The following is a 142,309-nucleotide window of genomic DNA, read 5'->3' as shown; positions in this document are numbered from 1 at the left end:
TGTGTGTGTGATAAAAAGTGTGCCCACACCCGTGACCAGCCAAAAGGTAAATATGTCCCAGCACCAACAACAACTTGCAACGACAACAACAACAACATGCAACAACAATGAGTGGCAACAATGGCATTGGCAATGACCAAACAATGGAACCCCATAAAATGTGCTACAAAATGCAAAATGCCTTCTGTGGCTTCAATAGCAACGGCGACGGCGACGGCGACGGCGACGGCGACGGCGACGGCGACGGCTATGAAACTTTTATGGTAGCCGAGCTCCCCTAGCTGCCGCCTGGTAGGTGCCACGTTCGGGTGCTGCCACCTGGCCACCAGTTGCACGGCCATACGCAGGTGCCACAAAGAGAGAGAGAGAGAGAGTCGCATGCTGCCTGGATAAAGCAATAAATGTTGCATTTAATTTATTAACAATCGCCCCATATACATACAGACATGCATATATGATGTGAAATAAGCTGTGTCTGGGCACCCACTTAGCCTGATTTGATCGAGTCGAGCTAATTGGAAAAGTTCACTCTTCAGCTTGCCACAGATATGTGAGGAAAACTAAATTTGGTTTTGAAATACTTTTCTAATTTGCATAATGCTTCAAATGTGATTGGTTTTTAAGAGGCTTCGTACCTAATGATAAAAATAAAATTACATTAAACTACATTATAAGATACCTGCAATATGCATATATAAAGAAATATTTAAAACTACATTAAAATATTAATACACCAAATTAAGTTTATATTATGTATATTATCATTCAATTTTATATTAAAATCAATTTTTTTTATTTTAAAAAATACTCTTATGTATAAAAATTTGTTATGATATTTGTATAGTTTATTTATTTATATATTTTATAAATTCTGACTAAAAACATTTTAAATTCGTTGTGATATTTCAGGCTATATATGTATATAAACGGAAAATTCTTCATCCACTGCCTGAAAATAAATATAAATATATCAAAAATATTTTAAAATACGCCATAGATAAGGCTTGAAAAATATTATAATTGTTTTCTTTTTTTTAGGTTTTGCCAAAGGAAAGTGTTTTAACTTACAATTTTAAAGTAAATTCCCTATAGCCAGAAGCCTAAGTTTAGCTTGACTTTGTGTCTGCAATCAATACTCAAAACAATCTTTTCGAGACATTGTGTAGAGGTAGTAAATACTAAATGCGAGCGCTCCACCCTTTGTTAATTCACTTTGTAGGTGCTTTAATATCCTTTTAAGTCGATCATAAAAGATTTGAAATCTTTACGAGACTAGTAATCTACTCTGATTTCCTTTTAAAATCCAACATAAAATAGTTATCTATAACTTCATCCGCACAATGTGATTTCCGCTAAAATCACTTACACAAATTTCACAATTACTTTATTCACCTCCCTAATTTCTTTCCATTAGTTCTTTACTCATAAGCAGTAGTAACATTATTTATATATATACATATATACCTTACAATTGTTTGTTATAATATGATATTTTACTTCAGCCTACATCAATTACATCTATGATTCAGCTCTTCATAAGTCAATAAAAATCTGTAAACAGTGTTTTACTCCAATTTAACTTCACTCTTCTGTGGGCATGTCTCTGGCCCATCTGAAGGTTTTGTCCAATGAAGCGGTACATCTCGGTGCTGTTGCTTTAACTAAACTTTTATAAATTTCGATTTAAGCTCATTACGCTTCACTTCAGCCGCATAATCTGAATCAGTGGCCTCCTCAGAGTAACCAAATCCAGTTTGCATTGAATATTTCGATAGTCAAAAACCGAGAGCTGAAGCTCTACATGTGCTTAAGAGCAAATCCCTTGTATGGCAAACACTATAATCGCATAATGAAATTGGTACTTGGGTCGTGGGTAGCAGGAGACGGGAGGGGGAGGTGTGACGTGGTGCTTGTCTGCTGGCAGCTTTAGGGCTTCGGAGTACGAGAGGAGTATTAAAGAATATTACACGATGATGGATGCCTGGGTAACAGGTACATGCCCTGCGAGCGATTTCAAATATGTGCAAACGTAACTCAATACCATAAATCAAACTGGACACTTCAGCTAAGCTGCCCCACCCTTCCACTCTTCCCCCGCACCACTCGCATCACCTGAGCTATAAGCTGGCTTGGCAGTCGATTAATTGATTGTCTAAATGCACTTGTAAGCAAGTCGACAAATCAATGAAGTGTAGTGGAAAACATGTCAGAGCTGCAAACAATGTTCAAGAGTCCCATCCACTGCACTGCGCTGCCACGCCCACACACGACTGGCGAGTGCACAACGTAATGGAGAAGGTACCTGCTAACTGGCAACAACAAAAAGAGAACACAGCAGAGGGAGAAAAGAAAAAAGCTGCTGTCTGGGAATTGGATTTTGCGGTTTCACGTTTCGAATTACCATCGACAGCAGCTGACAGCAGATCCACGACGAAGGCAAAAGCAAAGGCAACAGCAAAGGCGAAGGTGAAGGCAGCTCCTCGCCAGAGTTAGCCATGGTTAATTGTCACTATCGTTGCTCCACCCTCTCCTCCTGCTGCAGCTCTCTGGGCATGCAATTATGTCATGTTGCAATGCAGTGGGCGATTCCCCTCTCTCTCTTTCTCTCTCTCTCTCACTCCCTCTGTTTTTATCTCTATCTATGACAGGAATACTTAAGAATGGTGCTCTCGACGTTACTCAATCGCAGCCATTGCTGACAATTTGCCAGAATTCACAAGCGAATGACTTTGCCTGGAATTCGCGTAAGCCACGCTTCGTTGACTACTCGGCCTCGCAGCGTTTCGTTTCGTTTCGTTTGTTGGCAAGTTCATCAAGTTGTTAAATATTTAACATTTTTCACATCTTTCTCAATCTCTCACTCACTGCGCCACCGCACACTGCAGCACGTTTAATCGCGTTAAACATTTTATGAACGCTCTCCGAGCTCTGCCTTCAGTCAGCTCCAGTTCGCCTTTTTGTTGGTGCACCAGAAAACCTTTTTGCGGTTGTCATAATTGTAATTTTGGTCACTGCAGGCTGCAGAGAATATTTGCATGAATTTATGATGAACGGCTCTGCTTGCACTAACAGCGCCAACAGCACTCCACTCCGCACCACCTCGCAACCTGCACCACCCTGGCCCACCGCGCAGCTGACACAGTTTCGGCAACGTCGTCTCCTGCCATAAATGTCACAGAAAGGCATTTAAATATACATATATGTATATATGGTATATACATGCTCCCTATATAAAGTCAGATGTGGAATATATTTGAATTTATGTAAATTTTAATTTCCACTGGTCAAAGACCGAATGAGAAGAGCGAAATAGCCCAAAGGATGTGGCTAAGTGCCTGCTGAGTGCAATTTTTGATTTTTTATTACATATATTTCACTTTTGTGACAAGCAAAAGTTTTGATATTCCATTAGAGCAAAGTGATTGCTGGAACTATGTAAATTCATAGAAGAGAATATCTCTTCTATATAGTTCTGACAAATCAATATGTACGGGAAATATGAATTGCTAAGACTCAAGCATTTCATTCGGTTATTTAACTGTATATATCAGGCTGAAATAATATACCTATGAGCACTACTGTTTTAAGCTCCCGACTGAGAGATACCCTGAAACTTTCATGTAATGCTTCTTACACATACCCAGCAAAAAACTCAGCCTGGTACGTCATTATAATCGAAAGTATTTTATCCATTTCAACTGTTGCCAAATGTTGAATTGAGTTAATACAAGTATAACATTTTCCGTCGTAAAATGGACGTAAACAGTTTATCAACATTTTTCTAAAAGTTTTTTTTAGCTATTTTTAAAATACATTCAATGAATATTTTATTTCCATGGTTAGTTTTCTCCTCTATTATAATGAATTAGAACATTTTTATTTCGTTAATATAAAAGTTCTCTTCAACTACTTTTTGAATAGTTTACAAGTATTCCAGATAAGATTATAAAATATAATGAGAATTACATACTAATGAGATTTCATTCAACCAAATATCACTTTTTATAACTTTTGATAGCAATATGACTTTACTTGTCTGTTAAACCATAAATTACAACTCTCCGAGTATAAATCCTATTTGGGAATTCTGTATATTTAATAATTATTAGAATATTACTTGATGAAAATACGTCTTTGGCCATCGCAGCTCCAATCACAATTGCTTCCACTTTTCTGTTGTTCTGGCCAGCTCGAGAGCGGGCCTCAATTTGGCCAGCAAACTTTTCAGCCTGTGCAGCCATGCAATTATTTTTGCTACACATTGTCAAATTGGAGTGGCCCTCCCATCCACTTTTATTGTTGGCTGAACATTTGCACAATTTATACGTCAACGTTTATTTTATTTAATACTGAAAACAATTTCCCATGGCTTAGAGCTCTGCCCAAAAAAACTGCAATCATATACCAGACCAGAGTAGTTAGCGATATGCAAAAATAGCAAAAATTGCATCAACTAAAATTGTTATCCTCGTTTATATGGCAGCCGAGCTGCCTGTCTGGCTAGTCCGGATGTCCAGCTGTCCGGCCATCCGACTGTCCCACTGTCCGGCTATACATTTGTCCGACTAGATGGTTGTTATCAATATCTAAACATGGCTGAATTGCTCTTAAATAACCAAACAATAACTTCAGAACAGAGTGTGGGTAAAGATGCCGCAACTGAGCTGTCCTTGCGCTCAGTTTGGTTGTTGTTTATGTTGCGCTACAGTAAAGCCAAAATAACTGCAGAAAAGTCCACAAAAATAAATTTGGTCAGCTCTCTCGAGTGCTGGGAAATGAAAATGGCATAAGCAGAGTACGTGCACTGTCCTATTTAATTGTTATAAGGATTCCTTCGAGTGGATGCCCATCAAAGTGTTCTTATTCAACAATAAGCCCCAGCCATCTAATCGAATATTTTGTATATTAATGAAGTGGTTAAGTTAACCCATTAATACTAAACTTGATTCCAAGTATTATTAATCATTTTATTATTAATAATTGTATGATTTTTTTGTATATATTGTGTGTAGACCGATTTCTGTCGTTTGAAGTATCATCATCATTACTGTTAGCATAAGCATTGATATTAAGATTGTTAACATCGTCATTGTTTTGTCCAATTTCAATATGAGGTTGACATTAGCATCATATCAATTCATATGGCAATATCCCAAGCATTAACAACACCATTTTCATTTTTATTGCCATTTTTGTGTCATTAGCATAATAATTAATATTTAACTTTATTGCCATTATATTTACTTTATTCAGCATCTTAATTATCATTACACTTCTAATTATCATTGGCCTAAATATTACATCTTATGTATATCATTAGTATAAGCACCATTTCCATTATTGTTCATCATCTTCTAATTCTATCAGCATCATAATCAATATCACTTTCAATAGCATTACATTTATCATTAACATAATTTTTAATACTTTCATAATGATTATAATTTTCATAATGATCATCGTTATTGTCATTACAGTTTTGATTGTTATATGAATAATTATTCCTAGACTATGAGTTCTGAGTTGTTGTTGTGCTCTCTCGAAGACTACTCCAAAATTCCAGAATCACAGATGGAAATACTATGCCATGCCATCGTAGCGCACTCAAAGGACTCCAAATAATTGGGCCGTCTAACCGGACAGGGCGTAGAGCCTCAATTTGTTTTAGCGCTAAAAATACAAATACAAAATACGCTCATGCCCATCTGGAGAGTGGACGAGTGTCGCCCGTAGCCCCCGACCAAAACCCGCACCAATTTGCAGCAGCCACGAACAGTTTACGTTAGATATTGTAAATTTTCGTAGGCAACGACCACGAGCTAAAAAACAACAACTAGCAATGGAAACCACAGAAAAAAATAAGCGGCCGAGTGAGGAGCAGGACGATGGGACATGGGACGATGGGATAGACGGGACGAAAAAATATGTCTATTTAAATTTGTTCTGTGGCCTCGTTGTGTTCGTCTGCGGTTCTTTTAGGTAATTTGCACATTTTACACGCCGACGGGACCAACACACAAATGGATATCGAATCGGGCGACAGGGCGACGGGGCGAAGGGGCGACGGAGCGGTCCTGGATGTTGGCTATAACGTAAATATTGAAATGTATTTGGCAGCTGTGCTCAAATTTCGGCCAAAAGTAAATAAGAGCGATGGCCGCTGTTCCGGCGGCGCCGGCAGGCGGGGAACAGGCTGAACACACGCATATGTGGCATGTTAGGCCGAAGCGTGATTTGAATTTAAAGCGATGCCCCAGCGCAGCTCTATTGGCTAATGTGCAATCATAATGCAGCACGAATTAAAGACGCCAAAATGTTAATCATACGCCGCGTGGCGCTCATTATGCACCACTCGAGAGACGCTAATGAAAAGTGAAAGGCAGCAAAAGATGCCAGCAACAGGGCAAAGGCTCAGGCGGAAGTAAAAAATATTTAATTAAAGCCAACGTCGCTGCAGGCTCCTCTACAGAGCAGAGAACCAAGAAGGAAGGAGGGAAAGAAAGAAAAGAAAGGGGCCAAGTGGCGCTACCTAAAGCTGATTTCATTTTAAGCGTTGCGATAGCAAGCCAAGTGGGAGTCGGAGTTGGAGCTGGTGCTGCAGCCCTTGGGGTGCCTTTTAGTGAAAAAATAATAAGCTACAAGTCGAGAGCAGCAGAGGAGCAGGAGAAGGAGGAGGAGAGGGAGAGGGAGAGGAAGTCGAAATGAAATACATGCTGCATCGATAGCCAAATTATAGCAGGCGAGGCAGTTACAGCTCCTTGCCTGCAGTCGGACACTTGCATACCTAATGGCTGCATCGCAGCTGCCTGGCCATATGTGAGGAGTGGGCGTGGTGGGTGGTGTGTGGGCTGTGTGCATGTGGGTTAATAACGTCATTTATTATGCACTTCTTTCCGGCATTTCCGGTATTTACCGCGCACGCGACACGACACATAAATGTTGCCATAAATTTAGCACTGCTCCGCCACAGGACACAGGACACACAGCAGGGGACGGCCGGGCATGCAGCACACGTAGCAACTGCAGCGATGCGGACGATGTCTTCACTGCGGTCTTAGGTACACGCTCGGAGCACTGAGCTCTCGGCAACTGCAGCAACTTTTGCTCAAATAACTTGCAATTTATTTGGTGTGCTGCGAAAAGCAACTTCCGTTGACGCCTCCGCCATTTTGTTGGCGCGCCGCAAACGCCATTTTGTAGCGGCAACATGGCCGCAGCGTCGCTAAAAGAAATGCAAATGTGAACGCGAATGGGTCTCGGATCTCGCAGTGGCAATGAGACACGGCTAGAGCAGGAGGCATGGTAATGCGAATAGCAAACGCGTGCTTGCCACCTGTCTGCCACCTGCCACCTGCCACCTGCCACCTGCCACTTGGTCGCTGCTGCACTTATTTATATGTATATATTTTTGCGGTTTATAAAGTTTTACATTTCACTTGGTATTTTTCAGTTTTATTTTTTCGTATTCTCGTTTTTGGATTTTACGGCGTAAACTTTACGACGTTTTATGCGGTGAAAGTGGCTTTAAATCGAACGCGAAGAGAAACACTTGAGCTCCTCCCGCCGAGTGCCGTTAGCCTCGGCTTATATGGCGCACATAAATTTCCATTTCGTTGCAGAACATTGCTTTCACATAGAAATGGAGTAGATACTCTCATAAATCTTGGCGAGTTCAATAACATAAATACCAAATTGAAGGTTCAACTTTTTCCTCTATGTCTTCTTCTGCTTCTTCCCCTACCTCTCTCATCCTTCGTCTTCTTCTACTTCACTCTTCCGCATTTGCATTTATTTTATGCTGATTTCTGAGCTGAAAATAAGACCACAAAAACGGAAGTGCATTAGCTGCAAATGCCTTACGTGTGTGTGTGTGTGTGTGTATATGTTTTTTCACAGTTTTTCGCTACTCTTGGAGCACACTAATCTATCATCTTTATAGCTGGCATAGGTCAAAACTTGCCAGATAAGAGAGCCAAAGTATCGCTTGATTGTCGATCATTGGCCCAGACAAGCGAATGCGTGAAATCAATTTACACCGAATATAAATAAACCTATTCATATCAATAGATATGATTCCACGAGTCTAAGTGATCCAATAATAAAGTTCAGGCGAAAGTTAAGTGACTGAGTTTGCGGTGCAAATATATTACGTTCCAGCTTTACTTTTAAAGACAACAAATACTCCCAAGACTGGAATCTTGAAATCAACTACAACATCTACTACGATATGTCAATTTCAAGGTGTAGGATATCATGGTTATTTAAATATATTTAAATAAATAACAATATATAATTATAGAGCATCAGAGTCCACTTAGTCATATTTGTCTCTTTACTATCAGACTGAGATAACTGCGCAAGTGAATGAGTAACCAGGCAGAAGGCTATGCCAGACTAGGAGACACCCTGAGCCGGGAGGAAGATAGATCGTTGCTCCACTCAAGAATATATGTATGTTCCCGAATCGCCATTTGCAGATCCAAAGATGGTTGACTGTGATACATTTGGATTAAAGGTAAACAGTCCAAGGTGACGTTTTACATCTTAGCTATTGCAAACAATTCTCATATGTATGACTCAAGAAAGGATAACATAGGATAGAGAATCAATGAATGTTAATGGTCTTCACTATCTGAGTTCATCATGCCCATTTGCTGAGCTCACGGAGGGTATGCAAACAGCAGACCACACGCAGAGTCGTCTGCGGCGTCTAATTAACTTTGACTTGAAGGCGCCAGCAGCAGCATTGCTCAATTGAAAAGCGTTCCTCAACCCTTCGGCCCTTCCTTCAGCCCTCCGTTCACCCGTTGATGGGGAAATAACATAAATTACTATTGCGAGAGCAGAAAAGACAACAGTTTCCTCTTGTCCGCCTGCTGTTTGTTTGTTTGTTCGCTGTCCCGCTGTCCCACTTTGTTTTTGCATTTATTATTTATTGCCTCAATTCTAACTAAATTTTTATCATTTCCCACTCGCAATCGGCCTGTCTGCTGAATTATGCAAAAATAATTATGCGCAAAGTGTAGCAAAACAAAATACGCTTCAGTTTCCTTCTAGTTTGCCCAACAAATTGCGCTCCTCTGACCGCCTGAGCACCGCCAGGACACTGCCAGAACACCGCCTGGACATGTCCTGGGCCCATCCGCCTCTCCATGATGACACTCCATGCCATTCCCTGCCATGCCATGCCATAGAGGCAAATGCAGTTGTAAATATGTCCGTTTATTTGTCTGGCTATCTGGCGGGTCCTGCCGTTTGTTAGCCTGTTTATTTGTTTGCCCGCTTTGCATACTTTATTCTCTATGTTGTTGTTGTTGCTGTTGTTGTTGGTTTTGGTTAGCGCATTGTAAAATTTTAAACTCATTTGATTTACAGGAAATTTCATAGCGTCGCTTTGATATGCGGACCGAGTATCATTTGATTTTCCATACAATTCACCAAATGTCCAAAAACTGAACATAGAAACCAAAACAAGAGTATGCACGACTAACAGATACTGCGTCATGTATATTCACTCAATTGTTGATCATTTCAAGAAAATGTTCATTTAACTCTCCCTCTCTCTCTCTCTTTATTTCTTCTTTCTCTCTTTACCTCTTTCATAACCACCCTTTCTCTCCCTCTCTTTCTCTTTATCACCCTTTATATCTCTATCCCTTGAATCTCATTTTATATTCATTTCTGTCTCTCTCTCTCTCTCTCTTTCTCTCTTTATGTCTGTCTTTCTTTCTCTCTTCATCTCACACTATCTCTCTCCATGTTTTCCTCTCTCACTCCCAAGCCCGGCATACCCTTGTGAACCAACACATCGATTGCAGGGTATATCAGCAATGCATACAACAAGAGTTTAAATGGGATGCGCATTTATAATTGTTTCACATTGTGCATTCCACACACACACACACATACCCACAGAGGGAGCGAGAAACAGAGAGAGAGAACGACAGGGGGCAGGGAAAAAAAGCCATTTTATCTGCAATTCAAGCTGAAGCTGAGCGAAAAATAATGAAAATGTAATTTCATTCGCGAACATATATGCCAATTCACTCAATTCACTCATTCCCACTAACCAAATGGCCAGCCCAGGCATTTGTTTGCTTTTTGGGGTCTCTGTTGTTTTTGCTTATGAAATTAATTTTCATTGATTTGGCAAATGTTGAATTCATAATTTTGACGCATTATTTTTGCGTGAATTTTGAATTGCATTTATCGCAAACGATGGCGCATGAAAAGATAATGAACTGTTTGCAAATTTGCATTTCAATTGGACTCCCTAAATAACCAGCGCAAGGCCCAATGGACTCTAATGGATGCGCAAGACGTACAAACATTGCGAATCTAATTACAGTTCTGTCGAAATTTTATACCATTCTCTTATTATATATGTATAGACTTTTCAGTCGAAAACCTAAGTCTAAAACAGTCCAGTTCCTTAAGTAATTATTTGACAAAAAGTTTCAAAATAAAATATTTATTAACATCTCTATGTATTTTAAGATAAGAATGAACTGCATCCTGGATCTGTCTAATCTTTCATATTACCTACAACATAAAAATGCCTTCCCCTACCTCAAAGTGCAGGCAATCAAGTCTTACTTCAAATACTCCAACCAGTAACAATTGTCTCTTTCTTTTCGTGCTGCTGTCGATTGGTATCATTTCATTTTGAAAAGAGACCGTGAATAATTGTTAGACTCAAAACAGTGAAAGCAATTGCTAGCGATAAGACTTGCTTCGCAAAACATCTCCCCATTTTGCGTCGCTCCCTGGCCCCTCCTGCCCCCTCCTACCCACATGCGACCACGCCCTGGCTGCCAGCCCCCAGCAACGAACCGCAACCTTGACATCTTAATTAACCAACTTTGGCAGCTGCTTGATGCCACTCGAGTGGGCAAGCAGCTGAAATTTCAAGAACATTTAACACATTGCCAAATCTAGCGTGGCCCGAGTCGCAGCAAACTACAGAACGGGCCTGGCGCAAGGAGTTCATGAAAATTTTATTTACACCCTGCCAAACGGTCCGAATTAATCTCTTGGCAAATTTATTTGAAAATGTGCCATAAAAATGCATGCAAAAAAATTCAAACAGCATTTCTACCCCAAGTCAGCGAGGGTGAAAGGCCGGACAAACAAGCAGCATTGAGTTGCGCCAGCGAGTTCGCTTCCTGCTCCGTGCTTGATTTTCGATTTGTTTCTTAATTTTTACGAATTTTTTCTATGCTCTTGGGTCTTGGGCAAACACAGGCGACAAAGAGCCAGCGATGTGGGTGAGCCCGGCTGTGGGTGGGTGGGGCTGAGGGTGAGCAGTGGGTGAGAGCCTCAGGCCACACTGATCCATAAATACTTCCCCTGTCAGCAGCTGATTTGCTTCTGATTTATTTGCAAATGCGAATTTGCTTTTTATGTTTCGTATTTTTATTTACTTTATATTCGCACCACGAATTTCAGGCAGCAGCTCGACCGACGCCTCTCCGCCCTCCCTGGTAGGTGTGAACGTGTTTTCTTTTACTCACCCGCCCTACCACCCCATCACAGTTGGGCGATTTTCCCTCATTTTTCGTCAGCTCTTTCATTCGTCTTCGCACTGCTTCGCTGCTGCCCGACCAAAACACACAATAATCATTTCAATTTTAATGCTCCAATAATTTGGAAATAGCTACGAAGGGTTATTTAGTTTTTCTCAAACTTTCTCTTTATCTCTCACTCCCTGCCCCCCTCAGCCTTAAGTAAGTTCGGGCAACTATATATGAAGTAAAGCAGAGTGAACCTTGAGTTCATTAGGTAACTTGACTGCATTTCCCCCTCTCTGAGTTCTGTTTGCTCAAGCTGCGTAATGTAGGTCAAATCTTTTTGCAATTGCAAATAGGATGAGCAGGAAAAGCAAAATTGCAATCGAACTATGCTCCAAGTTATGCTGAGATATATATATCTAAAGAATCAACTTCCTTTGGCAGATGTTTCAAGCAATGAAACTCAAAAGAGAGTAAAATATGCAATGCAGATCAAAGAAGATATCAAATAACCATAATTGAGTTTAGCCAAAAGAGCAAAGTTTATAGTTCACTTTTTTCTTGTCCCCATTCTCAGAATAAGCTTATGTAAAGTCCACAGCTTTCAAGCTTTTAACTGATGAAAACTATACAGAGGCTATCACTTTAGCTGTTTTTTGTTAACTTGTTTCATAGTTCGATTCATTTAGTTAACCAGAAGGATCAGTATTGAGCAGATAGGACCAAAAGATGCAGGCCGACAGGCAAAATCCATTCAGCTCTTGGCAGGCAGACAACTCAGCCGAGCAGAACTGCTCTCTAATGAACTCAGATTCAACCCTGCCAGAAAACGAAAAAAATGAGTCATATGTTGTGTAGATCAGCCCACCAGGAAATCACAGTTTACGACTCTATCGTAGCTCAGGTTATATTCCCAATGCACGCAGCGCAATGAATAAATGCGACAAATGTCAGTTAACGCCTAGCAGAAATACAAAGAAAAAAGGAGTCGGAATGTCTAAATAAATTTGCATTAGTGGCAGCAGACAGGAAGCGAGAGGATGGGCAGGGGGGCATTGCTCGACAGGGGTAAGGGGCGCGTCGCAACGTTCATATGCATAAATTATCTGGCAAAGGATGAACGCAACATTTTCATTTGGTAAGCCGAAAGCAGAACTTGTTTATATTCAAATTAGTAGGCAACACAAACAGAAACAGAAACAAAGGACACAGGACGAAGGACGAAGGACCAAAGCTGGCGCCCATGACTCTTTGACTGTTTTTATTGTCAGCAAGGACGAAAGGGTGACAACGACCAAAGCGCCTAGGACCTTGAGCTCTGCCATTTGCCATTTGCCATTTGATTTGCTTTGCTTCGTTCTGGTTTGGTTTTGGTTCATAATGAGCATTTTATGAGGATGCTCCCCTTCTGCTGCCACAGCTCCACCTCCACCTCCACCTCCACCTCCAGCTTCCAGCTGACAACTTAATTAAGTTTTCATTGTGTGTGTTTGAAGCAGGAGATGGTGCGAAATAGCGTTGGTTAGTTTCGGGGCAGTCAGCGCATATTGTGGGGAACAGAAATGTGTGCCACGCCCACGCATTCACGCCTGTCCCGCCGTCACCATCGAGTGGCAGCTGGACCAACCCACCAGCTCCGCAAACCACCAATGCGTGGTTCGCTTTGATCGATCGACCAGGCCATAGCGGCTCAGCGGCTCTGGCTGTGCAACAAATGGTTGCAATTAATTTGAGCGTTCGCTAATTAATTAATAACTGTGTCTACGCGGCCTGTCGCTGCTGCTGTATCAGCTGATGCCCCGCTGTCCCGCTGCCTTTTTGCATACCGTCTGCGACACGGGCAACAAGTCGACAAGCGGACAAGTAGACCTTGGACTGAAAACTTGTCCCTGGTCGCGGGTCTCTGCGGTGTCTCTGCTGCTGCTGCAACTCATTAGAGTCCAATTGAAATATGATTGTTGCCATGTAAATGCGACAGCTGATCAATCAAACCGGTTCGAAGTAACTGCCACAACGTGTTTCTCTGGCCGACAGCCAAGATTTTCTTCAACTTCTAGGTATAAAAGAGCTTGTTCGTTATCGATGCAAATAATTAATAATAATCACAATAATAATAATTATAGAAATAATAATAACAATAACAATAATAATAGTTATAATAATACTAATACTAAGAATTTATTGTCTTTACCTTGACATTTAATTGGCCCAAAGACCTAAAATAGAGTTTATATAAAAGGCAAATTTTAAAATTTTTTGGCTGATATTACAAATTTTAACAGATATGTATTATCGTTAAAGACAATAAGAACCAAAATATATCGATAAAAATCAATTTTGATTTTAGGACACAGCTCAGTGATTTTAGAGCAAAATAAAAATCAACATTCACGTTTTCTTGAACTAAAAGTAAATAATTTAAGTCTACCACTCATTCAATTCCATTCCATAGGGAGATTAGAGTTTAGAATAAACCTCAGATGAAACTTCATTCATTTATTTCAATTCAACGTAATCCTATAATAAGGCTTAAGGGCTCTGCTTAGCTACCAGCTTAGCTCCAGTGCTTGGACGCATATCAGGCGACATTTAACACAATCATTATGCTGCTCTCAGCTCCAGCAATATCTTTAATAAAGTGCCCAAAACTGTCAGAGGCAAAACACAAATTGCTTTCCCCCAGCCCAGACAGCCGCACGGCCGCTCGACTAAAATGAAATGTAAAATGCAAAGACTCAAAGGCATTGTCCAATGCACGCCCCGAAACTAGACTCATATTTATTTAAGCAATCAACAGACCGCTGTGGGCCTGCCCTAGCCATGGAGCACAGTCATCTGTGCTCCTTGTGCAAATCAAAAACACAAAACTAATTCCTTTGACAATGCCACACGCCGGCACCAGTCGACGCAGCAGAGACAAAAGACAGAATCGGAGGGGAGGTGGGCATGGGAATGGGCGATGGGCGATGGGAACTAGGAGCGCTGAATGGGAGCTGAGTCTTTCAGTCTTAACGAGCTAGCTGCTGGGCCGAGCTATGCCAAGTTGAGTTCAATTGAAACGAGCTGACTCGAGTCTGGCCGAGACGAGAGGAGACGAGTCGAGACGAGTCGAGTTGAACTGAGCTGTTGCTCCTGTCAAAGATGCATTCAAGGATTAAATTAATGTCACAGCAAGTGGACAATAGCAGCGCGCTGACACAGGGGACTGTCAGCCCTGCAATATTAACGCTTAATTGTTTAACGCTGGACCAGGGGCAGAGACAGAAGCAGAGCCAGGGGCAGAAGCTACCTGCTAAGGTCGGATGATGAAGCCATAAACAACTGACAGCTGGGTAACCTTTAAATATGGAAATGTATGCCCCGGCTCGTAGATTGCCCCGGGGATCTGTTGTCCTCATTCCGCTGCCGCTGCCTCTGCCGCTGCCTCTGCCGCTGCTGCTGCTGCTTCATCTTGCTCTTCATCTTGCCTTTTCATACTTTAAATCAAATCGCATTAACATTTCTTTACAATTTTTGCTGCTCAGCATCGTGACAAAAAAAAGAGAGAAGAGAAAATAAAGTGTTTGTTGGTCGGGGGCCAAAGCGCATAAAAAGGATATTTGACACTTTTAAATGTGCGCTTATTGTGTATGCCACGCCCTTCCGCTGCCCGCCCCTCGCCCTGCTCGCTCTGGCCGTTTCCTTTGTCTGTTGAACTATTTGCTGCCTGGCTTCTTGAATTTTTGTTATATTTCTTTCAAACGATTTTTTATTTTTCTTCGTTTTTTTTATTGTTTGCTTTTATGTCTTGGCCTTTGCTGCCTGCCAATGCCAATCCCTGTCCCACTCCCATTCCCATTCCCATTCCTATTCCCTGTCCCATTCCTTGTCCCTTTTCCATTCGGCTTCCTGCCTTGGAAAATCAAATCTATTGTCATTTTGCCAACTACGTCTAGGTTCGTCCTGTGTTTGGTCCTGTGCCTCAGCACTTTGTCGGCTTTTCGTTCCCGTCAACCTCATCGTCCTCGCCGTCCTCGCCGTCCTCGCAGCGTTTAAAAGCCATAAGCGTTTGCCTTTATTGAGCTTTTATTGTTTTTTATACCCTGCTACCCATCTTCCCAGCCAGACTGACGGACTGCGTACTGCTTCAAGCTCTTGCCTTTCTCGCTCTTTCATTCCTTGGGCTGCGGCTCTGCTGCATTGCTGATAGTTTTATTATCAGAAATCAACGATCTATCGGTACAGTAAGTACTGTTAGCAACGGACAGCTCAGACATGATTTTATTTTTTAAAGGAACTTTTTGATCAAATCAATTAGGACTATTAATGGAGGGTAAATTTATTAGAGTCTTAGAATTTTCAGTTACCTGTCTCACTCACCTTTAAGCGATACTGTTTATGATAGGCTTTGAGGGCAATCCTCGTCGACTCGAGGAGGCGTCTGTCAAATTCAGCAGCTGCGAATGTCTTGAAGACCTTCGCAGACGTCCCACTTCATCGCCAGACAAAGCACACACTGTGCTCAACACATCAAATCTATGTCAATAACACTGTCCAACACGGCATTGGGCTGCTGTCAGCATGGCGCTCCTCATCTTCCTCTCCCTGTCGTTCTCTCTCTCTCTCTCTCTCTGCCTGGGTTTCACGCCTCTGGCCATTGGTTGAATGCAATGCCACAGCATCAAATCGCATCTCAAGAAATTCATTTCATTTCATTTCCAGTCGAAATACAACAAAAAATCGAAGCAAGCAGTTCCATTAAATTGAGAATTGCGAATTGAGAAATGAGAAATATTCTGCAATCATTCGATGAAATTATGACAAACGCATTTCTAAGCTGTCGCATTGATTGAATTTTCTTTGGCCCTTTCTTTTGGCAACTCGCGCAAAACATTCCCTCCCCTCATCTACTCCCCTTCAGTCTAGCTGGCTCTATTGTGCTCGGATTTTTGCACCTTTCAACAGCGCGCTGCACGAAGCCGGATTAAAAATCTATGTCAGTTGTTCGTTCGGCTTGTTTGAATTTCATTTTCGGGTTTGCTATTGCTATTGCTATTGCTATTGCTATTGCCATTGGCATTGTCATTGCCATTGCATTTCCATTCTCGTTCTCTTTCTCATTTTCATTCCCTATTCCCTTTTCCATTTCTATTTCCATTTCAATTTCCATTCCCCTTTGTCAACACCTCGCCTATTGTGCCCATAATGAGGTATTCCGATTCGAGAACTTCATATTATGAAACGCTTAAAAATAAATTAAAGAGAGTTTAGCTGCAAACTGTTTACAGCTGGTCTTTGTGGCTTCCCTTTGTGTTCCGTGCGAGGCTCACCTTTGTGCATGTGTCATTCGACAAATGGGATTGCCGAGCATTAGTTTGAAACAGTGTCTGTAGGCTTCTTTCTCCCGCTACCGACGACAGTTATTTGCTTTCCTTTCGGAATTATTTCGAATACGTTGATTTCTTATTTGGTTTCTGCTGGTTGCTTAATCCCAGCCCTCCGTCCAGCCATGGCAGGCGTCACTGCCCCTAATTGACATTGACATCCGAGTGTTTCGAAGTGCCGTCGAAATCAATTTTCATAAATATTAAGACAGGCGCATAATTGATGCCCGCTCCACTGCCCCTGACCACCCTCCCACTCTTCAGGATCGACCAAAACTATTTACATTCCCTGGGATAGTTGAGAGTTGATTGATGGATGGAACCAGTGCCAGTCCGAAATTGACTTGCCGTTAGCTGGGTCTGCCTCAGCGTAAGCCTCCCTCTACCTCTCACTCTCCCTCTGCATCTCCGTCTCAGTCTCTGGGTCGGCCTCAGTAGTTGCCTCCAAGTAGGCCGTCCCACAATTTATTATCTATTTACACAGTATTTGTAGCGTAAATGCCGTTGCTGTCTTATCAAGCTGCCCCACACCATAAACCAGTCAGACCCGACTCGATTCTGTGGCCATATCAAAATGACTACTAATTGACTGGTTTTCCCAATTCCCGCTCTCTATCTCCTTCTTCGTTCCCCTACTGCCCAAGACTTTTTGTTTTATTAATGCGCCTCTGGTAGATTAAAATCTGCCAGCCCGCTTTCCACCTCCTGCCGGGCAGACAAGCGAACAGGCTGACGGAGAGACAGACACTAACTGCCTGCTGCGGCAATTTCTGTGCATTCGAGTGATCAATCATTTGATTGACGCCGCGTTGCTCAGCATGAATGATGTGCTATTTGTGTGGGTGCCTGTTTGCACGGGCTTATAATGGAATTGGCGCCAGCTCCTTGAAGAATTAGAATGCTGTTGCCGACACCTGTTTGGACAGACTCTGAAACATAAACATGTTTGGCCAACTGGTGATGCCTTCCTCTAATAAGACTTGTATATATGTATGTATGCCAAACAAAACTAAAGTAAATACATATATTTTTGAATGAGGGTTACATTTAAATTTAATATAAATATCATTATCCTCCTTCAGCATTTTACCATTATTATATTATTGATTTATTTTTCAGAAATAATACAAGTTAATTATTTTCCCTCAGATATCACAGGCACGCTATAAACTCTGATTGCTCCGACACGCGCTCTTGCTATAAGTGCTCTGCCGTGCTGTAGCTGACAGCTTTTGACACAGACGGCAGCACAAAGCAGATGTAATTGAATTGCTGCAACTAATTGAGACAAAAGCCGGCGCAAACTAATCGCGAAACAAAATTCATTGACATGTAAATAACGCACCAGTTCATCCTATGTACACTCACACACACACACACACACACACACTCGCACGCACATATGCTCGCATGTCTGTTTCTCTTTTGTTCGTCTGTTCCGCCTTTACCTCCACTCTCTGCGTGCTCGCTCTCTCTATTCACTTGTCTCTCTGCATTACTATTGCTTTTTGTTGTGCATAACTTATAACAAACGAGATGCGACGAGCCGCCACAATGGAACGGGACTTTTTCAATATTATTTGATGTGCTTCGCCAGCAACAACAACAACAGCAAGACAAAGAAGATGAGTAAATGCCAGCGAGAGGAAGAGAGCGAGAGAGTGTGAGCGGGACAGGGGCATATCAGGATCAGGGGGCGTTGTTCATCACGTGACCGCGCCATTTTGTTGTTAGCTTTAGCAGCACATATTTTTGCGCGACTACACAAGCACTCACACTCACGCACACACACACACACACACAATAGCAACAACAAAGCAGCAAACAGGCCGCAAACGTACAGCTTTTGCTTTCTTTTATTATTGAAAATCGCCAGCGCAAAAAAAAAGATGGAAGAAAAGCAAAAACAACATGACCAAAAAATGGGCTGCTAATTGCTTTTAAAATGCAAAAGCCAGTGGAAAAGAGCGAGAGAGCGAGAGGGAGGGAGAGCAAGCTATAGACCAACATTGACTCTGGCAGGACATGCGAAAAAGCCGCAGCTGCCTGGCTGGCTGTAATTGTTTATGGCAAAGCCCAGCGCGAACAGGACGCACAGGAGAGCACAGGATAGACCAGCGCCAGCAGGAGCACCAGCAGCAGGATACACATAAATCAAGGATAATGGCCAGCGTCGTCGAGTCGCATCGCCATCGCCATCGCCGCCGACGTCGCCGCCGTTGCCGTCGCTGATGTGCGGTTAAAATTCGTAATTCGATGCTTTTGCATTTGCTCAGCTTTTTGTATAATTTTGCGATTTTTTTTTTTTTTTGGCTTTTCTTGTTGTTTGCTTTATTAAAAATTGAAAACGCATTCAATTTATTCAGTCGCCGGCAACAAGGTCGTCCTCAGCCATCCAAATCGATTGAATGACTCCGCAGCGGGAGGGCGGCCAGCCGCTCACTCTTCCCCGTTTGCAATCAAGTTTGAAATTGGGATAGGGATTGGAACTGGGACTGAGACTGGGAGTGGGAGTGGGAGGGGCACTGAGATTGCGATTGGGATTAGGGCGTCGTCTGAGTGACGTTTCGTGGCAGTTGTGTGAAATGCTGGCCTCTCAGCGTCGCGTTTTTGTCTTTAAATCAATGTTAAAGCAATTTGTCACGGCCGCCGCATGGTGACAATCAGCAAGGGGGAGGGTGGCCGGGGCAAAGGGGTGGCCACTCGCCGTACCAGAAGCAGCAGCAGAAGCAAAAGCAGGACAAAAGCGCCATTGTCTGGCAGCCGAGTACACGGCATAGCCATTACCATTACCTGTCAAGTGGGCTGAAAACAAATCGCAGTGGGAATGTCAATAGGCCAACCGCCCAATTGCGAATGCAAAGTGGCGGCAAAAGGCCGTCAGCGATAGGGGCCACCAGCTCAATTGATTTAGGGCTTCAACTGAGCAGAGCCATAGATAATAATAGACCAGGGCGACAGAAAGAGAACGACTACGAGCGAAGCGATAAAATCTGTCAACGCGCGGCAAGCGACTAATTCAAACCCCTTGAAGAGCGGAAAAAATTCACTTTACACTGAGCAAAATTATTTGATGTAAGTAAAAATTAAAAAACCGGATATTTTTAATAAACTAAAATTGAGTTTTCATTGAAATATTAAATGTTTTAAGCCTTGTCTAAAGGTAAGTCAAGTGTGAAAAGGTAATATCAAAAATAAAATTAATGTCATAATATCATAGAATATCTACATCTCCATGGAATAATTCAAATAATTTATATTACTTTATTTATTGACGTTATAATTAAATTTTATTGTGCTTTGTATTCCCTGAACATATTTGTTGACAGTCATACTTATATTTATAGTATTATATTTAAGTATTTACAAAAAATTAGGTACGTAAATAAAATACATATAATAATGAATATGTCTTTTTGAAAATATATTAAAATATAAAATACTTTTGAGAGATATTGTAATCATAATAAAGTACATCGTAAATTATACTTTATCACATGCGTATATCTTAATATAACAATATAATACTAACAGAGACATGAGAGCCCATGCCTGAAGTTTGATTCGATTTCCTTAAAATAATAAAATAACATAAGGCCTGAAATGCTTAAAGCAATCTATAAAATCACTTTTGTACAGAGTGCCTCATGGAGCGAGCTAATTAATTTAGAGAGGCGACAAATCAAAATTGGGCATCAATAGGCCCAGTAGACATTGCAACTGCAACAATTAAACTGAATGCAACATTTGCAGCAACTGCGGCAACAACAATAGTGCAAGCTCAGGTTAAAGTGTTTGAAGTGTGGCGTCGATGTCATTGATAGCCAGCGGGGCGTCGGCATGCCAAAGGCATTTGTGGCATTCAAAAAGCCGCAGACGCAGCCGCAGCAGCAGCAGCAGCATCAACAGCAGCATCGGGGCAGAGCACTGGGGCCATAAACAACGCAACGGATTTCCCGCAAGGAAGGCGACGTCGAAAAGGCAGCAAAGCCCAAGCCAGGCGCGCGTGCAGCGCGTGCAGTTCGCAGTGATAGCGATAATTACGTGGGCGTGGCTGGCAAAGCCGGCGACAACCTGCTGCTGCTGCTGCTGATTTTAACTCTCTTCTTCTCTCACTAGCAGTGCATCAAAGGAGAGTGCCGCACGTGGCGAAGGCGACAACGGTGAACCCTGCCGATTCCGATTCCCCAGACCATTCCTTCTACGCAGCGTGGGTGCAGCCAACCGCCGCAACAACCACTGTCGATAATCGCGGCTGATCGGCGGCATTTTTGCAACAGCGACAACTTTAGCTCATTCTACACCTCTGCCGCACCTCCGCCACCGCCCCCGGCCATCTGCCTCGTCGGCTTGCACTTCACTTAATTAAATTGCAACCCAGCGCCGCTTCGCGGATGCGCCGCACTAGAGGCAGTTCCTCCGGCTGTGCCACGACGTCACTTGAAAGTTGCCGCGCCATAATCGAATTGTGCGGCAAGTGCCGGCAACAAGAATTACGATGGCAAAGCGAAATCATTATTAAAACCTCATCAGCAATTGGCATGCAACGTGGGTGCCAGTCTCTACGTGTGCGTGTGTGTGGGAGGAATAGGAAACAACGACCCACAAATAATCGGAAGCCACGACTAGAAAATATCTTTATTAACTGACTTAAGTATAAGTATAAGTATAAGTATAAGTATAAGTATAAGTATAAGTATAAGTATAAGTATAAGTATAAGTATAAGTATAAGTATAAGTATAAGTATAAGTATAAGTATAAGTATAAGTATAAGTATAAGTATAAGTATAAGTATAAGTATAAGTATAAGTATAAGTATAAGTATAAGTATAAGTATAAGTATAAGTATAAGTATAAGTATAAGTATAAGTATAAGTATAAGTATAAGTATAAGTATAAGTATAAGTATAAGTATAAGTATAAGTATAAGTATAAGTATAAGTATAAGTATAAGTATAAGTATAAGTATAAGTATAAGTATAAGTATAAGTATAAGTATAAGTATAAGTATAAGTATAAGTATAAGTATAAGTATAAGTATAAGTATAAGTATAAGTATAAGTATAAGTATAAGTATAAGTATAAGTATAAGTATAAGTATAAGTATAAGTATAAGTATAAGTATAAGTATAAGTATAAGTATAAGTATAAGTATAAGTATAAGTATAAGTATAAGTATAAGTATAAGTATAAGTATAAGTATAAGTATAAGTATAAGTATAAGTATAAGTATAAGTATAAGTATAAGTATAAGTATAAGTATAAGTATAAGTATAAGTATAAGTATAAGTATAAGTATAAGTATAAGTATAAGTCTAAGTATAAGTATAAGTATAAGTATAAGTATAAGTATAAGTATAAGTATAAGTATAAGTATAAGTATAAGTATAAGTATAAGTATAAGTATAAGTATAAGTATAAGTATAAGTATAAGTATAAGTATAAGTATAAGTATAAGTATAAGTATAAGTATAAGTATAAGTATAAGTATAAGTACGTACACGACAAAAATAAATAAATAAATTATTTTAATTAAATTAATCTCATTAGCGAAGGTCGAGCACTTTAACATTATTTCCTGTCGGAATTCCTAACCTTAATGACTTACTCAAGGGAACCATCAGGCCAGGGAAGTCGTTGAGGATACTTTGATATTTATATGTTTATAAATAACAACAGAGAGAGACTAGAATTCCGTGAAAGTTCCATTCCGGAGCCACCTTAACGCGCAAACACTTTGCAATTCAATTGAAATGAAGCCAAATCAAATACTCGCATTCCCCTATCCATATAAGTACGCACAAATGTGCATATAACGTGTGCACATTGCCATGGCCATTATCGGCGACATCAGCCTCATCAGCTCCATCAGCCCCAACAGCCACTGCAGCGAAACGAAACGACGCTGTCGAGGAGCCAGAGCAGGAGCAGCAGCATCAGCTGCAGCATCTGTGATGCAATTCACGTGCAAGTGTTTTTATGTTTGTTGTTTTAGAATCGTCGTCTGTTGGCTCGCCATGAATTGAATGCGACAGGAAAATTATGTCCACACATTAAACAGACGCTGTTTGAAGGGGCGCAAGAGAAAGGGAGAGACAGAGAGTGGGACGGAGCTCAGTGCGTTGCTCGTTTGCTTTGGGGCCGGTGCAGCGGAACTACTCAAAACACGTTTGTACTACCGCATCTCGAAGCTTGTCAACTTAATTTATGCTCGATTCCGATTCCCCCTCGCATTTGGCCCGGGGTCCGTGGCTCGTTGCCCTTAGCCGGTCCTGCCGCATTTGGCAAGACTGCTCAACTATGGCCATGGCTATTCATCCATTGGGTCCGATCGCGTTTGCAACCCGCGACTCGTCATCATCGCTCAGGCGTCTTGTGGCGACATTTTTCATGTCTTCATGTGATCGAAGGCATAAATTATGCACACGTCGAGATCGCAGATCACAGCGAACTCGAACCAAACACAGACCCTGATTCATGCCCGGCCAGGGCAGGACCAGTTAGTCAGTCAGCCCGGGGCCTTCAATCTTTGTGTCAACAGAAATTATTTTTAACAGCAACTACAACGGCAGCAGCCAAGCAGCACCGATCTGAGCTGTGGACCCGGGTACGTGGCTGGCATGAGATTAATTGGCTCTGATTACAAATGTATTTTGTATGGCAAATGGAATGGGACTTGCGACTCCATTCGTATTCGTAAAATATGCATTTGGATCTATTAGCACTAAAAAGTGATAATGCCTCCCATAAAACCAATGTATGGCCTGCTGACTAGACGAGCACCGTGAAACATCCATTTAAATCAGAGAATGTGTTGAAAATTTAGCATTTATTTCAAGATGATATCTTAGAAAGTATTTCTCATATTATAGATAAATGAATGTCATTTTCTACAAAACAACGAGTGATCTACCCTAATTTTATATGGATCAATTCTTATACACAGAGCACAAACAAATAAAATAGACATATATAATATATAACATATATAATATATTTATGAACATAGCTTTATTTGTTTCAAGTAAAGACATCAAATTATAGAGATTTACAGATGATATATAAAAGATCGGTCTGAAAATGTTATTGGGAGATATGCAAATCTTTGAAGCATCAATCAAAACAAAACAAAAAATTAAATTTTCCAATTAGTAATCAATCTCTAATTACTTATTTAGTTGACAGCAATTTTTATGCACATCCTTATTCAAACAACCCTTGTGGCACCTGTTGTATGAACACGCTGTAGTCAGCATGTCAATTCATTATCAAAGCGAGAAATTATTTCAGTAATGATTAAATTCTTCTTTGGACATCTTAAAAAAGCTCAACATATATTAGGCTCACTCTACTATATTGCGCTACAAATATTTGAAAGTCTAGAAAAATGTTGCCAACAAGTGGACTACGCATATGGGAACCTATTTGGCTCAACTCTTAGTCGTAATCTGCAGTATCTTCCATTATCCCGTTTACGTAAGAAGCTTAACGTGGTTTCATGCTATCAAGTAAGTTTTGCGGCTTGCCCCGATCGAGTTGCATTGTCTGCCAAAGTTTGTGAGTTACGCCCCCGTTTAAACAAAGCCCTGGCACGGGACAAGCACTTTGAAGAAATACCTTAATAGTTTATTAATGATTTTCCTGCTGCGCCTGCCTCTTGAGCCAGTAAGTTTATTAAAAGTGTATGAGGGGCGTGGCGGGCGAGCGTCAAGAGCTGCTGACGGGCGAGCAAACTATCTGCAACTATCAAACCAGGCAAACACTTTGCTTTCACGTTTCCTTCACGTTTTTTAAACCAATTATAAGAGTGTGCTATGCAGGAGTATGGTAACACAGGAACGGAAGCTGTCTGCCCACAGAGACTGCCTGGCAACACTTCCCCTGCCACTCTGACCCTATTTGTGCCACCGCTCCTGCTTCTGCCCTGCTGCTGTCCTGCGCCTGCTCCTGCCTTTGCTTTCTACCTCTGCCCGTTGGCGTCTATGAAGCCATCATGTGGAAAAACACTTAATTACTTTAGAAGAGCTGGCGCACAAAAGTGTAAAGTGCCCGGCCACGCCCCTTCCATGATGACGGACGGGGGTTCGGTTCATAAACAGTTAACTAACTAAAGTAACTGCCAGTCGGAACAGTAGTTCTCTGATGGGCTTCTATCCCATCAAAGGTTGCCAACCAGCCAGCCAGCCAGCGACTCCCCCCGCCCCCCGTCTGATGTGTAGTCGTATTTAAATTAGATTTGCCTGAAATCGTGCGTGATTGTCAACGGTGCTGGGATCTGGAATGGGATCGGGAACGGGTACGGGAGCAGGAACCAAAACTGCTCCGGTCTGGGGCTTTGGGTAAACATCAAGCCGAAGAAATTTTGCGTGTGTGCACTCGAAAAACTTGCAAATTGGATTTCGGTTTTTGAGTTTTGCCTCAGCTCAAGACAAGAACTTTGCACTCACATAGCTAGAGTGTTAAAGTTTTTTCTTATTTTCCAGTGACGTGGGCGCCCTTGCCTAGAGGGAAAGACCCAATCCGAATCCGAAAGAGCCCGCTACGCCAATTTGCGAGTGTCTTTAATTTGAATCTTTCGAATTTTGGGTCAATTAAACTGAAGCTGCTCTCAATCAATTAAATGCCGCTGCAATTGTCTGAAGAGAGGCCCTCGAAGTGAACGCGACATAGTTAAACATAGTTGACGAAAACTTGTGTTCTTTTCAATTCCGTCGAGAGTCGCGAGAGGAAATGAATAATTTGATCGCCTTGGTCCGGCATATGGTCCATAAAATTTGTCTTCATCAGCGTTTGACTTGTGGGCTTCGTTTTAAAAAAGTGCTGGGAAATAAATTTGGGCAGAGGCCGGAGGTCTCGATTCCCAGGCACTAACTCAACGAATTCCAATTTCACGATCCATTATCATATCAAAAAACAATTGCACTCAAACTCGCACATGAAGTGAAACGGAAGCATAAATAAGAAACAATTAAAGGCATTTTAGCGCGCATTTCATGCCAGGCCAGGCCAGGCCAGACCAGACCAGACCAGGACACCGCAGGACATCGTTCCGAGACAGTCTTGCTCGTGTAGCACAGATAATAAATGAGGTTTAGGGCACGCCAGGAACGGGAGATGAGCTAAACTGTTTTGACTTTGTTAATAAATTGAAAAATTATGATAATGCCTCGAGAGGCAAGTCGAGTGTAGAGCGAAGGGAGGACGCCGCACACTAAATTAAAGGCGAAAGGACTCGAAGGACGTGCAGTGCGCAACGCAACATTAAACAGGCGACTGGCAACCGCCAACTGGCAACTGGCAACTGGCAACTGGCAAGGACATTAAGGCCACGGACGAGCGATGATGCAACATATTCTCATCGTCTACTCCTCCTAGTCCTACTCCGACTCCTGCTTCTGCTGCTGCTGCTGCTGCTGCTCAGTCTCTCGCTGTAACCAAGACGCCGCAAGTGCGCAATTACATTCGAGCGTGTCCTGCGTGCATATCCTGCAGCCGGCGCCGGCGGCTGCTGCGCTGCAATAAAGTGTCACTATAAATAAATAATAACGCCCACGAATACGCACCGAGTGCTCTGAGCTCAGCCGCCCGCTTCGCAAAAATATTGAAAAATTGTAATTGTATCTCATAGATAGAATTAAGGCACGGCCCGCGACACGTGACTGTCGCAACGCCTCGCCTCGCGTCGCATTGCCTCGGAGCGGGTCGAGTGCGAAAAGTCACCAACGGCATTCGGACGCCGGCGGCTGCAGCAACTCCGTCAGTTAATGGACCACAGTTCCGAAAAGCAAACAACAGTAACGCTTGATTGCGGGCCGTGGATCAACGGGGGAATATTTAGTTGATGCCCCTCGCAAAAGGGCAACTGGCCAACAGGGATAGCCGAGTAACTGGGCACAAGCGAGCTAAAGCAAACAAACAAACACACAGACAGGCGGACAAGCAGACGGACAGACGCACGGACAGATAGAACGAGAACCGGAAACGACTAACGTGCGTCGTGAGTGCCTCGAGGGCAGAGCGAACCGGAGGATGTGTTAAATGAGAAATGCTGAGAGCGGGCAAAAGTGTGAAATGAAAACCAAATGTGGGCGACAGCAAAATATTTTGAAGCCAGAAAAAGGCGTACCATTTCAGGTAGAGTACTGGGAAGCCCTTATACAGGGATGAAATGATTTGCCTAAGCGTTGTTTGATTCTCGGTATCTAGCCAGGGATAGGCCTTTACTGCTAAATTGCTTAATATAATTTAACAGTACAGCACTAAATGACTTTATTTGATTTCGAAAAGCCCAATATCTAAATTGCATAATATATAAGAACTATATCAAATATATTGAAAGCTATGTATGTACAGATCAATAATGATGGATGATCGCAACTTGACGATAGCAGTAAAATGATGGTAACACTAAACTAATTTAGATATAGAGATATACTTTTTCGATTTCGATTATTTTATTATTTTCGATCGAGCGAGAAGAATTTCGATTTCCGATATGTTATACCATTAATATAACGGCGGCATGAAATTTGTTTTGTTAAACTCTATAAAACACATATGTATATATATGGAATAGTATTTAGAGGGCAGAAATAGATAAACAATAAATAATAATAATGATAATAAAATAAATAAAAAATTAATAATAATAAAATATTAATAATAATATCTAAATAATATAAGTTTGCGTAAGCCTCCAATAAGATGCAATTATCGTTAAGTTTACACTCTCTAAGACTCCGTGTTGGTATTGTTCAATTCAGAATAAGCTCATAAGTGTATCATATTTACCACAATGATCTGCGATTAGATACGCCCAGTTTTCACATATCCCATGCCATTCACTAAGATATTGATAGAGTGAGAGAGAGAGAGAGAGAGGGAGACAGAAACAGGCTTATCGCAGCAGTTCCAAATAAAGCGCAAAGCCAGTGAAACATGCATGAAACTAAAGGCGACCACAGAGGGGGAGGCGCACTTGGAAACCCAGAAGCCGCAAGTAAAACCCGGCAGCCGTTCGCAGTGGTAGATGGGTTCGAAGGATGGAGTGGGCACGTCCAAGGGTAAGGGGTGGGGAGACGGCCAGAGATTTGAATGCGAGCAGGCGGAGGAGGCCAGAGCAAATCAATTCTGGCTGTGGGACTCTGACATTAATATGACATTTATTTGTCACAAGGCCTTTGCTTTTGCCTTTCCCTTTGCTGTGGCAAACGTTGAGGCTGCTCCGTCGGACCACCCCAGTCCCGCCCCATCCCACTTCAGGCCGTAAGATGCTGCTGGCTGCCAGACGCATAAATTCAGCTGCCGTTAAGCACTTGGCCGGTTATCAATGGGTTAATAAACGTTATAAAATATGAGTTCATTATGGTTGAGTTATAAATTTTTGTGCTTGTTGCACTGCAGGGGCTATAAATTCGTGGTGCCAGCAGCAGGAGCCGCCGGAGTCGCCGGAGTCCCATATGCCACAGAGTGAGCTCCGTTCGCCTTTGTGGTAGTTGTAATGAGAGATTATACTGCTTTATGCGTCTTGGCACTGGGCACACGCGTGTCCTTGTCTCTCCCAACTCGGACAGCGAGTGCTGTAGCAAGGGTTGTTGCACTCCCATTATACTGCAATAGTATGTCTGATAAATTAATCGAATATTCAAGTTTTACATGATATCTCTCTCATGGAGAGCTCACTGTAGTCTTTACCTGTGCCATCCACAATAGATGCTGGGCGTGCATTGTTCGGCTGCCCAATGGGAATAACTCGAATTACCCATTATAGCCGAAGATATCGTCCTGTGTGGCTCGATGGCCGACAATGGAAACTGATGCCATAATTGGAAGTAAAGTCTGAAGACAATGCCCAGCGATTTGCCCAGATAATGAGCACGGATAATACGCGTAAAATGAGCCAATCCACAGATGAAGCTGTTCGCCTAGTTAGCGCTAATCCGGGTCTACCTTCTCGGCACCTGCCCTGCAGTACTCAGCCAAGTCGGGACTCGTACAGTGACTGTCTGTGTACGCTGGTGTGGTCCGCTCGCAATGGGGGTCCGCACGGATTGTTAGACAAAAGAAATGGAAACGCATTGGAAAGAAAAGCAAACAAGTAACAGACAATAAATAAACAATTGATTGCTTCCACGTACAAATACATATGCCGAGGGGCTGTTGCAGGACATGTGTTTTGAATTTGTCGCCTGCATAAATTTGCTCAGTCCTGATCCTTTCCTTTCCTTTCCATTCCTTTGCTTTCGTTTCGTTTCGTTTCTTGAGTGCGTGTTGTGCCTTACAAATTTCATGCTAATGCCCATTTCCTTTGCATCTAGCCTATCCGATATCCAATATTGTGTAAACAAATGATGCCAGTAGGTGTCACCTTACAATGAATGCCCTTCCCCTGGCTCTGCTGCTGCTTCTGCCTATGTCTTCGCTCCGGCTGAGGCAGGCTCAAGTGAGGCAGGCTCAACTGTGCCTGTTCGATTGGTTGCCCCCACACCCATATGCCTTTATTGTCTGGCATTAGTTTTGAGTCATTCGAGTCATTGACAGTTGCCAGCAGCTGTTCCCCTGCTGCTGTTGCTCCTCCTTCCTCCTCCCTCCGCGCTTCCCCCTTCCCCGCTCTAACAATCCATTATCATGTGTGTTTATCTCCTGGTCCTCTCGACTGAAATGCGGGTGAACTATTGACACAATTGTTTTTGCCACAGCCGAGCAGCCGGCTAGACCTTCTCACTCACTCGAAACTCGGGCTATTTTTAATTATTTGTATTATGTTTCAGTTGCCTTTGTTGCGGTCGCCGAGTCGTTAATTATTGCTACAGCGTTGCTCAGATAATGCCAGCCAGAGTAGCTGCAGCAGGAGGAGGCGGGGGAGGCAAACACGCGACGCTTTTCCAATATTTGTCAATGGTCGAGGTTATGGTTACGCAGTTGGCCACTTAACCCACATGGTGGTCCGTCCGATCGACGGTTTCCAAATCGCCAGCACATTACTCTGTTTGTAATGGAATATTTGGATGGAGCTGCGCCAGCAGCAGTTGGGGAATAATGCGGTTCCCGTGTTAGGTCAGCGTCAGGCTCGCTTCGGTGAGGCTGGGCTCATTACAAAGTCCATTCGAGTGACTTTCTACCCCTAATATGTATGCGCATAGAGTAAATCCTCTTATTGCCTCATCCATCATTATCATTTAGGCAAGCTGAAAAATCACGCTTCTACCTTTCTGTGGGTATATATATAACGCTTTATTGCCAGATAATTTCATTATTTAGCCAAAACATAATCAAATGTGCCATATCCATCACATCTAAAGGTACACACACATGCACACACACACACACACACACACACACACACACACACACACATTAATGCACAATTAATTTCATAAGCTCATAAAAACGTGTGAAGATGAAAAAAAGGAGCTGCTGAAAAAAAAACCGCACACAGAGTTACAAAAATCAGATAAAGGTGGATAAGGTAGCCGAGAGGACTGGGGCGGGGCTGGCATAGAGTGTTGACGGCGATTGCATGAGAGAGTCAGCTAGAGAGGGAAAGGGAAAGGGAAAGAAAGAGACGGCGAGTGAGAGTGAGAGAGGGATCGGGAAATTATATATAATCCCGACGCGCAATCAGCGTGTAAATTATAAGCGGGCCTTCCCTCAAGGGGCGTGGCTGGGGCGAGACCAAGCCAAAGTACCGCAAAACTTGCAAGCGGTTGTGAAAATAAAGTAATGCGAAATAATCCTTGGGTTGTTATCACACACACACACACACATACGTCTATACTTGTATGTATTTGTGTATGTGCACAGCACGACATTCGCTGAGCTCGCGTGGCACACAAAAGCCTAAAGAGCGCCCGTATTTGGGCAGAGCACAGGGGAATGGGAGATGGAAAGGTGTGGAGAGGGGGCGCTGAAAATGGAAAATGCAAAATGGAAGCGAAGCCCTGACAGGGACAGCGACAAGGACAGCAACAGCGCCTGGGCACTGTGACAGGATATTTACACAGCGCGGATATTTGCTTAGACGTCTGTGTAAGCTCATATACGTGTGCATACGTATGTGTGTGTGTGTGTGTATAACGGTAATTTGAGCAGAGCAAAAGATATTATATACGTGGTGAATACATTGTATTGGCTATGTGTGGAATATATATCAGATTGTCGCTGCGCTACATTCAGCAAAACTGTTCCAATTGCGGGCAAGACATAGATATGCATATAGATATAAAACAAAATTTATGATCGAGCATGAATTTCGAATGTATCAAATTACCTCAGCGATCAGCAGCCTATAATTAGCTTACTTAAGTAGAGGCAGAGAGAGAGAGACAACACTATTCAATAAATGATTTATGCTCAAGTGGTTCTTTATAGAGGAAATGAAATTGTGAATAGCTCGGAGAGTATTTTGTCTAAGTTAAGAGCTTCGCATGAGACGTTAAAGAATAATTTGCTGAATACTTCTATGAACACTTCTTCTGAATACTTCTATGTGACAATCGAATATGTCTATTTTATATAAACAAAAAATTAAATATCTAAAAACAAACCAAAAATAAAATAAATAAATAAATTGCAAGAAAATCAGTTTATAATTTTAGCTGTAGTAAAATTAAATATTTTTTTATTAATATTTAAATCTACAAGGTATACAAATTTTTTCATAAAAATAGTACATGAACAATTTTAATAATAAATAAATGGATAAGTAAACACAAATAATAATTGAATAATTTATTTAATTAATAATTAAAATAACTTTCAGATAAACAATGTCATATTCATATTTAATTTAGCCAGATAATATTATTAGAAATATTATACGATCTCATGCTTAAACTTCGTTTAGTTTTGTTACTTCTGTTCCAGACACCAAGATATTAAATTAATATCAATATATTTCATTCTATACTCATAAACATATGTGGCCATTCTGCTCTATTACTGTCAGAGCACAGTCTTATCTGTTAGCACAGTTAGCTCCTAAAATATATGTACAGTGTACCGCCTTCTGCCAGCGAATATTGCCAGCATATTTTAAAACTCGAGCTCGCTTAGCCCAGCAAGCTCTATCCATGTACATATTCTTCTTTTTTGCATCTACCTCGGCAGTTATAATGGTTTTAATGAAATTTTTATCTTTTGTTGCACGAAGCCCAACAACAACAGCAGCAGCAGAAGCAGGAGAAGGAGCAGGAGCCACTGAAGCCGACGAGGCGTTGACAAGCCGCATTGTCATCAATGTTGCCTTTGAGAAAATACATAGCCGAAGGGAGGGCCGGGGCGTGGTGTGGGAGGAGAATTTACCCGGATGATGGATAGAAGGCAAGGTGTTCGGTCAACCATTTGATAGGCTTATAGTTTAGATTATGGAACATTTTTTAATTTATGCACAATTTCGCTTAGGCCCAAGTAACAAGCATAAACTGGGCTAGCGCTTCGAAAATGGGTCATTGTCACTAAATATGGAAGCAGCACAAGCAATTGGCCACGGCCATGGCAATAGCAGCGAGGGGAAGAAGGCGTCAGTGCTGCAGGAGACGGGCCTCGAAATCCGATTATGTGCGTGCAATCAATTGTGACCCTCGGGCAAAGCGGGCACTGAATGAATGAGCCCAAAGTGGATTAACGCTTCAATTGAGAATTCATTTAAAAAACTGAGCCGCAGCAGCACAACAAACGCCGTTCGAGCCTCCAGTTGAATCCTTTTTTCCAATCAATTGTTCACACAGCCCTCGCATCGAATTACACGAGCTCTGAAATATGAGTATGAGTAATTCTTCAGCATGTTCGCAGATGCAAGATACAACAGACGAGAGACAAGATACAAGCTACAAGATACAAGATACCAGATGCCAGATGCAAGATATGCTCCGTTCAAGCGCAAAATCTATAATTCGTGGAAGTAACATGTTAATTGAGTTATCAATGAGTGCCAGACACCTACACTGGGGCTTACTCGAGTCTCGTTACCTGAGAGATCTTTGCATTGTGATTTCATTAAAGCAATCGAGATCTCGAGTATCGTTTTCCGGCTATGGAAAACCCCTAGAAAGACAAGCATTGTGTTTCGCAGCAGCATTGACAGCTGAAGGATCGATGGTACGATTTGTGCCATAAACTATATATATTGGTGTGCTCTTTAAACCTTCGTTTAGCTTGCAAATGCCATTTGAACCGAACGGAGCCACATAAATATTTCTTCTCAATATGGCACAAAAAGTTTCGGTGGCCATAAGTCAAGCATGTCCTGATAGCCCGGCCCCAATGCAGCCATGCAAAGAAGAAATAACTCGTGTATTTTTGTGTGCCACAGCATTTTATTGATAAACTTGTGCCACAGTCACAGACCACAGCAAGTCCGAGGACCACAGCTCAGTCCACTGAGCACTGAGCAACACAAAAAGCCAACTCTGCTCCATGCACGACTTCAGCAATAGACGCTTCAATTTAACATTGCCATGGGTGAGGGGGTAGACCTTGCTGCTGCTGCTGCTGCTGCTCCACCCACTGCATCCTGGCGCAATCAAATCCCAGTTGTCGCAGACCACAGAAGCCTTGAGAAACACTTTTTTCTATAAACGCACAGAGCTGAAAACTTTCTGTGCACTTGAACCGGGTTGAGGTTGAGCGAACACCCATCGGCATTGGCAAATGGAGACAACGTTCGGAGTCTCCATGCTCGGAATGATTAACCAGCACGCACATGCCAGCCGTCTGAGCTCGTGGAATGCTGCCACCGTTGCAGCGTTGCTCGAGAATAATTGAATTGAAATCAATAAAAATATAAAATAAACTAGTTTGAGTGCTCCGATTCAAATGACTGCGCAATGCTCGCCCACGGCTGATAGAACTTGTCTGAAAAGTCTTTTGAGCTCAACTTTAGGTCATGGGACTATCTCTAGAATTACCTTGGGCTTGAATTCTGGCAGTCCGTCGTAATATTAGACTGAGATACTTCTCTCTCACACATAGCTAGTAGGGAAAGTAGCGCTAAGCATTTGTCTTAAGTAGCGACCACTCCTCTAGCGGTAAAACTAATGAGCATGTGCCTTTGCCTACGTTTATGGCGAAAAGTGAGCCACAGGCATCTGCCGATGCTCTCCTGACTGTACGTGAGGTCATGTGAGGATGTGGATATGTGGACATGTAGGCCGCCTCAATGGAGTGTTTAATTTATGCGTCGCATATGTCACCAGCAAATAGGTTAAAAAAACGACAGAGGCAGAGAGCGAGGTAGACCCATTGCCGAAGCACAGGTATTTCAGCCGTAGCCACAGCTGCGCCCAGCTCTACGCTCTCACGTAGGACGACGGGACAAAAATTTAATTAAATTGCACGCTGCACGAGTGCTCCCATTATTATTATTATTATTATTATTATTATTACTCTTATTATATTTTATTATATTAGCAAACTTCATATGTGATTCTTGTCGCTTGCCCATTTCGATTGCGGTTCCGGTTTCAGTTCGGTTCACCGCACGAATCAAGTTACAAAATAATAAATTGGATTTTCAGGTGACCTAGAACTGTGATGTTAGCCGAGTTTATGTATATTAGAGTAATATAAATGATATTACCTTTGGTTAATAATCTTTTTCACAGTAGATATCTTAAATGTTTAGATAAAATTGGGAAAGCTTTTTTGAAGAAATTAAAAAGCAAACCTATATATGCAAAATTAAATAAAATATAAAATTAGATTCAATATTGATATTATCTATAAAAAAAAAGAGTTGAAATAAAATAAAATAACATATTAATAAATATAATAGAACCACATTATTATTATTTTTTTTAAATGTTTATAGTAAACCAAGATAAACAGCATAATCTGGATAATTATTATGAAGACACTCAAGCGAGTTTATGAAACAATTAAATAATCAAATAAAAAGCTGCTTTCATTGAAATTCTTCTCGTTCTACTCGTTGTATACTCGTTCATAAACTTAAAAGAATTTGTTTCGAAACTTGAAACTCATTCGCTGATAACATCGTCTCCTTATATATTTTAGAGGTGTTCCCAATAAGAAACTTATATCCGTAGTATGTCAAATGCTATACATTCTAGGGAAATTTTGTATGAAATTAATAATAGCGATATAAAAATATGTAATAAATAAAAAAATGTTTTAAGCTAAGGAAACTTCTCAACATCTAAAGCAACAGTGGGCAATCGGCAAATGTTTGTCCTTAATGAATTTCCGGAGAACCGAATAACCCATAAATAGATCCAAAAACTATATTTTTTTTTTTCAAATAAACTTAACTCCGTCAATGAATACTATGCAAAGAATCATTCCCGACTGCAATATGTTTACTTGTTAAATTGTATCCATATGAACGCTCACCCAAAACCTAGTGGATATCAACCACTTTTCAAAGCATCATTTCTAAAGCTCTGCGATTCACAATATGCGAAGTCGTTCTCTCTTGTATATATGCGTAGACGTAATATAATCGCTATTAAGTTTAATCGAAGACATATTGAACGTTTTACTGATGCTTGGCTTGCATGCAGCTTAATTTGTGATGGCCTTATTTTAATTATTATCTGATTAAATTCTCAGCTTGCGTTCAATAATATGCTTTACAGCTGGAGTCCTAGTCCTACTCATGGCTAATCAGCTTAACGTTAACATCCTGAATTCATATTGTGCAGCAGTTGCAGTCGACCCCAGCTGTGGGGCACGGGATTGCCCTTGCCAGCTAGACAATATTAGAAAATAGCAAATGGCGCAACTGGATGCGATAGACAAACTCAGAGACCGAGCGGGGAACACAGACAGGACAGGGAGAGGCCGAGACCAAGGCAAATACAGAAGCATCATTAATCTTCGACCACATTCAATAATCATACATAGAGAGCAGCAGATAGTCCAGCTGGCAGACAAGCTAAATGCCTGGCTGGTGGCTGGTGGCTGCCTGGTTGCCTTGGCTACCCGGCATGTTCGTGCTGCATGCTGTGCGCACTTAACCCCATAATGCCCCCAAAAACTGCAGCAGCAATAATAATGCAAGAGTCGAGAGACAAGAGACAAGAGAAAAGAGCGAGAGAACTGAGCAAAAGCTTTAAATTATGCCAATGATTTGTTGCATAAAAGCAAGTGGCAAGTGGCAAGTGGCAATACGGCAATGTGGCAATGTGGCAGCTCAGCGATACGAGGCAACTATGCTTGCCGGCTGCTGGCTGGCTGGCTTTCAAGCGGATAGCCAAAAATGAAAGCCGACAAATTTGTGCAGCTGCAGTCGAAGCCGGCACAAAGCCAAGCCAACAACTTGGCTAACACGTCCATGTGTGTGCGAGTGTGTGCATGTGTGTGTGTATTGCTGATTTTGGCAGCAAGTGGCATGGCCACATTTGTCGCTTCAATGGGCCGCACCTCCCTCCCTCCCTCCCTCCTGCCACAGCTGCACAAGGCCCACTCCACCGACATCGACAGCAGTCTGCATAATTTTTATTCTATGAATGCCTTGGCAACGCTTCTGTTGCATCGCACAGAGGCCTCCTCCAATAACAGCAACAATAACAACAACAGCAGCAATGGCAACCCCCTTTGACAATGGCAAATGATTAAGTTGCTTATTCGACAAATTGATGTCGAAATTTGTAGGCGTTCGCAGTACAGCGCCTTTGAAAAGTAATGCTACACTGCTCTACAAAAATGCGAACAATTTTGTGAAAAGATACAGACAAAGATATACACGAAACCTATCGTATAGAGCATAGTAATTAACTAAAAATGGTACAATTAGTTAACTTTATTTAATTTTAGAAAAAATATTATATTTTATAAAAATGCCAACTCATTCACAATTGACAATATTTGCAGCTTATCTATTGAAGAAAAACTGGAACATTTATATGTAGGCTCAGAGATTGGCAGACAGGACTACATGAGCAGCTCTTCGCCCTGATTAAAAATACTTTAAGGAGATTGCCACGCCTCCTTCTGCCTGTTACATATACTTAACTAAAAACCATGGTACCCGGTTTCATCCGGGTATATATAATAATATATATACCATCGAATCTGCGACAAGATGCCGTTGTTATAGCTTGAACTAATTTTAAATATATTGAATAGCTAACCAGTAGTTAATTTGGATGCTTTTCAGAAACTATATTAAACATTATGAATTGCATGTTGACAAATAATTGATAGGATATTGGCAAGGCTACAAGATAATATAGTCGTACGCCAAAACGCCATGTCGCACCATAAAACATCCAAAGCGGACTTCTAATCGTAGAGTCGACTGTGACAGTGGCCCAAAGTTTTGTGTCGAAGCCAATAACTCAGGTCATTCCCCAAACGGGTTCGGCTTGCCCTGGTTTTGGGTGGCAGCAGCACTTGCAACAATTAATCACACGTGGGCCTTGGTCCAGTCCGCAGTCCGCAGTCCTTAGCTGGCGACATATGTGGGAAATTTTTGGCTAGCTGGACGGGCAACTGGCAACTGGAAACTCGACTCGCTCGCCAGCTAAGCGAAAACATTTTCGGATGAATAATGACAGCTGGCTGAAAGTCAAAGGCGAGTCAAAGGCGCAAAACGGCAACACGACAAACTGTTGGGCTGGATGAAAAATGAATGCAGGTGCCACGCTCTGGCATGTGGGGAGTATGTGTGGTAGAGGACGGGGAACAGGGAAGACCGCACAATCGATTGGCAGTGCCAAAAAAGAAAAAGAAAAAAATGAAGAAAAGTTTTAATGAATTTTCAGAGGCGTGATAATCTAGACGGAAGCCAGCTCCCATTATCAGCAACGTTGTCTCTACGGCATGTCGCTCACATCAAACGCTGTGCACGGCGGAGCCGCGGCACGACCGAGTAATTCAATAAAACTTTGCGACAAATGAAGCGCCCAACGTCGAGTTACAGCTAACTTCAATCGACATTCCATAGATGGAGCTAACTGAGGCTGAGCTCTGGCCTCGTGGATAGCAATGAGGCGTTGGCTGGCAAATGAAAATGATTTCCTTCCATGTCATTATTATGTATTCTGGCGCGACGAACGCGAATGTTTTCACTTTTGTCTGGTCTGGTCGGATTTCGACTTCGACTCAGCCTTCGACATCGACTCCAATCCACCAATTGCAAGTGGCCTTCTCTCCTTTGCAGTGCCTGCTTCTGCTCCTTCGCTGGCTCATCGAAGCTGCCGCTCAGATAAAAAGGGCAACGTTTGGCAGGGGGAGGGGCAGTGGGGCGATAGCTCTTAGCCAGCATCGAATTTGTTGGCGTTTGTCTGCGTTGTATGCTTTCCGTTTCCGCTTCCTTAGCTTTGCACTTTGTTGCTTCAGCCAACGCAGCCGACTACGCCCCGTCCCTCCCACCGGGCTTTTTTCGAAAAATTTTTCACATAAAAAATAATAAGAAAAGTTGTATGCTAATGCTGCTGCCGGTGCTTTAGCATTTGCCTCTTTCCTTTCGGCTGCTGCTGCTGCGTGTTTTATATATTGCCGAATAGAAAAGAAATTGAAAAACAATTTTTGCATTTGGCATTTCTCAGCAACAAAACTTTCAAGGCGAGCGCCTTAAAAAAAAGAGAAAACGAAAGAGAGAGAGACAGAGAGAGCATCCAAGTCAAATACTTGGACATTGATTATGTGAGCTCTTAAAGTTCAAAAGTTGCCAATAGCCCAACTGTGATTAGCCACTGCTGAGAGCAGCTCCCTGAAAGCCATAAGGGAAGAGAAGAGAAAAGAAAATCAACAACAACAACAACCCTTGCAACAACAACAATAACAACAACGACAACGACTACGACAACGACAACCGCAATCTTTAAAGCAATTCCAAATGAGTTTCATCAACTTTTTAATTAGTTTTGCAATCAGAAAAACATCAAACTTTGCTGCAGTTTAGAGCAATCAGTGGAGCCTGAGCGGGTACACAGTTAGCCAGCGATATCAGAAAACTTGGCCCTAATAATTTCAAAGGTAAATATTTATATTTGCGCTAATGCCTTCTGGCCATAATCAACAGCTTCGAGAAATGGCCACCAAACAAAAAAAAAACAAAAGAGAAGAAAAACTAAAACTGAAAATGCGTCGCGAGCTCTTTGAAAGTAATCAATTTTTGAGGCCAAGCCGACCCACATTGGCGCAAAAAGTTATTGCAGTCGCAGTTGACCCCCCATTCTCCTCAATTCTCCTGCTCAGCCGAACCGAACCTGGTCGAGCTCATCCGTTGAAAGTTCAAACATCACCTGGCGGAGCCGCAGGGCTGGCAATGGCTCCGTAGGGGACCAGAACTCCAGACTGACGACTACCTGTCGTCATTTTGTTGCTCTTGGCTTTTGAAGTGTTGTGGGCGCGGTCATAATGGGCCATAAGAGAAAGAGAGAGAGAAAGAGTGATAAAAGGAGAGAGAAGGAGGAGAGATAGCGGGGCGGTACTGTCAAAGTTTTTTTTTTTGGGCGCACACAGCTACTGAAAAATTGAAATGCTGCCTCACGTGCTATGAAATTTTTTATATTTGTTGATTTTTGGCTTAGAGTGTTGACCAACAACAAAGTTCCCAGTTTGCCAGTTGCCAGTTGCCAGTTGCCTTTTGTTTTTGTTTTGTTTCTGTTTTGTTTTTTCAATTTTGCCCCTTTTTGCTCAACATTCCATATTCCAATTCGTTTTTCCTGTGGCTCAAGTTTCAATGAGCTCCGCCACCATCACACCCCACCACCCCACAACCACCCAACCACCACGTAGTCCTGTTTTAGTTGTGTGCGACTTTTATGGCAATATTGGCTGGCGCGCACGCAAAAAATATAAATTGAAGTTCGACTCGCGTTGTTTTTAATAACTTAATATCTTTTGTCAATTTGCCGGAGCGCTTTAATTTGATTGAAACGAAACTGTTCAAAGTTTGCCTTTCGGCTTTCCCATTACTCCATTCCCTTTTAATCGCAGTAGCAGCAGCATCAAAATGGCAAATGCATCTATCTAATTGGTCTTTTGATTCGAAAGGATATTAACTGGTTAACTGTAGCAACCATAAGTACCGAGCTTTTTAAACAGTTATAAATATAGTATATATACCTGAAATACTCTTTTAAACATGCTATAAATTTGATTATAAATTAAAAGTTAGAAAACTCCAATCGGGATAGTGTCATTAGAAAATACCTTCTACCTTACACCTTTTTAATACGGTTACATATGTAGGCAAAGCATATTGTCAAGAACCTGAAAATAAAGCTTTACGAGTTCTCTTGACCGGAAGGAAGGAAGTATAGATATGATCATATGGACTCAGATCAGCGCGCTAATCAGCATTATGTGTAGAATATTTGCATATGCTTTATATGACCTGAGTGAGCATCGTAAACATTTTGACATAACCATTATATCCATTATTATTATCATCCTCATATAACAACAATTTATTATTTCTTTTCAGCTTTGAGATGGACTGCATACTACATTGTTAAATATTAAAAACCTGTCTGATTTTTCAATGCCAACTGATAAAGAATAAGTTTTATAATGTGTAAGATCAGAGTACCATTATTATCGATCATTTTTAAAAATTTTAAACAATTTTAAAATATTTGCGTTAGTTATAGAAAGTAAAAAATATTTTTTTTAATTCAAGCCTAAGTTTTACTTTTATTTAGTATACTCAAATGCTTTGAGAGATTCGAATACCTCGAATACTTGAACTCTGAACTCTGAACAATGTAGTATCATTCTGTTTGGTATGAGCTAAAGCTTTGTTAAAATATTACAACAACATTTAAAGTAAATATACTATATAGTAAATATTAAATAAATATGCACTCAAATCTACAATAATTCCGTAATTAGTATTTAACATGTTTCATAGGGATTACGTTTTGCGCTCTTTTAATTAACAGCAGACATTATGTTAAGCAGCTGCTAGCCGAAGGCAATCTGTTACACACAATTATGGCACTAATAGTCCGATAAAAAAGAGCTTAAAGCTATTCAACTCGACATTATCCCAACTCAAATACTAATAGTTTCGAGCGTCTCCCTATATTCTCGTACACTTTAAGCTCACAGTTGGGCCTTGTCGTTATGCCGTGGCTTTACTGTAACTGCTTTTCGTATTAGCTTTTGATTTGGATAGTGGCTTTAGTTAAATGCCAAGCAACTCGGCTGTGGCACGTGCCCAACGTGCCCGGCGTGCTCTTTGAGCGCTTTTTAAAGACATTGGCAGCGTTAACGCTGCGAGAGCAGCCAGAAAGCAGCCAGCAAGCAGCAGGACCAAAAACTAGTCGCTGTGACAGGCATATTAAAAAGGACACAGTCACACATCGTGCCTAGCCATGACGTGCCAAAAAACTAAGTAGTGTCAGTGCAGCCATCAAAGGGCATGCCATGAAATAGCGTCTACCTCATAAGCTCTGCACGCGCTTAGACAGGCACTACACGTACAGGTGTGTGGGCAGACCCTACTCCTCGCCCCTTCCGACTCTAGGGCCCTAGTGCTCACCTGGCCGCCTCCTCCTCAAATAGGCAGTTGGCATTACATGCCTTTTGTGTTGCCAGCACGCTTGGCCTGCCAAAGAGATTGGCTCGGGGCTGTGTTCACTTCAATATGTATGTGTATGTGTGTGTGTGTCTCTCTTTGTGTGTGTGTGTGTGTGCGTGTGTAGATTGCAGATGGTTAACCCAAACCCCCTGCATTTGTGCCAGCCTCAACATAGTGGAAACCCAAACAACACATTGCTCTTAGTACAAGTTGTTTTAGGGTAAGTGATGGGCGTGGCCAGGCTCAATTGTTAGCGATATACTTACACACGAATATATACATACTTACTTAGCTGTCGCCCCCATTTGCCCATTTTCCGTTTTACCATTTCCATTTCACAAATGCATTTCCATGGTTTTTGAATGTTATGCACGGACGTTTATTGAAATCGTTTTTCTTTTTCTTTCATTCTTCAAATTTGAAATCATAAGTGGAACTTAAAACTAATGCGAAATGCTTAAGTATATTACAAAACTTTTATTTTTCGTTCGTTCGGTTTGTTTCATTTGTAGACCTGCCGGAAGAGTAAAACCAAATGTCGTCGGGCTCCTTTCGGAAAAGTACTGCAGTGCACGGTTGGGTTTGCGACATGACATGTCGTCGTTAACATTAGTTAAATACAATAGATTCGAGTTTACTAGCACTACGGTCTTAGACATACATATACATACACATATAAATACATTTACATAGATATTCCATAATATATATATATATTTATATATTTTTTTTCTGCTGTTTATAAACGACAAAGTGACCCGAAGAACTCGTATATGCCTAGCCTAGGTTGGTGTACTATATGTTTGTATGGATCCTTTTATATCTCTTTAGCTATGTATCTATATAATGTTAAGTTATGCAAGTGCTTTGCGTGAGAGCTCTGCAGAAGGAGCTTTAACTGGGGTCTCTTCAGGGGGGACTTTACGTTGAACTACTACGTTTCTTGCATTGAAATGTCACATGTTTTCCTTTCATTCGTAACATACTATCCTAGAGACTAATTATAGATGGGGCAGCTATCAATAGAAGTTTCCTGTGATCTGCTCGGTCGACTACCACCCACATCATACATAAATAAGTAACTATTTATTGTGGGGGACAACAGTAGGCCCACACTCGTATCTATATCTCCCAAATTGGCGTTTACTTAGGCGCCCCTTAAGCGCTATAATTTAAATATGTCTTTGGAAACAGAGTTGCGGACGTCGTTTGCTGTGAAATCTTGCGACGTCGCCTCTTGTTGTATTTACAAGTCTTTGTATGCTTCATTACCGCAGGTTAAACATATCTGGTTATCTGAGTATGGAACTCCGATAGGCAAATCTGAAGCTGGCTGAACGAGGGACGCTCGGCGGGCATGGAGGCCCAGCAGTAGGCCATAATAGTGAAGCTGTAATTAGCAGAGCAGAAACGAAAGACATTGAGTTTGCGTCTCACCTCGCAATATTTCCCCCACCGAATACTTACAGTTCGTCGGGACAGTTGAAGGGCTGTGCCAGCCTGTAGCCGTCCTTTAGATAATGCTCCATTTCATAGGGATCGATCTCGGCATAGGGCAGCTTGCCCAACGTGCACATCTCCCACATGAGCACACCAAAGGACCAGACGTCGCTGCCCTCGTTGTAGTGCGACTTCTGCAATGCCTCGAGCGACAACCACTTGATGGGTCGGTACTCCCCGTCGCCCAGGCAATTGTAGTCGCCAGCGAAGAGGTCACGGCTGAGAGCGCTGTCAGTTAACTTGACGCGCAACTGATCGTCAATGCTGGAGGAAGCAGAGGTCAAAGAGCAGAGGGTTGAAAATGGTCGATTAGACATTAGGATTACAAATGGCAAACACCAAATCGGCGATTAGGTCGCTCTACCAGGCATATGCTGAATGTTGATGAGGGCTTAGCTCTACTTACACACAGTTCCGGGCCGCAATGTCCTTGTGAATAACGCCGTGGTTGTGTAAATGCTCCATGGCCATGGCCAGCTGGGAAGCCATTAGCACCGTCTGTATGGTGGTCACGCTTCGGGCATACGACGGATCCTGCAGGAAGGTCTTCAAATTACGAACGCTGCCCGTGGCGGCATACAGCACAAAGGGTGTGGCATAGTCTTCGATGGAAATGCCAAGCACGGCCATTACGTTGGGATGAGTTGCCTCGTAGAGCATCATGGACTCCTGGAGCAGTAGATTTACTTGGAGCTGGCTTGCATGCTGCGCCACAGTCTTGACCAGAACCTCCTGACAGTCGTTGTAAGTGCCGCGATAGATACGCCCAAAGTTGCCCTCTTGGACGAGGCAGGAGAGGCGCACGCGGCATTTTTGGACTGTCAACTCTTGGAGACGGCGGTTGAACTCCTCAGGCTCATGCTCATATTCGCGAAAGGGCCGCGTCAGTGTCGCGTATGTGGGTGTTATGGTCGAAGGGCAGACATAGATCGAGTTGTGAGCAGTGGACGAGATAGTGGGCAGGCGCTGGAAGCTGGAGGTCTTGATCAGATGGACACCGTTTGAGGGATGACGTTTCGATGGACCCTTCGCGCAGTAGGCAATCAGAATGAGTGTAGAGACGAGCACCAGGGCCAAAATGCCGCCCACTATCAAGGTGATGAGTCCGCTAGTGGGTGGCACTAAAGTCTCCCGCAACAGTGGATCGTATTCGTTGTTCGCACCCGCTCCCGCTGACCCGGCACCGCGTCCCACAACCACCGTTGGTTCTGTCACCAGCACACGGTGTCGCTCCGTCGGCTTGCCATGCTCCACATTGGTTGGCAAGTGGCCGTCGGATATGATGTGCTCTGCAGTGTCCTCGTTGTGTTCCGTGTAGTGGATGTCATCGTGCCCGCTCAGATCCGGATGCAGCGGCTCCTCGTCATCGTATTCCTCGCGTGCATCGTTCGGCTCGTCTTTCAAGCAAATTTTCTTCCGTTTAAAGATGAGATTCGTATTGTTGTTGGTCGCCCGGTCCAGTATAACCTCCACGCTGATGGTAACGGTTACCTCGGCGGCCCGTGTGCCCGAACACTTGAGACTGACGCCCCACGTCTGCGGCTCCTGCGGCACATTACCGATGCGCGAGATGTTCAGCAGTGGGCGTGGCAGCACACCCACATCCGATGTGGCCACATTGATGCTGTAGGGTAGAGGATGCTCAACGAGCGACTGCCACGTGAAGGTAACATCGCTGATGTTCGCCGGCACCGGCACCGCAAAATTCAGGGCATAGTCATTGATGGCTCCCTCCCGCACATAGTAGAGCTCCGCGGAAACGCCTGCAAGAGTAAGGGAAGACAAAAAACTTAGATGCATGTACGAAACGGCTGCTTACACGGCATCCCGAACTCGGCCCAACCCAGCAACGCTGAGAAAATTAATGATACGCTCGGTGACCCAATCGAAGCTGGGCAACTTTTGGCCAGTCACTCGACTCGGCTGCACAATCAATCACCAGGGATAACAGTTTTCTTTACTTTGTCAAATTGATTTTCTTCAAGGAAGGAATGGAAGAGCTGCTGCCTGCCTGCCGGCTGATGGCTGGCTGCCTGCTGCCACTAGACTCTGCATTATCTGTCCACTTAGACACTTCGGTGACATATTGAACGAGTTAAATAGCTGAACCCCCCGGCAGCAACAGCGCCAAATGCCAGGCAATTTCTTATTGCTTTCTCCCCACCCAAAAATCAATCAAAGACGACAAACAAGTTGGCCAGAAACGAAGACTTTCGTCGTAAAGGGGTAGAGCTGGAAAGGCTTAATATCCCACTGAAGCAATATTAAATGGAATTCAAATATTTGTGTGCTTCAATCTGGGTTTAGTTTTCTAATGTAAAAGTAAATTAAATTCTTTTTTTTAATCATATAAAATACATTTGTATATAGATTTTTATCTCTTATATCTGGATTTAGTTTATGGCTTAGTTTTCAATGTTTAAATTGTTCAACAGTTTTGTATTTCATTATTTTACACTAGTTATGCTTGAGATTCATCTGCCTAACATTTATGTTACTTAACAGCTTCCATTAACATTTATTATGCATGTGAGGAAGCTCTTAAGCAACAGATTCTAAGCATAAATTTAATTTAAATTTACATTTTCTTATACAAATTTTAACATATTTAAAATTAATTAAATATACAAAATTAATTAACATATGTATGTTACTTTTAACAGACTTCGTATATACTTTTATGGCATATGCTTCAGTTGGAGCGCATAACATTTGCATGTCATGTTAATGACGCGCTCACATGTAAATTAACTGAGCTGTGGGCTGTGGGTATATCTACCCCATCTAAAGGCCTATCTAGGCACCTGTCCAGCTATCGCTTTCTGTGTCCATGTCTATGTATATACATATCTAATAGTTATGACAGCTCCGCTGATCGCTGCTCGCCCGCGCGTTGCCCTTTTTCAATTCATTTAATTAAATTAGCGGGAGCAACATGTGAAGGTTGTTCCTCCGGGCAAGGGCCTACAGCCGGCGCCTTCGCTGTTACCTGAGCTGGCTGCACTTGCCACTTGCCACATGCCGCCGGGCACTTGCCGCTCTGGTGTCGGCTCAATAAATCAATCAAAATTATAAAATGCGACTCGGACAAAACAGAGAGCGGGACCCTTCGCTTGCTGCGCGCGGACTGTGCACGCGACGTTCTGTTCGTGGGCGTGTCCCGGGGGCAGGTTAAATGTTTATGCTTAATTAATGTTGATGTTGTTGCTGTTGCCGTTGCCGTTGTTGCTGCTGCTGCACATATGTTGCATGCCTCAGTGTGTTCACGGAGCCGCGGCTAGCCGCAGCGCGGCCTGTTTATTTTAGATTTTATCGCAGTCGACGTCGCAGTTACATTTTATACTTGTACATTTTATTTTAATTTATGCCACTTATGCGTCCACCGACTGTACCTATGCCTCAGCATACATATATACATACATATACATATACATATACATATCGTACTAATTAGTGAAGCAAGCCCAGCTACGTTCTAGTTGCCGTTCCCATTCCCAATCCCGTTCCCGTTCTCGTTCCCGCTCCCTCTCCCTTTCCACGCACGCTTCGTTTGCACTTTGAAAATGTAATTAGTGAAAGCGGCTGCTGGTGGACCACGCCGTGATGCGTGTGCATGTATACGTGTGCCTGTTTGTGTGTGTGTGGGTGCAGAAATGTGACGTATTGCAGATATGAATACTGTGCCGCATAATGAACCAAGGCAGATAGCAAAGTTGTGATAGCGCCCAAAGGGTTAATGGGCCCCAGACATGTAACCTGGCAGCCACGTTTAATGAAGAGCGAAATACAAAAATTGTTGCTTAAATTTGTCGCATTAAAGTTGCTTCCTCTCACCCTCCCCCTCCCCCTCCCCCTCCGCCTGCCGTACGCAATTAAAATTCCACAGACATCAAAACTTTCGCATACCCCACGCACCCCAATTATAGACAAATAATAGCAAATTATTCGCCAGAACCCTCGAACCAACTCGCTTTGCATCTCAAGTGCCGGGCGCGCTAATTAGAGTTGATTGCTGAGCAAATGAAGTCAGTGCCCCAAACTCCTCAAGTACTCCGACAATAGGCAATACCTGAGCGCTCTTCTCTCTTTCAATTTCCCCCTTTGTCTTTTCTCCCTGTCACCTAAAGAAAATCGATTTTCCTTATCCAAGCAAGACACCCTCACTCTCGACTCCTGCCAGCAACTTCGTCAAGCGCCGCTGACATAAATATCTGCCACAAAAAGTAAAAGTTGCCCCAAAAAAGCGCAAAAGATGCTGTGAAAATATGCTTAAAGAGCTACAAATTGCCAAAGCATGAAGAGCAAAGCAGAGGCCGAAAGAGAATGGAGTGCAGAGATAGTAGATAGGAGTAATGTGTGCCATGATGTTGATAAGGTGCTATGCAAAATCGACAACCAAAAGGAGCCCGCAAGGGGGAGAGTGTGAATAGCTTGTTCAAGTATCAATGAGCTGATATGGCTACGAACTCTACCAAACGAGTTTCTTAAAGTTCTATGAGCTTTGATTTATAGTATGAAAACTCTTGAGGGCTTTAATGCGTAGGTTTGTGTTTTATCTTGTCCTTACTAGAGATATTTCGACTGTACCCAAAAACTAACCCTGATTACGTATTGATCATTCGAGTCTGAAATCCCTACAGTGAAAACTTTATACTTTAACGTTGCTCAAGACCCTTCAACCGTTATACATATTTTCACTTTTTCTTTTAGCTTCTTTAACTCTTTAAAACATGCTTAGCTATGCAACGAATTCTAAAAAAAAGAAAAAAAACATGAAGGCAAAAGCACAACGATTTGAATTCATGGCACGACATCTATTTAATTTCAATTACAACCCTAAAATACCAGAACAGACGCATAAACCAAAACTTTCTATGTGCCAAAGACGAGAAGAAAAGGAAAAAAATGAGAAAAAAGAGAAAAATAAAATAAAATGGCAATTTTTGCGCCCCAAATACGACGGGACCACGCATCCCTCCCATGGAACGCCAGTCCGGCGGGGCTTCAACCCTAATTTATGCAAAACCAAAAAGCTGAGCGAGATTTAAATGTATGTCTGAGCGAATGTATGTCTCGCCTACTCGCTAGTGGATATCGCTTTATGCTTTCTTAACATATTTTTTGCTTCCCCTATGCTAATGCAACGGACTCCATTCCGTCCGCCCACTATGCGTCATTTGGTCGCCGTCGCCGTCGCCGTTGTCGTCGGACTTCAGCCCGGGGATTTCGCAGGCCATAAATCCGAAATTGTCTTTTGACACATGAATATGTTGTGCATTAAACGCAGACGGAAGACTAGGCCACAGTCAGCGCCAGAGCCAGAGCCAGAGCCGGAGCCGGAGTCAGAGATATACATTACAGTGTCCGACTCCCACTCTGGGCGGCAGACGGCAGCCGACAGACATTTTTATTATTATCAATGTATGTACGAGTTTTTGTCTGGGGCTAGTCTCTGCCCTGCCTCCATCTCTGCCTCCGCTTCTGCCTCTGCCCGCGGCTGATGATGACATTGGTGACCACCGAGCTGAAGCTGATGCTGATTTAGGGCCTTTTTGGGGTTGCGTATGTGCTTGCAAGGGTTGCGTGTATGATCTCTCCCACCAGCCCCCATTCCACTCCATATCTCGGTCTGCGCAAAAAAGACAAACTTTTTATGAGCTGCAAATTTGAGTATGGGGAACGGGACAGGCAGGGCACATGCTAATGTCTTTAGCAAGGGGCAATCATAACTCAAGCAAATTCAATTTGTTCACATTTGATTCGGTCCGCAGCCAAGTCGTGCCACAGACGAGCTGGCTAAGCCAAAAGTCAAGAGCCAGATTTATGGAATGATAGAACGATGGGATGATGGAATGATGATGCGCTTGCAGCTGATTAAATCGCACCACTACAAAGTCAGCCCGCAGCTTCAGGTAACTCAGACAGACTTCAGTGGCCAAGCCATAGAAGGTCGGCTCTCATGCAACGAGAAGACAAGTCCCTGGTCCAGGCACAGGCCCAGGCAGAGGCAGAGACCGACGTCAGACGAAGGCGAGTCAGGGCAAGGCAATTTTTATGCCCAAATGGTCATGATTCGCTAGCTCGTTTGGGTTCCATGCTCGAATGCTTGGTTAGCAAGACGTTTCTCTGTCTGGCCAAACAACTTCACTTCAGCTCGCTGCCGTGAGGAGCGTCAGAGTGAAAGACAAACAAGCTAAAGGACATGTGAAGTGCACGATGCTCTCTGGCAACTTCATTGCCAGTCAGACTCTACGTGCAGCTCGCAACTCAAGCAACTCGCAACGTGCAACGTGCAACGCCAACGGTAGCTGCCAAGTATTTCTATTTGTATTTCATCGCCCTGGTCGAGCAGCTGCAATTTATTTGCCTCGGTCTTTCGGTCCCCGTCTCCTTCTCCTCTCTCCTGCCCCTGTCTCCTGTATCTGTGCCTTTGCTCTGTCCAAGTCGGCTGACGGTTGTTGCCTTCAGGCCAGACGCAATCAACGTCGCCAGCCCTCAACCCTTTCTGGCCGTCTTGCAGTTTATGTGTTTTCTTTTATATTATCACCTCAACGACTGCGACTGCGACTGCGACTGCGACTGCGACTGCGACTACGACTGCGGCTTCAGCTCCATCGATGATGCCGGCCTGGACCTCGGCCTGGCTATAAATTCAAGTTCATTGGGATGGAGCGGCCAGCGGGTGTTGCATAAATTATGATCTTGTAGATTTCTATGACAAACCATAAAAAAAGACATTACGTTTATGGTGATGTTGCCATGAACGAGCTGTAGTTGCGTTTTCAATTTAAAATGTAAATACAAACTACCCAGACGTCGGCACCCTCTGCCCGCCTCACGCCTCTACCGCCACACACGCACTCACATTTAAGGAGAGAGAACAATTCCTGGTAGAACTCGGCTGAGAGCATTGCTAATTAACGCTTTGAAAGGACCATTTAGGTCAAAGCACTCAGGCGGCACGATAAACGCATAATTAATCTAGCCGATTTCTGAAGTGCTTGCCTTTTAGTGCACACACACACATATATATATACATATATATATAAATCTCTTAAGGGTCCGGCCGAGCAGTCCCAACCAAAAGACGTGCAAATTATTAGCTCGTAAAAATCAGAGAGGTCCGAAATATAATGTGTTTATCGGAAAAAGTTAATGTGATTATTAGCCAAAAGTCCAGACTCGATTGCGTGAGACGACAGCCAGAGAGGCCCGAACACCTGACCATTGTGTGAGCCACCCACAGTCGTTCATCAGGTGGTGGCCGACTGTGATTGCGGGCCGAGTCGAGCTGAAAGCTGGCCATTAATTTGGCACCGGTGTAAAGTTTTCTTTCAATTTCGGGCAACGCTCTTGCGTGATGTAATGAAATTTTTATCACCTCTGGACGCAATCCCAGACAGAGCTAGCGGGTTCTCAAATCGTGTCTAGGCGCTGCCATCAAATTTATGGATAGCCATAAAGCCTGGCCCGGCTTGCAGCAGGTGCAGGCGCTGGGGTGGTGTGGTGTGGTGTGGTGTGGTGTGGGGTGGTCCGCTGGTGCGGTTTAGAGTGGCCCAGTTAGTTGAGTTTTGTTGCGGCTTTGGCTGCTTGGGTCAGCTTGTAATGTGCCCTGTGGTTTGATTTGCATGCGCCTCTGTGGTCAAAGCCCAAGCAGCCTAGTTGTTCGACGGCCTAACGGCCTGACGGACGGGCAGACAGGCGGACGGACTGACTGCCTGGGTGGCCCAGACCGAACATGGCCCAACGCAACCCAAAGCGGAGCAGCACAGTCGGGTCGGGCCGTTAAAAGACATTCTGTGGCAAAGTTGCAGATGTGCGTGAGTTTGTGTACGCGTTAAGTAAACAAGAACTTCCTGTGCCGAATTTTCGGGCCAAGAGCTGGAATTTATGAACACTTTTGACATGGCCGAACAACAGAGAGCTGCGAGACGATTCTGCCAGCGACACTAGCCAGAGGGAGCACAGCGCAAATTGTTCAAGCCAACACCTCCGGGGCCATAGTCCAATACAAACAAACAAACGGCAACATCAACAACAACAACACACACACACACACAGAGAGAGTTTTCAATAGCACCCCCGGGATGGCGTAATTTATGACTCTGACCGAGTGAGCAGCGCTTCGTATTGACTTTTTCGGCCAGCCGAGAAGGCAACGCAGTTGCTCGCCAGCTGCTCATGCTTGTGCTAACAATAAGTGCTACTACGTTGCCCATTACCCGTCCCAGGCCGAGGACCAGGCCCAAGTCCCAGTTGAGTCCCTCTCACACAATCCCATTTCCCTGTCCCTGTGGCAGTTCCAGGTCTCCACAACAAAATGTAAGAGAGATTAGCATGGATGCATTGGTCTCTACATGTACATGAATCTATATGAGTGAGTATGTGTGTGTGTGTGTGTCCGTGTGTGCGGGTGTAGGCGAGGCCACTGAAGTGGACGCATTGCCTCCTCAAACTCTGCTGTCCGCTGCTGTTTGTTGAAAAGTTTTTGGCTTTGTTTATGACAACGTATTTTATTTTTTTCTTATTTTGCTTATGGGTCAAAAAAACACACACACACATGGCCATAAGTTTGTATATATGCATGCATGTTTTTTGGCTTTGGTTTTTATCGGGTGTTTACGTTGAAAAGTAGTTAAGGGGTTTATCATCTTGTAAACGTGACGAAGCGAAAACTTTTTGAAGAGGACCACCCACAAAACAAGCCAGAACAGAAGCAGCTCGAGGTAGAGCTGAGGGCGGGCTGCACGTTGTATTAGTTTGGTCCATGGCATAACTTAATGACTTCAAAACAACACCTAATTCGAAACAGGGCAGAGTTGGCCCACAATGTGCTGCAAGCCTCGTCAGAGCAAGCAACCACAGGTCAGGCATTACCCCAGCCAATTAGCAGCATATAAAAATAGATAGATAGTATAGATAGTCACATCTGAGACTAAAGTAACAACGGAAATTCATAACATTTAATTTTAATCGTAGTAATTAGTGGAGAACACACTCAATCTTAGTCATGTAGTATATGTACTTCATATTCAATTTTCTTTTATTTTTTACAGCAGATTCAATTGAAATATTCAAAACATATTTGTATTCTTGTTTCAGTTTGAATCCTCTTTGCATAAATTTGACTGAATGTGGTTTCAGCTTATGCCTGAATACGAATTCCGCTTTGAGTCTGAACTCCTTTCCTATCTTTATTCAGTCAGCTTCATTATTTATAAGTTCTCGCATTTTGTGGTGCTCGAATTCATTTATTCGCTGTGCTTATCCGCATTTAAATATGTTAATGATAATGTTGCTAATATTCTCACACCCAACTCAACGACCCACTCAACGCCATTAGTCTGTCCAAATAGATGTCTATAAAACACAAACACGCACACACACTCGCACACACATTTCACGGTATTTGTTGGCCTGGCAGGGGCTCACAAAAAGATGAGAATTGATAATAAACGGAGCGAGGCGGCAAATGAATGTACGGCGGCAAATGAATGTCGAGTGAATGCGCTATGAAGAGGCCAGAACGAATCGCATTTGCCATGGAACGAATTGGCTAAGCCCAGGCGCTATGTTTCGCCGGCAAATGAAATTAATGCGAATATGTTTTTAAATACACAGATATATGTATGTATGCAGTTGCTCAAGTGTGCACTGAGCGCTTAATTAAAGTTAAAACGGCCCGCCGAATAATCAGGACTCGTCTCGGCATTACTTGTTGCCACATAATTGCGCCTCGACTCGACTCGACTCGACTCGATTCCAGCCCCTGTCCCGATTGCGATCCTCCTGCTTGATGTGCCATGTGCGCGTTTTATCACGCGTGACAGGGAAATTACCGCAGACGGAGCGGCCCCCAGGCCACGGCGCTGTCATCAGTCAGTTTTCCAGTCAGTCAGTCAGTCAGTCAGTCAATCAGTCACTCGGTGTGATTGAAAGCATGAATTACATGCCGCGTTGAGTCTTACTCAAAGGCCAAGCACGCATTTGATATTTTGATTAGCGCGCAATTCAACAAAACATTTCGCATATGTCTGCCGACAGTTGTTCCTTATCAACGATGGAGGAAATGGAGAAATGGGGATTGGGGGAATCGAAAATGGGTGCCATCTCGGAAGTGGGTCAAGCCAAAATAAACAATTATAGATTAGATCATGAAAATCTATGGAACTCTAGATTACCCACCCCATGACTCATGTTCCCCTGGTGCTCAGCTATTCTCAAAACAATTTTTATTTAGAATATATTTTCTTTAATCTCTATTATTGGCTTATCGGACGCCTCGAGTACAATGCTCCAAGTTTTTAATTACTCAATATTTAATCAGCCGCGAAGCCCCCCTGAGCTCCCGTTCAAGTGCTCCCTCTCCGAAATATTACTTAAGGCTGCGTGGGAAGCTGTTCGAGGGTTGCTCGAGTGCAATGGAACACCGAGTCCAAGGCTGCGGGCGTGTGAAAATTTCCAATATGTTGCAATTGGTAATATATCTATAAGTATATACTTATTATAGCCGAGGGAGAAAGTTATAGATGATGAGCAAAAGTGAATGGAAGCGACAGAGATAGACAGAGAGAGAGAGAGAGAAACATGGACAAATAGAGCGAATGAACTGGGGCAAAATTATTGCGCTTGTTTTTCAAACAAGTTTCCAATGTTTTCTTATGTAATTGAACGAAAAGTAATTAAAATTCTTAGAAAATGGGGCGCAAAATGGGACATTGAAACCCAACTGCTCCAGTTCCATGAGGCATAGACATTTGTAGATGTTCCATGAGTAGAAATACCCAAGACTTAGTAGGAATTTATAAAGAGAATAAAGGGTATATAAATATTGGTTCTTCTTCGTCTCCTCCAAGTCCTGCTTAACCTCGTTGAGCTAAAGCTAATATGGATGTTATGTATCCTATAACGTAACGTAATCAACATCTTAAGCCTAAACAGTTTGGGGAATTTAGCGAACGGTTCAGATGCAGCTACCCCTTTGTGGGCTGCATCCGCATATCCGATTCCCACAATCAATTCGAAATCAAATGGCCGACAAACACGCGTCCTTCATCCGTTCGTTTTTTATGTGAGTCAAACAAACAGCAATGAAAAAATTAAATACGAAATAATAAAAAATAATTTACGGTCTCATTAAGAGTATGAGAGGCAGATAAAGAGCGAGAGAGAGAGAGAGGGTGAGTGAGGCGCCCGCTTGGAATTCGCTCGGCAATAAAAATATGAGACGACATCAGCATAGACTGCGACTGCGACGGCGACTGCGACTGCGACAGAGACTAAAGCAGTAGCTTAAGGGTCGGCAGTCGCGGTCCACCCTCGGGTGGCGTTTCAAATGAAGCCCTCAACAGCGTGGCTAGCTGCTGAAAGTGAATGGCGGAGACTGGGGGCGGGGCTGGGCGGTGCGGTGCGGTGCGGAACGTGGTGGGGTGGCATTGCTGCGGCGTGCTCAAGTGCTGGCGGCTGCCTCGTGCGTTGCCGTCGCATCGTATTTCGCTTCCGGGCTTCGTTTGTTTGCATACGCAGCAGGACGAGCAGCGAGTGGGGAGAGAGAGAGAGAGAAGAGAGAGACCTAGCAGGACAAGCAAGCTGAAAAATATATATGGGAACGGGCAGAGGCACGGACAGGAGCACGGCACGGCAGCAAGCATAGGGCAGAGGCAGGGGAGGCAAGGGAACTGGCTCTGTGTTTGCATAGCGCATTTCTGGTCCATTAAGTAGCGATGTTGTTGTTGCTGCTGTTGCTATTCAATGTTGTTGTTGTTGATGTTGTTGTTCTTGTTGTTGTAAAGGTAGCTACCCCTCTGGCTGGCAGCGTTTGTCATTGTTGTGTGCGACTTTTCTCACTTTGCAGATGCAGCCGGAAGAGAGGCAGAGCGGCGGTGGGGGCAGGGGGAGGAACAGCATAAAGTCGTACAAGATACAAATGCTTCGAGCGCGGGCAGCACGCGTCACTTGCGTTGTTTATTTAGAAGTTAGTTGTTGCAGCTAAGCTGCAGATGCAACAGCCCCGACCACCTAATCACCGAGCAAGCAACCGAGCCACCGAGCCACCGAGCGAGCGGGCGAATTGTGGGAAAGCGTTTGCCTAAGCACAAGTTAATTACGCTAAATGGCAGACATGGCGAGGCTCTGGCTTATCCTGGAATGGCCCAAACGCGGATATTATTTGAAGCGGCATTTCCTAATGCAAATACCATGTACTTTATTATCTGTGGCATTAACATAATTTAAGCATTGCCACTGGCACAGTCCGAGGATTAGGCGGCTATAAATTTATGCGATATTATTTCGACTGCAAACGGGCAGTTGCGCAATTTATCTTTAGAGCCCCATCCCAGTCCCAGTCCCCGTCGTTCGAAACTGGGCAATATCAAAATTTGGGCATCTATTCATAGCCACAGTTGCCACATCGTCATCGTTGTCAAGTAGGTGTCAGTGAGCATTTGACGACCCACATGTGCTGGCCATCAGAGACGCCAATTAAATCGCCTCATAATGGGCGCAGCAATTTGTCAGTGCCGTTAATTGTGCGAGCTGATGCAGCGATTATTACAAAATAAAAGAGAGAAAAACTCTATAAAAAATGATAGAAGCAAAATTTCCAAACAAGTCAATTGGGCATTGTGCAATCCATTCGCTTGGCTCTGGAAAGCGGAATTTCGCTTTGGGTGGCTTCTCCCACTTTGCTCGGTTTCCTTCGGCTTGATTTCCGTTTCGTGTCTAGAGGCTACCAATCATACCAACAGACAGGCCCCCACTTTTTATACAGAAACTAAAACATAAACAATTGAAACTGATTAAATTCATTTGATAACGAGGCGGAGCCCGAGTCTGGGGAACGCCACTTGAGATATGCGACTCGGTCTCTTGGGGGTGGTCTGCAACTGCAACTGTTCTATCCCTGCCATAATATATACAAATATACAAAATACACAATATACAAATATACACACACATATGTGTGCTTGTGTGCGTGTTGGAACTCATTAATTGCTAAGTGGAAATGTAAAATATGTTCCGCAACTGAATAAATTTTAATAAAACTCAACGTCAACGAGTTCCAAAAAAATATAAAAACGTCGGAACTCGAATTTCTGACTGCATTTGATATATAAATGAGGCTGTGTATCAAATTCGTCAATTACAAATAGTTCAATAATTCATTTATGCATTTAACATGAACAAAATTAGTCAAATAAATAAAAATTAATATTATTAAATACATATATTGGTATATATTTCTGTGAAGCATCAAGTGTTGAGAGAATAAATCAATTAATTTTTCGTAATACCCAAATTACAAATGTTTAAATAATGAAAATCAAATATTCTTAAACAAAAAAATATATATTTAAAAATCTAATTATCTAATATTCTTCGAATTCCGTTTTACAGCTATGAACAACCATACCAATTTTTTAACATATTCAGGGCATATTCCTAAAGCAATCAAATTAAAAATTATGCAAAACTAAATCAACTATTAACTAAAGTAAAATCATAGGCTCACCCAATTTCCAATCAAAAGATGAATAAGCACTTAAACTTAATGAAAAATTAATTGGCATAATAATAATAATGACAATTAATTATTAATTGCTCGTAAAAAAAGAAAAGTAGAATCCTAAATAATTTCGACAGGCTCTCTCAGTAGAGCAGAGTAAGATTACAATACATTACTTTAATCATTCTCAAATATTGACTGATTCTGCACATCTGATGAAAATCATAATTCTGTTATTTTATAACAGATAACAACAAAAATTAAACTTCAGGCAAACACCCAATACATAAAGCATTTACTTACGTTTATTGTAATCAATTCAGCATGTACGGTATGAGAGACTCAATTATAATTAATTGGACAAAATGGCATCAGATTTCGCCTATATTAAATTTAATCTAAGCTTATGCATGAAGATGCATTAGGGATGCAAATATGAATATAAATATGCGGATATTATTCAAAATATTAGAAAAATATATATATATTATATATATTATATTTCTATGGATTCAGCAAAAATCATATGTTAAATTTCTCTATTCAAATAGATTTCTCCTTAATTGCATTAATATGAATATATTTTATACTGAAATAAACAATAGATATTTCATAACTTAAAAAAAAAAAAGTAAATCTATATAATATTCTTATTCATATTTATTTAATGGCAACATAATAGGAAAAAACTTTTATTCCGACAAAAATCCAATTAAATGTACATATATATATGTATATGTATGTAGTTCCTAATATTTTAGTTTTAGCTATAATAAAATATTTCCCTAATTCTAATAAGTATTTTTAGCCAGGGTAAATGTAGTTGCTCAATCTTGATAAATTAAATAAATTAATCAATTCAATTATGCAAAGCATCCAAATAATTTATGCACCTTGATTATGTTATGAAGTAACAAAGTCTTTTGTTGTTGACATTATGTTGGCTTATGCATTATCCAATGCGTTATCCAATGCACACGTTAGAGATTTAGTTGTTGTTTTTGTTCATATTTTTGTCACAAGCGACAGCAACAACAACAACAACATCCGCAGAACATTTAGCGTTTTAATTAAGCGCAAATGGGCGTCGCTCCTTGTTGTTGTTGCTCTTGTTATTGTTGCTGTGGCTGATGCATTGGCTTAGCCCGTATATTTGGGCGTGTATTAATGGGCGTGGCCAGCAATCCATGACCGTTTGCTGAAGTGTGAACTGTTTACGCAACGAAGGGCCAATGACTTGCATGAAGATGAAGAGCCAGCAACAACAACAACAACAACAACAGCAACAGCAGCAGGAGGAGGACAATTGTGTTGTAGGTGGCTTTAGGTGGAATTGATGTTGCAAGCAATGCTGACGTTGACACGTGTGGCCGTCATGGCTAAGTGGCAACTGCACACACACACACACACACACACACACACACACACACAAAGGAAGAGAGAGCGAGAGCGATGTATACAGCTGACAAGTGGCAGGTCCCTAGCGGCCAAACCACCGAACCACCCTCGTAATTAAGCGCATTGAAATGCAACTGAGATTTTGCTTCGCCTACGCTTTAGCTGCATCATCGTTGCCCTCGCCCTCCCTCTTTCTCGTCCTCTCTCTATCTCTTTCTCTTTATATTGTGGCTGTGAAGCCGCCGTCGTCGTCGTCGTCGTCTGCGTCCCTCATTCATTTGCCAATTACGCACTCTCTGCAATAACTCTCGTCCGCTAGGCAGTCAGACATGCTAACGACATGCTCTAGAGTTGTTTATAATGTCGTCATCCCAACAGCAACAGCAGCAGCAGCAATGGCAATCGCAATTGCAACAACAGTTGCTGCCACAACGGCAACATGCCAAGCGGCGCCTCTCCGATTTCAAGTCTCCCGCCGCCTCCTGTTCCCCGCTCGCCCTCTATCGACTTGCATTTATTAATTATTCTGTGTGGCAAAGTCGTCTCAACCGAAAATTCGGCACGCACGTTGCGCATTTCTCGCCAAGATTTTCCCCGATGGGCTTAAAAGGCTTTCCGCTATTCACAGCTGTTGCTGTTGCTGTTGTTGTTGTCGTCGCTTTTCACTAATTGAGTTCACATTACTTGGCAAAATAAATGCGTTTTGTGTATTTTTAGCCAAATGTTTTGCCGTTTTATTAGCTAAACGTGAGTTGGCAACATTTAACAAAAAAAATCTTTCAGTCTCCTGCTGCTCCTGCTGCTACTCCTGCTATTGCCTAGTTGGGATTGTCAATCGCTCGCAGATGGGTTGAGATTAGAGCTCTTGATACACTGCCTTACATGACTTGCGATTCCCAAATGGCATGATGATGGTATATGCAGAGATCCAGACAGGGCACTCAGCTCGAGCATCAAGTGACCCATGAAGCGTGTTCGATTATAAAAGGACTTTCGATATTCTTATTTATATATTTATTCCATTTTAAGGTCTACTGCATTTTGATTACGTGTTGCTTTACTATGCCAACATATGCATTATGAATATATATTTTATTTACTCTGCAAGCAATTCGTAGCACATTTCATCAATTTTATTTGCATAGCATATTGAGATCAAGTTTTTTGACCATTTTCTTTAGAAATTTCAGCGACGGGTTGCTCAGTGCTACATACGCAACACTGAGCTGGCGACAAATAATTTCTTGTTCCCTTGAACCGAGACGTATTAAACGATAAATTAACCAAATCTCTGTTTAAACTGTATTTCTTTCACTCACTAACGTTATTTGCTTGCTTGCAGCCTGCTTCAAAGAAGAACCCACACGAAAGACTTCTGATTTTTCTTTAATATAGAAACTATCCCTCAACTTAGCGTAATTTATTTATTTTTTGTTATTAATTTTTTTTTATCTGAAAAATATTACAAGTCTCTGCATAACAAAGCAAAATAAATTTTAATTTTATTAAAAATTTATATATTTATATACATATGTAAATACATATATGCTATAGAGCAAACGTTTCTCGACCTGTAGCTTCACTAGTTTAAGTCCATTCATAACAAATCCAATCAACACATTTGTTGTTCCAAATTAAAAGTGCAGTAGACATATTATTAGTTGGCCAATTAGCAAAGCCTCAATTATTTCTAATATAAATAATTACACAAATTGTACGACAATTTTTTTTTGGGCTCATACGTGTTTGTTCATACATGTTATAATTAAATATTTATTGACGTCAATATAACAATTTAGTCGGATTTAAATTTTGTGTATACCAAAATTTGATTTCAAATTATGCAATAGAAAAATATAGGAAAAATATATTTACATATAAACAAAAAAACAAAACAGAAAAAACATAAAAATAAAGTCGTTGAAAAAAAAAGTAAAGATTAGTTAAAGGAGTCCACAGATTGGGAAATATTTTATTTTAGAGCTACAGCCCAAGGATACTGATGTTGAATACTAATCAGAGCAGACTATATAAAATATGTTTTATATGATACATTCAATGAAACATAACAATGCCATAGGCTTAGAAATTGTCAAAGCTCAAATAAACTCTGCACTACAGAGGGGCCCATTGGCCCCATTGAGAAGATAACTCCTATGCTCTATATATTGGGTGATCACTAATTACGTGGCAGCCACAGTCTCTGCTCCCCACTGCAGGGAAGAGCATTTATTTATGCTCTGGTTGGCGGTGTGTCATTTAAGCTGCAAACCCATTAAAGATTCTACGTGTCGCTCATTCCGTTAACGAGCTGCCGCCGCACTGTGCCAGTCCCTGACATCGTTTATATGTGTATGTGTGAGTGTGTGTGTGTGTGTGTGTGTGTGTAGACTTTGGCCAGAGCTGCAATTTGGCTGTGAGCGTCCTTTAGCCCACTTCACCAATAGTAGTTGCTGCAGTTACCCAGCTCGCTCGGTCCGATCCACAAGCGTAAGCTAACGAGCACCAAATGCCGGAGCTGTCGTGTGTATGTGTGTGTGTGTGTTTTTTTTTTCTCTTTTTTTTCATGTGGTCTGACAATTTAATTGATGTACACGCATGCACACAAAGACAGCTCACACACACACACACACACACACATGGACTGTTGTATTGGAGTGAAGCTTTTGAACAAACCGCTAAAAAATGACACCTACCACGAGAGAGAGAAAGAGATAGAGGGGGGAGACTGAGAGGGCCGCCCGAAAAGGTAGCCAAAAGTAGGTCAGGCATGCAACCTGCTGTCAGCGCTGGATAATTGAAGGAGGGTGCCCAGCCACCACTCATCAATGGGGCAAGTTGCAATTGCAACGCAAAACGATAAACACAACAATAGCCACACACACACACACACAAACATACAGGCACACAGTAGGCGAATCGATTAGTGGCTTAAAATTTGACTTTGTTTGACACGCGGCTGACACAACTAATAAATTTCCATAGCATTTGATGGATCACCCGAGCTTGCCAATTGCCAGTGGGCGACCAGCACTGGCGATGCACTGCTGCAACCTGATTGATTGTCCGGCGCTCCGATAACCCGAGCAACACCACCAACCGAAATCCCCGAACATGAATTACGACGAGCAGCACACGGCGATAGCTGCCAGATAAGCGCCTGATTAGCACTCGCACTCGCGCTCCTTCAAATATTTACTCAGTTATTCAGAACTGACGCGATTTGTAGCCCGATCTCATGAGGAGAGAGAGAGGGAGGGACCAATATGCCACCTACACATACACACACACACACACATACATGAATATGTATGCAGGCAGCTACCATCAATCACTCGACCTGTTTGCATAGGCAGCCCAGTAAGCTGAGAGTTGTAAATTTTACAACATAATTTCTGATAATTCAACCATATCTTGCCCTATGCATGTGCTTTACGATTCCCCAACATAGATTTATTTATTTTATATACATGTATATGTGTATGAAAAGGGTTTTTACTGCAGTTTTTGGCAGCAGCTCGTAAAACACTTTTCGGTTTTTATGCGTTTTGTTTTCAGAAAGTAAAGTTTATCTTCGATATATAAATACTCGTATATAAATATAATCCTGTTGATTTGTGAGCTGACAACACATGAAGCAATGTGTTAATATGAAGGCACTCTAATAAAATTCCCCATTAAAAAATATTTAAAAAACATTTCTCAAATATTAATTAAAGAACAAAGCACAAAAAAAACTGATTAAACACTAGACTCTACCATTTAATTTATAATTCACTACAAACTAAAAACCAATTTTGATACGTAATTATTTAAAAGATAACTCAATTGAAAACAAATATTTTTCCAAATATTCCTATCAAATGAAAAAATGTATTTTAATTTCATTTAATACTCAAACCCAGTTTGCAGCGAAAAATTCGATGCTTCCAGCCATCAAAATGCGATTTAATTTCAAAATAGTTGAATCAACAAAATTTGCAGCTAATTGGTATTTGATAGACAATTAATTTCGCATTCATTAAATTAAAAACTATTCATATATCCGAAAGGAGGCAAATCAGGCAACTCACCGATTAGTCGTAGCACCTCGTGTAGATTCAGAAATATATTCAAATGCGTTTGGCCGCCGCTGAGCAGCGCCAGAAATAATCCGATTGTGAAGAGGCCTTTAAAGTTCTGCTCCATGGCTGGCATTGGCTTGGTAATCACACTTTAATTGTTTGAGTAATAATTGCTTGTTTATTGTTTACTTCGCTTCGATTGACACTGGCTAAACACTCGCCGAATTTCGCACAATTTTTGAATCTTAAAATATGGCGCGCATTTTGCTTTTGCAATATTTCACAGTGCGTTTTTGGCACTTCGCCTCGCGGAAGTTTCAGACGCGCATATTCCAATTGGAATTAACACCTAGACGTGCGTGGCTCTGCTGAAGAGCCGAGACAAATTTAATGCCCGTTGGGTTATTTGGTTTTCCGCGACCAATTTTCGTTGATGCGCGCACCGTGACGATTTTCCACAAACTGTCAACTGGATAAACAAAACAATGCTATTGCCGAAGTATCTTTCAGATAATTTTAACAGACTCTGTTATGGCCACGCTCTGTTATGTTAATCGACACGAGCCTAACACTTACAGTGGTTGCTTCTGTTCTGCACCTTCGGCTTTCGAACAACAGAGCCGCTTGCACAGCTGTTTCGGGAAGTTTCGAAGATTGTGTTTATTACAAGTCTGTTAAACTTCTGTTAAACTGCCGATATATTCAAACATTTTAAGGAAAAGGAAATATTCATACTATAAATATAGAATTCAAATTAACATTTCTACATATTATTAATTATCATAATTTGCTTCAAAGTATAAATATAATACAAATGGACATGTTAACTACAGCTTGTGGATGCTATCGCGCCACCTTACGTAAATATTTAGTACTACAACCAGATTATAACAGTTTACTTTGCAAGGGGAAATGCAATTCCATTATTATACATTTTATGTATTACCCCTTGTTACAACAAGGGGCTACAGCTACAAGCTACAGCTTCTACAGAAAAAATACTTAGGAGTATTTCTCAGGCTGTCTCTAAATTATGAGAAATAATGAAGTTGATACTACGCGTATTTTATTTTTATAAATTATGACTGGATCATAGAATTAGCTGCACTTTAAGCTTAAACTCAAAATACATATCATATGAATGTAGTATATGTTATAAATTATAGTTAAATTAATGTAGCTTTGGACACTCATACTGCTTTAGGTAGGGACATACATACATATGTATCTATCTGACTACACAATAATATTTTAAGACATTTTAAGTACTCTCAAATACTTTTACACTTTTGACACACCAATTTGGCCTACATGAATAATACGATTATTGCCTTAAATGACTATTCTTTGACTGTTAGCTGTTCAATGGAGCTCAGCGTCGTTTCTATCAACAAATTGTAGTCCAATTCGTTGAGGCTCGCCTTAGCCGTGAGCAGGTCCAAGAAGGAGTCCAGCGGAGACAACGTTTCAGCCGTGAGATCTACAAAGAAAATAACAAATAAAATTGAATTGAAACAATCATAGAAGCCATTCAGTAAATACATTCAACGACAAATCCACAGACTGACAGACACAAACAGGTGCGCTGCTTACCAACCAGAAGATGATCGGCAGTTGGGGATAACTATGTGATTACCAAATGGCAGATCGCTGCACAAGCACGAAGCGCGCAATGCTTAAAATGGCTGTGGTTAAAATGATAAGCAAAAAACCCAAAAGCAACGAGTGACAAATGATGGTGGGGGGCTTGCCCAGTGCTAGACCGGGTGTTGGATGACAGAGTGCAAATGAAAATGCGTTAAGCTAAGTGTCACAAATGATCAAGAATATAAAGTTGCTTCCTACCAGTTCTGGCATGCATTCGCGACTGTGAAACGCCACCAGATCCGCGCCGCTGTGCCGGCTCCTGATGCTGACCTGATAAGATATTGGCGGCATGCTCTCGACCGCGTATCATAAGACTCTCTGGATGCTGCCAGCATTTTAGCAAACGCTGAGCACGCTGCTTAGGCAGAGCCGAGAGCAGCGACAGCTTACGCTCGATGCCCTGCGGCGTGTCCTCGATATCTGCAAGGAACACAATGGGACCATTCTCATAATGAGCGAGAGAATCGAACTGAGTATACACACCGAAAACAATTGCCTTCATGACATCCACTTGCAGCTCAAACACATGATTCTCCACGTATTGCAAAAACATGTCATAGTCCAGCGCGCGATAGCCCAAGTACGTGAAGAACGACGCGAAGCCTTCAGGCAGCGGGAACGCAATCGACTCCACGGCCAAACAATAACGTTCAAGTATCAGGAACAGCGAGTGCTGTTGATTGCTGGACATCTGGTCACTAGGGAACATAGAGTGGAATTTTATATATGCAAAACATTTATATAAATATAAAACCCACATCAGTTGAAAGCCACGCAGTGTCTCCAGGCGCGCATCCAAGCCGGCCGCCCGGCAAACCAGCGAGCACAGCGCACGGGACAGCTCCAGCTGAGCGGAAACGAATTGGGAAGCAACTGCATGAACATGGGCTGGAGCCTGCGAGCGCTCGAAAAAGGTTTCCTTTAGCCAGCGGAAGCCCGAATGCGGCTTTGACGAATGCTTCACCAAATGCACGCTGAGCTCTCGCAAATACTGAAAGAAAGGATATAATACATATGGAAATTCCTTAAAGCTAAATTCCTGCTTTAACGTACAACGGAAAGGACGTGCTCCTGCTTGCTGGCCGTGCAGCCCTCGAGCTCAATGAACGGCAGCACTTCGTTGCTGAAGGGAAATGCGCTGCCGCTGCTGTAGTCGCCAAAGCCGCCACTGCCTGCGTCCGGCGTCATGGGCGTCGTGCAGCGGGAAAGTGCCTCCGGCTGGTAGCAGGCCAGACTAAAGATCAGTTTCTCCGTCACCTGCTCGGCTGCGAAGCGCGGCTGCTCCTGCTTGGCAGACTCATTCAGTAGCTCCCACAGCCGCGTCCAGATGTCAGTGCGATAAGGAGACAAGCGCTGCTGCGGCGACAATAACATCATGCTTGTATTATGCAGCGCCTCGTGCGATATGCCCACGTTGATGTCTGCGACGCGCGCTTGAATGGGTCGCGTGGCAATCGCCGTGGTCAGCGGGAGCAGCCGCATCAGCGGCTTTGCCTCCTCGGGCAGACCGCGCACTGCTGCTGCATAGCTGCCGGCAATGAGCGCCTCTTTAAGCAGCGCAACGGTGTCCAGCGAAAGGGGGCGCTCCAATATGCTGCTCAGCAACTCGGCCAGAACATCCATGTCAGTGGAATGGATCAGGAAGTAGTGGATGATGCTGATGCGGTTGTCGAGCGAGGTATCATTTCGGAATGTTTCAATCAGATGCGCCTTTGGCACACTCAGCGAGACCAGGTCTAAGGTGGCGGCATCGAAGGCTAGTGCGCCCCACTTGCGCAGCGGCACCAGGTGAGTGACATCGGGACCTCGATTGACTACGGCCGGGCACACAATGTGGCACGTGGGCTCGTGGTGCAGGCCCACATCCAGCAGGTGCACAAAGATTGCAGATGAGACCAACAGATGATGCGAGCCCTGCAGCGCAAAGGTGGGACGCAGCAGGCGCGCCTTGTGCCAGGGCACGCCCGGCATGACGCAGTGCACCACACATCCGTGGTGCAACAGCGACACGGAGTAGGCAAAGTGCACATCCTGCTGCTGCTGCTGCTGCTTAGTTGCCTTGTTTTCCTGCGCATGCTGTGGCTGCATGGGCTGGTACAGATAATAGTGGCACACGAAGAACATGCCCGAGCTATCGGCCAGGATGATCAGATTCAGTGAGCTGTCGTGCACGCGCAGTGGCACAGCGTCGTCATCGTAGCTCGGTGGCTCCTCTGCAGCATTCGCGGGAAGTTTCGGCAAATTTAGCGGAATGTTGAGCTAGCGAAAATGGAAATTATAAATCTCAATGCAAGCTCCATTTCACTGTCCATTCGATCTCACTTACAACCGTTTCCGTGGGCTGCTTCTCGTTAAACTGAAATGCTGACAGAGTGGGACTGAGCACCGGCGCCGCCTGTTCGCCCGTCTGCTCCCGCTCGTCCAGCAAGCTGAGACTAACGGCCTTCGGCTTGAGGTGTATGTAGTAGAGTGCTTGGCACTCTGCATCCCACTGCGCCCAGCTGAAGTTCTTGGCCAGCGTCTCATGGGTTAATATGCTGACGTCCAGGCGCCAGGCGCTGCCCTCCACACAACCGGTTTGTGAGGCTGTTGAGCTTTGTTTGACGGTGCAGCTGTACTGCTTAATAGCTGAATGAGTGGTTTATTAAGTCAAGAATATCGCACTTACTGACTTACTGACTACTTACAGTCCTCGTGTGTGAGCACCAAGAGTTTGTCCTGCCAGCAGGTGCGCGTGGCGCTCTCCACTCGCCAAAGGAACTGGGTCATAATCTGCCGAGTCGACGGCTCGGCCGTGAGGCATGTGGGCGTCCCGCCCTCGCTGCTGCGCACCTCCACAATATAGGCCTGATAGCGCAGCGACGCTTTAACCACATAGGACAACAAGGTAATGCTGCTATTGATGCTCGCCTGGATGATTTCCACGCAGCCGGGCAGGGTCCAGAGCACGCGTACCTGCTTCTTGGTGGCATGGAAGTGGCCAATGCAGGTTTCCCGCTTATTCGGTTCGTCCATATATTCGAATATCCATGAGGTTAGAAGCGACCCGTCCTGCTCCTGGCCCAAAATGCGCCATTCGTTCGCCTTTTCTGCATGCGAAAATGTGACAAAATTATTTGGATTGGTTCCAATACTTTCTCTGCCAACTGCAACACTTGCCTTTGTAGCCCTGAGCCGCCAAAAGCCCGCAGAAATTTGCGGCCAAGTTCTCTTGCCGCAGCATGGTAACTTTAATTTATTTATTTTCAAAATATTGTCGCCTTTACAGCATCTTCAATTTTCAGCGAAGCACTCAAGAAATCAATAAACATTACCGAAAGTTGGCAACGCGACAATCAGCTGTGCAGGGTGACCATATATACATATTTAACTATGTGGCAACGCCACCTTAAATATCTTTAAAGACATGGCGCCCAGCACCGTTATATTTAATATGTTGCGTAACATTTTACAAAATTAAAAAATTACTGATAATGCCAAGTGAAATAATTACACTACAATTAGGCCAATGCGGCAATCAGAGTAAGTTATTTATAAACTTATCTAAGGTGGTAATTTTCATATGCTTACCCAAAAGTTGGCTTTGAGTTTTGGAAACGCCTTTGCCTGGAGCATGGCATTTCCCCGGATGGGGTGCTCGAAGACTTTGCGGCCGATGGACACGATCGCAAAGATGTCTTCTTCTATCAGGCAGATGACAACCATTATATACCTCGTGCTGTCTTGCTGGACCTGGAGCCCCGGGTCATTCACAATATAATGAGCTCCCCGTATGCAAAGGTAGATACATACATATGTATATACATACATACATAAATCGAAATTAATTACATATGAAATCAATTTAAATTGTTCGAATTCTCAGCTCTATAATCCGGAGAACGTTTACTTGTCCAAGCATGGCGGCGGCGCTGGAAATAACTGGGCTTCTGGCTTTAGCCAAGGCGAAAAGGTGCAGGAGGAGGTGTTTGACATACTTGATCGTGAGGCCGATGGCAGCGATTCACTTGAAGGATTTGTGCTCTGTCACTCCATAGCCGGCGGAACAGGCTCTGGCATGGGTTCATACGTGCTTGAGCGCCTGTCCGATCGTTTTCCAAAGAAGCTCATCCAAACGTACAGTGTCTTTCCCAACCAGGACGAGATTAGCGACGTTGTTGTGCAGCCCTACAACTCAATACTCACCCTAAAGCGGCTTACAAAGTGCGCCGACTGTGTCGTGGTGCTGGACAACACGGCCCTGAATCGCATTGCCACTGAGCGTCTGCACATACAAACACCTACCTTCACCCAGATCAACAATCTGGTGTCTACGATCATGAGCGTCAGCACCACTACCTTGCGCTATCCCTCCTACATGAACAATAATCTGATTGGGCTCACAGCCCCGTTAATTCCTACGCCCCAGCTTCACTTTCTTATGACGGGCTATACTCCACTGATCACAGATTATGAGGTGAGAATGTAAATGAATTAGAATGAAGATTGATTTTCAACTATCATTGAGCGTTTTGACCAATGGCAGACGAAGACCAATGTGCGCAAGACAACAGTTCTCGACGTGATGCGCCGCCTGCTGCAGCCGAAGAATATGATGGTCTCCTCGACCGCCGACAAGCGGCACTGTTACATCTCCATACTGAACATAATACAGGGCGAGGTGGATCCCACGCAGGTGCACAAGTCGTTGCAGCGCATACGCGAGCGCAAATTAGCCCAGTTTATACCGTGGGGTCCGGCTAGCATTCAGGTGGCACTGTCGCGCAGCTCGCCCTACGTTCAGACGGCGCACAAAGTATCCGGCCTTATGATGGCCAATCATACGGGCGTGAGTGCTCTCTTCAATCGTGCATTGGCCCAGTATGATAAGCTGAAGAAGCGCAATGCCTTTCTGGATCAGTTTCGCCGTGAGCCTATGTTCCAGGACGATTTGACCGAGCTGGATTCAGCCCGCGACACGGTTGACTGCCTGGTGCAGGAGTACGAAGCTGCCACACAGGTGGACTACCGACACTGGAGTCCGCTGACGAATGGAGCAAAGGTCACAGCATAGTCATTGTTCAGCTGTCTCAATCCCGAAATAATATTTAAAGCCAAGTAGGCCTTGCTTTTACATTGTTCTAAGCCGAGTTCACCTAAATCTGCCTCATTCCATTTTAGGGATAATATGAAGTAACATTAAATTTTCAAATTTCTCTGGGTGCCGGCAATTGAGTGGTTCGTATGTGGATATTTATTTTAAAATACACTAAGTTTATAACCAATCATTCATTTCCTTTTTTGTTTAGTTGTACAGCCATGTCGAAAATAAAGAGGTCATTGAAGACTTTAAGCCATACCATCAAGGATTACTTGGGCTTGGGAGTCCAGCGAACTCTCAATCTATTCGGATACCTTGGGGGTATAGCATTTCGAAACTGAGTTTTACAATACACAATTGCCGGCTGTTTATCTTAAACCCAACCCCGTTCCACACACAACAAAATGAATTAGCAGAAATGCTAAACACAAACCCGTTTAGATTATTTTAAAAATTATATCGTACGAACTATGTTAAAAATTAGTGAAAATATGGAAACATTAATTGTGTGAGCCAATAAATAAGCAGGAAGTGCACTTGAAAAATGATATTGAAAAATGTTTTGTCCTGAACTTCTCTTTAGCTAGTGATTATGGTTCATAAAACGATTTAAGGATACAAATAAGTAATAATTGTCGAATCTATGATATCCCGGATGATGCGGGACGATTGAAGTAAACGCAATTTCTCGAGTTGAGGGTACTTCCGAAGTGTGAAAAGTGTATAAAACACAATTAAAAATGTTACCAACTCGTGCTTTTATCAATATGAACTTCGTGTTTATTACAAGCGCAAGAAAGTTTTTTTTTTTTTTTTTTTTTTGGTTTACATTATTTTTTTGTTACATTTTTGAAATGCTGCATTATTCTTGTTGATCGAAGCAGACGGTGGAACAGATTGATCCATTGGCTCCTCGGCAGTCAACAGCCGACGCCAGGGGCCATCAGGTCTGCCGTCGTTCAACAGCCACAGCAGAAGGAGCATTGCAAAAACGCCGGGGTGCAGGGCGAGAAACACATCTCAACGCAACAGGATTGACAACAGGGTCCGCCACACGGCGGGCCACAGAATGAACACCATCCAGCCGGACCACAGCACATTCTGCGATATCAACTCTGCTAAGACTCCTCTCGCATTCACAGTTAATACTTACGTTTAAAAGATAGGTGAAATTAAAGTTCTTCGGGCAATATCAGAATATATTATTCGTTGAAATTTGGTTATAGCTTTTGTGTGTGCTGAGCGGCTTTTAGGAGGAGAACACCTAACAAAAAAATAATGTAAGTTTTTTACAAAACTTTTTATGTGCTTACTACACGAATTTTGAACCAAATCTGAAGATCTCAACCAGATTCGTTCCTGCCTAGCCAAAAATTGAAGCTCGTTTTCAAGGCCTGTTTCGATTCTAATTCAAACATCGAAATTACTCGGCTTGAGTGTTTTCTTATACGATTTATTTCTAACAATTGTTCAGTTTATTATTGGGCTTTATTTTTTGGCGGTTCTGTGAACTTTAGACAAAATTGGGGGAGTGACAAATGTTGGCGTGGGTTGATGAAAAATGACGAAGATTAAACTCGTCTAGAAAAAACAACTTAACTGGTGGTGGTATCATTAGATAAACCTCTAAGATTACGCGTTATTTGTATATAAACTGATCTTAAGTATATGTATATAGACATGTATATGTGCGTATCTATGTATGTGCGAATCCACAAATGTTCATATCAAACTCATATCCATATACCCTAACTTTAGTGAACAATGCGAAGCTTCATATCTATGCGCGAATTGGCTATATTTTAAACCAACTGCAAGACCTGCTAGTCCTAGATATATAATTGTATTGAGTGTCATTGATACACATTGTCTTTAAGACTTAAAGCTGAAACATAACCACATACATAAACTGTGTTTCAATAGGCCTTGCTTTAACACACATAAACATGCCTCACATGGCTCTAATATATTTCAGTTTCAAGCAACACCTGGAGTCGATAGGTTTGGCTTCATTTCTGATAAATCGCAACCAAACTTAGTCCTTTAGTAAGTAGTTAGAAAAGATAATTCGCTTCGAGAATATATATTTCGTTGATTCCATCTGCAGGGTGTGGGCCATCATGTGCTGCCAAAGCCGCTACTACCGGGAGACACCCTGTGTCCAGTGCTGCCTAGTCGATTGCAGCTACTGCTGCTATCGAACACGATGCGCGGGTCCCTGTGGCCCCTGCAGGACTGCGGCGCCCTGTTGCTGCGGAGCTGTCGGCGATCTCAACTACAAATACTCCTTCTTTGGACTACATTTACTCTAGGCGGAAATCAGTGAAATTCCTTTGTTTCTTCTTCTAGCAGCGGCAGCAGCAGCACTTGATTCATCGACCTTGACTATCCTTAGACTAACTGCGACTCACGAAATTTGTTATGCAAAATTATCAGTTGAAAATATATGTCTAAACAAGAAGGGTGCTCCAGTCGGGATTGCTCGACTAGGAGATACCCTAAGCACTGTAAACAGCTGATATTGCAATCGTTCCATTTTGTATTTCATACAAAAGAGTTCCAGTTTTTAGTAAATCTTTAGTCTCTAGGTCATACGGCTTATAAGTTAAAGTGAAAACAGGATGAGTCGTATCTCCCCCCTTGACGACGTGGGACGTCCCTCAACGGAATGCAGCAAGTTAGAGAGCTCTAGGCGAGACAGAGATAGGATTGAGATAGGATGAGAACTTACCAATGTAGGATAATTGTTTTCCTTCGCAAGCCTGAAAGTAAACTGATTTCGTTTACTTTTAGCTATTCTCATTCCTTCCCAGTAAATAAAACAAATGGTTAATTTATTAAAAACAAAATTATTTAATTTTTATTTTTAATAGTTTTTCTTTTGTTTTTGTGATGGAAATAGAAATTCTTACAATACAATTGTTGTTTGCTGTTTTTTGTTTTTTATCTTTTATATTTACTGTTACACAACATTTTTTAAATGTTAATTAATACAATATATAATAATAATAATAGAATATAATATAATATAATAATAATAATTTCATTTTTAATTTATGTACTTCGAAAATTGTGGCCCCTAAGCATTTAAAAGACTTTTATATTTGCTTCAAGTTCTGTTTGGTTGTAGTTTGGTTTTTTTTTTAATTTTAATTTTTTTTTTTTTTTTTTTTACTGTTATTCGAGTACACAATTATATTAATCAAATGCATACAAATGAGTTTTTCATTAATTTCAGATTTCTTTTGTTCCTTTTTCGTTTTTTTTTTTCTTTTTTGTGTATAAAAATATTTGTATATATTTTACCATTTTCTTCTATTACCGTTATTCATGTTGCCTCTCACTTACACATTAGAATAATGAGTGTTCAACTGCTTTATGTTTTTTTTTTTTAATTTTTTTTTTTTATAGTATCATTTAGGCATACAATTATAATCGTAATAATAATAGTATTTAATGAGTTACTAATAACTTTCACATTTATGACATCGGTATTCGATTACGATTACGATTACGATTATATATACATATATGTGTATATATATTTGTGTATACATGTATTTATTTTTGCTTTCAATTTTTCATTCAAAAATATGAATACATAAAAATATATGTATGTATGTATGTAAATGCCATTCATATGCGATTTTTGTAGTACTTATAGATGTGGGTTGTTGTTGTGGTGTGTGGTATTAATATTTGTTTTTTTTTTTTATGTATGTAGGTAGTTGCATATGCAGGGTGTTCACTGTACTGTGTGGTTGTGTGTAATACAGAGAGCTCAACTGGCAGTTGGAGTAGTTAGCAAATAATTCGAATTAAGTACAATTAAAAAGAGAGAGAGGGAGAGTTGGAATGAGATGTACATATGTATGTAGTATAAGTATTACTATATGCATTTTATATGAAACAGTGCGCATATAGTATGCCTTGGTGGGTGTGTGTGTGTATTTATCTTCTTCATCTTTGTCTTCGTCTTCGTCTTATATTTTTGTTTTGTTTTCTTAACAGATTAACATAAATTTAACAATTTCCCGAAACAGCCAAAGAGTGCGGGCAACACTCAAAGTTACACATTTATATTTGTTTTCCTTTTTATATTGATTTTTTATATATATGTGTATACATATATATATATATATATATTTTTTGTATTACATGCCAACCCATCTCTATACTTTCATTGATATATTAATTACCTTTCAGTCCATTAGTCCATATATATATATATATATATATATATATATATATATATATATATTTGGTATTTTTTCCTTTTTTTTTTTCTTAACAAACTTTCATTCACTTTAAAAAACTAAATTTGAGCGAAAAATGCTTTAACTAAGATTTGTTATTGTTGTTTTAATCGTTTATTTAGATCAGAAATAACTGTATGTATAGAAAACATGTAAATGTGTATGTGTGAACAAATGTGTTTAGATGTGTGTGAGTATGTGAGTGTGTGTGTGTTTATATATGTAAAGCCATTTAGCAACACCCTGTATACTATGTCTTATTTGAAAATTCAACTTCTTCCTCTTCTGCCATTTAGCAGAGAGTTCAAATGTTCAAAAATAAAAATCATTGGTAAATGTTTTGTTTTTGTTTTATAAAATGCTTAAAACGTTTGCTAAAACTTAATTGTAACGACATTTAACATTAAATTGGTGTTTTTTTTTTTTTAGATTTTTATAGTTATAAAAATACATATATTTATATATATGTCGACATATAATAATATATAATAATTTGTAAAATGACTAGATGACGATATCATGGATCATGATGTAAGTATGTATGTATACTATATATATATTTATATTTGCAAATGCTATGATGAATGATGTACGATGATCAAATGTATTTATGTATGTATGTATGTACGTCAATTAGAATTCTTAGCAAATTGTTTCATATGAATGGTGTGTGTGTGTGTGTTGCGGTTCGACCGCAGAGACTCATTAAACTAGATCTAGATTTTATATATGTATATGTATATATATGTATATACATATACATTAAATTGAGTCCCAAAATTGATTTAAATTATTTCTGTATTAAATTGTGTAATTGCAAAAAACGTAAATATCCAATTAGCATTATTTAATCATGATGAAAACAATGTCAACACAAATATGAAAACAAGTAAAAGTATTCCAGTCGTCAATGACCGACTTATTTGTTGATTAAGCTTTCGTGGCATCATTGTAGTAATGAAAACAATATATAAAAGAAGGCGTGGCATAAAAGTTTCAAATCCGCAGCTACGTTTCGGGATCAAAGCTAGTTAACTTTTCTACCTCTTCAATGGATTCAGGACATAAAAAACAGTTGTGCAAAAATTGGAATGAATTAATAGAACGCTTCAAATATAACCTATAAATGTTTAAGAAATAGAAACAATATATATTTATAAATATATATATTGTTTTATAAATATTTTGTTTGTTTTTTTTTTTTTTTTTTTAGTTCAGTTCTCTTGCAAATTAAAAAGAAAATTCGTGTGTTCTGGCTGCACTCGGTCTGCCAGGTTGTTTAGCTTTTTACGCGTAACTGTAAATAAATAAAAAGAAAAGTGCAAAAGTTTATGAAAATAAATAAAACAACACAAATATATGCTTTACTTTTTTTTTGTGAAAACAAGTGAAATATCTTTAAGCTTTAATGAATACAAAAAAATAAGCAACGTCGAACAAAATACAAAATTAATACCATATGTAAAAGTATATCTATAATGTTTTTCTATGGAAATTTAAAGCAAAATTAAAATAATTTCTAAAAATTACATACAGAATTTTTAACGTATTGCAAATTCATTAACAAATTCTTATTATATTTATTTTATTTTTATTTGCCAAGCTGCACTTGACTCGAGTTGGATCTCTGAATACATACATATATGTGTACATACATACATATATATATGCATATTTAAGCAAAATACATGGTATAAATATTTCTTAAGATGCGTATAAATACATTAAAATACAAATACAAACTACAAATGCTTGGATATGAATGTGTTGGTAGTCTTCAATAGGAAGTATAAGCAGCTAACAACAAACAGTTATCTATTATATACTATATACATATATCATATGTATTACATACTACTACATATATGCATGTATTTAGATATATATACTATAAATAGTTGTTTTGTTTCTAATCATTTTTGCATGTTCAACTTTTCGTTCGCTTACAAATAGAAAATGGAAAATATGATGAAAATATTTTCTATATTCTATATTCCAAATTATGATTATTATAATTATTGTTACTATTTAAATTTCTCTTGCGCGCAAAGCAAAGTAAAAGAACAGTTCAGTGAGGTTTAGTTTTAAGTTAAGGATGAAGTGGAAGTGAAAGCCTATCAATTTTCCAATGAACCAAAAAGCAGAGTTGTGAAAGTTCCCTAAACGAGTCTCAATCTATGTTTTCTGTTTCTTTTTATTTTACAAAGGTTTCGTTTTTTATTTTTAATTAATATAAATATTTATTATAATATTTTTTTTTTTAGTTTTATTTCACGTTTACGTTTTCGAAGCAGTCTAAGATTTTGTTGTTCTTTGTTAAGTGTAATAAAAATGTTGTTTTTACCGTTAAGTTTCACTACGAATTCGAGAGAGAATCAAGCACACACACACACGCACACGCATGCACACACATGCATCTCGAGGCAGGTGCATGTGCCCGCTGTGTGTATGTGTGTGTGAGTGCGTGTATATAGTTGTAAGTATAAATATATACATATATAGTAGCAACATTATATATATATATTTATATGTAAAGATGTATGTATATAGTAGTATATGTATAATTATGTGTAAATGTTTTCGTGTAAAAATCAGTCATAGTTGTAATTGTTTATCAATTATGTATGTATGTTCGCATGTGCGCTCCGTATGTGAGGATGTGTGTGTCGCTCATATGCGAAAGCAAAGAGAGAGAGAGCGCAAAAAGCTTTGATGAATAAAGCTCAGATTTTGAAAGAGCAGAACACACATGCACACACACACGTACACGCACCCATACTTACTTAAGTAAGTATGTAAGTATGCATGTTGCCAGCACAGTGTAACCATAAGCAGTGAAAAGTACTGCATATGCGAGTTTTTGTCAAATTGATCTTGTGTTTGCTTTTGTTTTTGTTTTATATATCATTTTCGTTTGCTTAGGTTAAAAAAAACTACAGGCGACAACAACAATGAAAAATAGTACATATTCATATGTACAATTGCATGTGTGTATACATGTATTTATCATATTTATATATCTTGTATCATCGACAAACTACGCAAGCAAGCTTTGAATAATTGATATAGTTGAATTTTCCAAAAAAATATACATACAAACATTTATTGGCATGTATGGATGTTAATATATACATATATATGAATTTATGCCTGTACACATGCATGCTAATTTGGGCTCTCTAACATTCAATTTAACATTTTTGTTTCGATCTTATTCATAGATAAATATGTGTTCATTATTATTAGAATAAATATTCTACGAGTATTTCCATTTCCTATGCTGACGGATTATCGAATTTTAGCTGTCTACTTAAAAGAAAAGAAAAACAAATGAGAGGTTTTAATTCAAATAATACAAAATACATACATATGTAAGTATTTATGGATACATGTATATGCATTCAATTCTTGCTGAATTTCATTAGTTTTCACTATTTTCTAATATAGTCTAATAATACTTAAAAACACTTCTACGAAGCCAGTTTGAATTTTGTTTATTTAGTTCGCTGCTGCCGCTTGTCAATAATCGTTATCGGTTTTATTTTATTTTTTAATACATGTACAAATTCTAAATTGCGTACAAAATGCTCAACAATGTTTCATAGGGATTTCAATTTTATTTTGTATTTAATTTTTTTTTTTGCTTTTTGTTTGCGTTTGCTTTTGCTTATCATTTTGCTTTGATTTTGGATTTGTTTTGTTTAATAACATTTATCAAAAATATAAACTACATTAAAAATTATTTTTATGCATATCCATGGGCTCAATTCTAGATCTAGATCATTCAACTTGTGCCGACAGTCTCTCAACCTCAAACTCAACTGCAACCCAAACCAAACACGAAACGATACCTATACCTACACTTTGTCCACTTCACCTTCTTCTATATATTTCTCTATTCCTTAGATGTGTGTAACCCGACTTGGACTGCTGAAGTCTAAATATTAGTGTAACATTCATAGCCTAACAATGAAAAACGTGTCGGTTTTTGCCACAATTCAGCACATTCAACACTCCCTTATACTTATGCCTAAATATGATTTAGATATATCATTTTCTCATCGATCTTTACCGATTTTGATTCCTCTTCAATGTGTTCTTATATTTTTCTTTTTTTTATCATTTTCTTTTTTGGTGGTAGTTGTGAGACGTTTGAATTTTCAACGAGGCGGCGTCCAAATAAACTAATCACAAATGCCGGCACACGCATACCAACTACATATAGTTGTTAATATAGGGTTAAAATTCACGAATTGCCAGCGCGAGCTACAAAGTTATCGCTTATCGTTAATAGACGCTCTATATGTATATGTATGTATATGTATATGTATGCGTCTATGTGTGTATGTATATTTAGAGAGCACAGTTAATTGGCGGTATAAAAAGTTTACATTTTAGTAGAATTTTTACTTCGTTTTGGAAAAAATACATATCCTTAAAATGTTTAATATATTTATGTATGTATATGTATATATACCGGATTTATGCATATAGTTTTAATTGGTTTTCTTTTATATTATATATAGATAGATAGCGCTGTTTTACAATTACACGATTTAGCTTACATAAATATGTTTTTGGGCTTTAGTTCTTTAAATATATATACCAATACAAATATATATATTTTAAAAAAATTGTTACATATTCATTTTGCACAGTCTATTAGATTCTCAATTCATCAAAATTTTTATCAACATACATTTATATCGTCTCTAAATTTTAGATTCTTCCATATGCATCAAAGTGCATCCTCACGAATGTTCTGTATGGGCGAGAGGGACAGCGCCATTGCGGGCAAGTGAGAGAAAAATGTTCGAATGTTCGCCTGCAGCGTCCCACTGTGCGGCACATTCTCTGTTAGTTAACTAACTGCATCACATTCTCTGTTAGCTAACAGCGGTACGTTTTCTGTCACTCTCTATCGTTAGTTAACAGCGGCGATCGTTAACAGATGTTAAGGTGCAAAGCAAAATATATAAAAATTAAATCAACATAAAAAACGATAAATAAAAACACAAAGCAAACAAGTTTTTGTTTTTTTTTTTTTTTGTTTTGTCAGAATTGATAAAAATCATTTAATTATGTACTTTTGTTACTTTTCTTTTGTGGCGGTTTCTTCTTTTTTGTGTTGGTGTTAATGTTTACAACAATTTGTATTTAAAAGGTGTTGTTGTATTTTTAATATTAATTATTAATGTTATTTGTGTCCCATTTTGTGTAACATTTAAAAATGTAATAATAAATTTAATAAAAATTTAATAGTAAACATAAAAAACAAATAAGCACAAGTCAAATATAGTTTTTCTCTTCTCATTTTTTTTTTTTTTTTTTTTTTTTTTTTTTGTATAGTTTTTTGCTTTCTTGTTGTGCAAGTGTTTAAATACGCTAATGAATAATAATAATAAATACAATTAAATATTATGTATATATATATATATACATATACATATATATATATAGGCCATAATAAATACCATCAATTAGCAGTTAACAATTTTTAAGTATATAAAAAATTTTCAACAGTTTTTTTTTCATTCAGTTTTGGTGTCAAGTAAAAAGTTCTCACAAGAAATGTACAATACTTTGTTGTTGTCGTTTTTTGTTTACCATTACATTACAGCTACTCACACACACATACAGAGTTACATATAATATTACAGTACTTGAATTCAATTAGTTTATAGTTTACAACAAGCATTTCATTAATATTAAGAAACACACACACACAGACATTTGTGTGCGTGCGTGTGTATGCATTGCTTTGCATGTGTGTCTGTTACATAACCTACATATTTAATAATCTCACTTAACGAACGTTAAGTTCCAAAAAAAAATGCAAAATTACAAATTACACAAAAAGTGAAACATTTTTCAAGCATCAAAAACAAGTCAGACGAAATAATAATGAAACAAAATAATAATTAAATAAATTCTAATAAACAAATACTAAATATATATATTTTTTGTTTTGCTTTCTCTCTTTATATATAGAGCTATATTTATATAATAACTCAAATAAAATTATAAACATTTTTTAAATGCTGTTCCTGTTACTGTTGCGTTTTGTAGTCTCAAAATGTTCTAATTTAATTAATTAATGCCTGCTGTTTAATATTATTATTATTATTATTGTTATTATTCGTAACTATTTTTTATTTTCCTCTTTCAGCTATTCACAACTCGGTTCTGAACTGTGAATATAATTATTAATAATTGGAACACATAGCAAAGCGCTTAAAATTATTGCAAACTTCAACTCAATATTGGATGCCTTTTTCCGTCTGCTTCTTCTTTCTTTAGCAAGATTTGAATTACTTTTCGAGTTTTACTTTGGGGGGTTTTTTGAGAAAGTTTCGTTTAGTTGAGATTTTGTTTTACACTTAAGTTATATATATTATGCAAATATATATATATATATATATAATTGTTAATAGTAATCGTTTATAATAAATCGTTTAAGTCTTCTGCGCTGATTGCCAACTAATTTTTGTTTATCATTATTCTTGTTTATTATTTTTATTTTTTAAATCATGTTCTTGGAAATTCAGTTTCAATGCGTAAAACACTATCAACAAATAGTTATTTTAATTTTATAGTAAACGTCACTTTTTATATATATGTATATTTTGTTTTTTTTTTTTTTTAACTTTTAACAACGTTTGGAAAATTCTCTTGAGCGTTAAGCGAAATGCTTTAAACAAATACTAAAACATATATATAAATAAATTAAATTGACCATGCTCAATACATATATATATACTTTTATAAATATATATATATCCTTTTCTGCCGATCAATTCAGAACAAGAATAATTTGTAGCTATTTTAGGTTTTTTTGTGTGTTTTACAAATTAAGCAGCGGCAAATTTGTTGTATTTAGATATATAAATTATTATTATTGTTTTGTTGGTTGTTGTTTATGTTGTAATAATAATAAAAATAAAACAATCAAACATAAAAACTAAGCGAGTATAAAAAAGTTGTGTGTTGTTGTTGTTAAAAAAGTAGCAAACATTTTATAATAGCTTTAATAATAATATAATAATAATAATAATAGATATAAGTAGTAATAATAATAATAAAGATACACGTATGCATATAAATAATCAGTAATCAATAAATTTACAATCAAAAAATAATTTATAAACATAAAAAACAGTTCAATATATATATATTTTTATATCAAAATTTTTCTTGTCTCTTGTTTTTTCATTTTGTTGTTTGTTTATATGTTCAAAAATAATAACAAAACAGTTTTGCGCTTTACTTAAGATTACAATTAATAAAAATTATTTGTTTCAATGCTCGAACTATTTATTTGTCCATTGTTGAAGCATTTCATTAAAAACTATTTTTTTTTTCTTTTCATTCTTTTTTTTTAAGATTTTTAGTTTAGTTTTTTTTTTATTTGTTTGACGAGCGAACATAAATAAAAGTGGAGGGATTTGCTTTCTGGATTTCTTATTTTTTGTGTATTATTTATATATATATATAAAATAAAGAGACTTGCAACTGCCGCGGGGGCGTGTGGCACGGCAAAGGCGCCATTCGAGTTGTTGATGTCGATTTTTTTTTTTGTGAACAAATTAAACAAAAAATAAGTAATACACAAATAAAAAATATAAAAAAAAAACATTAAGTCTTAACACAGTGTAAAAATAAAACAAAATTCAACAATAATTTAAAAAGTTAATAATATAAATGTAAGTTTCTATAATATATAAAAGAGAGACAGAGAGAGATAGAGTTCTTGCTATGCTATGCTATGCTATGAGAAACAGGCAGACAGACAGAGACAGAGAGTCAGATAGATAGAAAGAGAGAGAGAGGGGGGAAGGGGGATAGAGAGCGCGCAAGTCAGAATTGCCAACTTGTTTATTAATGATTCACAAATCAAATATTTCTGATCTGATCATTGATATATGTATATATCTGTAAATTATTATTATTTTTAATTTTTTTTTTCATTTTCTTTTCTCTTTTTTCAATGTCTGTGTGTGAAGAAGGCTCTCTGCTTACATACCCACAGGCGCCAGCTGTACGTAGCGATAGATATAGAGGCGATAGTCCTTGCTGGCCAGGACAACGCTGCCATCGTCCATGAGCGCCACATCGAAGCACTGGGCATGCTTCACCTTCGACTCCAGCGCCGAGATCAGCTGCCCGTCCTGCGTGAAGATCGTCAAATTGAAATTGTTGTGATTGTCCGCAATGAGAATTTCGCCATTGGAATTGATGCCGACGCCGATGGGGTAGTTGGTGATACCCTCGCCGCCAATCTGGCGCAGATATTGGCCCTCGTAGTTGAACACCTTGACGCAGTGCGCCCGATTGTCGCTAATGAAGATCTCCTGCTTGTCGTTGACCACCACGCCGTTGGGGAACTCCAGATGCTTGGAGCACCCGAACTTGTGCAGCACATTCCCATTCTGATCGAAGATAATGACGCGCATCACCTTGCACTCGACCACAATGATGCGTCCCTTGTTGTCGACGGTGACGCCGCGCGGATGCTGCAAGATCGTGGCCCCAAATTTACGCACAAACTGTCCATACTGATTGTAGATCTGGATCTGGTGCGTCGGCGACCGCTCGGTCACAATAATGTCGCCCGAGTTGCGCACGACGGCCACACGGTTCGGGTAGAGCAGCTGCGAGTCCCGCTTGCCGCACTCGCCAAACTGGAACTTGAAGCGTCCCTCCTTGTCGAAGATCTGGATGCGATGATTGTTCGTGTCCGCCACGATGATATCGTTCTGGGCATTCACCGCCACGCCGCTCGGCTCCGTAAACTGGCCCTCCATCACGCCGAACTCCCCGAACTTGCAGTGATAGATCATCTTCTGGCGCTTGATCTGCGACTTGGGCGGATAAATGGAGGCCGATAACAGCTTGCTGGTCAGATCCAGCAGAGATTCGCTGCTCACCGCGCTGCCATTGCCATTGCCATTCAGATTCAGGTTTGCCGACGACAGACTGGCAAAGGCATCCACCACAGCCGAGCTGCTGCCGCTGCCGGCGCTGCCGACGCCGCCAAGCGTGGCGACTGCTGACGTGCTGAAGAGATTGTCGCTGCCGCCATTGCTCCACTTCTCGTAGGGATTGTAGTGCGCCATGCTGCTGGCCCGCTTGGGCAGCAGCTCGCCAAAGTGCTGCAGATCGCTCAGATTGCGCTCGCGTCCGCCCAGCAGGAGGCAGCCATTCGCATAGACGCTGCCGCCGCCGTTGCTGCTGCTGCCGTTGCTGCTGTTGTCCAGCAGACTGCCCAGGCCCAGGCCCGGCAGCAATTGTTGCTGCTCCAGCTTCAGAAAATGCTGCTGCTGTTGTTGCTGCTGCTGCTGCTGTTGGTGGTGATGATGGCTGCCCGCGCTGCTGGCGCTGCTGTTGCTCGCGCTCTGCGTGGGCCGTGCGATCGGCGGCTGCTTGCCGTGACTCTGGCCGTGACTGTGAGCGTGACTGTGAGTGTGACCCAGGTGACTGTGGCTGTGGCCCAGGCTGAGGCTCGACTCGGAGCAGCTGCCACTGCCAGGCCCGCCGCCATTGCTGGCCCGTACATAGCCAAAGGTGTTGCGCACGCCCGCCTGTATCGACTGGTAGTTGGACATGAACTCCAGCTCGAAGGGCAGCTGCATGTCCTGGACGCCCGCTTGGAGCTGCTGCTCGAGCTGCTTGCGCAGCAGCAGCGCCTCAGCAAGCAGCGGCGACTGGACGCCGTTGGCGGGCGAGCGCTCGACCGCCTCGCAGGTGGCCAAACCCTTGTCAATGATCTCCTTGGCGCGCTGCAGCCAGACCGCGTTGGTGTTCACGCGGGCCGTGTAGAGCGTCTCCAGCTCCTTGAGCAGCTCGCTCTTGCGCTCATCCAGCATCGAGGCAAAGAACTGATGCGTCTCGTTCAGCTCGTTGTGCGCCTTCTGGTACTGCTGCTTGACCTTGGTCACGCTCTGCTCGGCGTTGCTGGCCACCGACATAATCTCGCCAATCTTGCCCCGCATATCGGCCAGCAGCGTCTGCAGCGCTGTCTCATTGTAGCCGCCGCTGCTCGAGGTGCTGCTGCTGCTGTTGGTGCCGTTGCAGTTGCCGTTGCCGTTGCCGTTGCCGTTGCTCGTTGCGGCCACAGCAGGCGATTGCACATTCTCGAGCTCATGCAGGCCCGTCGAGTGCTCCAGGACGATGCACTCCTTGCACACCAGCGTGCAGCAGGTGCGGCAGCTGAACTTCAGCAGCTCGTGCTTGTGACGCAAGCAGAAGATCTGTAGCTGCTGCTGCTGCTGCTGCTGCTGCTGCTGCAAGTGTGCGGAGTAGAGTGTCTCATGCTGCTGCTGCTGCTGGTCCTGTGAGTTGTTGGCTGCTGCTGCTGCCGCGAGCACAATCTTCGACAGCTGCGACATGGGCTGCGCATCTGTCAGCTGTGCCTGCTGCTGCTGCTGTTGTTGCTGTTGCTGCTGCTGCTGCAGCATCATTGTCAGTGAGCTGGCGTACTTGAAGTCGTTGGAGGCTGGATTGTTGCTGCAGTTGCTCATGCTGGCGTTGCTTGTCGCCTCGAAACCCTTGATCAGCGAGACATTGTGGCCGTTGAAGCAGTGCATAAACTCGTGCGCGGTCACACAGTTGGCGCAGAGATAGCTCTGGCAGTCGAAGCACTTGGCCACAGCATCGCTGCACTTGCTCTTGCAGGCGGTGCAGCGAGCGGGGGCGAGGCTACTGCTGCTGTTGTTCATGCTGCTATTGCTGTTGTTGCTGCCATTGCTGCCACTGTTGCTGTTGCTGCCTTTGCCAGCGCCAACGACCAGGCTGCTGATGCTGTTGCTGCTGTTGTTGTTGCTGTTGCCGTTGCTGCTGGGCAAATTGCTGCCGATAACGCCGGGACCGTGTCCATTGCTGTTGCTATTGCTGTTGCCGTTGCCATTCGAGCCGCTGAGGACGCTGCTGCTGGTGCTGCCGCAGCCGCTGAGGCCGCTGGTCGATGAGCTGGACGACGACGAGGACGACGACGACGAGGAGGAGCAGGATGAGGAGCTGGCCGACGAGCTAGACGACACCGAGGCCGATATCGGATGATGCCCATTGATGACAGTGACATCCTGGCGCACCTTCACGCTGACCTGGCTGCCAGCTATATACTCATCGCTGCAGATCGCCGAATCGCTCACCGGCGGCGACGACCCGCTCAGTGTCAGCGGCGAGTCCGACAGGTAGCCGGCGTGCTCATACGATTCAATCGAGTTCGCCCCGCGCATGGAGTCCAGCGACGGAGTCGGCGAAGCCGCCATCGTTCTGTGTGGGGGAATGGGCGTCTTGAATGTGTTCTCCTCTCCTTCTACTGCTACTCGATCCACTACTCTTCAGTTGTCCACAGTGTCTCCCAATCTGGCTGCCACTGGACACGCCTGCAAGTTGAGAAAGTTACAAAAAATAAGCATAAATATAATTTGCATTACATTTTCATTATATATATATGTATATATATATATCTTTTATTTATATTTTACAATTCATCCACACTATTTTTATATGAGTTTTACCAGAGAGATGGGTTAAAGTTCCTTTATAAATTAAGCCATTGAAGTCAGAAAATAAATCGTTAAAAAATAAATAAATAAAATAAAAATAAAGCGAACGAATAAATAAAAACAATAATAATAAATCAAATAGAAATTATTTAAAATAAATAAATAAAAAAAGGTATAATAAAATATTAAGAAAACAAAACAAAAATTTAACAAGTAAGAAAACTCTAGTCGAGAGTGCTCGACTAGATACTACCCTGAACCAAAATAATAGAAAAGCACATTTAGTATGGTTCAAATTTCAATTTCGATGTATTTAAAAATATAAATTAAATAGAAAACTCATTTAATTAAATAAATAAAAATTTTGAAACAATTAAAAAAGATAATTCCGACACGCTCCGGGTTTGAGCCCGAGACCTTGTGATCAAGCGCCGCGCTTTCTACCTTGACGCCACCCTTCTGTTTTAATTTTCAATGTCAAAACTGAAATAGATTCACTGCTACAGCGCCATCTACCAAATCTAAGTCAAACTAACTGCTGATGTGACTTTAAGAATGTGCAAGAACAACCAAACTAATAAAAATGTTAAAATTTCAATTTCGATTTTTGAAAAAATATAAGAGAAATTTAATCACAAATATATAAAAGTTTTGAAGCAATTAAAAGAAAACTACAATACGCCCAGCAGGACTTGAACCGGGGACCTCGCGATCGAGCGCCGCGCCCTCTACCATAACGCCACTCCTCTGTTCTCATTTGTAATGTCAAAACTGAAATAGATTCACTGATGCAACGCCATCTAGCAGAACTAAACGAAACTAACTGCTGATGTGATTCAAAGAATGTGCTAGAAGATGTTTGAATGTATGTGTGCACACGTATTGGAAAACTGCTGTTGCTGCAGCACGTGCGTTTGTTAATTGGCCAAACATTTTGTTATTTTTTAACGTCGATTGACTAAACCGAATTTAATGAAACTTTCAGCATATGATCTACATATTCTATTGAATATTTGGCATTTAAAAGAATACATCAAATCAAATCATTCACAATTAGCTATACTAGAATCTGACCTTCACTGGGGATTCTGGTGAATTTGGAGCCGGTATCCAAAATATAACAAAAACCGAAATTGTATAAAATGCATTGGAATATACTTTTAAAATTTGGAGACTATAGCTCTAAAAATGTAGGAGCTATAAATTTATAACCTATTGCACTTGGGTTGCGCTGCAGTGTTGGCAATATTATGAGAACTTATTTGTTGAATAATTTAATTTCTAGACGTACGATCGTAATGAAACTTACAGAACGTAATCATGATGTTTAAATGTATGTGCATACCGAAGCACAAGTCTCTAGTATTTGATATACGACTTTTACAAAGATGAGGGTGAGGGGGTGGATTTAGGGGTGGGGGGTAAATTTTAACAAAAACCGAAATTGTCTAAAATACATCTTAATATACATTTTAAATTTGGAGACTCTAGCTTGAAAGATGTAAGAGATATAATTATTTAAGTGATCTTCGATAAGGGTTTTTATCGATAAAAAAAATATCGGAATGAGTTATCGTTTTTTAGTGAAAAACTCGATATGCGCGCTGTTTTTACGGACATTTTAAAAAAAAGTTGAAGTCTCTAGCTCTTATATCTTCTGAAATCGACGCGTTCAAACATACGGACGGACGGACGGACGGACGGACGGACGGACGGACGGACGGACGGACGGACGGACGGACAGACAGACGGACAGGGCTAAATCGACTCAGCTCGTCGCCCTGATCAAGAATATATATACTTTGTGGGGTCTGCCACGCCTCCTTCTGCCTGTTACATACATTTTAACAAAACCATTATACCCTGATTTCCCATTTTCAATGGGTTCAGGGTATAAAAACAAATAAATAAATGAAAGCCTGCATTAACTTAAGATTCTTCTGAAGCCTTCTAATAATATTTCAATATTTTCACAAAAATTCAATTGATCGACTATATTAACTGATATAAACTACACTTTATAGGCCAGAACTAAAAATAAAATTATGTTTAAGGCGACAATCCCTCGTTTTCCTCATTTCATTTTAATAATTACATTGAGAGCATTCAAAAAAAAAAAAAAAAAAAAAAAAAATTTATAAATAAAAATAAAAACTTTATAGATAAACTATATGGACTGATATAAATGCTTTAACAATTTATTTTTATTGTTTTATCATTTTATTTATTTTTTTTTTTTTTTACTTTGTTTATTTATTTATTTTTTTATTTATTTAGTTTTATTTTTTATTTTTTTATTTTTTATTTATTTATTTATTTATTTTATTTTATTATTTTTTTTTTTTTTTTTTTTTTTTTGAATAAAATAATATGGTTTATTAGACAATCTCGCTCTATCTATATAAATTCATAACATACTGGAAAACACTTAACAGATTCGACTATATAGACTGGTATAAATTCCATGTATCTAAACTATTAATAAATACTTCAACGTGTAAGTCCCTTCGCTCTCTTAAATCTTAAATAGAAGTACGAAAGCCCAAAACTTTTATTTCTAAACTTTCTAAACGATTTGCAGATAAACAACAAAAATGATGGCCCAAACAAAGAACGAACTTAGTTGGGATTTAATAGGCAATAGCTTAAGTTCCTTGACCCAACTACAACTTGACACAACTCAACTAGAGGCCTACCCCTAATACAACCTCTCCCCATCCGAAAACTGTCGTTATTCCTTTGTTTTCATAGCACCCTTTGTGTGAGTCAGCAAAAGTTTTGCAGACCTTTTAGGCCCCCCTTTAGCACAAAAAAAAAAATTATGATTCACCTTCTTTTCGTAACATAATTTGTAGCTAATTGTCCCTCGGTAATCCCCTACAGGGCTACCAGACTACACCCTCCCCTCACACTCACACACCCAGACGCATAGAAAATGAAGCGACTTTACTACATTCGGCAAATGGCAACAAAGTGCTTTTTAACGCAATTCGAGGCTGTACGAGGGAGGCGTCCCCTCTTGTCATTCGTCGTCCTGGAAACCCCCAACTCACACTTTGCCCTCCTTCAACTTTAGCCGTCAACAGGAAATGCAATAAGCGCACGCACAAGGGGGCGCTTGAACTACTTGCCGCCGGCCAAGAGGGTGCACAACCCCTTAAAGCAAAACAAAGAGTAGAAAAAAAAATAACAGCAACAAAAAAAGTAAACAAGCGGCGGCGGCAAACGAACAAGGAACTTTTCTAGATTTTCATTTCCAGCGTCACACACACACAGAAACAGACACTAACACACACATACGCGTCCACAAAACATCCGTCAACAAAAGCCACACTCGAAGAAGTTGGGAAGTGAAAGCAAAACGGCAAACCGAAACCGAAACGAAATGGAACGAAAATCAACCCTCGAAGAGGCGCCCAGTGAAGCGGCAAAGCAACAAAACGCGCGCTCCCCAAATAATAACGGCAGTTCGCTCATGGACTGCGCCACTGCGAGCGGGGGTTGGGTGGGTGCAACTGTCTAGACTGAATGTATGTGCACATTTATCACGCACACACACACATACACACGCACACGCACAAAGTAAGAGAGAGAGAGTGAGACACACACATACGCACGCACGCACACGGATAGAGCCTGTGCAAGAGGCATTGACTTACCGTTTTAAGTTGTATTTTTTGCTCGTCTCAGTTTTTTTATGTGCTGTTTTGTTTTTGTTTTTGTATTTTCTTTCGTTTTTTTTTTTTTGCATTCGCTTTTAATGCAGTCAAAAAATTAATGCCAATATGGTCCTTATTATTATTATTATTATATTTGTTGTTGCTGCTTTGTTTCCATTTGTTACTTCCGCTCGATTGTTGTTGTCGTCTAGTTTTGTTTCATACTTTACGGGTGCTGCCAATTTCAGTTGCCAATCGTGAATTGCGTTGCGCGCACAAAATGCTGCAATGGAAAAGTGAACGGAAAAAAACACGTTTAACTATTTGTACGAATTTGTATTTTCATTAATAGATTTTCATTGCTCTTTTTTTTTGTTTTTTTCCTAAGTAATATCATTTCTCTATTATGATAATTGCCTATGCACTTTTCACAGTTTATAGTCCCTGGTAACAACAAGACGGAGCCGAAGTAAATGACAACGCGACGCGTTTGCGACGCAGCTCCCTGCAAAACTAACTTTGCGCATTATTCAGCGACCCGGGTAAAGCTGCCACCAGGAGCAGCAACAGCAGGACAGCAGAGTCGAAGTCGACGTCAACAGCGACAACGACTGCGCTGCTACTGCAGAGAGTGTGTCTGCATGTCCTGTACGCAAACCGACGAGCAGGCAGAAAAACAACAACAGCAGCAGCAGCGCAGCAACAGAGCAGCATCAGAAAATGCATCGCTGCACATTGCTGTGGGCTGCATAAAACAAAATTATTCCCAATTACCAGCCGAAACACAACACACACAAAGATAAACACACACACACACAAGCAGAGTTGGGAAAAATCAATATTCATATTTACAGTGCGCGCCGCGCACACGGAAAGACAGGCAAACACACAGGCACACGGCAACAAGCGCCTTTGGCTTATGCATATGCGTGAGAGCGAGAGAGGGAGAGAGAGTCAAAGAAAGACGGCAGCATAAATGCCGAACTGTTGAATGCCGGCCCAACCGGTCCAAAAAAAACTAAATTGTACAGCCAGCCCCCGCCGAGCGCACGGGCAAAACAGAGCAACCCTTAAAACAATATGGCGTCGGCCAGTCACCCACTCATACCACCAACTAAAAGCAACAATTTTCCATGGCCGAACCTGAAGACAGCGACGCTGCCGCGCTACAGCGCTACAGGTTGCGTGCTCAGAGAGTGAATTGTAACAGGAAGCAACAGCGAACGATAAACCGATAACACGACACACACTCTCTCACTATGCCTCTCTTTGTCGCTCTCTTTGTGCCTGTCTGCCTCTCGCACTTTGCAGCCTTGCGCATGTTTTACAATTTTCGGCAATGACAACGACCGCATCAAAATACAACAACAATGACAACTAATGGCGCTCTCAGTTGCTGCTGCTTCTTCTTCTTCTTCTTCTAATGCTCAGTGGGCGAGAGCATACTTTTTCGAATATGCTGCCGGCGGCGCCACCAGAACTTTCGCGTCGAATTCGAGCAACTCGCCTTACCAGGCGATTGTATGCAGTCTAACTGCAAAAATAAAAGTGGAAGAGAGAGAGAGAGAAGTTCGTCTTCCCTTTTGCATGCTGTTTGTTCTTTTTGTTGTCACAATGCATGGAAAATGCTAGCAATGACGCGCAGACAGCAGATACCAGAGGAATTGCAACAGCATACAAGCATACGTAGGTAAGCATATATGTTTGTATGTACATATATGTATGTATTCGTGTATTTTTGGGTACGTATGTATGTGTATATTTGCATATGTAAGTATGTGTGAATGGATTTATGTAAGTGCATAGCAAAAATTTCTCTACACGTAGACAAAATAGCCAGACACTTCTTACATTTGTGCATACACAAACATACACATGTATGCATGCACCGAATATTCACATATATATATATACACATGTATTGCATATACATACATACATATGTTATTACATTAGGCAACGGGCAGCCTTTTTGAAAGTGTTGCCAACTGTTGCAATTAAAGTTCAGATGAATAATTGACAACATGCACATATACATACATATATATGTACATATGAAGATACATATGTACATACATAAATATTCCCATATTTTTTGCAATGATTGATTGCATTCGAAATTCCACAAGTTTAAGATTGTTTTCTAAAATTATGCACTTTCAGTCAGTAAAAAGCGGAGTAATTCTATGTACAATAGTCGTTCGCTAGAACAGCTCTGCTCTCATTAAATGTTTCTTTTTACTTAAAACCTAATTTTTTGTTTATTTATCAGTTAACAATAACAGCTAATGCCATTGATCGCGCATTCATATAAAAATACAGTTCTGACTCAATACATAGGTTTTCATAGCCGAGCAATTTCAACAGGTTGGTTAATAATAAACTTATTGCGTGACACTTTAGAGGCATCAATAAATATGTTAACAGTAGTTGCTCTTTAGACGCCTATGACCGCAACATATCTAAAATAAAATAAAACGAATATCTGTATAAATAAATATATATTTTATAAACGGTTGTACTAAATTACCAATTGATAATGCGACCCGAGTGATTAGATTAGCAAATCAGGTCTGCACGGGTTGTACAGGTTGATAATGTCGTGACATATGTATGTATATGTATGCATGTTCATATGGACTCGGCACAGATAGTTAAATCGTATATTATCATGACAGAAAGCGAAAGACAGGGATAGAGGCAGAGAATGATGGAACAGCGACAGAACGCGAGAGAGAGGGTCGAGCTTTATGGCTATGCCATATGTTGGCTCTTAGCACGGTTGATGGGAAACATGTACAACACGAATTCCAGAGGGCCTGTAAAAGCATTTAAAAATAGGAGCTAATATAAAATAATAATAATCAGGCAGTCAGAGTGATGGGCTGGCAATACACTGCACTGCACTGCATTGCTCTGCACTGAGGGCGTGCGTTTGGGTCATTAAGTTCAACGACTAGATGAGTGCGTGGGAGGAAAGGGGGGCATGGTCTGCGCAGTGTTTGACGTGTGGAATAGGAACAGAAACTGCGCAGCCATTACTAATGCAAAACAATTTGTAAGATTATTAATTTCATGGCTGAAAAGTGTGCACGGAAAAACAGACGGAAACAAAGTACAGCAAGAAGAGCCGAATGATGATGAAGAACGAGAATAAGCAGAAGTAGACAAGATGCGGAGCAGCGAACAAAAAAATAATATCAAGTTCAGGGCAGGCAGACAGGCAGGCAGGAACAAATGGGATGGGGTAACTGCAAACAACAGTGGAATGAGAGACAGAGACCATAAATATTGCCAACAACATAAAGCGTAACGGCCAAAAGAAGTTCTGCGCAAAATACTAAAATGCAAAAATGCATTTAGAGTTTGTTTCATTTTCACACACATATACATATGTACGTACATGTATATAGAGAGCGAAACAATTGCGCTGCATTACAAACAAACGTTTCAATTCGTATCGTTCCCTTCTGTCCATTTGGGGTTGCAGCAGCAGCAACGGCAGCAGAGTTCAATGGTACCCAGCGGCAACAACCACAACAAAGCCAAAGAGCATGACACAGACGCGCAAAAAATAGAAGCCCAGCACAAAGCGCAAACTGTAAAACAGAACAAAGCATGCGAAATTTGCGACCACGACGTCGAACCGTTTACCTGCGCCATCGTTTCTAAACGGGCTGCAGCTGCAGATACACACACACCTAAACAAGCGAACTTACTGTATACTGTATGTATATGTGCGAATGTATATATGCATGTATATTTGTGAATGTTCCTAGAGTCATGGACGTGGCCATCGACAAAAGGTGCCGCCTCTGCCAGCGGATAGAGATGGCGATGGCGATGGCGAGCACCGTGCACGACCCGCGTCTGATGCAAATTTTTATTTGCCTTTTTTTCAGTCGACGCAAAACCAATTCGCTGAATTCAAAGACATTGTCAGCATCTTGGCTATTCCTTGGCTGCCCCCTTTTCCCAACAACTCAGATGTCTCGAGCTATGCGTCAGCAGCATGCGACCCCCAATGCAGTGGCAGCGACGGTAACGACGGCAGCAGCAGCTGCTGAATGAAATTCATTCGACGACGGCGTATTTTATTGAACAAGAAGACAATGGCAAACGACCCCCACATACACAAGGGAGTTGTTTTATTGTTGTAGGAGACGACAGCGACACAAGCGACTAAGAATGGCAGACAACACGAACGGAATAACAGCAACAACGACAGTAACAACAACAATAACGGCAGCATCCAATTTAGCAGACAACGCAGCCACAACACAGTCACAGTCGCAGACACTCCATGAACTGCTGCCTCTGCCATCACCAATTCTTATTATCTCCTCACTATCCTCCCACCCTCTCTCACACACACACACACACTCTCTCTCTCTCTCTCTCTCTCTCTCTCTTTCTCTTATAGCTATCTTATTCCTCTTATGGCTGCATCAGTAGCTGCTCTGTTTTGAGCTTCTCCTTGCAGTCTTGTTCGCCAGGTCAACGCGCACTGCATTTCAAATACCCTGTACTTTAAATTGAGCTGCTTCTGTAGTTTATGTCTTGTAGGCGGGCTACACCTGATCTGATCAAATTAGATCAACTTATAAACGATTAATTATTGACTTTTATGATGTACATTAATTGTTGTTATACACTTTTTTCTTACATACATATAAACTATTTCCAAGGTATCTCACTTCATGCAATCATGCCTGTTTCAATTCTTTTTCACTCGTTTTGCATTGCGTTTGCTTTCTTACTGCGCTCTGTAGTGTCTGTGGCTCGTGAGCTCGGCCGTCGGCTGTGACACTCTCCTGTTAATGGTAATGGAGTTAAATGTGCTTATTGTCCTACTGTTTACAGTGGCGTGCTTGCACATTGTGCCGCTCAATTTCAATGCACTTTATAGACACACACATCCACGAGTACAGTGACGTACATTTCAGTGCTCGCGGATTCACAAATTGATGTAACCGAAAAGATCTTGTTTCATATCTGTAGCACAATTCAGTTGCAGCTCTTTATAGCATCGCTGCAGCCGATGCATCCAATCAAATGGTACGTGTCTGTTGGTACGTTTACGTGTAAGCTTTTGATAAATATTTACTATCTACTTTAACATTTCCAATTAGAGTTGTACCACTTTTCGCTGTGTACACTGGCGTACAGTACAGTGTGTATATATCTATATACATATATATATATACGAACATACAAACGTATATATTGTGTGTTGTATCGTATTCTTTATCTATTACGTGGAGCTCGTACCCCCCAACGGGGCAACTAAGCAACAAGCACAACTTTTTTGATAATGAAAATATACGAAATTGGTACACAAAGATTGAAATTGGAACGGAAAGCGTTGCAGAGCAATATGTACACATAAAAAAAAAAATATATATATATATATATATATATATCTATATATATATAGATATGTGTGTGTATTTAATACATATAAACTTCTTAAGCATGGGACGATGGAATATATTATTTACATATGTATATATTTGAATTGCGTTTTTTAAATCACTGTATAATATCGTATGGGATGCGAGTGTGCGATGCTAGATGCTATTGTAACAGCCATAGGGCGACACCTTTTTCGATCAGACAAAATGCGATATGAAGCGTGAAGCAGCCCACATGGAATACAATATCTAAATAAACACATTTTAAACACGAGTTTCGATTTTTGCTCAACGTAAATAAAGCGCGCACACACACATACATTCACATGTGTATATGTACATACAATCGCAATCTTTTAATGACTTGGAAACCAGCGTGGCTCACACGTCGTCAATCAGTCAGTTCGTCACTCAGCCGGTCTGTCCGTCAGTCCAGGCGGGTGTGTGAGTAAAATTAAAGAACACTGCCGTAATAATTTGATTTTAAAATGTATACAGAACGAAAAAGAAAAAAATAAAGGAGAGTGTAAGAGAGAGAAAGAGAGAGCGACGAGTCGCCTCATGTTATTCTTCCGCATCGACAGTGGTGGCAATGCCCAAGAACAGTTAAAAATCTTGATCATTGTTTATACAGTTGCGGCCAAACAAACAGGCACAGCGCAAGGTCGCGCCCCCGTAAAGGTTGTCGCACCTTTCGCCAGTTGTCCATCTGATTATTTGTTACTGGTGCCAGGTGGAAATTGAAAATTTTCAACTCAAGCTTCTGTTTACTTTAATTCTGTTTAATTAATCGCATGACTTGGAACAAATCAGACCGTGAACTCCGTTTAAGAGACGTTGGGAGAAGTCCACGTAAAACGTAGTCCACAAGGGCAAAATTTACTAGTTCCGAAAACTTTTAAGCATCAGCACATTAAAGTCCAAGAATATTGATGACATTTTTTATTACTAGTTAATTTTTGATTTAATCATTCTTGAATATTGTATTAATGCTTAGCTCTTGAAATCACTCTATCATCATTGTAGAAATATATATGTATGTGTATGTATATAAATAGGTTTTCAAGCCTCGTCACATGTCAAAACTCGTTTATCTTTGGCTACCGCATACTTGCCTTTAGGCACTGACTAATTTATACACTGGGCCTTAATTTACAGATGCGACTGTAGGCAGGCCGTCAAACAGCGGCATAAAAGATACAAGACAACAATAAGAAATGAGATAATAATAACAAAAAATGTGTAAACGCTAATACAAACAACACAAAACGCGCGGAAAAAGAACACACGAAGCGAACCAACATCTAAATATTGTTGTTGTTGCCGTTGCTGTTGTTGTTGTTGTTGACTGCATTGCGCCGTATCCGTATTCCAACAACAAACAAATACATTCATAGCGCGAGCAAGTGAAGCGGTATACACTCGTAGACAGATGAGACGTAAAAGGAGAGCAGGAAAAAGGCAACACAGCAACAAATACATATGCATGCATATAAGTACATATATATCTATACACACAAACACACGCACGTATATCTATGTACATGCACACACCAACAAACGAGACAGCCACGCACTCACGTACCACGTACTCAGCGCGTTGATTCTAAACAAGTTGATGAACTCTACGACGCCGACGCTGCTTTGCCGCTACTGCTGCGGTTGCTATTGCTAATGCTGCTGCTGCTGCTGCTGCTGCTTGTGTTGGCGTCGTATGGCGTGTGTAGAGAGGAACAGGAAAAACTGTTTTCATACGTACAGAAAAGACAAGCGTGCGGCACTGCACTTTTATTTATTTATTACACTATTATTAATACTTTTTTATTGCTATTTTGCTTTGCAAACTAACACACATACATATATGGATACACATATATTGAAATGTGCAACAACCGTTGGTAAAAACGTACAACACAGCGCGACGGTTGATGATGGACGAGACGACAACGGACACAACGAGGACGACGACGTTGTTTGCGTGCACACGATGTTTATGCGGCAAGCGCAAAGAACTGAATGAGAATGGGCAAACACATAGAAGAATTTTACAAGATTCAAGCGAAGGCACGAAGCAGTCGGCACGAAATGAAATAAAACGAAACGAAACGAAACGGAACGCGGCAGCACCAAGCCAAAAACTCACACAACCAGTTCGGCGCGCACAAAACAGACAAAGAACGCAGCTCTGCCGAGCAGCAAGCAGAAAACAGCATGGTAGCAAAATCTAGTTTGGGGGTCCCACAACACAGCACAAAATGTTCGATGCGCAACGAAATGGCATATGGAACGTATGTACATGTGGAATGTATTGTACATAGGCTTGAAGCGACTGCGATGCCAGCGATGAGACTGACCTCTGACAACCTCCTACACACACATATAGTATGTATATATACACATACACAACGGGTGCAGTGACAGAGGCACGAGAGTAAGAAACAGGCAGAACAAACATAAATTGCAAGGAGAGAGCAGTGCACTCCATTGCGGCAGGAAGTTTATGTGCACGTACATACATACATATGTATATAAAGAGTAAGAGAGACGAAACGAGAGTAAACGAGTTGCAACGGCAGTAAAAAGAAAACAAATTCGGAAAAATTGCTTTATTCATTTAACAATAATAAACATATTTAAGCAAACACATGTGTGTAGGCATAAATTGTGCACACTAATTGTTATTCTTCTTTCTCTCGTTTATTGTTCTTATCGCTCAATATTGCCATATCGACTGATTGACAGTGCTACCACACTATGGATAAGTATGGCAAAAGCGAAGAGGTAGAAGATAATTTGTGGCTGATTTGCTGCTTCATTTAAATACATATGTACATATGTATGTATATGTTGATGCCATGTAGATAATACATACAATTTTTTATAGCTAAATCTACAAACACAACAAAAATAATAATAATTATAAATAATACAATCAGGTATAAACATATACATACATACATACATATGTACATATGTACATACACAAAAGTACATGCTAGTCTCTACGCGCTGATGCAATAGGAAAAATGTAAAAGTCTGCGCAGCAGCAGCAGCGGACGACGACGCTTGCGTCATGTGCGTTAAGCAAACTTAAGAATAGCGCGCAGCGCCGCGGTAGCAGCCGCAGCGCGCACAATAAACCAGTCTAGAAACAAGCGCGCGCTTGGCTTCAATACACGCACACACCCATAGGAGCACACTCGGCACGTATATAATTATGCTGTGTGTGTGTGAGGGTCTATGTGTTCGTTCGCTGGCAACTATAAGGGCCTTAAACTTTGTTAAAAGTCAAGGTCAGTGATTTCTTGTACGCTTTGGCCAATGTTGCCAAGTTTGATTGAGTCTGCGCTGCGTGCGTACACACATATATACATGCACACATATAAATATGCAACTGTGTTTCAATTCGTGCGTGTGTGAGTGTGTGTCTGGTGCTCGTTGTGTGACTCACGCAGGAGGTGGCAACGCCGTTGTCGTTGCCAATCGGGGCGGGGAGAGGCAACGGATAAAGGCTGCTTGCTGCGCGCGTCTGCTTTATTTGTACTGCCCTCTGTCTGTCTCTCTGTTTGGTTTCTGAGAATTATGGGTTCAAGTGTTATATACATATATGTATGTATTTTTATGTGTGTGCCTCTGTGTCTGTGTGTGTTTGTAGCACAGGAAACAAGTGGAAAATGGCACACGGCATCTGAACGTCTTATTTCAGTTGCTTTGAGCTTAAGCCTCTGTGATCGATCTGGCTGCGCCGACGACTGTCCTTGCAAGCGGTTCATGAACCCTCAATGACGAACGATACATTGAACGTGCCAAAGAAACAAGCAACAACAAAAAAAAAAGGGGCGAGGCGAGGTTCAGCAATGAGGCAACGACGACGACGAGGGCGGCGGCAGCAGCAGCCGTAGCATCACCGAAGGCGCAAAAAAGACCGTCAATTATTCATATATATTGGCAAATACATAATTACAAAATGTAAAATAATAATAATAATAATAAAAACGAACAATAATAGGCTACTAAGCTGGACTGACGTTGCATTCTTAGCATTAGTCAGCCCTAACCTCAAAACAGTTTTATTGCCGTATTGACAGACAATTCAATCGAACGCGCGCGCTCATTAAACACACAGCCAGCCAATTAAATGCCGGCTCGGCATAGAGAGAGAGAGAGACAGCGTACAATGCATGCAGCCTGGGCCCTTTTAGCAGCTGGCATGCTCGCCGCTAGCAGCCAGATGTTTGCTGCAAGGCGAGCGAGGGTAACCCAACCCAAAAACTATAAAAACAACAAAACTGCAGGCCCAACGCACACATATAGTAATTTACACTCAGTTATACATTATCACATGCATACATACATACATACGTACGAACGCGTTTGTTATGGCTTTTTCAATAATTTTTGGAGAAAAAAAAACACCGACACTTGAAACCGGAAATTAGGCAGCTTGTACCCGAAAAATTAATGCAGCTGTCGAGCGTCAGCTCTGCCGCTCTCTCGCTCTCTTCTACACTCCTTCTTCCTTTTGCTCTCAGGTGTGCGTGTGCTGTGTGTGCACGGCTTGCCTGGTGAGAGAGCTCCGAAGAGCGCGAATGCGTTCGCTCTCTTGCAAAGGCCACTTAATAGCCGGAAGTATGAGGGAACAAAAAGCTCAAGGGAGCGACTTGTGATCGATGGCTTAAGTTCTTTTTACAGTTTACAAACGAGTGTGAGGCCTATTTATGTGCGCTTTCCGCTTGATTGCGCAATTCACTAATAATTGTGAATGTTCCATGTATTTAGCTACAGCTGTTAAATGCGACGGGCCAGACAAATAGCAGCCCTCTTGGTGCATGTGGACTTACTCTCTCTTTGTTGCTCTCACTAGATCAGGGCTGGTGCTCACTCTCCGAGAGACAAAATTTATTTACCTGTAATGAGACACAAAAAAAAAAAAAAGAGAAATATTATATCTAAATTTGATATGTTGGTGGTTTATTGTCTTAAATTTTTAGAATTCGATTCGTTATTTTATACCCTGCACATGCCACAACGTTGACCGAATTCGAGAGATCTTCTCAATTTTCAACGCCCACGATATCTTCTTACATTACGCCTAATTAGGGCATTTCTTTCAAAAGCGTTGCAGGCCCTCGTTCATTTCATTCTTGTTCTTCTTGTCTTTGGCCTTGCGCTGACCCCGAAATTCGCGCTAAATTTGAGTTCAAAAGCTGCAGGAAATTTCAATCAGCCACTCGATCTAAATTTCTGCGGGTCTCTCAAAATGTCTAAAGTCTAAAGTCTGAGGCCCAGCTTGAGCTTGAGTGTTTCTGGCGTTCCCAGAAATTGTTGCGAAAATTGTTTAAGGTCTCTGAAAGCAAGAAACAACTGACCAAATAAGCAGCAGCAACAGCAACAGCAACAACAACAACAACAGCCACAAGCACAACAACAATAATAATAATAGAGCACAAAGCAGAACAGAAACCAGTGTTAAAATGACATTAGTTGGGGACAAGCGCACAGCGAAACATACATAATACAAATAAATACGTTAACAAAACAAAAGTCAACGAACGGCTAAAAATTCACGAACTTGAAAAAAGTGGCAGCATCGACGTAGACGCAGACGCCGGCAGCGATGTCAATAAACCAACTAACCGTCGACCTGCGTCGACGTCGCCGTTGTCGTTGTTGCTTTTAGTGCGTGTGGAGCGCTTAGAGAGGGTCGCCCATGAATAGCCAAACGGCAACAAAAACAACAACAACAACAATCAAAAGCCCAAAAGCAGTTAAATTTATAAACTTGTTGCTCTCGCACAATCATACAAAAACCAAACACAAGCAATAACATAAACAATAAATTACAAACACGAGCTCTTTGTGGGCAGGAACGGACCGTCAGCCCGCCAGCCCGCCAGCCCAGTTGACACCTCTAGAATAATATATGTTTTTGGTTCCACAAATTACAAGTGTACCAATGTTTCATGTGTAAATACATACATACATATAGTATAAGTTTTGGGTGTATATTTAATTATAAATTATTTAATAATACAATTTTGACATCGTTTATTAATTTATTTAAATAGAAAAAATACTACATGTATGTTTACCTGAAATTACAAGGTTTAAATAGCAATTGATATGAGAATTTATATATGTATCATTTCGAAGTTTTTGTATATTATCTCTAGATATTGAAGAATGTGTTTTACAAATTACAGGAGTACCAAAGTTTCATTTTTGTATCAACGTTGGAAGTCATTTTATTTGTTGAAAATGTTTTAAAATATTTTTAAATACAACAATTTCAATGACAAATTAATTATTTGCATAGTGTAAAATTTTGTTTTAGACTACCATTTACATATACAATTTTAATGAACATTTATCATTAATCATTTGATATCACATTATTATAAAATATTGTATTAATATCATCAAATAGTTAATTTAAGTTCTAGTACATCTGCCGCATGCGCCATCGACAACGTCTCGTGGTGATTAACGTCCTGTGGTGAAATACGCTCAGCTTAAATCGGAAGTCGCGTTCGCACGCTCACTCCCGTTCTCACTCTCTCTCTCTTTCTGCGCTCTTCTCTGTCTACTCGTTCGCAGACACGGGCACCCGCATGGCATACAAATGTAATTTTGTACGTGCAATATGATGGACGTCGCCTGCCCCTCCTCCACTAAAGACTCTTCTTCTTATTTTTCTATCTTCTACACTCACCGTCGAGTGATTTGGCAGATATTGAATTTCTAGTGTGAAGGACAGAGGACTGTCTGAAGATTTATGGCTGCTGCTGGCAGGAGTTCTGTCCGTGTGCGTGTGGGTGTGAGTGCATGTGTGTGTATTGGGGGCTGTAAAGCTCTTAAGTACACGCATTAATTTTAACAAGTCGCAAATATAAAAACAAAGCCCCCACCCCCACCCTCCCTCAGCCAACAAAACTTTATGTTAATTACACGCCCGTTTTGGGACAAAAATGAAATAAAATGAAAAAGAAAAGAAGACTGGCAAACTGATAATACCCTACCCGAAGTGTAACAAGCTATAGACTATAACAATCAAATATTAGGAGGTTAGTAGAAGAGAATTTCGTTTTCGACTTCGATGATCTCAAGCAACGCCAACTTTTTTAAAGCTTAAGTTACAACTTACCTATGTACGTTAACTGATACGCCTTCTGGGTAAGGTATAAAAAAGCTGATGCTTCCCCCAGGGGCGTTGCTTGTGTGGGGTGGCATTTAAAGCTTTGTGTGCTGTTCGGTGGTGGTTAGTGAATGGTGTGAGTGCAATGCATGTAAGTGATGAATGCCGTTAATTATGGGCGGCTCTAACTGTCACTTAAGGTTAATTTCACAGCGGAGCTGAGACAAATACGTAAAGGAGAATCCTCCGCTGCGTACATGAAACAGCTTTTAATGAAAATATTAAAAGTAACTTTTTTTCTTTCCACATATTTCTTTTGATTTATTTGCCTTTATCAAAAGTTGAAATTATACAAAAATCGTTTCGCAACTAATTAAATCTAATTTGCTACGGACAGACACAAAGCAACACATTTAAGCCAAAGTAATTATATTTCTAATACAAAATCATTATTGTACATAATATATATGTATTTATATGTATTTTTGTTTGTATACATATTCCATTTCCCATCCTTCGCATTGAGACTTCTGCACAGATCTTGCTCAGTTCAATGCCACAATGATTACCCCCTCTAGCATGAGTTTCAGAGTTCCAGTTTCAGTTACCATTTCGTTCCTATGCCAAAACACCATCGCGCACTGTTTTGCTGCTGTTGTTCTCATGATCTTCGCGCGGTCGCAGCCGCGAGGGCGGGCGCCGTTGTAGTGCAGACTGAGAGCGACACATACACACAGATAGAGAGAGAGAGAGGGAGAGAGGCGTGGGGAGAGGGCAATACGGGAGAAGGCGCTGTTGAGCGTCTGTTCTTTTGTTTCAAACCCGTTTATTGGCTCTAGCTCTGCTACTCTGCTGCGACTGCGGCTGCTGTTGCTGCCGATGCCCTGAGACTCTCTGCCTGCCTAGGCAGCATTTCAACTTTCAAAAAGACAAAGTCAGCGCCAGGTTATAGCACAAAGTAAAAAAAAAATATATATATATATACAAACATGCATATATAAGTATGTTTGCATGTATTGCAATCCCTCTCCTTCCCTCTGCATCTTTCCCTCTGCCCCTTGACTGCTGCTTGAGCTTTGCTTTTGGCCAAAATGTGTGTATTTAGCCTTTTGGTTATTTGCTTTTGAAAATTTGTTGTTGTTGCTGTTCTTCATCTTCTTCTATTTGGCGAAGTCTGCTCTTGCTTTTCGCCCGCTCCTCCCCCTCTTACAAACTCTTCCCACACAGACTATTTCACAATTGTCATTAGATTCTGTTCTGTTCGGTTCTGTTCTATTCTGTCCGTTTCTTCTTTCACCTTTGCATCCGTTTCACAATGGAAATTTTGGCAGAAAGGTCAACGTTCATAATTGTTGGTATCAAAAAAGAACCCAACGAACCGCGAGTTCAACTTTTACGTTATTCATACTACCAATTCGTAGATCTGTACATTCATACATACATTATATGTATATATAGACATACGTTAGGTATTCTTATTTGTTTCGACAGTATATTTTCACTGGAAATAGCAGGTTGGAGTCGTTTGGCTAATACTCAATTTCAATGGAGTTGTCGTCCACACCTCCAAAACTCTGCATCGCTGCTTTTGATTTTTCCCGGAAAGTTTGCCGCTTCTGAAAAACTTTGGTTTGTATGAAGTATTTTGCATATGCATCAATTCCCGCCCGTTCTTTGAACTCAGTTTTCCCCCATGGGAGCCCAGCAGCAGCCTTAATTCGTTTTTTTTTATGAAATGTGTTTCATATTTCGCCCATGCTTCGGCAACATTTTAATCCACAAGGGGAGATTGTTATCTTTGGATTTTCGCTCTCTTTCAGAAAGGTTAATGTTTTATTAGTAATCTCAATTTGAGAAATATCAGAATAAGGAAATATTAGGAATCGCAAAATAATATTTTTTACATTCTTCAAAAGAATTTGTAATTGTAATCATTCGAGATATATTTAGAAGCCTATTTATATCGCTATAAAGGTTTGGCGAAAGATATATATGTACATACATATATTTTCCAATATATACTGAAACAAATATTTCGAGACTGAGATTTTTGGTTTTACAGATTACCAAGTTTATATAGACTAAGAACTTTTGCTTTTTATAATCTAGCCCACAACACATAATATTATTTTGATACTTTGATAACCCAGTTTCAGATTATAATACGTCAACGAAATTTAAGGCCAAAGATCAAATGTAAATAATAATTTTTGTTGAATACACATATGCTCCCCAATTTATATGAATAATAATATAATATGAGCGTCTACAACTAAAGGGCCTCAACTTAAATTTGACACATCAAAAACAAATTAAAGTAAGTTCGCAATATAATTATAGATTTACAATTCAGCTTGTTTAGTTCAAGATAAATATTACGAATGTATACGAGTCATAAGCGCAATGGGCAATAGAGAATGTGTAAAAGTAACCCATAAATGATAAATTATTTCGGGTTTCTCGAAGTAATATACATATATGTATATATATATATTCGACTTTCTTGTGCTAGAAATCGGATAAGCAATGCAAATGTTCTACTTCCATGCAGTAGTAAACGACTTCAACAATACCCCTTTGAAATCAACTCAATTTATTTCTTATATCTAAATAACAAATAAAGCTAAAGCCCTGACTATAACAAATTTTAGTGATGCAACTAGAGCAAGTGTGTTAACATATCCAAAAACACTAATGAAGATCAATGAAATACAGAACTAAAGAATGCTTATTCCGAAGTGTCCAGTTTATAGAGCACCCAGAAAATTAGAATTGCGAAAACGTTTTGCTGGAAAGGGAGCAGCAATCCATAAGTTGGGAAGGAAAGCAAACAAAAAAGACAATGAAAGTGACAAATAAGCTCGATGCATCGATAGAGTCATTCGCTTCGAGTCGAAAGAATACCAGTGGGACATTCAGAACATTCATCAAAATATTGGTCCTGGTAAGCTCATCAACATTACGAGTTGTATTTTAATATTCTAGAGTAAACTAGACAGAGGCTTAAAACCTAACAACTAGTCGCAATGATTAAGTACGAAGAACTCGACTAGAAAACACCCTTAAAGACACATCTATAGATAATAATAAGCACACTTTCAAGTATATCCAATTTAAAGTCAGGTATTGAATAACTTCAATAAATATACAAATATACATACATGTTCCGAGGTTTATGTAAGATAATTAAATTAAATTGCTTAAAAACATGTTTTTTTTTTTTTTTTTTTTTTTTTTTTTTAATTTTTTAACTACGCGTCAAATGATTAATTTTGTTTGGTTTAAATGGCTTTTATTACCACCCGCTGCGTGTGTGGCTCTGGAGAATGCGTGTGCCCGAAAAGGTCAAAGGGTTTGGGCTCTGGAGTGTTCTATGCACACTGATTACCCTAGAAAATCGGTAAACCCTCAGCTGAAGCAACATCTCTCGAGTGTTTCGGTGCCTTCTCAAGCAGACAAAATTGAAACAATTAAATTATGTTATACATAATTACAGCTACATACAGACAGACAGACAAACACGAGGCTGACCGCGGCGTCAGACACGCCTGCAGCACAATAAGCATGAAAAACCATTAGCAAAGCTCTGCTTTGGGTTCGGCTCTGGGCTTTGACTCTTTGGGTTGTACGACGCGACGATGAACTCGCGACTTGTGCGCCGATCCGTCAACAGTTCACTATCACAAGCCAAAAGCAACAACACCAGTAACAATAGCAATGGCAATTACAACAACAACAAGAACAACAACATTCTCAAGCACCCAGAGGCCCAAGCTAAACGGAGCGAAGCAGCGGAAAAGAACGTCAGCGTTGGCGTCGGCATCAGCGTCCAACGCACGAACATTGACCTTCATTAAAGAAGAAGCAACAGTCGACTTAGCAGCTAACAGCAGCAGCGCGGCAGAGCGCATAGAGTTAAAGCTCTCTCATTCTCAAACTAATTGCGCACTGTTTTTTCCCTGTACACATGGCCTGAAACGGCGTATACGCTGCTGTAAGCATGCATTTCAAATAAATGCCAGTGACCAAGTGAAGAGTTAAGCTATGCAGTAATATAGCTACTTACTTACATATGTTGGTAAAATAACTATTTTTAAATAATTCTCAACTCATTTTCATTGTAAGTCTGCCTATCTTTCATTACAATTTGAATTTTACAGGGCATTTTAGAGTCAATCAGCGATAACTTTTACATTTTACTTTATGTATTCTTCTGTTCATCAATCACAATCCCAAGCGCACGCACACACCGACACACGCACACAAGCGAGAAGGTAGAGCAAAAGACAGACGAATAGACGCTTTTGCGGAGGGGCAGCCGCTTCCTTTTATTGCCATGCTCTTCAAGCGCGCTCAGCTTTGCCTGGCTGCCCCCTCTATCTGTCCCTCTTGCTCTTTCGCTACAATTACAAATTTCTGTTTAGTGCTTTGCATACAGCAATAAAATCAGCTTAATATTATTTAACAGCGTGACATTTTACAGCTTAGCTAGCCGAAAATGCGTTGCCACATTTTTGTTTCCTTTGTTGGGTACATTCACTTTTGGCCGCTGAATCATCAGGCCACGATTTGTTGTTGTTCTTTTTGTGTTTTGCTTGTGGCTGCAAAAGAATAAATAATAAGCACAGCAACAAGAATGAATACATACATATGTATGTTTGTATGTATATCTAATATGAAATCAGCAACTCAGGCTGGACAAAAAAAAAAAAAAAAAAAAAAAAAAGAACGTGTTTCTTTCTATTGCTTTTTTCGGGCCGAGAATGGAGCCTGAGCGGACAGCAACGTTGGGGCAGCAGGAGTGGGGCCGGAGGCGCGAGGGTTGCTACACACGTTGCGGTGATCAGTTTTTGATGGCAAAGCGAATTGTGAAATCATTTCTATTTCTAAGCAACAACAAGCGGAAGCAGCAACAACAACACCAGCAGCAGCCGCCGTCATACAACAATCCAAAAAGCTCGACAGAAAGAAAATTATGCACACACATATACACAGTTAAGTGTATACATATGTATGTATGTATATTATATTATATTATATTATTTGAGTTGGGTTCTGTGCTTTGTTTTTATCAGCGAAACGAATTTCTAGCAAACTAAAAAACAAAACTCTGATAATATATATACTTATACATACATATACAGATGTACATACATATACTTATATATATTTTTATATATTTTCTATCGCGTGTGACTTGTTTCAATATGGCAAACGGACTTAAAAGTTTGTAATTCTTAGGATCTGATGCAGCAACCGAGCTGCATAATGTTATTGTTTGACTTGTCTCAACAGCTGTCTAGTCTGGCCAAGACCGCAACAACCAGAACCCCAACAACAACAAGAAGAAGAACAACTGCAACAATCACATGACAACAGCAGCGTGTGAACTTTTTGTGCGCTTAAACCAGACAACCAAGAGCGCCAAGCTAAGAATAAGAGCACTACAGCAATACAGAGAGAGAGGCAGAAAGAGAGGGAGAGATACATATATATGTATATAAGTCGTATACACATGTTGCATGCCTTTGTAGCTGTGTCTGAAGATGTGGAGCCTTGAATCACATGCTCAGACTGTTCCAAGAAAAGGGAACAAAACCACAACGACTATTAAATGCTCTTTTTAGGTATTTCAAAGATTTTATTCTGATAATATGAGGAAAGAATTTAATATTTTGTATTCGTTTTATTAAGCAGAAATATTTTGAAATGTATAAAAGAGCTTTATAAAATATAAATAGTTCCTATAGGCGATCTGTATGATTTGGAAAATCGATTAATATATCCATTTTAATGAATTTAGCAACTTTATGAACTAATCGATCCAAGTTAATAGCTATATCCACAGATCAATTAACAAGACGAAGAGATAAAGCAATATATGCAAGAAAATAATTTAGATTTAAGAGGATTGTTATATAACAGAAGATATGAAAGAAAGAAAGAAAATAACCTATGTAAATTTGTATTTATAGAGAGTATATAATGGTTATATATTAGCAATATAGTGTATATATAGATAGCACTTTTAAACTTATGAATATGTACATATAGCTAATGTAAATTAAATTCAGATTTTTATCACAAGCCAACGATAGCTTTAGAACTGAGCGATTCGTTGCCTAAAAACGAGCAGACGAACTTATATATTATTCTCGGATCATGGTGCTTTACGACTTTATGTGAATAGTGTGCTCGGAAATAGTATTTTTATGCATTACACGTTTCACGATACAATGTAAGCCGCCCTAAAATGGATGTCTCAACAGTATTAGCATAGACGCGTTAAGCACAGTTTTGAAAAGGCGATTCGACTATGCTGATGGAAATTGATCTTGAATTTGTAATTTGAAATAAAGGGTATACCAAATAGAGACTTCGTAGTACATATTGCGATTGCGGCAGTATGTTATGCATATCCTTTAGTCCATTTCCAATGGGTCTTTAAACTTTCATTCTGACTTTAAGCCAAACATCAAGTTGAGAATAAATTCAACGCATTCTTCTTTGCTTTGGAAATTCACTTTATATGCATATGATATACATATATCCGCCGCACTAGACTTTGTCTCAAGTATCTGAGGGTTTGGCAACCTGTTCAAACCCCTGCTGCTCCTTACAGCATTGCCTCTCCTCCCCTCTGGGATAGGCAAACAAAAGTACATTACAATTTCCCACGAACCCTTCGGGCCCATCAAAGTTTCTCATATACACATTGTGAAGCATAAAGATCTAGATTTACAGGACACAACCGCCCTGTAATGCCACTTTCTCGGCTATATCGCATTTACATATTGGACAACACGTCAAGCGAGAGAGACAAAGAGAGTGAGAGAGCAAAGCGTGAAATTTCGCATATTTTGAAACCCCTGCTGTTTCCCAAGGAATTTGAAACTGTAAACTACCCCTAAAACTTCCCTACCAAAATGACCTTTAATGATGATGTTCTGATTGCGGTCTTTGTCTGAGTAGAGCTGTTCCTGTTGTTGTTCGTTATTTGTTGTCGTTGCAGAGCTGAGGAAATTACATGGCAAATCGTTCGGTGTGAAGCTAAATGCCATTTGCTGTCAAGACCAAAAACAGGAAATGCCCGTATGTCTATCTGTCCGTCCGGCTAGTCTTGGCATTACAATATCTAACCACGCCCATCGCCCAGCCATTTAGCCAAGTGGCCATAAAAAGTTTTATATAGGCATTCTATACACACAGACAAATGTACATGTATGTACATATATATACATATATATTTATGTATACATACATGTATATACATATATTTTGTACCACTGTGCAATTAAAGCCGTCTTGCCTTTATGACATCATAAAGGTGTAATCGAAGGTGCATGCATATTTTACTGTATGACCGTAAATGGAGACATATACACATGCATACATACGTATTCATATGTATGTATATAAAAACATAAAAGCACAATCAAGCGAAATTCATATGGTTTAGAGAGCTGCTCCAACTGTTCCGACTCCCCCTACTTAGCCATATGAAAATCAAATCAACAAGGGTTGCCATTGTGTATGTGTGTGTAGGTGAGTGGGAGGGGGTTCAGGTGGAGGTGGCATAGGGGAGTGCGTTGCTTGGGGTCAATGCACAAAAATGCGTAGAACGTGCAGCACGCCAAACGTCGAGGGTGACTAGCGAAAAGGAAGCCGCTACCCGGTTTTCAATTCTCTGCTTTTTTGGTATGTTTCTGTCTGGAATGGTCCAGAGCATGTACTCTCTCTCTCGCTCTCTCGCACACGCACGCACACGGCGAAAGATGGTGGCGCGAAAGTTTATTGACCCCACGCACAAACCGACTTGCGATATATATTTTGGGGGAGGCTGCAGTTGGGTCTTCTCCTGCTGCTGCTGCTTCTTCTTCTTCATCTTATACTTGTTGTTGCTGCTGTTGCTGTCGTGCAAACAGCGCCCCAGAGGGTTGATTAGCAACGCCGTCGTCTGTCCGTCCGTCGCCCCCAAACGTAAGCTCTCTGCACACCACCTTCCATCTATTTTGGGGCATTAATATTATGGCTGACATGACTATTTATTTATTTGCAAGACACTTTCTCCCTCTAATGCTCAACTAGGGGTGGCGCTGCTGATGGTGGTGGCCAGACAGACGTCTGAGCCATGAAAGAAGAAGAAGAAAAAAACAAAATGAATAAATGAAAATAATAAAAGCAAACCCAAAAGGATCAAAGCCAGACATACGAATGTTATAAATTTTTGTTTTGTGCGACGGCTGCGATGAAGCGTCGAGCGCTGTGTATTCCACCCTTGCCAAAAACACACAAAGCAACAGCAACAACAACAAAGGCAGCCGCAACAGCAGCAGCAGCAGGATAAATAAACGGGAAGGGCAAAAATGCAAGTTGAAAAAGTGGCAGCTGTAAAAGTAAAACAATAAAAGAAGGAAGCAGAAACAGGCAATGGCAAAAAGTGAAACGAAAATGAAATGAAACTGCACACACACACACACACACACACATGCGCTGTATATACATACATGCATATGTTTGTATGCATGTGCACGCTGTATGCTGTTTTGCACAGGACATAGCCGCCAAGATATATATATATATATATATATATATATATATATATACATATATGGGTGTTTATACGTTAATTTATATACTCTATTATAATATACTACAACTTATACACCAAATCCTATGATTTGCAAGAACCAGACTCGATAGATAGTTAACAGAATGTACCATTTTATCGATAAAACGTTGTGATCTAGCAATATCGTTTTCGTGGATTACGCTTGCTCATTGGTCAGCCCTAGTCACGAGGACTAACGGTGAGCCTTGTGCACATGCAGTTAACATGCATGCCTAAGTTAAGGATATGTACATGTAATGATAGTACGATGGGATCTGGCAAATCATTTACGCAAATTTTGCTTGCTCATATTGCAACCCTGGTACTAAGGACTCGTAATAATGCAGTAAGCAGACAACACTTAACGTGTATACCTATTAATTTTATCGATGCTCTGTATGCATCAAGTCGATCACTTATGCAGCTTCAAAAATAAAATTGGAAACAAAAACTGGACGTTGCAGTGCTGCCAGACGTGCCCTAGCACTGGCCCTGTCTGGATTGTTATTGTATTTGTTGTTATTTCTGTTGTCTGCTCTCGTCATTTGGTGCTTTTTGTTTTTGTTGATTTTTGGAATTCTAAAAATGCTACCGCCGCCTCCTTTCTGTAGCTCTCACGATGAACGAACGATGGCGTTCAATGTCCTCTTCGTGTTTGTTTTTCGCCATAGGTACACACATACACATACACACACACTTGTGTACATATTTTTATATCCATATCGTCGAAGCCGTAACGGATGCAGGCGGCGGCTGGACAGTCTGGGCGAATCCAAACTTGTAAGCGGCAAGGGAACATCAGCCAGAAGATGTCAGGTTTTTTTTTCTTCTCTTTGCTTTTTTTTTTTGTATTATTTCGTGGTTGCTGCACAGGATGTTGCCGTGGTATGTGCCATTGCCTTGTCTGTGTTGACGACGCCCGGACAGGGTTTTTAGTTTTCATGGTCTGCCGCGGTCGTCGTTGTTCCCTTGACAGTCAGACAGCCAGCAAGCAAACGATGCTGGCATAAAGCCTGTGACCCGGCCAGACACAAATATGTTTACGTTATTACATACATACATATACATATACATATGTATACGTATGTATGGCAACATGAGACAGCATTTCATTCTCATTGTTTCGCATATTCTTCTCATTACTACAGCAGGAAACCGAAAACGAAATTAGCGAACGAAGAATCGAATTACCTCTGAGGCCCGATTAGTTGATATCTTTCTCTGCAATCACTACCCTATTTATTGTTAATTATCAAATATCTAGTCTAACGCTGGATCTCATACATTTTCCTGCATATGAATACATATTCGGAAGTATGTATGTATGTATGTTTATGAAACAATATGGCATGAGCGGTTCAAGAAAAATTACATTTGCTTTCCAGAAATATTTACATCAATGTTTTGACAATAAAGAAATTGATCATTACTCGATTAAACAAAATGCCATATGTTGATGAACATGAATATAGCAGCTGCTGTAATGAACTTAAGAGCACAAATGAACACACACCACTGTACGCATGCTTTTCATGTGCATTTTGTGTATGTATGTATGTATACATGGAAATGCACTTCCAAAGGGTTCAGAGCATAATGGGGGGAACGAGTAGAGAACGAAACGCAGCTAGACCAAATTGCAAATATGTTTGTATATGTAAGAGGAACGCATTACATTGAGTGAAACATGAAACGGCGCCATCGACACACACACACAGTCACTCAAAAAACTCCGCTATTACAACACACGCTTAAGCTGTATACGTTTGTGTGTGTGTGTGGGTGTGGATCTGGATTGGACACCGGGACATGAGAAACGTTTTGAGATAACGGAACATGATTTTGCATTAGTCACCCCCAAGTAAAGAGACAGGCGAGCGAACAGTCAAAGACAGGCTGCTTTAACAAACAACAGATGTGAGCAACGATGACGACGACGCGACGTCGCTGCCGCCACCACTTCCACCACTAAACGAATGAGTCGCAGGGCATTATTTTCTGGCAGAACATGTATTTATAAGTAAAAATAAAAATAAAATAAATTCAAAATAGGTTGGAGAACCGAACGACCTAGCAACTATTAAACTAATAATATAAATATGTACATAAAATATACACACTTTTATGTACAACATGTATGTATTGAAATAACAGCGGATAAAAAAGAATAACAGAATTGAACATTGGCAGCGCGAACTGGTCTTCTAGCATACGCTTCCGCCTTTGCGCACGCTCAGCGTCGGCAGCGCAACGGCTGCCAGTGTGCATGAATTTGCATAATTTTAAATTGTGTGTGTGTGTATGACAAACACAGACACACACACTGATGCATTGTACATATACTACACCGAGGGGAGGCGTGGTAAACACAACAAAAAGAGATTCATAAAAAATGACACCTTTTTGGTAAATATATTTTCAATAAAAATATACTTTGGGTGCATTTATATACACAAAGAGCTGATTTGAAGTTTTTTTTTTCTTATTTGATTTATTTGCTGCTTTTGCACAAACCTGTATTCCATTCGGCGTTTCTGTTTTGTGCTTGTTGTTATTGTTGGCTCACTGCAGTTTATTTTCGCCGTTTCTTTCTTTATTCCTGCCTGCATTGACGCACTAAGCGAAGTGCTGCAAAAACTCTTGTGCTCGTTCGAAATGTCGGTGCTTTTTGTTTTTTTTTCGGAGCAGTAAGACGTTCACGACGTTCACGTTAAATGCATTGCACAAATAATTATGTTTGCAGTTGCATTTTTTTTGTCGCCTCGCTTTGCATATCATGTGCAGTCGCTGTTATGTTTCTTTTGCCGCCTTTTCTGCTGTATACGACTTTTTGTTGATTCCAAACACAGGCGCACACACGTACGCATAGCCACATGTATGCACTTGCACAAACACAAATACAAACACACTCGCGGCGTTTTAATGTTTGCAATATGCTTATGTTGCTGTTTGTGTTTCTGTTCGGTTTGCCAATTTCTTTTTCTTCTTTTTTCAGTTACAAGCTTTGAATTACACTAAAAATTGATCGTTCTTGCGTCCTAAATAACGATTGCACTAATTAAAAAATAATAACAATGTTGTGTTTCTAAATTCGCAGTGATTAAATTTCGAGCGTGTTCTCGCTGTCTGTGCAAGAAGAACACGAGTGTTGCAAGACATCGAAAGCCAGCAACTATTTTTTATCGATAGCCATGGCACAGGGTTGCCAAGACTGAAGAAGTTCCGATAAGTATAGCGCACGTTTCTTATGAAAAAAATCTGTTTAGAGAAGCTGTTGAATTTACTGCACAATGGGCGCATTAGCAGAGGTATTTACTGAAATAATAATCTATATGAAAATTGAAAGCTAAATCAAAGTCTGCGTGTCTTAGCTTGCCGGCGATGAGAAAAATGGCGATGGCTCTCGCACATTTGTTTTTATTAACGAGGGCCACACGCTCGGCAATGCACTGAAAACAATTATAGCTCGCTATCCGGAGGTCGATTTCTGCGGCTATACGATACCACATCCCACCGAGCAGAAGCTACATTTCCGCATACAGTCGCATCGAGAGCGTGCAATAGATCTGCTCAAGCGAGGGCTGGAGGATCTGGAGGCGCTGTGCGATCATACAATAGAAACATTTGAGAAAGAGATGAATACGTTTAATGCCACAGTTGTAGAGATTAATTAATACATTACATATATATGCTAGCCTATGGAAATGAGTCTTCACTATTAATCTAGACAACACTGCGTGCTTTCTTCGGATCATAGTTTGGCTTGCGCAGGTGATGATAGTTGGGCAGCACCTTCCTAAGGAAGTCGATCTGCAATGTTTGCGAGCCCTGTTTCTCGATGGCCTCGCGTTGAAGCGCCTGTTGGCCATATACAATGGTGTTTTCGGGCATCAATTGAGCGGTGCGCATTTGAATGCCAGCTCCAATTACACAGCCACTGGACACGGTCACTCCACGGCCCACAAAGCTCTTGCTTTCAAATACATTCTTGTCGCCAATCCGTGCCGCCTCCACGGTGCAGCCCACTTCGAAGACATTGTGACTGCCGATGCTCAGAATATTATTGGCATCCCAGCTGGCGCCGTCTGCCAAACGATGCGCAATGGTTGCATACTCCTCCACAATGCAATTTTCGCCAATAATAATTGGGCCAGCTTCAGCAATAATCGTTGCACTGGGATGGACAACGCAGCCAGCGGAAAAGGTGATGTCACCACGAAGTGTACTCTCTTCGCATACTACCGACTTGGGCAGTATTTTCACGCTGAATTGAAATAAATTAATGTTTTGTGTAAATTATTAGTTATTGTCTAGCTGTTTTGTATGCATACTTATTTTCAACAGGCATTGCAAAAATTGCATTCACTTTTCCCTGGATGTTTACGTTTCTTGCTCAAAATGGTAATAATCGACTAGTCGATATATGGTATTAATCGAAACAGCTGTTTAATTATTATGACAACTTTGGAATAAGTTTAAGTAATTAACTATTATAACTAAATAATATAATTTGTATAATCATAGCTTAACTTATATATGAACATATTTTTAGTGTAGTGTTTTTTATTAGAAATGAAATTCATGCTGACTGTTAATAACAGTACACATTTGGGAAAATGTTATGCCACGCTGTTAAAAAAAATTCCCATTGCTTTAATATACCAACGGTCTGCTTTGTGTGTAAGCTGATGCAATTCGGATGCAGTTTTTCTAAGTAAGCTGTGAACTTATAAATAGTTACTTGGAAAATATTTGTCATAATTCAAGCAAAATGCCTACCGAACAGATGGCTGATCTAAGCATGAGTAAGTATTACATTTAACGACTAATAAATGGCAATGCGGCATTTTCGGTCGTCCACGTTGCCAATATACGTATATGTGTATGTATGTGTGTAATTGTGTTTAAATATGCTTATTTGTGTGCGTTTACCGATAAAAGTTCTTACCATTTGGTATTGGTAATTTTAGGTGCGCTCTTTACATCGGAAAAGCGTGGAAGCGATGAGTCAGGCGATGGCAGCGAGACAAATCCTTATAAAACCATTTTGCAAGCGATGCGTCATGCCGCTAAAGAGCCCTTCCCCACCATTTATGTGGATAGCAAGGACCCAAAGAACAGCGAGCTTTACGAGCCGGCAGCCAAGTCACAGCTGAAGAAAATCCAAAAGATATTTGTGCGCGAGAGTCAGAAGAATGCCGATAAACTGCAGCGCGAGGCCGAGGATGCTGAGAAGCGTGCCCAGAATCTGGAAGAGGCGCGCAAGGTGAAAATAAGTGAAGACACCAGCTTGCCGCCAGCCCAAAGGATACGCATCGAAAAGGGCGCCGAGTATCGCAATGCACGTGTCAAAATCTACGGCTGGGTGCATCGATTGCGCCGGCAGGGCAAATCCCTAATCTTCATCACGTTGCGCGACGGCACTGGCTTCCTGCAGTGTGTCTTGAATGATCTGCTTTGCCAGACGTACGAAGCGCTAGTGCTGAGCACTGAGAGCACTGTGGTGCTCTACGGCACCTTGAAGCTGGTGCCGGAAGGCAAGACAGCTCCGGGTGGCCACGAGTTGATTGTGGATTATTGGGAGCTGATTGGACTTGCACCACCAGGCGGCGCCGATGCCATACTCAACGAGGAGGCGCATCCCGATGTCCAGCTGGATAACCGGCACATCATGATACGAGGCGAGAACACCTCGAAGGTGCTCAAGATGCGCTCCGTGGTGATGCAGGCGTTCCGTTCGCATTACTTTGATCGCGGCTACAACGAGGTGACGCCACCCACGCTTGTCCAGACCCAGGTCGAAGGCGGCTCCACACTGTTCAAGATGCAGTATTTCGGTGAAGAGGCCTTCCTCACCCAGAGCTCGCAACTGTACTTGGAGACCTGCCTGCCGGCCCTAGGCGATGTATTTACCATTGCACAAAGTTATCGCGCCGAGCAGAGTCGCACGCGTCGTCATCTGGCCGAGTATACGCACATTGAGGCGGAGTGTCCGTTCCTGACTTTTGAAGATTTGCTGGATCGCATCGAGGACTTGGTCTGCGATGTGGTGGATCGAGTTTTGAAGTCGCCATGGGGCTACATAGTGAAGGAGCTCAATCCCGATTTTAAGCCACCAACGAAGCCATTCAAGCGCATGCAGTACGTGGACGCCATCAAATGGCTGAAGGAGAACAATGTGCCCAAGGAGGATGGCACCTTCTATGAGTTCGGCGAGGATATACCCGAGGGGCCCGAGCGCAAGATGACGGACACCATCAACGAGCCGATTCTGCTGATCAGATTCCCAGCTGAGATCAAATCGTTTTATATGGCACGCTGCCAGGACGATCAACGGCTCACCGAGAGTGTCGATGTGCTGTTGCCCAATGTGGGTGAAATTGTTGGCGGTTCGATGAGGATCTTCGACAGCGACGAGATATTGAAGGCCTACGCGCGCGAGGGCATCGATCCCGCACCATACTATTGGTATACAGATCAGCGCGTATACGGCACCATGCCTCACGGTGGCTACGGCCTGGGTCTGGAGCGCTTCCTCTGCTGGCTGCTCAACCGCTATCACATCCGTGAAGTTTGCCTCTATCCTCGTTTCCTCGATCGCTGCAAGCCTTAGAGCGCCCCATCAAATCTTCAGCTATAGCATTTATATTTTAACAAACTAATTTCGCTTGAAGCTTCAATATACTTTGCATTAACTAACATACGTCCGGATCACGTATAATACCTAAACACGCCTATACGAGCAAATATCTTGAGGCTTAGAAAAGTCTGGTAAACAAATGAAAGAAAATTTTGCTTGCGAATTGGCTCAGCTAATTTGAAATAAACTCCAGCTAAAAATGTTAATTCAATAAACATTATGAAACACACTTGCGAAAATACCATTTATTTGTGTATATATAATATTTATATGTCTATATTTTTCTCTATGTATCTAGGGATTTATGTATTTATATGTCTATGTATCTATCTATCTGTAATTAGTATATCTGTCGTCTCGTCTAGACATTCATGTAGGTTTGCAGGTTTTTAGTTCAGACTAAATTGTACTTTCAGTTCGCTAAATCAAAAGTGTTAGTTGAAATATTGAAATATTTATTGTCGGAATCCATTTTAATAGTTCACATAAATCTGAAATCAATAGCTCTTTAAAAAGTTCTGAGTCAATCTCGAACTGATATGAAAGAAAACGAAGCAAATATTGAAAAATGTCATAGTTATTATATATTACTCTACTGATATCGAAGACTAACTAATATGAGATAAGAGAGGGACAGAGATAATGTGTAGAGATATGGCAATAGATTAACCCAGATCGTCGTAGGTTTGGTGTTAATTGCTTGATATTCAATTATACTGAAGCACAAGTCTCTACTATTTGATATACGACTTTTACGAATATGAGGGTGAGGGGGTGGATATAGAGGCGTGGGGGGAAATTTTAACAAAAACCGAAATTGTATAAAATGCGTCTTAATATATATTTAAATAAATATATATTTATTTCGACACTATAGCTTGAAAGATGTAGGAGATAAAATTATTTAACTGATTTTCGATAAGGTTTTTTATCGATGAAAAAGAAGATATACTTTATGGGGTCTGCCACGCCTCCTTCTGCCTGTTACATACTTTTAACAAAACCATTATAACCTGATTTCCCATTTTCAATGGATTCAGGGTATAACTATTATGGCAATATGCTAAAATCTGTAGAGCGCTCATTAAACAAGTTCATCATAATCATGGGAATCACGTAGTGTTGGATTGACAATATTTACCCTTGTGATTGAGATTGTCAATATTAATGATTAAATAAAATCATATTATTATATTATATATTTCTTGAATTAAGTAGGTTTCCAGGGTTTGTTTATCCCATATCCAATATCCAGCAGTAATTCGTTTCGGCTTGGGTTTGGAAGATAAGTCCACCTACATGAACTCACTTGCTTGTGGGCTGTTTATTTGGAACGTTTATTTCTATGGTGCTTTTGATTTTTCTTATAAGAATGGTGGTTGCTCGAATATTCCAGCTTGATCTCATTTTGATTTCTCGACATATTCTTTGCAGTCTTTAATTCCATAGTAAAGCACATCTTTCGGCAAAGGAATATCGTTCACCATTTGACTCCACTTCTTGGGCCAATGTCAAAGCAGACCGTAGATCTTTCGGACGAGCCGATAATAATACGTTTCTAAGAGTATTCCTTGCTCCGGAGATTAATACGAATAATGCGTCCGCGCTATATTTCGTATTCAATACTGCAGCAACGTCAGAGTGATATGTCAATTTCGTTTTATTGGTAAGTGAGCCTAGTTTTTGCTCTACCTGCTCATAATACTCCATAAGCGACAAAGAGCCCTGCCGAAGCATAGCAAGTAAATGGGCCGCTGGTCAGTATATTTCAAATCCAGGCGATCAATAATAGCTCTGATGTTCAACGCGACATTGGCTAATGCTCGCTGGCCCCTTAATTTTATTCCTTATAATGGCTACTGTTGGGTAGTGCTTTAAGCTGCCATTTCGTAGGCATGATGCGCAGCTGTGCGCCAAGACATATATGTTACCTCTTTCCCCTGTCGGGAAGCGAGATTACAATATCTAAATCTTCCTCACATTAAACCTCATATTCAATCTCTTTTTATGATTCAACCAATGAAGCGTTGCCCATAGCCATATCTGCTATTTATTTGCTTAATTCTCCCATGTATGGTTCAATATCTTGCTTCCAAGGCTTTAACTGTACTGCGTTCATTCTCTGTTCTTGATTTCCGCTGACCAGGCTTTATCTATTTATTTTATTTCTGTAAATTATTTGTATATATATTTTTCTTCACGAAATATGTATTTTATTTAATTTAATGTCAACTATATGCGGTTGTTCTTATAGTTTAAATAGCAAACTTTGATAGCTCCTTCAATTCTTATTTAATTTGTGATTGAAATTTTATATGAATTTAATAATAAACTGGCATGCAGAAAGGGTCTATTCTCAGCCAAATGCTCCGTAATGCTCATATATATATGTATGTATATATTTTAAAATGCTTTTTCATTTTTATTTATAAGCCCATTTAATGATTAAAATGCACTGAAAATTTGGAAATTTTACACATTTAAAATGGAATTGAAGACGGTGCGCTAATGGTGGTAATGCGTGCGTCGCAGCTTTTGGTAATTGGATTGGCGTTTTTCGCGTTCAATGGCACTGATCTCGTAAGCCTGTGTGGGGGAGAAAGATTGGTTGTCTTTAGATCTATGTAAAATATATAGTTAGTAATGTTGCCTTGCCTGACGACGGTATTTTTCTTTTTTAGAGTCGCTCAGATTTCTCCACTCGTATGCCGCGAGTATTACTAGCTGTTTAGGCTGCAGACCGCAATATTTACGTCGAACCGTGCGCACGAAGTTCAGATAAGCATTATTTGTCACGGGGCCCGGTTTGATCCATTTTTTCGGCTTCTTGCGCTTAGCACTTTGTTTATTGGCGCATTTGGCATAGCGTGGAGCCTTCCCTGCATTGGGATCATGCATTGGATAATCGTCTTGACTGTCATAATCGCTTACATCCATCATCACACAGCTAGGACTGTGTTCTGCATCATCGTATATATTACGATAAGCTTCGCGTTGATAAAATGGCATTCGATTCCATATTTTGGCCGCATGAATAAAGTTTTTCATTCTTGAATCGTGATGATTGAGCTGCTCAGGCTCGCAGCCAGAGCCTGTTGCAATGTCTACATCCATTTTCTCTTCCTCGTCCATTATATCCCTTGATATAATACCTACAGAAAATTTTTAAAATATTCACTTAAAAATTTCTAAAAGTACAAAATTCTATTCTTTTTTTTTCGTTTCACTAATAAAATATTTTCTTTTTTTATAAAAATACAAAAATGTTGCTGAACATACGAACAACGTTAAAGTGCGGAAAATTATATTTTGTTCATGTGCAGAGAATCGGTAAGAATTCTAAATTATAGCCTACTTTGTTCTGGTTTCTCCGCAGCTCAGCCTTACATTTTTGGCTTACTTGCTTAAACTTTACGTCACAATACCTATAAATCTTTTCTTCCTCCAAAAATTAATTATTCAGCAATGCTTAAATTTTTGATCAGAAACTGTGCTGTCTTCTACATTGCTGTTAAGCTTTCAAATTTCACTCAAAGCGTCGTTAATCACTCTGTTAATTTAATACTTTGTACACTGTCTTTTAGCACTGACAACATTTTACAGCCATCACCTTTGAGTGATATTAGTATTTCAAATTAAAACTGTTAAGTGAATAGAGCGGGTCTGTTTTCTGCACTGTTAAACGTTTCCAACCCGGATAAAGTTTACAGATCTTGCAATTATCATTAAATATTAAAATGATATATATTAAGTATTTCCACCTAATCACCTAATCCTCATTTGCACAAATTTAGATATACAATTGTATATCTGGTATTCATGGTTATTCGTCTGTCATCATAGTTTTCTAGATCAAAATCTGTGTCGCCCTATAATTTGAACATACATTTAACGTAAGTCTTTTATTAATTATACTGCTAAACTATAATAGATCACAGATTAATTCGTTGTGAATTTTGTAAGATTAGTTTGTAATATTGTCAAGCAACTGTTCAATGTTCTTGTCGACTATATTTTCGCCAATGGGGGTTTCATCCACATCCATATCCTCTTCTTGAGTCTCGTCATCTTCTATGAAATACTCCTCGTCCTCAGCCTCAGCTTCAGCCTCAGCATCACCCTCGGCTTCGGCTTCGGCTTCGCCATCGGCCTGGGGGACAGCCTCCACCTCGGCAGTCAGATGCTCTTTTCGATAATGATTACGCAACAAGTCTTTGATCGTGGCGCACACTATCTGTCGCACCTGCGAATCAAAGCTAGGTGGCAGCCAGCCGGTTCGCTCATTGCAAACAGCGCCGGTTAGCGGCGTGGGTATCTTTTCCAGCATTTCCTGTATTTTGGGCAGTCGCACATCGCAATATCGTAACATGCATTGCCTGGACCGCGGCAACTTTTGATCGTCGAAATATGGATAGTCGATGTTTTGGACCAGTTCACTTTTCAAATCGTCGTTGGCGGTCGTTGTTGATCTCTTCTGTTTTGCGGACTTGCGGGAGTAAACGAATTCCGAAACGCCCGAGCCAAAGCGTAAGCGAAAATCAAATGTCTGATAATGTCGGCTTTTAAAGTCCTTGCGTGGATCATAGCCGTAGCGGACATACAGCGTCCGCCAAGGGCCGTTGCTGAAATAGAAGGCTAGCGAGGGTATTATGCACTTCAGCTTTTCGTTGGTGATGCCCGTCTCGTAGAGCAGCGCTATCCGCGTCCAGATGGGAATTTCATCAAAGAGTTTTTTAACACGTGCGAATTGCTCGTCTGACACATATTTGACCTTAAGGCGCTTAAGTATCTGGCCATCTGGCTGCGTGGGAAACGTATCCTGCATATTGAAAGAGACGACATCGTGATTTTCATATGTGGACTTGGCCGATACACCCAGCACTTCTTGACTTCCATCGCCAGTGCCATCCATGCGATAGTGTCCACTGTGCACGATGTCAACACGTGCAAAGAGTTCTGGCAGGCAAAACAGCTGCGGATGCGGTCGGCTGCAAGACAATGTTTTCTGTTAGTTGTATTCCATTTTATTCCATGCTTTGTGCGGCTCACCTGAAATATTCCACGTCCGAAACATCGCGCGGCTGCAGCTGATCCAGTGCATATTTCAGCTCCGTTGCGGCGGTGGCGTTTTCACTTTTGGGTGTGTGCCACAGCGGCAGGTACTGGAAGTCACAAAGAGCTACCAGCAGCAGTTCCTGTTGTTTATTATTTTCAAAATGCTAGTATGCGTTACTTACATTCAAATGAGAAGCTTCGACTGCAATGACCCAGGACACGAACAAAATGTTGAGGTGGGCGCGATTTGTCGCGCTTATGGCGTCGCACAGTTACTGATAATAAAATACCCGACGTGTCTGTACAATCACCGAAGGCAGGCTTGTTATATGGATTATCCGGATGAAAACGCAGCTCCAAACGTTTCTTCTCATCTCCCAGGACCTACATAGGAAACTATAAGCATTTTGACTGAAATTAAACTTTCTTCTAGGTCTTACCCTCGATATGTTCACAATGCCACCTAAGGTGGCCAGCATGCGGTCTGTGTTGACCACACGGCCAGGATATTCAATGAGTTCATATTCTTGTTGTGGGCAAAAGCTTAATTGACGAGACATGCTCAAAATTGTGTTGTTTCCTACTGGAAATATATGTTATGATTTGTGCGTTTCGAGAACTAGGGCTGCACGTAGCGCGCGAAAAGTAATCGATTGTTTAAAAGGTATAAAAATATCGATATATTGTTATATTAATTGTGTGTTAACATTTGAAAATTTTATTTAATTTTTTATCTTATCTAAGTTAATTTAAATTAACGCAATAAATATATATTATTTATATAAATAACAAGATCTTCGTGATTTGTATGGTCGCTCCCGCGCTTTACGTAAATTGAAATGATAACGTATTTGCTTACTTCATATATCGATATACAATATTATATTTATTGTGAACAGCGTATTAGTCCAAGAAGCCGGCAACTGCTCTTGTTGTTTTGGCTTTAGATTGTGTATTTTACTAAAATATGTCGAGTAAAAATCGGAAGCGCACAGCCAGCAGTAGCAGCAGTGGCGAAGAGCCCGACAGCGAGGAGGAGTCCCGTATTAAGGATCTGCGTGAACGTGATGAGTTTGCCAATCGTTTGAAGCAACGCGATGAGGAGCGAACTCGCAAAGTGGTCGAAGCCACAGGCGGACGCAAGGCAATTGAAGAAGCCACTAAGCGGCTGAAACTGGAGCATGAGGATCGAGATAAGATTGTGCCACATCTGCGCGTGCAGTCACGTCGACAGTACTTGGAGAAGCGCAAAGATGACAAAGTGGCTGAGCTAGAAGCAGATATACTCGACGATGAGTACCTCTTTGAAGAGAGCGTGTAGGTATTTGCCATATGACTGTTTTCATATTTAAGTTTCATTTGAGATATCCTTAGGCTAACCAAGCGGGAACGGGAGGAACGCCAGTACAAGAAACAGCTATTAAATATAGCTAAAGAGCATGAGAAGGCACGTGAACTAGAGCGCATTCAGCGCTATCACATGCCCCAGGACCTTAAGAAAGGCGAGCGATGTAAGTATAGTATCAGGATCATATCGAAAAATTGATTGAACAATATATTGAAGATTTGATTAAACAATTTGGGTTGCAGCGGAGTACGTGGAGGTGGATGACTTTGAGAAGCAGCCCAATTCGGAGCAAAAGAAATGGGAAGCTGAGCAATTGGCCTCGGCGCGTTTTCAGTTTGGTGCCAAAGATGCCAAGGCTGAGGAGGAATATGAGCTGTTGCTTGACGATCAAATTGATTTCATTCAGGCTCTAACACTTGATGGGAGTCGCGAGAAGGCTGCCAAAGAAACAGAGCTAACAGAAAAGGAACGCAAACGCATGACTTTGGAAGAAACACGCAGATCGTTGCCAGTTTATCCCTTTAAGGAGGATCTCATAGCAGCTGTAAGAGAGCATCAGGTGCTGATCATTGAGGGCGAGACTGGTTCTGGTAAGACCACTCAAGTACCGCAATACCTTGTTGAGGCTGGCTTCACGGCGGATAAGAAGATGATTGGATGTACGCAACCGCGTCGCGTGGCTGCCATGTCCGTGGCGGCTCGAGTAGCTGAAGAAATGGGCGTGAAATTGGGCAACGAGGTGGGCTACAGCATTCGTTTCGAGGACTGCACCTCAGATCGCACCATACTCAAGTACATGACAGACGGCACACTGCATCGAGAGTTCCTCTCTGAGCCAGATCTGGCCTCCTACAGCGTTATGATTATTGATGAGGCGCACGAGCGCACTTTGCATACGGACATTCTGTTTGGACTTGTCAAGGATATAGCACGGTTCCGACCTGAGCTTAAGCTGTTGATATCCAGCGCCACGCTTGATGCCGAGAAGTTCTCTGCATTCTTCGATGATGCTCCCATTTTCCGCATTCCCGGCAGACGGTATCCAGTCGACATATTCTATACGAAAGCACCCGAGGCTGATTATATTGATGCCTGCTGTGTGTCCGTTCTGCAGATTCATGCAACGCAGCCACTTGGTGACATCTTGGTGTTTCTCACTGGCCAGGACGAGATCGAGACGTGTCAGGAGGTGTTGCAGGATCGTGTCAAGCGCCTGGGTTCTAAGATTCGCGAGCTCATTGTTGTTCCCGTCTATGCCAATCTGCCCAGCGACATGCAGGCGAAAATCTTTGAGCCAACGCCGCCGAATGCACGAAAAGTGATCCTTGCTACGAATATTGCGGAAACATCATTGACTATAGACAATATCATCTATGTCATTGATCCGGGTTTTGCTAAGCAAAACAATTTCAATTCACGGACGGGAATGGAATCATTGATGGTGGTGCCCATCTCAAAGGCTTCGGCAAACCAAAGAGCGGGACGAGCTGGTCGTACGGCACCCGGTAAATGTTTTCGTCTATACACCGCCTGGGCATATAAGCACGAGCTGGAGGAGAATACAGTGCCAGAAATTTGTCGAATCAATCTGGGAAATGCAGTGCTCATGCTCAAAGCTTTGGGCATTAATGATCTGATACACTTTGATTTCCTCGATCCGCCGCCACACGAGACGTTAGTGTTGGCACTGGAACAGCTATATGCTTTGGGTGCACTCAATCATCATGGTGAATTAACCAAGCTGGGCAGACGCATGGCAGAATTTCCTGTTGATCCTATGATGGGCAAAATGCTGTTAGCCAGCGAAAAGTATGTGCTGCAACTATTGATTTTGTTCTTGATAAATGTAAAAAATCTTGTAAATATCTTGCAGATATAAGTGCTCTGAGGAGATGGTCACCATAGCGGCCATGCTGTCAGTTAATAGCGCCATATTCTACCGGCCTAAGGACAAGATCATACACGCTGATACTGCGCGAAAGAATTTCAATCATATGCATGGAGATCATCTAAGCTTGCTGCAGGTCTATAATCAGTGGGCGGAGACGGACTATAGTACACAATGGTGCTACGAGAACTTTATACAGTATCGCTCTATGAAACGGGCACGAGATGTGCGAGAACAATTGGTTGGTCTAATGCAGCGAGTGGAAATCGATATGGTTAGCTGTCTGCCGGAGACAATTAACGTGAGGAAGGCAGCAACGGCGGGTTACTTCTATCATGTGGCACGTTTGTCGAAGGGCGGAAATTATAAGACAATTAAGCACAATCAAACAGTCATGATACATCCGAACTCCTCGTTGTTTGAGGAGCTGCCACGATGGGTGCTCTATCATGAGCTAGTATTCACCTCCAAGGAGTACATGCGTCAGGTCATTGAGATTGAAAGCAAATGGCTTCTGGAGGTAGCACCCCATTATTACAAGGCAAAGGAACTGGAGGATTCAACTAACAAAAAAATGCCTAAAGGAGCTGGACGAGCAGAGATGACGCAATAAATGAATATGGACACATTTTTTAGAAAATAATATTTGAATTGCTTTTGATTGAAATATTGTGGAATCTATCGAAATATCGATATTTGTGTCTATTGTGCAACACTAATCATCAGCATGCATTCACATTGCCGCTATTGGCAATTTTCAACACTGTCAGCTGTCGTTTCATTGCGTGCGGTTTTAATACAGCGAGCAATATTGTAAAGTCTTTAACGTAATTATACATTTTTCATTAACGCAGAATCACTTAAAAAGTTAGTTAAACTATATATTGTAAATACTTATACAAGAAAAATATATTCTATACCTTAATAAAAGCGTAAGCTGTGCACTTCACAAGTTTACATGACGTTCTAACCTAAAAATCTGATGAAATGTGAAACTGAGTCGGCTTTCCAATGATTTACATAAACATATACACAATAGACGTTTACTAATTTATATATATATAAACTGTATAATTTTCTGTTTTTTGTTTTTAAGTATAATGGCTGCTCAGTTCTTTAACCGCATTGGCCAAATGGGTCTCGGCGTTGCCCTGCTCGGCGGCGTTGTGAACTCCGCATTATATAATGTTGAAGGTGGCCATCGGGCTGTGATTTTCGATCGCTTCACTGGCATCAAGGAGCATGTTGTTGGCGAGGGCACACACTTCTTCATACCTTGGGTGCAGCGACCCATTATCTTCGACATCCGTTCCCAGCCCAGAAATGTTCCAGTGATAACCGGCAGCAAGGATTTGCAGAATGTGAACATTACGCTGCGTATCTTGTATCGCCCTATTCCGGATGAGCTACCAAAGATCTATACGATTCTCGGTCAGGATTATGATGAGCGTGTGCTGCCTTCCATTGCGCCTGAGGTGCTCAAGGCCGTTGTCGCTCAATTCGATGCCGGCGAGCTGATTACACAGCGTGAGGTGAGCTCAAACAATTTGATGGATTTATTAAACATAAATTCAAAACAATTGCTTTTCATCTTTAGATGGTGTCGCAACGTGTGTCCCAGGAGTTGACTGTACGCGCCAAGCAGTTTGGCTTCATCTTGGATGACATCTCGTTGACTCACTTGACCTTTGGACGTGAATTCACACAGGCTGTGGAAATGAAACAGGTGGCCCAGCAGGAGGCCGAGAAGGCACGATTTGTCGTCGAGAAAGCAGAACAACAGAAGCTGGCTTCCATTATTTCAGCTGAGGGTGATGCTGCTGCTGCCGATTTGCTGGCCAGGTCATTCGCGGAGGCTGGTGATGGTCTGGTTGAGCTGCGTCGTATTGAAGCTGCCGAGGACATTGCCTATCAGCTATCGAGATCCCGTGGCGTCGCCTATTTGCCCAGCGGACAAAGCACCCTGCTCAATCTGCCCTCAACCCTGGCGCAGTAGAGCTCGTGCCTAATCGTCTTAAGTTGTAACTACCTGTAGCATTTATTAAGTACTTTCGATTATGTTTCTAAATCAAACATCACAGCAACGTGTTCTGCATTTTGCATTCATCGCTCGTCCGCAGTAACCAATCAGCCAACATTTTTGATCATTTTTGTGCTTTGATTACGTGTTCCTATAAATTGTTCAACTTTTGTTGTTGCCAACTGAACAATTAGCAATTGGGAGCATCTGACGGAATGGGCGAAATCGATTTACATGTTGCTGGACTTTTCAAAAATTTGTTATGTGAACAAAAGAATTCAACACAATAAATACATATTAAATATGAAACCTAAATATCTGGTATTTGCAATTTTAATATCAAAATTCAATATATAGCTAAATTCGACTTACACTATGAGAACGTTGAAGGTGTTAAGAATTGTGTAATTATTATTTGAAGTAATTAATATGGAAGGCGAATAAAAACTACTATTATATACAAATATGTATGTATATGTGTGTACACACATATGTCATATTAAATATGTACATATATCCGAGCGAAGAAATGGAAATGGAAATACGAGTATAAACTTAAATAATAGAATATAATATTTAAATAAAAATTCCAATGTTTATTGGTTGTCGATGATAATAAGAGATTAATTAGAGATCCCTTATATCATCACAGTAATTACTAGACGTAAAACAGCCAAATATGAAGGAGACTTACATATGTAAATATTAGTATATATATATATATATACTACTTGTATTTACATAAATATATATAAGTAAATACAGGAAATTTTTCTAAGAAGCTGAAATGCCTCTTTTTTTATAACATATATATTTTATTTCTCAAGATTTTCATTCAGAGAGGTTAACTAAAACTTAATATTTTTCAACATCAGGTATTACTAGATAATCATGAAGATAGGTATAGTTTTTAATTGTCCATATATTGCTTTCTCATCTTAATTTTGTTCCATATTAATGGCCCAAATAAAATAATATGCAGACGTTTATTTGACATTAAAAAAAAAAAAAACACATTATACTAAGAAAGAAATTGACAGATTAAGACCTTTAATATGGTTGCATAACTGCCTGTCTAACGATAGTTTACTGAGATAACATTTCACTTTTCATTACTGAAATGAAAGGTTTCAAATTACAAAAAAAAAAAAAAAAAAAAACGAAATTGAAATTTTTACAAACTAATGGTTGTTTGTCAATTTTTATGAGTTTCTTTCAAATTTGGCTTATCTATGTGTTTCCGGTTCTACCTAAACCACATAGTGTTGTTATTTGTTGTTGTGTGTTACAACTGATTCGAGTAATATATTTTGCTCTTTTACTATCTATATTCTAGAATTTTTTTCCATAACTAATTGTATAATCTTTTTTAATTTTTGTGTATTTTCTTTTGTAAAAATTTACCAGAGGTAAAAAACTATTTACTTAAAATAAGATGAGTACCTAAAAGAGTTTATCGAGTCATTCGACATTTTGACCGTTTTTAATTTACTACCGAACTGTTAATCTAATCCACGTACTGCTCTACCATCTGGTCTTATAGATAGAAAACGTGGTTAGACATCACTATTAATTACACTGACTATCATTGAAGAGTTTAACAATGATTAGTATGACAAAAAAATTCTCTTATCTTTACTAGTTATTTCGCTCAAACTTTTTTGGATTTTTTAAGAATAAATATTGGAGAGGGCGTCTCTGACTCTTGAGGAGATTAACATATACTTGATTAATTCTATTTATTAGAAATTAGCTACAAAATACACAAAAGTTGGTAAGTTCATATACAGATATATATTTTTCTTTGGAAGCATATAGAGTATCTTTATGTTCAATGAACGTTGATAATATATGTATGTCGCCATGTTTCGATGGTCTACTAATCTAAACTAGTAAGTTAATAGAGACATACACAGATTCTAAAAGTTGTTAGATAGCTTCAACATAATCTTTAAATTTAAAAATAAAACCTTTCCTATAATCACGTATTTTTGTACAAAGATACGGTTGATTGCTTTCAGTATAAATAAGTTAGAATATAACTTAAACAAAAACCTATACTTACTCTACTCATTTAATCTTTTTATAACTGCCCAATTTCATTTGGCTATGAATAATGAACCTTTTCGGTATCCCTAACTCGACAAAAGTTTAACAAGGGTTAAGGCTATCAGTGCAAAAGTTATTTTTATCTATATATGCTAAATATTTCCAATAGCAATTTTATCACTGCATACAGAATCCATTTGAGCTTTGTCTGCTCGTTTATGTAATCCCCCACTTCTGGGCGCCGTCACACAAGCCCTCAGCATCTCAACTCAAGTCAGCCATAAATCAAATGGAAGTACTTCAGCATCGAGTAAGAAAATCAACATTCTCTCCCTCCCTCCCACTCATTAGAGCAGAAACGCTTCCCCTTGGGGGTGGGTTATTGTGCGACAGCACAATAAGAGAAAAGTTAACGGTTGCCATGGCAAAAATCTGTTGATTCATTCAAGTGATTTGCCAAAGTGGCTTCGTTGAAATGCCAGGCACACGCACACACTCAGCAACAGTTGGGTGGCGCCGACTCCTTCTGATGCCCATAGAAGGGGAGAAAGAGACAGAGAATCTAAAGAGAGTGGAATTCACGTAATGTGAATGGATATAGAGAGCGCAAATAACGCAGAGCGTAGCTCAAATGAACATACGTCAGCATACATTAATGTAGCCTCTCTCTTCCTCTCTCTCCCTCTGCTTTTTGCTTTATCTATGAGTTAGCGTTACAAAAACAATTTCTGTAATTTGGTCCAGCAAATCGAGTGTTTAATGTAAATTAGTTTTTTTATTTTGCATCGAAATGTTTTTTATACTTCTTTCTCGTTTACTATTCAATTCGTGTTTGTCGCCTCTGTTAGTTTGAGGAATCCCCCACATACGACGGATGAATCACAATGGGGAATTCTCTTATTTACTGTTAAAAAACTGGATTATACGCATGCTAATTTAGTCTTCAGCTTCACTGAAATATATTCTCTCATCTTGCATACGCAGTTTAATGCACTTTGTGTGAAAAAGACATGGCGCGTGCAAAAAAAAAAAAAAAATTATTTTTGGTTTGTTAGCAAAAGTATATATAAATTATATGCACACCGAGGCACACTTGTTGTTTTATAGTACAAATTAATTTATTCAAATCCAGCTCAGCGTTTTGAGATTTGCGATTGAGGGAAGCGAGTGAACCGGTCCTGCGGCTGCACTCGCGGCTCACAAAGCTCACCGAGCGACGCGGAGCGAATCGAGGCGAGGTGAGGCGATGCTTTAAAAGGCCTCGTTGAACGACGAGCAGCACTCAGTTGGCTAACGGACGCCGGAGCGGGCACCTCTTGACTAAATCATAGACGAGCAACTAACTAAATAGCAAACGCGTATCGCCACGTAACGTAACGTCACGTAACTTAACGTAACATAAGCTCAGCAATAGCCAAGACGAAAAAAAGTGCAAATAATTAAAAGCAGTCAACTTAAGTGCACAGCGGTGAGTGTGTGTGTGTATATATATATGTGAGTTGTTATGCGTGTGCCTCTTGGCCATATTTAAACAATTAATGTGCTTTAAAATACATAACATAATAATCACACTGAAGCAATGGAGCGTATACTTAATGCGTATACATGCTGCCAAATGACCTTTTAAGATGTGCTTTAATTTAAATCAAAACTCAACTCAACGCAACTTAACTTAGCATTCAGCATTCAGCACTTAGCCTTGTTGTCTATTTGGTCAATTTCGACATTCCAAACAGTCTTATCAATTTTGTATTTAGTTGGACCTGGTTCTGATCTGGTTTCTATAACTTGTTGCTTTTACTTATTTTACATTTGAGCCTCAAGGCCAAACAACTCTGGGTTGACTTGTTTGCTTTGCAAAAGGTTTTCCACGTACCTTTATTAAAGCTAAACAGTAAAAATGAAACTGCAAGCGAATTAACTTTTGATTGTATGCAAGGTTCTTGTTGTGCCTAAAGTCAAGCAAACAAATTGGCAAACAAAAAAAAAAAAAAACATTTTTTTGCTCTATTGCTTAAACGTGTATTCTCTTACACTTCAAAAAATTGGGTAAATATAAAAGTGGTATGAAATTAAATGTTTGTTAAGTTTAACCAAATCAAAATCGAAAATCTACGGCTAAACAAATAGCTTAATTTACTTCAAATAGAATAAGTAAAAATTCATTGAGACTAAAACAGAGTGAATTATTTGTATACTTGTTCATAAATTGTAGAGTATGTTGGGTAGGCTAAGGACTAAGAAGAGAATTATGTATTATGCAAATTGGTAACTACATCAACAAGTTTGCTAGTTGGATTTTTGTAGACCTTAGTTACGTTTTGCAATTGAATTAAATTCGACTTTTCCACTATGACAAGTTTTATAGTTGGATCACTTCTAAAAGCTTTTGAGCTGGATTACTGTACACCAAATTGAAATAATGTAGTCTGCTTCAAGACAATTATATCTTCTAAATTCACTGTAGACATCTTTATCAGATAGATAATTATCTAAAGTACCTAAACATATAGAGATTTATAAGTTTTACTGATTATTATGCTGTCGGTGCAATGCTTTTATTTAATAATATATTATAATTTAATTAATAAAGTTGTTATATTTAATCTTTATTGTCATTAGAGCATAACATTACAGAGCTTATACTGATTAGCATTATCAGACTTGAGAGCTTTCTACATTTCTATATTACACAAGCAGCTGTTAACATATACTTACACAGCATTTAAATTTAACTAACATTTAATTCATTCACTAATAACTAATGCTGCTTTAGCTAGCTATAGTAAATATACATTTTTGATCATGAGTAAAGGCTCTACAAACACTAATATGCCCTTGCCAAGTGAGAGTAAGGCAAAAGCTAACACTTTGGTGGCAGATAAACTGGATTCCAGTGTCTCGGTGAGTATTCGGTTTGGTTTTGGTTTTGTTATTATCTTTTTATTTTTAGTATATTTGTGTAAATTTAATTAAACGAAATAAATAATGTGACTGCTGGAATTGCATTTACAGATCGATATGGAAGCGCCCGAATTCAAAGACTTTGCCAAGTCAATGGTTGACTATATAGCCGATTACCTGGAGAATGTGCGCGACAGGTGAGTGAGCGAACCAGTTACAATTCAATTGACACTTCATGTATTCCATAAATACATAACGTATTCATTGACTCGAATTGACCTCTGATATGAATGCGAATTCGGATTCAATTTGAAAGTTCGTTCTAATTGACCTATAGTTAGTAACACCCTTCCAATTTCCGCATGTGAATTATTGATCGATACATTGCACAGTGGACCAGAAACGCTTACAATTTATTTGTGAAATTACAAATTAAAAGAATATCTGATATTCCATTCATACTTGGATTCCAACATAATTTGCTTATTACACTTTCGATTTTAATCGAAACATAAATGATTTTCGAGCTTTAAATTTTTATTTTTATATTTTTATATTCTTATTTCAATAACCTTTTGCCACAACGCTTGAGTCAGGTGAGTCAATGGGAAAGTTTCTCGAGTTAGATTTGTTCACTTGTTTCGGCCTTCTAGCTGAGACCTTTCACGAATTTTAAGTTTTTTTTTTTTGCAATGGCATTAATTACAACATTATAAGGTTTTGCCGTCTGTTAGTTGGCGTGTCAAGGTCGACATTATTATGATTATTATTGTTATATAGCTCCGGCCACAGCGCTCACCTGTACATTGTTCTTGAGCAATTCAGTGTTGGTGTTGCCTTGGAATTATCAGAGCTCAATTTGTGAACTTTTCAGAAGCGTTTCTAATCATGGCTTATTGGTTTTCAATAATAATTTATTGACTATTGATTTTATATATGTATCTTGTAGGGTTCAAACTTAATATGAATGATTGACAATGATCATTTCTGACCTTCGGTCTATATGAGAGTAGATTATGAGCTTAAGCGATACTTTATACGTGCAATATCTTATTCATATATGTACATCCTTACTTTTCCTACTGCTACACTCACTGAGGCATGGGAAATCGAAGTTTAAGAACTAGAAGTTGAACCAGAACCAAAATTTTAGCAAATGAATTACAGTTTATATACGCTAGCGATCGAGTGAGATATAATTATATATGATTCTAGTATCAATGGATAAACTTTGTAATAATGCTAATCATTCAAGAGTAGATATTCTGTAGGATTGGAATACGTTTTTTAGCTTCTACGATAATTTCCAGTGAGTGAATATTCAAAATGCTTTATGCGGAACATATCACGTTGACACTCAACACTCTTTCATTACATTAATATTGATTTTAGGGAGCACTGAGTTGGGTGGTTGCTGGCTCGACGCTGAGACTTAATTGAGTTTTTCACTTTGCATAGCATTTTGAATGGCTGCTAATAAAATAAGACTAATGCAATTGTTGTTCCTCTTTGCAGGCGGGTACTGCCCGAGGTGAAGCCTGGCTATTTGCAGCCATTGATACCAGATGCTGCACCAGAGAAGCCGGAGGATTGGCAGGATGTGATGAAGGACATTGAGAGAGTCATCATGCCGGGTGTGACCCACTGGCACAGTCCCAAGTTCCATGCCTATTTCCCGACAGCCAACTCGTATCCAGCCATCGTAGCGGACATGCTGAGTGGAGCGATTGCTTGCATCGGATTCACTTGGATAGCGAGTCCGGCCTGCACGGAGCTGGAGGTGGTTATGCTCGATTGGCTGGGCAAGATGCTGGATCTGCCAGCGGAATTTTTGGCCTGCTCTGGAGGAAAAGGTGGCGGTGTCATTCAGGGAACAGCCAGCGAGTCGACTCTGGTGGCTCTGCTGGGCGCCAAGGCCAAGAAGATACAGCAGGTAAAGAAGGAGCATCCGGAGTGGGATGAGCACACAATCATTGGCAAGCTGGTGGGCTATTCCTCGGCCCAGGCCCATTCCTCTGTGGAGCGAGCTGGTCTCTTGGGCGGCGTCAAGTTGCGTTCAGTTCCGGCTGATGAGCACAATCGTCTGCGTGGCGATGCCTTGGAGCAGGCAATTAAAGAGGATTTGGCTGCTGGCCTAATACCCTTTTACGCTGTTGTCACCTTGGGCACGACTAACTCGTGCGCCTTCGATCGACTGGATGAGTGCGGTGCTGTGGCCAACAAGTACAACGTGTGGGTTCATGTGGATGCGGCCTATGCAGGCTCAGCTTTCATCTGCCCCGAGTACCGTCACCACATGAAGGGCATCGAGACTGCCGATTCCTTCAACTTCAATCCACACAAATGGATGCTGGTCAACTTTGACTGCTCGGCCATGTGGCTGAAGGACCCCAGTTGGGTGGTAAACGCTTTCAATGTTGATCCCCTGTACCTAAAGCACGACATGCAGGGCTCCGCGCCTGACTATCGCCACTGGCAAATCCCATTGGGTCGCCGTTTCCGCGCCCTCAAGCTCTGGTTCGTGCTGCGTCTGTACGGTGTTGAGAATCTGCAGGCACATATCAGACGCCACTGCGGCTTTGCCAAGCAGTTCGGTGATCTCTGCCAGCAGGACAAGCGCTTTGAGCTGGCTGCAGAAGTGAGCATGGGCCTGGTTTGCTTCCGGCTAAAGGGCAGCAACGAGCGCAACGAAGCGCTGCTGAAGCGGATCAATGGACGTGGCAACATTCACATGGTGCCCGCTAAAATACGCGACGTTTACTTCTTACGCATGGCCGTCTGCTCGCGTTTCACACGATCCGAGGACATGGAGTACTCCTGGAAGGAAGTCAGCGCTGCAGCCGATGAACTGGAAAAGTCTGAGGCAGCTGAAAAGCAGTAAAGAGACAGTTATTGCTCCAACTATATATAAATTGACATGTTTAGGGAATATAACCATGGCTCATATATAATATATTTAAGTACTTCAAATATCTCCACACATACATACATACATACATATATACAAAATATTGTTGAGTATTAGTGTATCATCAAATATCATTGTTATCGTTGTTGTTCTTTAAACGCTTCTCGTATTTAATAAATGTGCTTAATTAATCATTATCATATAAATAACACAATGGATGTTTCATTAGTTTTACTCAGGATATGACTCGAGAAACCGTTACACTCCAGCGTAAAGTGATTACTTTTTCTTAATTGAATCTTGATCTCTAGAGCTGTGTAATTTGGTTTTATATCGCCTTGTCTCTATGATATTTATTTAGACTACCAGCCAGCCTGCTCTTGAGCAAACTCAATAAATATAGCTTTTATCCTTTGAACAAAGAAATATATGTATATGTATTAAAATAAAAATACTAAAATCGGAATATTATTTATTCGATTGTAAATAGCCGATAACTCACTTGCGACAGAATACCTAACAAAGTATATATCGTGTCTTAATACCGAAACACTGCGACCTTATTGTAATCATGGCGCGAACTATCGGCAAATTAAATATTTGTATAACATGTTAAGTTACGGTATTTCGAAATGTACGCACACCGGAGATTCACAGAGAATTGCTTTTTTATAGAAGAAATTAATTATAGAATTAAATTCGTCATTCGGATCTCAGATAGAGGAAATCGAAACGACCATTCATGCGACTGCTCTCATAGATGACAGTATCTTGATTGGTTTTAATGTCATCATGGCACTGGCAAAGCCAAGAAACAGGTTCATCCACAGATATAGATTATTCTATATACTAACTGTTGTCGATTATTACTGAAAGATTTTCATAAAATACAATTTTTGTCCTTTTAACGCTATTCGTTTTTAATATATGTGCTTAATTAATTATATTTATATAACTAATATATAGAATTAACCGTTAATTTTGACTAGGTTTTTGGGTTCTGAAACGAGTTTTGTTCATTTTTTTTTTGTTTGTTTTTTTTTTTTTTAGACACTGTGCTTCATGTTGTAAAAGTCGATAATACGTTGCGCCTCACGTATGCCACTGGAACGTGCTCCATCGATGGTTCCAAATCCGTGCATTGCGGTGGCATCGCCTGCAAAGAGAAGTGTTGGTGCTGCATCGCCAAGAGGTGCCGCCAAGGACTGGACATCGCGAGCGCTACTGTCGACGGAGAAATAAGGTCGGCCGCCTAGAAAACACGCGGAGCTATTCCAATTGGAGCGCAGCATGGCCTGCGGATAGGGCACATTCTGGTTGCACAGGCACTTTCGTAATAGCATGGTAAATTGCTCCAGCAGCGTCGCATCGGGCAGCTTCTCAATCTCATCGTAGTATCCGCCACCGACGCGTACTTCGAGGACATGTTGGCTGCTAGGCAACTGAGATATTTCCACAATCTGTCGAGTCCAACTTCGCTTTAGGATTGCATCGGTTGCTTCAGTGGCAGGGCTTGGATTTGCTTGCGGTAATGGACACAACGGACGTAGATTCGACTTAAGCCACCGACCAATGGGTCGTTTGTAGGAAAGATAGATTTTGACTGGATTGCCAAAACCTAGATTCTGTATGGCTTGTAGCTTCTCCAGCGGCAGCATAGGCTTGAACAGGATACCAGAAAAGTTCTTTAGCACGCCCAAAGGCAGCGTACAGATTATATGATCGGCATTATACAGACTGCCGTCGAGGCAACCCACAAATTGCGTATCTGAGGGCGTCTTCCACTGTATTTGGCCGACGGGTTTGCCTGTCTGCAGCTGCTGTTTGTTCAAGTCGTGGGTTAGCGCATTGACGGCGTTGTCCAGGCCAGTGGGCACGTAAATCGGATGCGCGTCCTGCTCCAACGGACATGAGGTAACATGCTGGATATTCACATACTCAAGACAGCAGCCCAATATGCTGCTGAAGTCCTTGAACAGCGACTGAAAAATCTCGCGTGCTATTGCCTGTTCGCCGGGCTGTTTAAAGGATGAAGCTATCAGCTTGTCGCTCTCCGACTGAAAATATGCCATGACATTGTCCAACGAGTGCAAATCGCCGCCACTCTTCACTTTATCGCGCACCTTGAATCCGCGGCACAAGTCTCGGAACAACGTATCTATCTGTTCAACCATGCCAGTTGGTACCTTGCTCTGTTGATCTTGCTTACCGTCACCCACTGTGTGCACATAGATTACGGGAGACGGCTGCTTCAGCTGCTTTTTCAGGCCTTCGGCATTACGCAACAGCTCGTACATGGAATCATGGGAGCCATTTATGTTAACCCACTTAGCACCCAGCTCACAAAATGTGTCGCCGAACCGCTTGGAGTTAATGCGACCACCATAGCGTTCCGTTGCCTCCAGGACGAGCGTACTATGAAAACCATTCAACAGTAGATGCTTTGCCGCTGACAAGCCTGCCAGACCACCGCCAACTATCACAATCTGGGCATTTCGTTTGGCAGACTCCAGATTATGGTTGAAGTCGTGGTGGCTGCTTCCATGCTGTTGCAGCCCGGTGAGCTCAGCTTGGAGTGCTGCTGCATTGTATAAGCTGCGCCTATTGGCTAGTTTATACATAACTGTGCACAGGCGAAAAGCATTTTCAATTATTTAATATATTCAACAGCAGCAAACAGTCCGCACTTACCATTTCAGATCAAAGTGTCAACAGGCCTGATCAGTTTCTGGGTGTTTTGCGAAAACAGTGAAATTTTGTTATGAATGCGAGTGCTCTATAATTTGGGTTTACAACAAAACTATCGAATTGACACATTTCACAAATACACTTTTCAATGCCAGAACAGTGCATGATATCTGTTACGCTCCGTTTGCTTACAAAGTATTTGTATAAAATTGAAATTAAATTAGGAACTTTCAAATACAAATCATAAAACAAATTTTAGAGAGAATTATAAAAAGTGTATTTGCGATTTCATATTCGGTTTTCAATCCCTGCAATAAACAGCTGCGCATACATTTTTCCTTAAGTCTGGCAATGCTGCTCAATAAATTGTTTTATCGCATAAGTATATCGATTTTAGATAAATTAAAATGGCGGTAAATTTAAAAATATTGCTTACTGAATACGTAATAAAAATATAAGTAAACTACTTTGTTAAATATATTGAAATTTAGAGTTGTCGTATTAGTTAGTTGTTTATATTTAGTAATTCTGGTAGCACTGCCAGCTAATATTTACCAATATCGTAAATGCATATCGAGTATTTAAACTGAAGACATTTTAGTTTCTCTGAAAATGGAATGACTTGGGCTTTAAATGGATTTTAAGTATTTTTCCATTTATTAAATCTAACATTTTTATTACATTGCCAACGCTTGGACCAGATTAATTTAAATTATTTATTAATATTGTCTGCATGTCAGTATGTGTATACGTATGTATATGAAGTATGCTTTATTCTTATTTTGAACTAACGCTGTAGCGTTTCATTTGTAACATGTAATCCACTTAAATGGTGTGTGAGCTCGGATAGTTCACCAGCCTTGCGGGCATTCACTTGTTGCTCTGCGCATACCGATGTGAGCTGTGTTTGGATTTCCGTCCAGGCAAAGTCAATGTCCGACGGCTTTGGATCCATGCCGCAAACGGCAAATCTCAGGAAAAGCTGCCCACAATGTTCTGCCTTCACCATGTAAATCTTCTTGCGCTCCATTAGACGCTGCAGCAGCTGTGATGTGATTTCATTGTCACCCTTCGCCCGGAAGCAAACCAGTCCCAGAGCACGCGGAGCAATCAACTCGAAACGTTCGTCTGCCTTCACCAGATCCTCGAATTGTTTAGCTAATGTGATATGTTTGCGGATGTGAGCTCGCAGACCCTCAGCTCCAAGTGTGCGGAACGTGATCCACACTTTCAGAGCGCGAAAGCGTCTACCCAACGGAATCTGCCAATGGCGAAAATCTGGAATCTGCGTCTGACCCTCGTGCTTGTGCTTTAGATAGATGCGGTCCACATTGAAGCTGTCAATCACCTTGTTGGCATCGCGCAACCACATAGCGGCGCAATCAAAGTTGACTAGCATGAATTTATGTAGATTAAAGTTAAGCGAATCCACACGATCCAAGCCCCGACGCAGCTCCGAGCATTCCTCCAAAGCAAAGGCGCCACCAGCATATGCTGCATCCACATGCAGCCATACTTGATTCTTTTCACATATGCTGGCCAGAGATTCTATGTCGTCGTAGGCACACGTGCCTGTGGTACCTAGCGAGGCTATGCAGATGACTGGTATAAGACCTGCCGCCACGTCTTGCTCAATGGCCTGCTTCAGTGCATCGCCACGCAGCACAAGATCCGCGCCAGCTGGCAGCAACTTAATGGGCATGGCTGCCAGGACGCCCGCCTTCTCAATGCAGCTGTTGCTCTGATCCGATGAGTAGGCAATAAGTTTGCCCCTAATCTCGCTCTCGCTTAGTTCTGGATGACTGAGTCGCAGACGTCGCACTGCCTGCTCTCTGGCGGCGAGCACAGCCACCAGCACTGCCTCACTGGCGGAGCCTTGAATGACACCGCCACCAGGTCCCTCATTCTCATGTAGAAAGTGCTCGGGAAGATTCAGAAACTTGGCTAGCCAATCCATAACGACCACTTCCAGCTCCGTGCAAGCCGGACTACAGATCTGCAAATACGGAAAGGGAAAATATGTTTAGTCATTTGGGTAAATGCAGTTAATTTTATAAAGCTTGACCCAGTCCCCCGAGATAAATAAATAAAGTTTTTTTTTGTTTGTCTGCTCGCTTGCGACTTTAACAACTCGTTTGTCAAGTTCTTTGTCGCTTTCACTTGCCGCATGTGGACAAAGGGCTTCCATTCAGTTCGATTGAACAAGAGATGAGATTTCACCTGCACGTACCCAACTGAAGCCCATAATGCTGAAGCCGCTGGCCAGCATCTCGCCCACAATTGAGGGGTAGGATACACTGGTGGGGTAGTAGGCATGCATATTGGGCGATTGCCAATGCGTGATGCCTGGCTTGATCACTCGATTGATGTCCTTTAGCACCTCGCTCCAAGTTTCCGGAGTCTCAGGCATTTGCTTGGGCAACAGATCCAACAAATAGCCCGGCTCCACAGAGGGCAACACATCATGATCTCTGATGTTCTCCAAGTAATCAGCCACAAAGTCTACCGCCGCTTTGCCAAATTCACGAAATTCTTGGGCATCCATTTTGGAACTACGGTCACGTTTTGGACGGCGAATATCTATTTGTACTTTTCGCGTATTGTATGTCTCGGTGTTTGCTTTTTTGTTTATTGTTTACAAAGCTCTATACACCTTTACACCCAGTCACCAACAACAACACTTTTTGTCGCTCTGCTCGCTACGAAGTTGAATTTAACTCTGGCAGAGCGCACCTCTAGCGAAATGCCTTTTATACTGCCGGATGAGCCGATCGAGCGATCGATTGTCCACAAGTTGACGCCCGAGATCTGCTTATTTAATACTCCACAATCGAATGGCAGTGGTTCATCTAATTGTCTGCGAAACGAATTCATATCCAGGTAATACAATCAGAAAATGCCTCTCCCTTTCTAATTATATTGACACCAATCTATAAAGAATAAATAGTGCCTAGATATACATATATGCTTACTAACACAAATAATCAATAGCATCTCTTTAAAAAAAGACGTTGACAACCTATTTAGCTATGACAACAAAACTAGTCTAAAATACAAATTCAAAATAATTATGTTTTTCCATAACGAATTTGTAGTTTATATTCGAGTATAACGGGCATTCTCAACTGTTCTCAGTTGGTTGGCCGAATGCTTCCAATTAATTTTATAACTGTTCCCAAACAATCAGTTTCAGGCGCTGTTAAAGACAAAATTGTTCTGTCTGGCCTTTGGTTTGGTATTTAAGTGAAAGTAAATATTACATCTTAAATAATGGTTAATTTATTTTTGAAACTCGCATGCAATATGCAGAAACAAATTATAAACTACGCGTTTGCATGCACTCGGTTGCTACTTGTTGCAACTTAGTAAAAACTGTTCTCAGTTTATTTATCTCGTTTCATAGCAGCCAGCTGCAAGCTGTTCCCAGGCACTTTTAGCTGCGCTTAGAACCAACAGGTTTTGGTTTGACTGTTCTTTTAACATTTTTATGTAATAAATCAATTTTATTGCTACTGCATTTAAAATTTGTAAGACTATTGAACAAGTAAAACCCAGATTTTTATTGCTACTTTCCCACACACTACTTGATGTCTGTTCCCAGTTACAGTGTGTTTCTCACAACGCCGCATTTATGTTCTCACTTAGTCGTAGCTGCTCTCAACAGGTTTCTCTTCTGTTGACATTGGCTCAGCGCTTCTCTTAACATCATCTCTTCCAAATAAAGGAATGACACCTGATTGACTGCAACATATCAATTCAAAACCTTTTGAATTTTAATCTCTAACTTAATGTGAAATAAATGCGCATTTCACTGTAACATAACACGTATGAGTCTTCTAGTTGGCCTTCACCCATGATTTTGACTGAACTCTGGTTATTGTGCACTAATGCACGTACATAAATTCATGTATAGGCATAATAATATATAGGCATAATAAATAATATTTTCCATATATGAAAAGCTAGATCTATATAGATGGTTGAGATGTGGATATTAGAATAGTGTTAGGAAGAATTTTGAAAATAATAGAACAAACTTGTATTCTAGACAGAATCAAGAATCATTGATTCATACATACATACAGTCTGATTCTACAATAACTCAATGACGATTGTGTCTTTGTTAGATCTCCTGTATAGATTTATCGAGCGCTTAAAGCGAATCAATATGCATATTTGTATTCTATGTTTTAATAGTTTTTAAATTGATTCGATCAAATGAATGTTATTTGCATGCTCGATATATATTTGAATATTTTGTAATTTTTTGCCAAGCTTAAATATTCATTTTCTGATTCCACATATTTATGACTCACCCAACTAAAGCCCAAGACTCCTATGCCCGCTATAAGCAGCTCTCCTATTATGGAGCCGGCGGATGTGGATGACGGATAAAAGGCATTAAAGTAGGGCGATTGCCAGTGGGTCAATCCGGGTAGGATAATATTTTCCAGATCTTCAAGTATCTGTCGCCAGTGCTCGGGTTGCTCTGGTATTTGCCTAGGCAGCTGATTGATGACATCGTAAGGCAACACGTTGGATAGCACATTTCTGTGAAGGTAACAAATTGCTTGAAAAGGATAACACACATAGACACACACCCACAAAACACACACACACACCTCTCACGTATGCTGCTCAAGTAGTTGATTATGAACTCGATGGAAGCGTGACCAAACTCGCGAAATTCGCCAAAGTCCATTTTAAACAGCACTCTATGATATATAGAGTATGTATGCGTATATATGAATATTCTATATTTGTGTATCCTGTGATCTATTCGTATTTATTTTCGATTCTCTGATGATACACTGCGACGTCTGACTTTTGCACTTGTTCACCGTTGACATTCGAATCGAGAAATGAAACTCGCTGCGACATGTCAAAGACTCGATCAAGCTCGCTTCGCAGTCGGTCAAAACTTTCAAACAATACTTTTTGGATGAGCCACTTGCATAGTATGTGTAAAAATGTGCACAGCCAGCAAGTTTTTCGTTATCATTGGCGAGATTTATGTAACTCGTAACGCTGTAGCGACATTAAGACAAGTTCATAGCAAACACCAACATCAACACACTCAACATACAGACACATAAAAACGACCAAAACAAAAACAACAAAAATAGCATGAAAATCGTCGATGATGTTTTAATGAAATGCGTTTAATTGTCTTATAAAGCGAGTACACGGCAAGAAATTTATATACAATTCCGTCTTTGTATGTCTTTGATAATTGTCTGTCATTGACAAACTTGAGTAAAATTAATATGGATAACATCTTAAAAGTTACTATCCAGAACCTGTGAGTTTATAATAAATATTGAATTGAAAAGCTACACTGCACAAAGTATCTGAGGCTTTATCAGCATATTGCAAAGATCGCATTAAATTCATATAAAAGTTCTTAAATTTTCTTGTTTTCTATTTTTCACTCACCAACTTTTCTCTTAGTGCATTTAATGGATGATCCATTGTTATTACAATCCGGTTTATAATAATTATTACCTTGTCTTAGCTGTTGTCACTTTGGCAAAAAGTCCCTCCAAATCATTTTCAGATGCATAACATTTCCCACTTTCCCCTTGACCTTCTCCTCCCCTTACCTAGCTGCATAAACACCTGCTATAGAGTTCCGCCCAGTCATTCGAGTATGCTCGA

General features: G+C 40.8%; 15 protein-coding genes and 2 long non-coding RNA genes across 25 annotated transcripts; 7 read left to right on the top strand and 10 right to left on the bottom strand.

The window, feature by feature from the left end:
* Positions 1-41,866: 41,866 nt before the first annotated feature.
* Positions 41,867-62,320, bottom strand: drl (derailed). The gene is made up of 4 exons (XM_030385859.2): positions 61,849-62,320; positions 43,277-44,633; positions 42,838-43,134; positions 41,867-42,760 (listed from the first exon to the last, which is right to left on the bottom strand). Exons 1-4 carry the CDS (start codon positions 61,970-61,972, stop codon positions 42,649-42,651), a joined length of 1,890 nt encoding a protein of 629 aa, XP_030241719.1. The 5' UTR covers positions 61,973-62,320; the 3' UTR covers positions 41,867-42,648.
* A 568-nt stretch (positions 62,321-62,888) lies between these two features.
* pigeon (gamma-secretase activating protein pigeon) lies at positions 62,889-66,836 on the bottom strand. Of its 2 annotated transcripts, XM_030385858.2 has the most exons (9): positions 66,646-66,836; positions 66,174-66,575; positions 65,813-66,114; positions 64,540-65,745; positions 64,245-64,477; positions 63,970-64,184; positions 63,685-63,906; positions 63,433-63,596; positions 62,889-63,319 (listed from the first exon to the last, which is right to left on the bottom strand). In XM_030385858.2, exons 1-8 carry the CDS (start codon positions 66,707-66,709, stop codon positions 63,472-63,474), a joined length of 2,769 nt encoding a protein of 922 aa, XP_030241718.1. In that variant the 5' UTR covers positions 66,710-66,836; the 3' UTR covers positions 62,889-63,319; positions 63,433-63,471. The 2 variants fall into 2 exon arrangements, with proteins under 2 accessions (XP_030241718.1, XP_030241717.1); XM_030385857.2 differs by lacking the exon at positions 63,433-63,596 and having other exon boundaries at positions 66,646-66,834.
* A 20-nt stretch (positions 66,837-66,856) lies between these two features.
* On the top strand, positions 66,857-69,114 carry gammaTub37C (gamma-Tubulin at 37C). Its single transcript, XM_030385861.2, has 5 exons — positions 66,857-67,008; positions 67,064-67,266; positions 67,352-67,942; positions 68,012-68,703; positions 68,775-69,114. The coding sequence occupies exons 1-4, from the start codon at positions 66,960-66,962 to the stop codon at positions 68,537-68,539; spliced, it is 1,371 nt and encodes a 456-aa protein (XP_030241721.1). The 5' UTR covers positions 66,857-66,959; the 3' UTR covers positions 68,540-68,703; positions 68,775-69,114.
* A 191-nt stretch (positions 69,115-69,305) lies between these two features.
* On the bottom strand, positions 69,306-69,666 carry LOC115563219 (uncharacterized). Its single transcript, XM_030385863.2, has one exon. It carries the CDS (start codon positions 69,664-69,666, stop codon positions 69,526-69,528), a length of 141 nt encoding a protein of 46 aa, XP_030241723.1. The 3' UTR covers positions 69,306-69,525.
* An 815-nt stretch (positions 69,667-70,481) lies between these two features.
* Positions 70,482-71,080, top strand: LOC149091940 (uncharacterized). Its single transcript, XR_016196381.1, has 2 exons — positions 70,482-70,612; positions 70,674-71,080. It is a non-coding gene; the product is annotated as an uncharacterized LOC149091940 (long non-coding RNA).
* Positions 71,081-71,884: 804 nt separating this feature from the next.
* brat (tripartite motif-containing protein brain tumor) lies at positions 71,885-112,293 on the bottom strand. Of its 6 annotated transcripts, none has more exons than XM_089257199.1 (4): positions 111,666-112,293; positions 87,992-88,274; positions 80,846-84,209; positions 71,885-74,119 (listed from the first exon to the last, which is right to left on the bottom strand). In XM_089257199.1, exons 3-4 carry the CDS (start codon positions 84,090-84,092, stop codon positions 74,037-74,039), a joined length of 3,330 nt encoding a protein of 1,109 aa, XP_089113325.1. In that variant the 5' UTR covers positions 84,093-84,209; positions 87,992-88,274; positions 111,666-112,293; the 3' UTR covers positions 71,885-74,036. The 6 variants fall into 6 exon arrangements, with proteins under 6 accessions (XP_089113325.1, XP_089113327.1, XP_089113329.1 ...); XM_089257201.1 differs by lacking the exon at positions 111,666-112,293 and adding an exon at positions 95,165-95,436; XM_089257203.1 differs by lacking the exon at positions 111,666-112,293 and adding an exon at positions 95,263-95,436.
* On the bottom strand, positions 107,835-109,036 carry LOC149091939 (uncharacterized). The gene is made up of 2 exons (XR_016196558.1): positions 108,753-109,036; positions 107,835-108,664 (listed from the first exon to the last, which is right to left on the bottom strand). It is a non-coding gene; the product is annotated as an uncharacterized LOC149091939 (long non-coding RNA).
* On the bottom strand, positions 111,817-113,676 carry DCTN6-p27 (dynactin subunit 6). Its single transcript, XM_030385862.2, has 2 exons — positions 113,483-113,676; positions 111,817-113,415 (listed from the first exon to the last, which is right to left on the bottom strand). The coding sequence occupies exons 1-2, from the start codon at positions 113,497-113,499 to the stop codon at positions 112,875-112,877; spliced, it is 558 nt and encodes a 185-aa protein (XP_030241722.1). The 5' UTR covers positions 113,500-113,676; the 3' UTR covers positions 111,817-112,874.
* Positions 112,333-112,856, top strand: Polr1D (RNA polymerases I and III subunit AC2 l(2)37Cg). The gene is made up of 2 exons (XM_018098776.3): positions 112,333-112,459; positions 112,523-112,856. The coding sequence occupies exons 1-2, from the start codon at positions 112,442-112,444 to the stop codon at positions 112,823-112,825; spliced, it is 321 nt and encodes a 106-aa protein (XP_017954265.1). The 5' UTR covers positions 112,333-112,441; the 3' UTR covers positions 112,826-112,856.
* Positions 113,677-113,795: 119 nt separating the features above from the next.
* AsnRS (asparagine--tRNA ligase) lies at positions 113,796-115,874 on the top strand. The gene is made up of 2 exons (XM_030385824.2): positions 113,796-113,956; positions 114,122-115,874. Exons 1-2 carry the CDS (start codon positions 113,923-113,925, stop codon positions 115,762-115,764), a joined length of 1,677 nt encoding a protein of 558 aa, XP_030241684.1. The 5' UTR covers positions 113,796-113,922; the 3' UTR covers positions 115,765-115,874.
* Positions 115,875-118,190: 2,316 nt separating this feature from the next.
* LOC115563210 (uncharacterized) lies at positions 118,191-119,173 on the bottom strand. The gene is made up of 2 exons (XM_030385831.2): positions 118,447-119,173; positions 118,191-118,377 (listed from the first exon to the last, which is right to left on the bottom strand). The coding sequence occupies exons 1-2, from the start codon at positions 118,921-118,923 to the stop codon at positions 118,297-118,299; spliced, it is 558 nt and encodes a 185-aa protein (XP_030241691.1). The 5' UTR covers positions 118,924-119,173; the 3' UTR covers positions 118,191-118,296.
* Positions 119,174-119,666: 493 nt separating this feature from the next.
* l(2)37Cd (general transcription factor IIIC subunit l(2)37Cd) lies at positions 119,667-121,481 on the bottom strand. Its single transcript, XM_030385834.2, has 4 exons — positions 121,287-121,481; positions 121,029-121,230; positions 120,841-120,970; positions 119,667-120,779 (listed from the first exon to the last, which is right to left on the bottom strand). Exons 1-4 carry the CDS (start codon positions 121,404-121,406, stop codon positions 119,756-119,758), a joined length of 1,476 nt encoding a protein of 491 aa, XP_030241694.1. The 5' UTR covers positions 121,407-121,481; the 3' UTR covers positions 119,667-119,755.
* A 250-nt stretch (positions 121,482-121,731) lies between these two features.
* On the top strand, positions 121,732-124,715 carry l(2)37Cb (DEAH-box helicase 16 lethal (2) 37Cb). Its single transcript, XM_030385822.2, has 4 exons — positions 121,732-122,163; positions 122,221-122,357; positions 122,437-124,003; positions 124,068-124,715. The coding sequence occupies exons 1-4, from the start codon at positions 121,814-121,816 to the stop codon at positions 124,693-124,695; spliced, it is 2,682 nt and encodes an 893-aa protein (XP_030241682.1). The 5' UTR covers positions 121,732-121,813; the 3' UTR covers positions 124,696-124,715.
* An 89-nt stretch (positions 124,716-124,804) lies between these two features.
* Positions 124,805-126,417, top strand: Phb1 (prohibitin 1). Its single transcript, XM_089257219.1, has 4 exons — positions 124,805-124,949; positions 125,179-125,614; positions 125,680-126,103; positions 126,164-126,417. Exons 2-3 carry the CDS (start codon positions 125,183-125,185, stop codon positions 126,076-126,078), a joined length of 831 nt encoding a protein of 276 aa, XP_089113345.1. The 5' UTR covers positions 124,805-124,949; positions 125,179-125,182; the 3' UTR covers positions 126,079-126,103; positions 126,164-126,417.
* Positions 126,418-129,422: 3,005 nt separating this feature from the next.
* Ddc (aromatic-L-amino-acid decarboxylase) lies at positions 129,423-134,177 on the top strand. Of its 2 annotated transcripts, none has more exons than XM_030385827.2 (3): positions 129,423-129,619; positions 131,167-131,252; positions 132,571-134,177. In XM_030385827.2, exons 2-3 carry the CDS (start codon positions 131,173-131,175, stop codon positions 133,934-133,936), a joined length of 1,446 nt encoding a protein of 481 aa, XP_030241687.1. In that variant the 5' UTR covers positions 129,423-129,619; positions 131,167-131,172; the 3' UTR covers positions 133,937-134,177. The 2 variants fall into 2 exon arrangements, with proteins under 2 accessions (XP_030241687.1, XP_030241686.2); XM_030385826.2 differs by lacking the exon at positions 129,423-129,619 and adding an exon at positions 130,899-131,055.
* Positions 134,178-134,865: 688 nt separating this feature from the next.
* On the bottom strand, positions 134,866-136,987 carry LOC115563211 (protein anon-37Cs). The gene is made up of 2 exons (XM_030385832.2): positions 136,655-136,987; positions 134,866-136,586 (listed from the first exon to the last, which is right to left on the bottom strand). Exon 2 carries the CDS (start codon positions 136,582-136,584, stop codon positions 135,010-135,012), a length of 1,575 nt encoding a protein of 524 aa, XP_030241692.1. The 5' UTR covers positions 136,585-136,586; positions 136,655-136,987; the 3' UTR covers positions 134,866-135,009.
* A 416-nt stretch (positions 136,988-137,403) lies between these two features.
* Positions 137,404-141,735, bottom strand: amd (alpha methyl dopa-resistant). 2 transcript variants are annotated; one of them, XM_030385854.2, is made up of 3 exons: positions 141,274-141,735; positions 140,968-141,202; positions 137,404-138,647 (listed from the first exon to the last, which is right to left on the bottom strand). In XM_030385854.2, exons 1-3 carry the CDS (start codon positions 141,351-141,353, stop codon positions 137,439-137,441), a joined length of 1,524 nt encoding a protein of 507 aa, XP_030241714.1. In that variant the 5' UTR covers positions 141,354-141,735; the 3' UTR covers positions 137,404-137,438. The 2 variants fall into 2 exon arrangements, with proteins under 2 accessions (XP_030241714.1, XP_030241715.1); XM_030385855.2 differs by lacking the exons at positions 140,968-141,202; positions 141,274-141,735 and adding an exon at positions 138,882-139,514.
* Between the last annotated feature and the right edge of the window lie 574 nt (positions 141,736-142,309).

The sequence above is a fragment of the Drosophila navojoa genome, chromosome 3 (genome assembly GCF_054131105.1).
Source record: "Drosophila navojoa isolate 15081-1374.11 chromosome 3, UAZ_NAV_1.0, whole genome shotgun sequence".
NCBI lineage: Eukaryota > Metazoa > Arthropoda > Insecta > Diptera > Drosophilidae > Drosophila > Drosophila navojoa.
The sequence above is the reverse complement of the archived record's forward strand: the minus strand, read 5'-3'. Positions and strand labels throughout refer to the sequence as shown.

Bases quoted from the DNA above. Each gene is read 5' to 3' on its own strand.
- drl (XM_030385859.2), bottom strand. From the start codon at position 61,972: ATGCCAGCCATGGAGCAGAACTTTAAAGGCCTCTTCACAATCGGATTA. The intron at 44,634-61,848 runs GTGAGTTGCCTG...TTACTCTTGCAG, and splicing joins CGAGGTGCTACGACTAATCG to GCGTTTCCGCGGAGCTCTAC. The intron at 42,761-42,837 runs GTAAGTATTCGG...TGCTAATTACAG, and splicing joins TTCAACTGTCCCGACGAACT to CTTCACTATTATGGCCTACT.
- pigeon (XM_030385857.2), bottom strand. From the start codon at position 66,709: ATGCTGCGGCAAGAGAACTTGGCCGCAAATTTCTGCGGGCTTTTGGCG. The intron at 64,478-64,539 runs GTACGTTAAAGC...CCTTTCTTTCAG, and splicing joins AGGAGCACGTCCTTTCCGTT to TATTTGCGAGAGCTCAGCGT. The intron at 63,320-63,684 runs GTAGGAAGCAAC...TTTTCTTTGTAG, and splicing joins GCGAATGCATGCCAGAACTG to ATCTCACGGCTGAAACGTTG.
- gammaTub37C (XM_030385861.2), top strand. From the start codon at position 66,960: ATGCCAAGTGAAATAATTACACTACAATTAGGCCAATGCGGCAATCAG. The intron at 67,009-67,063 runs GTAAGTTATTTA...CTTACCCAAAAG, and splicing joins AGGCCAATGCGGCAATCAGA to TTGGCTTTGAGTTTTGGAAA. The intron at 67,267-67,351 runs GTAGATACATAC...TCGAATTCTCAG, and splicing joins TGAGCTCCCCGTATGCAAAG to CTCTATAATCCGGAGAACGT.
- LOC115563219 (XM_030385863.2), bottom strand. From the start codon at position 69,666: ATGTGCTGTGGTCCGGCTGGATGGTGTTCATTCTGTGGCCCGCCGTGT.
- brat (XM_089257199.1), bottom strand. From the start codon at position 84,092: ATGGCGGCTTCGCCGACTCCGTCGCTGGACTCCATGCGCGGGGCGAAC. The intron at 74,120-80,845 runs GTATGTAAGCAG...ATTTATTTACAG, and splicing joins CGTACAGCTGGCGCCTGTGG to TTACGCGTAAAAAGCTAAAC.
- AsnRS (XM_030385824.2), top strand. From the start codon at position 113,923: ATGCCTACCGAACAGATGGCTGATCTAAGCATGA. The intron at 113,957-114,121 runs GTAAGTATTACA...TGGTAATTTTAG, and splicing joins GATGGCTGATCTAAGCATGA to GTGCGCTCTTTACATCGGAA.
- LOC115563210 (XM_030385831.2), bottom strand. From the start codon at position 118,923: ATGGACGAGGAAGAGAAAATGGATGTAGACATTGCAACAGGCTCTGGC. The intron at 118,378-118,446 runs GCAAGGCAACAT...TCCCCCACACAG, and splicing joins AAGAAAAATACCGTCGTCAG to GCTTACGAGATCAGTGCCAT.
- Phb1 (XM_089257219.1), top strand. From the start codon at position 125,183: ATGGCTGCTCAGTTCTTTAACCGCATTGGCCAAATGGGTCTCGGCGTT. The intron at 125,615-125,679 runs GTGAGCTCAAAC...TTTCATCTTTAG, and splicing joins AGCTGATTACACAGCGTGAG to ATGGTGTCGCAACGTGTGTC.
- Ddc (XM_030385826.2), top strand. From the start codon at position 130,957: ATGAGTAAAGGCTCTACAAACACTAATATGCCCTTGCCAAGTGAGAGT. The intron at 131,056-131,166 runs GTGAGTATTCGG...TTGCATTTACAG, and splicing joins AACTGGATTCCAGTGTCTCG to ATCGATATGGAAGCGCCCGA. The intron at 131,253-132,570 runs GTGAGTGAGCGA...TCCTCTTTGCAG, and splicing joins CTGGAGAATGTGCGCGACAG to GCGGGTACTGCCCGAGGTGA.
- LOC115563211 (XM_030385832.2), bottom strand. From the start codon at position 136,584: ATGTATAAACTAGCCAATAGGCGCAGCTTATACAATGCAGCAGCACTC.
- amd (XM_030385854.2), bottom strand. From the start codon at position 141,353: ATGGACTTTGGCGAATTTCGCGAGTTTGGTCACGCTTCCATCGAGTTC. The intron at 141,203-141,273 runs GTGTGTGTGTGT...TTACCTTCACAG, and splicing joins TTGAGCAGCATACGTGAGAG to AAATGTGCTATCCAACGTGT. The intron at 138,648-140,967 runs GTGAGTCATAAA...CCGTATTTGCAG, and splicing joins GAGTCTTGGGCTTTAGTTGG to ATCTGTAGTCCGGCTTGCAC.